This window comes from Procambarus clarkii, chromosome 31 (genome assembly GCF_040958095.1).
Source record: "Procambarus clarkii isolate CNS0578487 chromosome 31, FALCON_Pclarkii_2.0, whole genome shotgun sequence".
Taxonomy (NCBI): domain Eukaryota; kingdom Metazoa; phylum Arthropoda; class Malacostraca; order Decapoda; family Cambaridae; genus Procambarus; species Procambarus clarkii.
In genome coordinates this window covers 20,139,088-20,283,266 of record NC_091180.1, presented here as the reverse complement: position 1 = coordinate 20,283,266, position 144,179 = coordinate 20,139,088, and the positions used below count along the sequence as shown (strand labels likewise).

The following is a 144,179-nucleotide window of genomic DNA, read 5'->3' as shown; positions in this document are numbered from 1 at the left end:
CCACAGCCAAATTTTGCTTGATTCAACAAGTGGTGAATGCTGAACGTTTCACTCCCAGGCACATCTCTTGTGCCTGGTGAGTACGACGGGCTCACCATAGCCCGTGCTGCTTGGAACTTTTTGTTCCCAGTAGCTGAATCTATAACAACAGCAGCATACTGCGTGTCTCCGCCCTGCAGACCCGCCACAAGAGCAACAACCTTCAAGCCGCCAGAGAGCCGACACTGATGTTGGTCAGCGTTTTTGCACCTCAAAAGCTGCTTCGTGTTGTCGTACGTTTCGCTCATAGGGGGATGCTTAATCCAATGGAATTGATGGCAAAACACTCTCAATTAGGCAGCAAAACTGCTTTAACGACTTCTCGGATGATAACTAATCAACAGTTTTAAGCATTTACGTTCTCAGTGCCCCAGATTTAGTCAAGATTGACCTCATTTGTATCTTATGCATTTTGGCTGTAGTCCAGTGTTGTTATTATTACAGTGGGATTCTATACAATTGTATAGATACAATTGTATAGATACAATTGTATTGATACAGTTGTATAGATACAATTGTATTGATACAATTGTATTGATACAATTGTATTTATATTGACAAAATTGGTTTACCTCCTTTTCCCAATCCACGTTGACCTGACAGTTTAGGGAACACTGTCAGTAGCCGCTGTGGTTATCACCCCTTATCGCATTATCACAATGAAACGACAATAATGCGATTTTTCAATGGGAAAATCTGTGGAGCAAGGCGGCAGAATTGAACCTGCGTCTTGGAACACCCTAGGCTACCAGCTCGGTGCCTCCAGATTCCTAATGTGTCTGATCGGACTCCAGGTTATGTAAGTGTACCGTGGTGCATGGGTACGGTCACGGCCTACGGTGACCCCGAGACGCTGGTTCGATCCCACCGTCCTACTCTAAAAATTTACTCAACTCACTATCATTCCTAAGGGGGTAATTGATGACCACTAACAGCAACTTACATATAAACAAATCTTAAGCTTATCGTAATTCAACATGGTGCTTAAATACATTTTTATAGTTCTGTTTTCTTGAACTAAGTTAATTAGGTTGTTCTATTACTGAGGTAAATTATGTTTAATTTTGATTCTCTTTACACATTTATGTACATAGGCGTTTATTACATATACTAGCAGGTGGCTGACAGCGCTGCATCTAAAATTAGGAAGTTCATGGTGCTATTTCTGGGTCGTATCGTGGGGTATTTTCGTGGTTTTACGGTAGTATCTAGGCGCAATTTTGTGGTTTAGAGCCGTATCTAGGTGTTATCTTGGTACTTACATCTGGAACCAGGTAATTTTTATTATGTGCATAATAATAGTGACTACGAGGAAGTGAAGTCTCTCTTGCCTTTGTGTATCCGTTGTGTTATAATTAATTTTTCTCTTCTAAGTCATTGTTGAATCTGGCCTTGAAGTACTCCGGCTTGCTGCGTCCTCGGTTCCTGTCCAGAGGCGGAGGAGCTCCAAGAGATCTATAACTTTAAGCACTTGCTGGTGGGCCAGTGGCCTTATTAACCCTCCCGCTGAGGATAGGCCTTAAGGAATGCTCAGGAACAATGGTGGGGGGGGGGGGAGCTTTGACAAGCTCTCGGATTCCTGTCCCCCGTCGAGTCCACTACAGATGGTGGCCTTCAGGTAAATTCATCTAGAAAAGGCCTAACATGAAGCGTCTCTCTCTCTCTCTCTCTCTCTCTCTCTCTCTCTCTCTCTCTCTCTCTCTCTCTCTCTCTCTCTCTCTCTCTCTCTCTCTCTCCCACAGCCTCGTTGAACACCTGGTGGAGCAGCAGAAGGCAACCGGCAGTTGCTGTGTAGCCTATTTCAGACTCTACACTCGCCAGTCACGTGATCACTGCCGGGGGCTCAGAGGAGAGGGAGGGTATGGGTGTCGGGGGGAGGGGGATCTTGGGGATGGGCGAGAGAGGAAGGGGGAGAGAGGGGGGGTTGGATGCTATTTGAGGCGGGGGGACAAGAGAGCAAATGTAGGTTGGGGAAACGTGGAGCTCTGAGAGGGAGGGAATTATCAGTAAAAGTGCCGGTGCCCAACCACTTGGACGGTCGGGGGATTGAACGCTGACCTGCATGAAGCGAGACCGTCGCTCTACCGTCCAGGTTCTAACTGGTGATGGGAGATAGTACGGTAAAGAGAGGTGAGGATAAGTAGTGTACCACATCAAATTGTTTGGATGCGTAATAATGATATATGATAGAATACTTAAGAGCAACAAGAACTTTGCCCCAAGAATGTAACATTTAAATAAGAACTTAAGAACAAAGGTAACTGCAGAAGGCCTATTGGCCCATACGAACAGCTCCTATTTATAACCACCCAATCCCACTCATATACATGTCCAACCCACGCTTGAAACAATCGAGGGGACCCCTACCTCCACCACGTTACGCGATAATTGGTTCACAACTCAAATGCTGTGTTTAATATATTAATCTACAATGTAAAATGTGATTCTTGCACTGAGATTAATTTGAACTCACTAGATTTGTGCGCCCCCCTTGAGGGACTTGAAGTAGAGGAGAGTAAAAATAGCCTAAGCTACTCTAACCCTATGAGATGCATTTTATGGTCTCAATAAACGTACTTGAACTTGAGGGGTGAGGAGGTACTGGAGTGGGGAGGAAATGGGGTGAAGTGAGAATGGGGTTAGAGGGGTGAAGACAAGTGAAAGGGTAAAGAGGTGAGGAGGGGAGGTAGTGGGGTTACTAGAGATGGGGAGGAAGTGGGGGGTGACACGAGGAGAGGCATCAAAGTGATAAAGAATAGGGAGGAGGAAAATAGTAAAGCATGATAAGGAAGGGAGAAGAGAATGTTAACATACATAAAATATAAGAAGATGTGGCATGCTCGCATTCCCTACACACCTGGGACGTCCACAGTGTCAGGTGTAAACAACTGCCACAGGGTTTTAGTTTAATAATTATGTACCCTATACTCATCCTGTGAATAACATTCAGAGGTTTTAAAGATCATGTTCTGTGATAATGAAACACTTGTTCACTGAGAATTATAATGTAGTATTGCCTTGTAAAACTTATATATATATATGATTTATATTGTATTTTCTTAAATAAAGATAACAAAAAATATAATATGTTTTTCTTTGTGCAGGGATATTCCTGCGCGGGCCCTTTGCTAATGTTAAAAAGACCTGGAGATGCGGGGTATCGATCCCCGTACCTCTCACATGCTAAGCGAGCGCTCTACCATCTGAGCTACATCCCCGTAGGTCTGGAGGTGCCGGGGATCGAACCCGGGGCCTTTCACATGCAAAGCGAACGCTCTACCACTGAGCTACACCCCCTGAATGGTTGCAAACTCCATACCCATCCTGTGAATGGTAGTAAACCCCACAATGTTGAATCCACATTATCGTGTGTAATTTAGTAGTTCTCTCTTAACGTGTTGGCAGCGGAAGTAGTTTTATGAGCTTGTGGAAATGATGTGGTGATTGACGGACATCTGGACGCTGGTTTATGGAAGTGTCGCCGATCAGGGCATTCCAGAAAGGCTTCAGGTGGTGACCGGAAGGGACAGTATGGTACGGTCTGTGACAGGGCTTGTGTGGACAGTTTGGGACGGTCAGTATTCACCTAGTTGTGCTTGTGGAGATTTAGTTCTGTTCTTTCGGCCCGCCTCTCAACTGTCAATCAACTGTTACTAACTACTAAAAAAAAATTCCACACACACACACCCAGGAAGCAGCTCGTAACAGCTGTTTAACTCCCAGGTACCTAGGTAAAAAGGGTATCAAGGTGAAGAAACTCTGGCAATTATTTATCGCCGGCGCCGGGAATCGAACTCCGGATTACGTGCTCAGTGTTCAGCCACTCAGCCACCGACCCCCCACAAAAGACCTGGAGATGCGGGGTATCGATCCCCGTACCTCTCACATGCTAAGCGAGCGCTCTACCATCTGAGCTACATCCCCGTAGGTCTGGAGGTGCCGGGGATCGAACCCGGGGCCTTTCACATGCAAAGCGAACGCTCTACCACTGAGCTATACCCCCTGGATGAACGTGACAGGGCTTGCGTGGACAGTTTGGCACGGTCTATGACAGGGCTTGTGGGTGTGCAGGCGGAAGACATATAACCGGATTGAATAAATACTGACTCAAGCAAGTAGCGGAGTCACTACTATCCAGGACATCAGTCGAGGTGGAGGAAGAAGCCATGGTGGTCTCAGCAGGGTAGCTGAGATTGTTTCGACACGTTCATAAAGCTATTTCCGCTGCCAGTACGTTGAGAAACAACTACTAAACTAAATTCTACGTAATAATCTGGGTACAACACAGGTATGGTCTGAAGGTGACTCGAAAATGTTTTCCTCTTAAGAGGTGGTTATGCTATATTTCTGCGAATTATGTACAATAGTATTTGAGAACTTTGGAATCAAATTGGCCCTCTGAGCATCCACTCACCACCTACTTAATTTTCATTAAAATCTGCAAAGCTGTACAGGCACTTGAGCGATAAGATTCACAGACTAACTGACTCCCGCTAGTCCCACTAACAAACTCAGAAACTCATACAGACTCACAGACCCACAAACTCATTGGCCAACAGAATCCCACTCACATACATATTCACAAGTCCTTACTCACAAATCCACAGACACACCTGATTTGTAGGTTTTAATGGGAAAAACATATTAGCCAAACAAGAAGCCGCTGACATTCTCACAAAACATATTAGGAAGTTCCAAATATACGGCACCGATTGTGAGCTGGAGCAAAGTCCAACACGCCTAGCAACTGCTAAATGTCCTCACTGTTGCTAAGGTCTTCCGGCGCCAACAATGTGTTCGCTGCTTGCCAGGAAGACCTAACCACCAAGTCATCTATTCTTAACAACCACCTTGCAACGTCAAACATGGGTTCATCTCCTCTCAAGTCTGAAGTAGTTTGTAATAATTAAATGGAATGGAATTTTTGCCAATGATAGGAAAACATGACTAGATCGATTGACCAATGAGGCTTGCAGGAAAGAAAACAGATTATGACTTCTGACTAATGCAATTATTAGAAACATACAAATTATATAAATTACTTCAGATTTGGAAGAACTAGGAAATGACCAGAGACCTTGGCTATAACCTAGCAGGTTAGTGAGGCTGAGCCACTACCAGAATATTCAGCTTGTAAACTCTGTGACAAACCTTCAAGGCATTCACTGTAATACTATATTGTTGAATGTAAAAGATTTTAGACCTCCTGGCCTATTGTACCATCAACTGTGTAACATTGAATCTGGTGTGACTAATGTACTGAAATTGAGAATAATATGCATATATATATATATGTATACTGGACGACATCCTAACAATTTATCCTAAATTTACTTGTCCATTTTAAAGAATGAAGAACCCTTTAATTTATATTATTTTTAAGCTGCATTTCTTATGCACCCATCCCTGCCCTTGTGTGGCAGTGCACAATAAAAAGTTGGATTTACATGTTCGTACAATGAAACGTGTATACAGTCTAATGTTGTCGATTGTAACCATGATTATATATATATATATTATATATATATATATATATATATATATATATATATATATGTATATATATATATATATATATATATATATATATATATGCAAACAAGCCTGAATGGTCCCCAGGACTATATACAACTGAAAACTCTGTTTGTGTTCCTCACGTGTGCCCCAAAGAATGAGGTGATTTGATAAAATGCTATGCCCAAGATTACCATCCGAGTGCCGGCGGGGAAGTGGTTCATATAGCCTCGGCTATCACTTCCTTATGTCCGGTCGTGATGGTCAAGCGGATTAAGGCGTCCCTGTACATACCAGTTGTGGGAGTATGGGTTCGAGTCACTTCTGGGGTGTGAGTTTTCAGTTATATATATATATATATATATATATATATATATATATATATATATATATATATATATATATATATATATATATATATATATATATATATATATATATATGTGTGTGCTTCAGCTTACAGCTTAGACCTATTGTCTTGTGTATGACCCTCTGTCCTGTGTGACAGTAATACCAGCATTATCCTCACTCTAATAAGCCCTAATTGAATTACTCAGATTAGGTGAAAAATGCAATTAATTTTTGTCAGTATGTCAGTAAAGATGTAAATAATAATAATAATCTCAAGAGTGTCGGTTATCGGTAAGCCTAAAGTGTGGGTGCATACTAAGACAGTTTTTTTTTATCTTTATTTAATAAAATACAATATAAATCATATCACCCTATAAATCACCCTATAAATCATATATACATAAATTTTACAAGGCAATACTACATTACATATACAGTAGTATAATTCTCAGTAAACAAATGTTTCATTATCACAGAACATGAACTTTAAACCCCTAAATGTTATACTTATTTTTCTTTAAATGATTTACAATATTGGAGATTATATTTACATTAATTTACAGGAGAAATTATTACATGAATTAATGGACGTTATCAGCAAAACTGATTTGAAAATAAAATAAAACTAGTATGATAAATGAATGGAGCTTAGCCTACATTTATTTATCATACCAGTTACAGCACTAGCCAAAATATTATCTGTTATTTTCCATTATTATTTTATTATCGGTTGAGAGTAATTTACAACAATAAAACCAACTAGGCTTGCGTTTTAGAGTATATTATTGCTGGTTATTTCAGGCTAGAATTTTCAATGTCAATAAAAAGCAGGTTTTCTTTTTATGGTTAAATTAACATTAAGTCTTAAATTGAATTGACTTAACTTATTTACAGCAGCTAAATATACACACAGGTTTTAATTAGTACTTAACGTCGTAAACACGAGAGACGAATCTTCAAGCTGAGAGATATTTTATTTCCTTCTTTGCAATGTTGCAATCTCGCGAGCTTTAATTAAGCCTTTGGTAAGCCTTGGTTAAAATCATTAACATTCCACCAAGGTCAAGCAAGCTTCCAAAATGACATGCCAATGAGTGAAGGTCAACTTCAGAATTAAATTGTAATCCCCAGTCCTCTGTGCATCGATCCCATTCACCTCTCAGCATACACTGGTGATCGAGTCTTATAAATTTACGGGCTATTCATGCCCGTGCCACCTCTTGGGTGGCTTAATCTTTATTAACTGAGTCTTGTAACGCTCAGACCACACACTAACTAACGCAACATCCCAACTTTGCATTACAGCGAATTCCATTTCCATCCCCCATGATAGAGGACACAGATACAGGTACCTGGGAATGTTCCTCGAGTAGCCATGCCTTATGTGTAGCGCCCACACTTCTCAAGGAACGTGCCCAGTCAAGCCTCCTCCCTTAATGCCCTGACTGACCCCTCCTGCGGAACATAGACGATGCTCTGCTTTTATATAACCAACATCCTCGACCAATTCAATTACTGCTGCCAAATATCTGCACCCACAACCACACTCCAGAGCCCAGAGGTCATACAGAATACTGAAGTATATATCATTTATGGGAATCATCACCCACCCATTGCCTCCAGGGGTGCCAATTACCTCCTGTTTTCCCATGTATAGTTCCTAACAACCCATTTCGACTCTCTTGCCATCCTACAGCAGTTTCTAACAAGGGTCATACATCATATGTTCGCTTTGTTCAATCAATCATTACACCTGAATGGCCAAACTCACTACTAAAATCAACCACTGCCTCAACCCTCGACAATACATTCGTATTAACTGCATCATACACAAATGGATCTCACGTCATTAACAGTAACGAATCCTGTCACCGGTGTTGTGCGAATCTCACCTTTCCACCTCAAACGAGGATGGAGACAACCTAACTAGTTATCAACATGCATAGTGGAACTGTACGTTTTATCCCCAACTTTAGCATAAATAGCTTTAGCATTGCTAGCAGGAGGATACACAAATACAGTTACTCAAAAAATTGATTATCCAAGCTAGCATGACCAGAGTCACAAAGAACTGTCCTTCCCTTGCCTACGGTTCCTGCAAATTCATTCAAAATTGTCCCATATAAACATATGACGGTTTTCAGCACTGTATTCACCTATTTGTTCTTGCGGGGGTTGAGCTTTGGCTCTTTGGTCCAGTCTCTCAACTGTCAATCATCTATAATGAACCCCTGGTGGGACTCGAACCCACAATCCCTGGCTTAGGAGGCCAGTGCCTTATCCATTGGGCCACAGGGGCTTGGTTTGGGTTCCATTGCGTGGAACCCCTCGAGTAACTACACATAAACAGCCGAGTCAACACCACGATAAAAGGCCCAACACTCTACTATCACCCAAATATTACAACAAAATGGAATGCAACATGTCATGGAACCATCAATGAAAACTCCTGGGACATCTGGAAACACACCAGGCACCTCAACAGCGAAATATAAATACCATTACCTGACTTAAGACTATTTAACCTGACTATTGAACAATTTACCTGACTATTGGACAATTTAACCAATGTATCGTACCAACTTCTGTACCAATAGTCCATGCTAGCAGCTTGGAGTCTTTTGCTGGCCTGACTAGGACAGGGGACCAGCTCGAGACCTAAACAAGCTATTACTCGCCTAGTCAAACTTGATTCACCATAAAAAAAACTAACACACCAAACGGGAAGCACACAGCTATAACTACAGAAGGAACTTCAGAGAAAATGCATCCATTGTCAAGTTCCTGAGGGAACTGAACTCTTCCTTCCTCGCTCCTCATACATCAGGGCAGAGACACAAAGAAATTTAAACAAGAACTAATCACCTTCGAAGTAGCCTTCAACACAGCACATATTAGGAGAGACAACCCATTGCACGTAAAACAACAAATAGTGAAAGCACTCGATAAATATGTCCGCGCCATCAAGAAATTGTGCCAAATTGTAACATTTGGAAACAAGATCACCTTAACGCTAGCAAACCAAAGAAAACGAGGACAGTGCGACACTGCCAGCAGCATCTGACGCTATTCATAGAAATATCTGTCACATTCTAGTGTTTAGATTAAGTTTAACTTCCAGAAATACCACGTCTAAATAAGCCGTCAACTGTGAAGTACCATCCTACAATGCCACAAGTCCATCCTCCTGAGGTTCCACTGGGAGAAGGAACCTCCCCGCAAACTACAGATATCACATAGAAAATGTGGATAGGTTGCATGGGTGTGGGAGCCGGTGCCGACCAGTCTACCATGAGGCAGTATATACATAGTATACAACGTTCGTGGCTGGCGCACTTCTCCTGTGCCAGGTAAGTACGCCGGGCTCACCATAACCCGTGCTGCTTGGAACGTTTTGTTTCGAGTAAGTAAGTACTCTTCTTGCCTTAAAAATTTGTTTCGAGTAGCTGAATCTAAAACAACAACAAACAATCGTGGCTCGTGTCCAGAATCGGGTCAACCGCGACCATGATATTCGGACAGCCATTGGCCCAGTCCCCAAGGTACTGTGTACTTCCTCTTGGAACGTAAGTTGATGGTGTACAGACGCAGATACCTATGTGCTAGAATACTGTGATATGCACTCGAGGTATATCCCCCTGTTGTTTGTGTCCGTCTGGTGCCTGTTCCATTTCTCGTGGCAAGACCGTTCCGGCAGCCATCTTGAGTCCTAACCTGCTGCATCTCCACTGATAGTGTTGAGTGCTGTTTGCACCCTATCACCTGGCGAAGAGCTTGTGGCAACGGGAGTTAAATTGCAAGCGTAGCATAGGAACTCTTCTCCAATACTGAATTGCATACCGATTGGATTTTCCATTAGTATGCTGAATAACGATACTCTGAATCATTACCAACATATCGGAAGTCTGATTTTTGGCTCTGAAATTTAACCAATGTATCGTACCAACTTTTGTACCAATAGTCCATGCTTGCAGCTTGGAGTTTTTTGCTGGCCTGACTAGGACGGAGGCCTTCTTAAGACCTAAGCAAGCTATTACTCGCCTAGTCAAACTTGATTCCTGATTGGATTGAACTCTAAGATATCCTAGTAAGCATTGCCAACGCCCAAACAAACGAGCGTGCACACGCGCATCAGTAGAAGACAAGAGTTAAGGGGTGACACGACTGCCAAGCACAAATTTTTTAGAGGAATTGATAGGACAGACAAATTACCAAAGGTGGTCCTTGCACAAAAGGGACAGGTTAAAACTGAGTACCCAAATGAGCCATATAGACAATGGAAAGAATGATTTTAGTGTCAAAAGTTGAGAGCTTATGGAATGCACAATGAAGTAATGCGGTGGAGGGAGGGTGGAGGGTGGAGGGAGACTCCATATTTAATTTCAAATGCAGAAATGACAGAGCCCAGTATGATCAGGCTACACCAGTTGATTGACAGTTGAGAGAGCGGACCAAAGAGCGGAAGGTGAACCACTGCAAACACAATTACATGAGTACACACACGCACACAAAGGACTTCTTCTGAACACTATATACATCCTATATGAGACCCATTCTTGAGTATGCTGCTCCAGCATGGAACCCCTACCCAAAGAAATTAAACATAACTAGAAAAGACCGGAAGATATACAACAAGGCTTGTGTCCGATTTAATGTGACTGAGCTACGACGAAAGACTGAGGGAATTGGACATTGGGTGAAAGAAGGAATAGTAAAGACATGGCTACAACGTACAAGATTCTGAAGGGAATTGACAAGGGAGATAGAGTAGCAATGGTCAAAGTTATGAATAGTAGAACGATGGAACATTATTTCTAGTATTATTTCCAGAACTTGAACACAATCATTTGATATGATATGCAGAATATCCATTAGATATGAAATCATCCTTCATTTTATGAGAAAAGCGAGTGGAAACTAGCTGACGTACTGATTTCATTTAGAGAGGGACAAATGGGGCTAAATTGTCCTTGTTGAGTTATAACAGGTGTCGTCCATGAGGTCGGGCGGGACGGGCAAGCCTTGAGTACATTGTCGCGGTTCTTGACAGTAAGGTCGCCGATCACTCATGCCTTCATGACTTTGCTCAAGTGACAGTTCTAACTCGGTACAGGCAGCTCGAGGTGACGGAGTGTCTTGAATTCACCTAGTTGTGCTTGCGGGGGTTGAGCTCTGCTCTTTCGGCCCGCCTCTCAACTGTCAATTAACTGTTACTAACTACTAACTTTTTTTCCCACACACGCACCCAGGAAGCAGCCCGTAACAGCTGTCTAACTCCCAGGTACCTATTTACAGCTAGGAAACAGGGGCATCAGGGCGAAAGAAACTCTGCACATTGTTTCCCGCCGGTGGCGGGAATCGAACCCCGGCCCACGGAATTACGTGCGCAGCGTGCTGTCCACTCAGCCACCAGCTCCTGTAAAAAGACCTGGAGATGCGGGGTATCGATCCCCGTACCTCTCACATGCTAAGCGAGCGCTCTACCATCTGAGCTACATCCCCGTAGGTCTGGAGGTGCCGGGGATCGAACCCGGGGCCTTTCACATGCAAAGCGAACGCTCTACCACTGAGCTACACCCCCTGGACTATATACCCGCCTCGATCACATTGAAATCACGCGACACCATTGTTACTGCTTCGTCAGCTGATGGGTGTCATTACCTGCTCCAGGCGGACATGAACTGGGGCCAGCTTCACGAAGCAGTTACGGAAGCACTTAGGAACCTGGGGCCAGCTTCACGAAGCAGTTACGGAAGCACTTAGGAACCTGGGGCCAGCTTCACGAAGCAGTTACGCAAGTACTAACGAACCTGTACATCTTTCCTCAATCTTTGACGGCTTTCGTTACATTTATTAAACAGTTTACAAGCATGAAAACTTCCCAATCAACTGTTGTTATTGTTATAAACAGCCTCCTGGTGCTTCGGAGCTCATTAACTGTTTAATAATTACAAAAAATATAAAATACAAATACAAATATTTATTCAGGTAAAGTACATACACACAAGGTGAGATACAAACGTTGATGGATTTATAGATAGAGCTAGTACATACAATGCCTAAAGCCACTATTACGCAAAGCGTTTCGGGCAGGAAAAACACTAAGACTAAAACTTAATACTAATCGTAAACAATTACAATTAAACTTAATACTAATTGTGAACTTAATACTAATTGTAAACAAAGCCGCCAAAGATTGAGAAAAGATGCATAGGTTCGTAAGTGCTTGCGTAACTGCTTTTTTTTTTTAGATATATACAAGAGTTGTTACATTCTTGGATAGCCACTACAATACAATACAATACACAATACAATTTTATTTAGGTAAGGTACATACATACAATAAATATTTACAAGGATTGTTTGACTTATAGGTAGAGCTAGTACATACAATGCCTAAAGCCACTATTACGCAAAGCGTTTCGGGCATGATAAACTTAAATGACAAGCTTAATACTAATTGAGCATAATGAGTAGAATGAAAACAAGAAATGAAAACATAGATGAAAAAGCAGCACAAATACAATTATGTCGACAAACAGCGCTCTTTAAAGAAAAAAAACAGACATTGGTTGACAATAGAAGGGTAAGGTAGGTTACAGGGAATTTATTAGGTATAGCTTCGCTTTTAACTTAAACTGGTTGAGAGAGGTACAGTCTTTAACATGGTTGGGAAGGTCATTCCACATTCTGGGCCCCTTGATTTGTAGAGCATTTCTAGTTTGATTAAGTCGTACTCTAGGAATATCAAAACTGTATTTATTTCTGGTGTGATGCACATGGGTTCTGATACAACCTTCTATGAAGCTTTTGAGATCAGGATTGGCATTATAGTTTAGCGTTTTATATATGTATAATACACATGAGAGAATGTGCAGTGACTTAATGTCTAACATATTCAGAGATTTAAGTAGGGGTACCGAGTGATGTCTGGGGCCAGAATTGGATATTGTCCTAATAGCAGCTTTGTGTTGAGTAATTAGAGGACGTAAGTGATTTTGGGTAGTAGAGCCCCAAGCACAAATACCATAGTTGAGATATGGATAGATAAGGGAGTAATAGAGAGTCACCAGGGCAGGGCGTGGTACATAATATCTGATCTTAGAAAGAATGCCCACAGTTTTTGAAACTTTTTTTGATATGTTTAGAATGTGTCCCTGGACGCGGACCTGGACTAGTACGCGTAGCGTTTCGGGCAGGTCCCTGGAAGGTCCCTGGAATACGATCCCCACCGCGAAGAATCGTTGTTACAACCAAGTACCCATTTTACTGTTGAGTTAAACAGAGGCTACAGTTAAGGATCCCCGGCCAGGATACGAACCCATGACAAAGCGCTCGCGGAACGCCAGGCGAGTGTCTTACCACTACACCACGGAAACTAATCTTCGTGACTCTGGCCCTCGATGATCTCCGGGACATATTCTTTAGTTAAACGTTCTCTGCGTATAGACGAGTCTCAGTACGGGGATGGAGTGGACGTTTTGTAACCACCAGGACACCACCAGTAGTAAAACCTGGAGGGTCTATGTATCCTTGTCAAGGCCTACCATAGGTTGGCTATGGTGAGTCCGTAGTGGACTTGCCTGGCACAGGAGCGGGGCTGGAACTCTATATCTTATTATTATCAGTCCTTGTGCTTTGAACTAGGACAACACCACTCCGCCTCACCACTAGCCTCCTGCTGCTTAAGAAAAACTCAAGCCACAAGCTTAGACCGAAAAAACATCTCCAATCCGCGGTGGAAAGGCCACCGAACTTTCAAGCCTCCTCTCTCCACATCCAAATCCTCTTCCAAGAATTTCACCGTCCCATCCTTCTTCCTCTCACCACCCTTGTCAAGTTCTTTGGTATAAAAAGTTCAAAAGTCCTGCTGTAGGTTTTCGCGAGTTCATACGCGCTCGCGCGTGTGGAGGTACCCAGGACAGGGGTTTGATCTCCGTCCTACTCCAAAATGTTCTCATTGATACATTACGTTAGTGTGACTTGAGTACTTATATCTCCAGGTCTCTTACTAAACTAACCAGCCATAATCTCTTATCCTCACTGCGGCGGGATAAACATCAGGAAACTACCAGGAAGAACATTCACGAGTGTGACGGAAGGTAATTTCCATTTTCGAAAGCTTTCGATCTGAGTGGGTAGGGTTTGTGCACCTGAGTGATCATTCGTGTTATCGGCGAGACTTTAAACAGGACGGCAGGAGGAGCAAGAAAGGAAATGTGATGGGACACGCATATGAGATGCTTCTGCTGAAGTTTGACAAAATATCACAGAAAATGCCTCTGTGAAAGACCCCAGGAGCTGAAGACCAGCGTGACGATATGTCAGGTTAAGTTGGATAGTGAATGGATGACATAAGCCGGTGGTGAGAACCAGGAGCTGCATGTGAAATAGCATGTAGAAAGTCTCTGTTCATGTTTGAAGAACAGAAGAACATTGGTGAAGAACAATGTCGCCTTGGTACGAGTTGAAGAGCTGGAGGTAAAAGTTGCTTACCGGGTCATTACAGCTGAAGGACATTCCTAAGAGCCAATACAAAGATCCAGGAACCGAGGTACAACCTGAGCCTAGTAGCTGAAGTGTATTCTGAGCTCATGGGCAGAGCCTAGAGCTGAAGTACAACCTGAGCTTAGGGACGGAGTCTAGGAGCTGAAGTACAACCTTCCAATAAACAAAATATATTTTAATGTTGCAACTCCAGTACATAATGCCTCAAGCCATGCAGTGATGGAAGGTTGAAAATCCATAGTACTAACGTCAATAGAAACCACGCTACTGGCTGCTGTATCCTGCTTGGCGTACTGTAGGTGGTGCGGCGGGCGCCAGCCTCATGTGCGTGTGTGTGTGGGGGGGGGGGGAGCATCATAAACTGCATAAACCAAAATATTTATTATACGTATTCCTGACAGTCGGCAGGTGTAGAGTGAAGGTAGTGCAGGTGTAGAAGCACACCTGCGGCCCAAGCTTCACTCCCCAGGGCCGGAATGATTCATGCCTGGCTAGTTACATCACGCCTTCGTCCACCTTGGTGTCCACGTGCTCAGCCACCGACGGAAACTCCTCACAACAGTCCCGGTTATTTTTCTCATAAGGCGGTGTGGGTGGACGGCGCCTGCTCTGCAAGGTGGAACTTCTAGGAACGCGTCTGGGTAGCTACTTGAGAGTAATAGTCGCACTAGAAACCTCTGTCGACTGTCCCCATCTCCTTATAAGTGCAAATATTTCCGCGTGAAGGGGTGCAAAAGAGGAGGATGTAAGGAAGGGAGGGAGGAGAGAGAGAGGGAGGTGAAGTGGCTGACAGGTGAAGGTGAAGAGGGGGTGGGTGACGGGGGAGGGAGGGCGGACGCTCACCTCGGCCAGCATGCGGTGTTCACGTGATGGTGGAGGAAACCGCTCACATCACCACCGCCGCAGGGGATCTGTCCCCCCTCCACCACCACCACAAACACGCTAGCTACTATCTCCTTCAACACGGATTACCCTGCTCTACAAAAATAATGATGTTAATGACATAATAACCGTGTTAACACTGTGGGCATCCATTTCCCACGTTTATATAGCAAGTGTTTCTCCTTGACTCGTCCCACTCAACGCCCCCAGCTGCCCAAATTTAATTTTTTTAAACATTTTGCCCCGAGGGGCGAGTTTATTGGGCAGCGCCACTCGTCCTGTGAGTGGACACACCGCCATACCAGCGTGTACAACACTCCCCCCAATAGGAAGAAAACCCGCTTGGGGTTGTTCATCCTTGCACCCAGACACAGCTGGGACTTGCTTAACTGTCTCCAGCGAACAGGTTATCGAACAAAAAGTCTGGTGAAGAACCAAAGCCTTAACTCCCAAATTCTCTATGGAGAGATGACCTTTACGAAAGGACAAGAAACTTGGTATTGGAACCATGCAAATTGTAGCCTATTACGCAGAATTTGTTGACGCAATCGGTTCATTGGTTATCAAGAATATGTCAATGTTTTATCAAATACATTGAATGTCAGATGATTCTCTTTGTTGATTTATTGCAAATATTTTGTTCTTCTTGACAACATACGAACGTGTGAACGTTCTTCCTGACAAACATACGGACTGTTGTGAACGTAGCACAACCTTCTGATATCAACTATTTTTTGTTTGTTTAGTCAATAACTTTAGTTCATTTATTATGCACCCCATACCCCATCCTTTTAAAGTTCTTTTTTTTTAATTTTGCCCCAGGAGGGTGAGTATATTGGGCAGCGTCACTCGTCCTATGAGTGGGAGTGGAAAAGGTTAGACACACATAGTGTAGCCTTAGGAACTGAACCCTAAAACTCAATCAGTTACAGTCTACATGTATAGTAAATAAACAGCTCTACATATCAATAGTTTTTTTATAACACATAATGGGATCCGGAAATGAACCGCAGCGTTCGTTTAGTTGAAGCCAGTCGCCAAGTTTTGCACCATGGTAGAAAATAATTTTGACTGAAATACTTATATATTTCGTAAACGTTTATTGTAGAATTGCTTAGTGACGTTAAGTAGGTGAATAGTTTTGCTGAAGTTTCCATTTGGTAAGATGTGATGATATGAAACATTGATTTACTAAGAATTATATAAATTACATGTAATATCGTTTTTTCCTTGTAAATTGATGTATATATGACCTTTATATTGTTTATTATTTAATAAAGATAAAAAAAAATCTACTTCAAATTCTCAGAGGTATTTAAAACGAGCCTAAGACTCCAAGCACTTTTAACAATACATTTTTAAATTTTGGAATTTTAGATTTTAGTATGGATCTCATACACATCTTCAGGCAGATGCTGAAGGCGACGAGGAAAGACAGTTTTATCCCCAAGAACGAAGTCTTGATCGTGCTCCTCAAGAACACCTCATTTAATAATCATAACAATAATACTGAAGAGTACTGTAGATATCCTTCTACGACGAGACGCAGCAGCTGAGAGTTTCTTAATTGTTGCTTTGACGTCGCTCTCATTCTGGTGCGCACAACTTGAGGGTGACTGTAGTGAAAGTCTTGGTGATTGTAGTGAAAGTCTTGTCGAGGACCATCAGACTTCACGTGCATTCGTCGTGCATTCCCGGACGACCTGACGTCACCCACTGGCCCTGGAGACGAATCAAGGTCGTGAGGAGGCTCCTTGAGAGACAGAGGGAGTCATCAAGTTTGTTGACCTTGGGGGGGGGGGGGAGGGGGGGGGAGGGGGGGGGGGAGGGGGGGGGAGGGGGGGGGAGGGGGGGGGGGGAGGGGGGGGAGGGGGGGGGGGTAGAAATAGCCTAAGCTACTTTATCCCTCCGAGATGTATTTTTTGTCTCAATATACGTACTTGAACTTGAACTTGTAGATTGAAGTAAGTCGCCAAATTACTCCCCCCCCCTTGTGAGACCATCTTTGTGAGCATCTTCCGGCGATTACTCATTATAGGACGCTCTTGTGAGATACTATTTTAAAGATACCCTTGTGAAGACACCTTTGTGAAGACACCCTTCTTCTTGAGGTTACCTTGAGATGATTTCGGGGCTTAGCGGCCCGGTCCTCGACCAGGCCTCCTTTTTGTTACACACCCCCAGAAAGCAGCCTGTAGCAGCTGTCTAACTCCCAGATACCTATTTACTGCTAGGTGAACAGGAGCATCAGGGTGAAAGAAACTCTGCCCATTTGTTTCCGCGGACCGAACCCGGAACCTCAGGACTACGAATTTCGAGCGCTGTCCACTCAGCTGTCAGGCCCCTTCGATAAAACTACCGTCTGGTCGCCATCCTATGAAATCTGAGACCTCATGATTGTAACAGCAGAATAACTAAGGTAATCCTGTGCATCACAAACTTAATGCCTTTAAGAAAGCAACATATATATTCTAAGGCAGGCATGTCAACCTGAGGGTCCCCAGAGAGTCATATGGCTTTCTCTGAACACACAATTTGAGCCGTTTTTACAAGGCATCGCTTTACGAAATCTCCTTCACTGTAAAATTTCCCACTCATGGCCATCATTGGGCTGACTTCATAGCTTGCAGTAACGGGAGCAACATTCCCTTTCTCAATTTCGTAAAACACGTCTGTTGCTGTCTCAAGTTAGCCTTCAATTTCTTGAGTCTTGAGACACGCATTGGGTCTTTATATTTATCGTAAGATCGATGATTCGTTTCATAATGTCTTATCAAGTTGTACTCTTTTGGCCTGGCAATGTTGTTGTTGCAAATTAAACAATGCATCTTTCCATTCACCGTTGTGCAAAAATACTGTAATTTCCATTTTTCTTGAAAAAACTCGCCCTTTTTCGTTCACTTTCCTTTTTAGATCTCTAAGCTGGAGGCGCACCAGCCATTTTAAAGATGTGGAATTTGAAAAATAAAAGTAAAAACAGAATCACCGGTTTAAAAACTGAAACGAAATTTAGGCCAGCTTAACAGTTAACTTTATGTTTAATTTCAGAAGTCTTAACTCGCTTGCCGCACAGCTGCATTCGTTCCATTCACCTGAGCTGTATGGGTCTCGAACCCTGGACCCCACGCGTGTGAGACCGACGCATTTGTGTTTCTTTTGTGCTTTGGAAATCTATTAAAAGTTTAAATAATAAAAACTGCAATTTTGGCCTTAAAATGACTAAATTACAGTATCCTTTGTACGGGCCGCAGGTGTGCTTGCAAAGGGCCGCGCGTTTGACATATCTGGCCTAGACTATATGAAGTGGAGCACAGTGTGTCAAGAGCTAGCTACGTGATGCTAAAAAATCCCCATCACACAGGATGGTTAGTTATACAGAGGCACGTGATCAGTAGTCCGCACTGACAGACTCCGAGTGCATTATGAGGATATCATCAACACAAGAGTGAATAAGGCAGCAGTGATCCTAAAAGTCCCCATCTCGCAGGATGGTTAGTCATACAGGGCCATATGTTCAGTAGCCTGCACTGGCAAATTTTGGGTACACTGTGAGGATATCTTCAAGAATACGAGAGTGAATCAAGTAATTGCAAAGCGCCAGGTACCTCATGCCAGTTTTTTTTTTATTAATACATGAGGTATATCTGCATTAGTGCAGCTACCCTAGACTATATGAAGAGGAGTACAGTGTGTCAAAAAAAGCTAATTAGGTGATGCTAAAAAATCCTCATCACACAGGATGGTTAGTCATACAGAGGCATGTGATAGGCAGTCTGCACTGACAGACTCCGGATGCATTTTGAGGATGGTTAGTCATACAGGCAAACTCTACGGGATCTTTGCGCCATTTCTGATATAAATTTTATACTGAATTTAAACTCTGATATTAATGAGTTGTCACGCCAACAGTCAACATAGAGAATTGGCATGATTATTTTGCAGGATTCCAGAAGCAGTGGAAAGTATGTTTGGACATATTCTGACGTCACCCATGACCGAAATAGACCTGGGAGGCCGTGGAAATTGACAGACTTAATCTCTTACAGAGTTGATGTGACGTCATCACGCCACGGTCCAAGGGCAGCTCTAAGGCGACTCAGACGTGGAGGAAGTTCAACAGCAACTTAAAATGTTTCTTAGAAATTAATTGAACTGTAGAAATCAATTACTTAGGACTTAAAATATATTTAGAATATTGTGATTCCCTTTTTTTCTTGAAAGACTCAACACATGATATATGGTTGATACTATGGTATGACGTCTTAATAAGAGAGTATACTGACATCAACACTGTTGATACTGACTTGTATGAAGTCTTATTAAGAAAGTATACTGACAACACTGTTGATACTATGGTATGACGTCTTAATAAGAGAGTATACTGACATCAGCACTGTTAATACTGACTGGTATGAAGTCTTAATAAGAGAGTATACTGACATCAGCACTGTTAATACTGACTAGTATGACGTCTTAATAAGAGAGTATTCTGACATCAACACTGTTGATACTATGGTGTGGAGTACTGATAAGACAGGTGTTAATCACTTCCAGCCTGCATTATAAACACTCCCTAAATCAACAACCCAAACACCAAGGCCGAGCTATGGATAAACTAACAATATATAATACCATTTAACATCTGGAAATATCCTGCGGTTCATTACACGGCGCGAAAATTGGCTGGTGTTTCTCGCAGCAGTCAGCGAGAAGCACTTCTCGTGGCGCATGAGTGAACTAACTGGGGCAGTAAACTGTAAACTAACTTGATCCGGTCGCCACGCCACAAGTGTTATCGTCGGCTCGTTCTCCCGGGAGTCCCAATGGCTGTACTAAATTGAACCTAAGGTTACTTGTGTAAAGGAGGAAATGTATATGTTTATCTCTCAGAATGTTCGGTAATACGTTTATTGTTTGTGATGTGTGTCTATGTATGTATTAACACGATGTACTGAACAGGGTGAGAATAGCTTGAGCTACCTCATTCCTTTGTGTGTATTTTACCTTAATAAACTTATTTCAATTTCAATTTCAACCTAAGGTAACCGAGGACCCACGAACAGAAAACGGGACATCACTTCAATTTCTCGAGGCGTTGCTGCCACTTTTAGTACATCCGTACTTGGCCTTAGGAAAATTGTACGTCAAAATGCGATGTACCGTGTGCGCTGCATGCCTGCTGTTGCTCACGTTCTCTGCAGCACTGACAGGCGCACACACGCAAACTCCAGCTCACTTAATGTTTATTTTTACCACGTGGAGATGGGCAAGGCGCGACGATGTTGCCAACAATTAGTCGATCCGCAGCGTTGCAATCACAGAAACGCCCGGGAAAGCATCACACGTTTTCAACCTAAAAAACAAACTGCAGACGCAGCTTGCAACATTTCATACCCTGTGTTCAATTCTAATAATACTCTCCAGATTAATGTAAACACCATCTTAGGAACAATCTGTCAGGCTTGTCTAAGATATGAAACGTCAGTGACACACCTGCTTGCTATACTTACAAGAATCCATTCACAAAAGTGTCTTCCCTACATCGACTTCTTCGCAAGTAAATGCTTGCACAAAACATACTTTTTATTTCAAAACAGGAAATGCATGTTTACATCGGGAGGGAAGCAGCTAGCTGCTAGCGTATGCCAAGTCACTTCGTACACACGACGGTCTGCCAACGAATTCTCAATTCCACTTAACATTACCTATCACTCAAGTATTAGTGTGTGGTTCTAGTACGCGCTTAAGCTCGTATAAGTAAGCAATCCAAGACCCGCCGAGCGTTATAGATCACGTGTTCTCTTGCGATGATCTTTGGATGCTTTAACGTTATTTATGCTAAAGTGGAGTAGCCATAATAGTATGAGCTTCAATGTCTTTGTAGTACACAGTGGTGGATGTCCACTTTGTAATATACAATAGTGGATGTCCACTGTGTAGTCTTAGATGGTTTCATCTTGTGTTTGTATCAATATTCAGAGCCGGACTCGCGGGCCTTGTTCAACTCGTCTTAATCAACTGCGGAGCATTTTGTATGCAAATAGCATGAATACATTATTTTAGGTAATTTGGTTTGGAAAACATCGTTAGATTATTTGTGGAGTTAGCTGGCTTCTTTGTGGAGTTGACTGGCATCTTTGTGGAGATTGATTGATGAAGATTAAGCCACCCAAAAGGTGGCACGGGCATGAATAGCCCGTAAGTGGTGGCCCTTTGGAGCCATTACCAGTATCATTAGCCGATACCGGAGATCTGTGAAGGTGCGACTGCACTCTGCGTGATTGTGGAGATAACAGGCTTCTTTGTGGAGGTGGATGGCTTCTATGTGGAGGTCGATGGCTTCTATGTGAGGCGGTGAGTTATCCCTTTTCCCTTAGTCTTCTGTTGAACCTACGTTTTCTGACAGTGTACATTTCCAATCTTGAGGGACCTTTTCCTGGACCAGAAAGCTTCTGAGTAGAAGGTTCAGTAGTATTCACAGGTCAACGGCCGATTTCGATTTGATTTTAAAAATCAAAAAAAGGGTTTTGCAACTCTTTACGATTTCGGATTTGATTCTATCAAAACCTTTAGCTTTTGATTCCTTTAACGAAATTCTTCCTGACTATTTCGCTTGTTACAGAGGTTGTCCATAAACCAGTCTCTTTTCGAGCTTCAAACGTGTGTACTCACCTATTTGTGCTTGCGGGGGTTGAGCTCTGGCTCTTTGGTCCAGCCTCTCAACTGTCAATCAACAAGTGTACAGGTTCCTGAGTCTATTGGCCTCTATCATATCTACACTTGAAACTGATAAACTTGGAAATGTATCATATCTACACTTGAAAATAATGTGTGTATGTGTGTGTGTGTGTACTAGTAGTGAATAAGGAGACAGATTGAGGTAAAAAAATTTCAGACACGGTTGGGCACTTCCATGCCGACTTGACCCTGTTGGGCCAGATCGTTCATTCCTCTTGTTTGGGTGGTTAGGTTAGGGCACAGTCAGCGCGCTCCTGGCTGGCTGGCGGTGGTCGGGTGGTGGTCCCCCCTGGGGTCCCGGGGGGACCACCACCAATGGTGTACCTGAGGAACTGGTGCCCTATCCTAACCTGTTTTTTTGCACGATTCGTCTCGAGCTTTTAAGATGAGTCTAGGGCCTCAATGAGGGGGTCTCTACTTATGAGAGGTACCGAGGATGAATGTACAATAGTTGGAAACCAAAAAAATGCAATGGTGAAAGGCATATAAACGTTTTTTGGAGTATTTAATGGCGCTAGTATATGTGTGCGTGTGCGTGTTTTTTTTTTTATGTAAATACAATATATCTGGGTTTTTTAATTCCTGCTGAGAAGTGTATCTGAAATAAAGGGTTTTGTCTTTACATTTGGTAAGGTTTCAATAATCAGGTAAAAAATAAAAATGAGAAAGACTCGAGTTATATTTTTTCATTTACTCCAGATTATTGTCCCCATTTTCTCTATATTCCGTTTCACAGAAAACATCTTCACGGGCGGTCGAGTCCCGTTTTCGTCTATGGGGAAACTCAGATAATTGACAGAAAAAAATATATGCAAGTTCCATTTTTATTTCCAAACACTGGATAGTTTAATTATTAAGATCGGGAGTTTGCTTATTATTCAGATCTGGGAAACAAACAACGTATTATTATTTCATTTTTTTTTTCATCCAAACATATAGAAACAAGTATTTATGTTTTAATTTTAGAGGAAAGAACATTATCAAATATTTGTTTTGTTTTTGTTTTTTCATAGGAAAGAGCAAACATCAGAAAAGACATAATTCATTCATTCATTCAGTATTATAGATATTCCCCCCACCGGTAAATTAAAAACATTATTTATTTTCATCGTTAGTTCTTTTTTATTGAACAAATAAAAAACCTACAATACACATAACTACAATATATATATATATATATATATATATATATATATATATATATATATATACGCACACACACACACACACACACACACACACACACACACACACACACACACACACACACACACACACACACACACACACACAACTGCATTAATGTGAAGCTAATTTTTTTTCGGGCAACACCCAAGGTTGGTTTTAATGGTCAATGGAGGCAGTCGCAGGTGGCAAATTGCTTTTTAATGCGCACGTGCCCCAAACTGGCGATCTCCCAGGGACCTTTCAAAGATAATTACCAGTACAGGTAGTTGCCAGTGACGAGCTGCCCTCTGGGGTCAATTTTAAGTAGTTATCCTCGGGGGAGGGGGAGTGGTTGTGCTCCACATCAGAACCCCAGGTATCCACAGTCTCACACTGCCTCGCCACCAACACACGACCAGATGGTTCGCAACCTAATCAAATGCGTCCAATGCGGACAAATTTGCCACAACATTGGTAAGCCACAACATTGGTAATTTGCCACAATATTATATATATATATATATATATATATATATATATATATATATATATATATATATATATATATATATATTTATTTATATATATTTATTTATATTTATTTATTTATTTATTTATTTATTTATTTATTTATTTATTTATTATTTACTTATTTATTATTTTTTTTCACACATAGCCATTCACCATGCCACAAGCCCAGGCTGTGCATTACCCACCAACGAACTCTGGAGCAGTGATTCGGACCCATCGCCAAACCCGCGAGTTTGGTCTCCCGACTTATTCAGCGATTGTGATGACCCAGAATCGTCGCCCTCGCCACATACTCCACAATGCTCAGGCATGCCCCCCGATTTCGACCCTCGACCGTCAAGAACACGCCGCTATAAACGTGAGTTATTACTATTATTTATTTATTTATTTATTTATTCACATTATCAACGCCGTTATTGAAAAAGAGATAGAGAGAGAGAGAGAGAGAGAGAGAGAGAGAGAGAGAGAGAGAGAGAGAGAGAGAGAGAGAGAGAGAGAGAGAGAGAGAGAGAGAATATATATATATATATATATATATATATATATATATATATATATATATATATATATATATAATATATTCACGCCTCTTAAAAGAAAAGAAAAAAAAAATTTTTTTTGTCTCCCACCAGGGCAACCATATCGACTGCTAATACAACGACAGCGGCAACAGCAGCAGCAGCAGCAGGATGCCCAGCCAACATCACCCAGCTCACCAATCAACACACGAGTCAGGTCTCCCGACATGTTCAGCCCCACGCCAGATTTTGAACAGGATTTCTCACCTAAAACACCCCCATACTTGGCGGACGATGACGATTCCGACCCCGAACCGCCACCACCAAGAACCCGCCGCTACAAACGTAAGTTATTTTTTTTTTTTTTTTTTAATTATTATTATTATTATTATTATTATTATTATTATTATTGCGAGTGCTAGAGAGAGAGAGAGAGAGAGAGAGAGAGAGAGAATCATATAGACACCTCTTAAAAGGCTATTCCTTCCAGGGCTGCCATATCGCACTCTAATTCAACAACAACAACAATGCGAGGAACAACAACAACACGCACACGCCTCGCCCAGCTCCTCGGCCCATATGCGCGTCGGATCCCCCGATTTGTTCGAAAGTTATAGCAGCGACCAGTCAACATCATCGCTTCGGCGTGGGGGGCAGCATAGGGAACGTGAGTATTTCACATTTTTTTTGTTTTTGTTTTTTGGTGTTGTTATGTGATCTCGATCGCACCACTCGCTCAAAAAAAAACAAAAAAAAAAAAACAAACAGACGAGGGCATGCCAATATTAATGCTAATTTTTTTTTTTTTTTTAAGACATCTCAATCAACAATCAACACACTCACACACAGTTATTAATACCTCTTTTTTTTTTTTGCAGACGCTGACAGTGACTCATCATCATCATCAAACCCAGCAGCCTCATCACCAGAGTCGGTCGACTCACCACCACCACCACCACCTTCCCCGTCCCCTCCCCCTCCTCGGGATATTGAAATTGTGAACATCATTCGCAATTTCAATGGGGCTTACACACGATATTCATTTAGCGTGCCAGAGCACGTGCGGGGTGATCCAGGGGCTTATTTACGAACATATCGCGCATTTTTCATTAATTTCGTCAGTGGATTGTTTACTTTAGAACATCCACATATTCGCGTCTTCCCTGATTTCACGTTTGGGGTGCGGAGGCTCAACGTAGAGCCCGACGATGATTTTGATCCAGTAATGCACATGCGCGGGGAAATGCGTGCCATAACTCAAGAGGAAGTAGAACAGCTTGTTAATTTGTGGGTCGAAGAGATCGACAATAAACTAGAGGAGTTGCTAGGGGAACAGGAAGGGTCGAGTGTCGGGATAGAGTCGATTTTGGGGTTTTACATAAATGTGGCCCTTATCGAACACCCAATTCGACTGGGTTCATTCGTAGATTACCCGGCCAAGTTACGGGGCAAAGGCCACGTATTCAACCCCCGAGGGGAAGCCAATATTTGCCTTATGCAGTGCATCGCCGTGCACAAATGTTTGGCCCGCGGGCTCCTTTATAACGACATCAAAACTCGGGCCAAATCTGGGCGATGGTGTCGCCGACAAGTAAGATGGAGTAATAATATAGGCACCCCAGTATCTTTTGACGACATCGCCAAAGTCGAAGATTTAAACAGGTCTTCTATATTTATTTATGTTCTGGTAAAAGGAGATAATGGTCGTCATTACATTAGTTTGGCTAGAAAAGGCCGTGGGAATTTTAAGGATGTCATATCTTTACTTATGCTGGAAGGCCAACATTTGGTCCTCATCAAGAACTTTACCAAATATGTGCGTAATATGAGGTCTCATTCGGAAAACATCCCAGCTGATTATGAATTTTGTCACAGCTGCCTCATCGCCCTCCCACCCCATCAAATGCTCGAGCATGAATCAACTTGCGAGGTCAAACAAACGTTGCATTTTCCTCCCCCTGAAAAGAAAATAGAGTTTAAACATTTCGGGCGAGCGTACGGGCCAAGCCACACTTGTTACTATGATTTCGAGTGTGCCCTGCAAAAGGATAGGCCACAGGGCATAATCGAAGCACGTCACAGGGCCATTGCATATGCGTACATAATCATAGACCGTCGCTATAATATCGTAGAAAAAGATTTCTACCTCGGGCCTAATTCTGCAACCCATTTTGTTAATAAACTATCCTCCTCGTGGGCCAGAATAACGCGAGAACAGCCATATTACCATCTGCACATGTCCAATGAGCAAATGGAAAGTTACAAGAGTCAGACCATGTGCGAGATATGCGACGAACCTTTCGGGCCCAAAATCGTCAAAAATAGACACCACGACCATTCACTGAGCGAACATAATTACTTAGCCGCCCTATGCTCTCGATGCAATCTCCAGTGCAAAGATGGCTACAAATACTTGCACGCATTTTCACATAATGCGGCGTATGATTTAGGGGTTTTGTTAAACGAGTTAGGAAACGTGCCCAAACGCAACGTAGACATTATGTCCAAAGACGGGTGTAAATTTATGAAAGTTGACATTGACTTTCTTAGATTTATGGACAGCTTAGCCTTGCTCAATGGGTCGTTGGCCAAATTAGCCAAGGAACACATCGACAGTGGCAAACCTACGACGTTCACTCTCGCCATGTTAGATAAGGTCCCTGCTGAGGCCCATAATTTATTGTTAACTGGCAAACAGTCCTTTTGTTATGATTACGTGTCAAATTGGGATGTATTAAATGAACCGCGGCTCCCCCCCAGAGATGCATTTTTCAATACCTTGACGCAGGAAGAGCTCCCTGAAAAAGAATACAAACAAGCGTTGGAGGTATTTAAATTAGCCAAGTGCCGAAATATTGGCGAATATCTCGTCTTGTATTTAAAAGTTGATACTGGCATTTTAGCAGACATTTTCACGGTGTGGCGACGCACTATGTTAGATCTTTATAGATTAGATATTGCATATTACCTCTCTTTATCTAGTTTCGCGTGGGACGCCTTCCTGTTCAAAAGTAAGGTGGTGCTAGATCCAATATCAGACCCTAGAATGTATGACCTCATTCGAAGGAATTTAAGAGGAGGCTTCACCTCAGTTGTAAAGCAATTGTCTACCGCCGAGAACCATTACACCGGGGCGGGGTCTAGCGAGGATGGAACCCACATCCTCTATCTAGACTTCAATTCACTCTATGCTACGTGCATGAGTGAAAAGCTCCCCACTGGCGGTTTCCGTTGCCTAACTGACGCCGAACGCGATGAAATGCTATTGCAGGGTTTGAGAAATATTGACTGCGATCAAGAGCGCGGTTATTGGATTTTGTGCGACACTAAACAAGTTTCCCCCGACGTAGCTAGATACACTGACGACCTGCCATTAATTTTAGCACACGCCGACATCGTGACGGAACAACTGTCAGAATACAGTAAGTCGATCCTAGTTGCAGAAAATCGCAAGCTGCCGCGCAATAATCGAAAACTCATTGCCACCCACGAAGCACAACGCGACTATTTAATTAGTCTAGATTTCCTTCAGCTTTTAATGCGACTAGGGGTGGAAGTTTCGCGCGTGCACACTATCTTTGAATTTGAGCAGAGGGCACACCTCAAGTCCTTCGTAGATAGTAATATTCGCGAGCGCACAAACTCGACCTGTGCAATTAAGTCTAAGGCATTTAAACTTGTAAATAACGCTATATATGGCAAATCTTTAACGAATTTGGAGCGTTATGCCAATAAATACTATTTAACCACAACTCGCAAACAGTTCCTCAAACACGCTCGCAGCCCGTTTTTCAAACGAGCGACTTTGCTGAGTGAGGACCGTGTCCTTTGCACAACCCGCAAAGATTCGCTCACTATTGATACGCCCACATATCTAGGCTTTCAAATTCTTCAAATAGCTAAAAGGCGGCTATATTCCTTTTGGTACGACACGGTCAAAGCAAAATATGGTGACAAGGCAAAACTGCTCTACACCGACACTGACTCGTACATTATTCAGCTTACTTGCAGAGATGCTTTTGAAGAGCTTAATAAGGCCCCGCTCATACGCCACATTGATTTTAGCAATTTCCCCGAAGATCATTCTCTATATTCAATCGCGCGAAAAGGCAAACTGGGTCTTTTAAAGTCCGAAGTAGGGTCTAAAATTATAACCCAGCTCGTTGCCCTTAAGCCCAAAATGTACTCGCTAGTGACGCTGGATAAACAGCACATTTGCAGATGCAAGGGGATCACACGACGTCAGCAAGCTGGGCTAGAACACTCATCTTTCATAGACGCCCTTGAAACAAACACAAGTCGGAGGTTTGTGACTAGGACTATTAGAAATGTTGGCGGGCAAATGTGCACATGCGTTACTGTCAAGAGAGGCTTATCCGCGTTTGATGATAAGCGATACGTAATAAGCCCCACTGTTTCACTCGCTTATGGTCACCCCGATATTCCACACGATCCAGAGGATGAGGAGGCAGTCATTAGTGACTTAGAGATGGATGTGGACGCGCAGGAAAATGTGGAACAAAATATACGCCCTGCAGGACGGCGTCATTACCCAATTTTCAATATGTGGGCCAAGAGAGATTCATTGGCCCAAAACCTATTCCCAAACTTGCTGTGAAATATGCTCGCTCCTCTGCATTTAAAAAAAAAAAAAAAAAAAAAAAAAACTGTTTGCATTCTCACATTAGTGCGTGTTATTGTTTTTATTGTTGTTATTATTTTATAATGTTATAAGGGATGTTATTATTATTAATATTAATATTATTATTATTATGCCTATAGATTTAAGCTTGTAAATATGTATATATTATGTTTTTGTTTCAATAAACAAACAAAAAAAAGTACGTATTTTTAATGTTTTCTTTGTCACGCCCTAAGCTTGTATATCTATCTATCTATCTATATAAATATATATATATATATATATATATATATATATATATATATTATGTTTATGTTTCTATAAAAGAAAGAAATGCATGTTTTTTTTTTTTTATATCCCCAATATATATATATATATATATATATATATATATATATATATATATATATATATATATATATATATATATATATATATATATAACATTCCACAGTGTGCATATTAAACAGTAGAGACTCAGCCCCCAACATGGAAAGACCTGATGAGATAATATCTCAAGCCCATCTTAACATCTTCAGGGAACCATGTCGGATGATAATAGCGGGTTATTCAAATGCAGGGAAATCATTTTTATGCAACAAACTCGTGCACAAGTACCATGAAACATTCGCTCGAATAATTATATGTGGTGGGGGATATCCCGAGTTGATGAACAATCCACGAATTAATAGAAAAATTGTTGCTCATTCGAGCATTATTGATCCTTTGGATGAGCAAATGGATAATTCCCCAATGCTGATAATAATCGACGATCTCTTTACCGAAAGCGCAAATTCAAAAATTGTTTCTGATATTTTCACCAGGGGACGTCATCATAACATCTCTGCCATATTGATCACGCAAAATATATTTTTCCCTGGAAAATATTCTAGGAACATAAGCCTAAACGCCTCGCATTTCTTATTAGTCAAATCAAGAGATCTTTCTCAAATTGAGACTTTGGGACGTCAAATATTTGGGAAACAGGATTCAAAGAAATTTCTAGAAATATATAAAAAGGTCATAGCCAAACCCTATGGTTATTTATTTGTAGATCTCGGGTCAAGCACACCCGCCAGCATAACTTTGCGCGGGAATATTGTCGAAGAGGAACCATTTGAAATAGTTTATCAATGGTGAGCAAGAAACAGCAAATACTCGATCGAGTTTATAATGATCCTACTTCCACTGGGGGATTTGGAGGCGTGCAGAGATTATATAAAGCAGCTAAATTACTTAATTCTGACATAACACTGGCCGATGTGAAAGATTACTTAAAATCCTCAGACGCATATACGCTGCATTATTTACAACCTAAAAAATTCGCGCGTCGACGAGTTTTGAGTCCTAAACCACGGGTTTATGTGTCTGTTGATCTAGCAGAAATGGGGAAGTTGGCAGGGATGAATAATGGCATCAAATATCTGCTCGTTTGTGTGGACATATACTCCAGGTTTGCTCAAGTAGTGCCGCTAACTAGTAAAGACGCGAACATTGTGTGTAGGGCACTAAAATCTATACTAGAGACACCTCACTCGCGCGGGGTGCGGAAAATTAATTCAGATCGAGGGGGCGAATTTTACAACGCGCGTGTGAAAAAGATGTTGGCCTCTAAGAAAATTGTGCTGTATAGTGTATTTTCTCAGGAAACAAAAGCATCCATAGCCGAAAGATTCATACGCACTTTGAAAACTAAGCTTTACAAGTATATGACTTCGCGCAACACATTGAAATATATAGGGGTGCTGCCTGACGTTGTAAAAACATATAATGTCTCGCCACACCGAGGGTTGGGGGGCAGAACCCCCAGAGAGGCGCATGCTTTAACAAAACCAAGAGAGATTGTTAATCTATTTAACTTAATGTATAAAAACCCAGGCAAAACATCGCGGGGCATCATTCCACAGCTGAAGGTTGGCGAAACAGTACGCATTACTTTATCTGATCGCGTTTCGAAATTTAAAAAAGGTTTCAAACAGCAGAATACGCGAGAAATCTTCACAATCGCGCGAGTGGACAATAGCCAGAGGGTCCCTTTATACTATTTGAAAGATTTGAACGGTGGCAATATTGACGGAGGGTTTTATAGACAGGAACTAACCCTCACCCATTTGCCCGCCGCCTTCAATATTGAAAAGGTTTTGAGCAAGAGAGAAGTCGACGGTCAGTTGCAATATAAAGTCAGATACGAGGGTTATGATCAATCATTCGACCAATGGGTCGACGCCGATGACGTACTGAAACTATGAAGGAGCCTTTAGTTCAGAAATACTGGGATCTGATAAGACTATTAGCCGGTCTTAAGTACTCCAGCAGAAAGAAATTAATTGAAAAATTCAAAAAGCCACACATAAATTGCCTATCGGAAATATTTAAAAATCTTTTAAGAAATAAATTGCCCGTGCCTAGCGAGGTTTTAAAAAAACTGAAAAAATATAGTTCATTAATTCGTGTTGTAGCTTGCAAGAAACCTTCCACGGCAATTAAAAAAAAAATATTAACTAGCAAACGGGGTGGTAATATCCTATCTATTCTCCTTCCCATTGCCGTTAATCTGTTGTCGCGATTATTTACCAAATGAGAGAGTATTATTTAGTCCCGCGGAAAATAATGGACGAGCGAGTGCCGGCCACTTTGCCGACAGTGCCAGAGATATCGATGCCAACGCCCCCGCAACAGACAACTGAGAACGCCCAGCCCGAAAGATCTAATCCTACTGTAGCACATCTGATAAATCTGAGATTAAAAGCGATACATCACGAATATGCAAGGGCACTTTTAAAATATTTCGACGAGAGCGGGCTTGTTAAATGGGACGTTAATGGCAATATAATGAGTCCTGTGACTGGCTTGCATATAATTAATGATATTATATATGGGATGACGGTCCACAATGCTTTATTTGCCCCTACTAAACTACCTCTTGCAAAATTATTTTTTAATGTGGCTTCAATTCCTATGGATCTATTTAGAAACACTGCGGCCCGCAGACAGGTTAACGATGAGGGAATTAACAGGAGACGGGGCGTGGCTGTTTCGACCTCTGACCTCCCTCCTAAGCGGATCAAGGTCGGTGGTCGCGGGGATCGGGTCGCCCCCTCGTGGTTGGCTTATTAAAAACAAATTACGGCGATTTGAGCATTTATTCATTGCCCACCTGTGACCCGGTACTGATGCCAGAATGGACACTCACATTATATACGCGACCAACGTTGCCAATGCAGATTTGTATCCTGATAACATTCCCAGCTCTTTTTCAAATCGCTTGTATAAGGAATTAAATTTGAATCCCAAGCGCGCCTATGAAATGTGTTTACAGAAATTATTGCTCCCCACATCTCATTACGTGATTATGAAAGACGATCTAGAGAGTTATGTGAGGGTTGGTTTAATATGCACCAATGTACAAATGACGGGCTTTAAACACACCTATTCGAAGTTTTTACTGAAAAACAACATTTTGGCAGGAAGCATAAAGGAAATTAATAATGCAATTAACAATGAAATAGCCAATATATTGTCAAGCAAGGAATTGAGTTTTATAGATAAAGCTTATAAAAAGCTGTATCCAAAATATGGAACAACGTATATAAAATACGATTCAAGCCATAATCGCAATAAATTTAGTGCCGTATACAGCGACGCCATAATGTCGCAGTTCCAAAGACCAGGTGAAGAGATATATAATATGGTTTGCCGAATTTCGCTATCGTTCGGGCGTGCGATCGGGAAGGTAATAGGCACCGAGACAGGTGAGGATTATGTCATATATTTAATCAGGGGTATAAAATATGAGACAGGCAAGGAAACTGATTTATGTGTCTACCCACCACAGCCGAGAGGAATGATGGATAATTTGTGTATTTATTGCGACAAAATTATGCCTACGAGTTATGGTGATCAGTTAGTCAATATACTGGACGTTGTCTCTCTAAATGGGAGTGACGGTGGTAATAAGAAGTTATATAAACCTCTGAACACTTCAATTGTCGACAGTGTGAGCATTACAATGACCGATCAAGAAGGCAATCCTGTTTATTTCGATGCGCGAGGCTGCACGATTGCAGTTTTGCATATAAGGCCGACTTTGGGGGTTATATAATTGAGCGTTGAAGCCTATAATCTTCATTACCTCGCATCTAGTTGCAAAATGCGCGTCGATTTTACCCCGCCGTCGGTGGAGGAGTTATTAATACTCCTAACGCCCCCCGTTTCCGGGAGAGGGGGCGGTTTAGGGGACGTCCGCATTTTTAACAGTACTAGGCGTCATGTGCGAGGGGGTGGGATTTTTAGTTTCATAACTGGACTGGCGAAGCGAGCGGCACCATTCTTGATGAGAACCTTGGCCCCTGCTGCATTGAGTATGGGCCAGGATGTCGTGCAAGACATAAACAGTGGCGAACGCACATTGAAACAGTCGCTCAAACACAGAGGCCTAGAAACATTAAAACATGTTGGGAAGCAAATTGCGGGTGGGCGGGTCGTTAAGAAAAAAAAAAAAAGGAACAGAAGGATTAAGACAAAAAAAAACAAAAAACAAAGCAAAACAAGAAATTTGTTCAGGAAAATCGACGGAGGGAAATATAATGACGTGTTTGCTTAAAAATTGAATCACTCTCGAAACAACTATTGACAAGATAGCATGGCGGGGCTACAAGTACCACTGGGGAATTATGCCGCTGCGATAACTGACGCCTTTCCCAAGCCGTTCTCCGCTAGGATGGTAGAGGCCACTATAGCCTCGCGTCAAACTATTGATGTTTTGCCAGTAAATACTGGGGGCAATAAATTTAGAGATGCGTATCTTGAATTTAACATTAAAGGCGTGAATGGCCACTTTCTAGATATGTCGTCATTGGCTTTGGAACTATCGCTAGCAGTAACGGGCGAAGATGGAGCTAGTGCGATAGGGGATACAGAAAATGTAACAATTAGTAATGGTCTATCACAGACTTTATTCAAATCTATAGTAGTGTATTTCAATGAGACTGTGGTCGAAACTAACTCTCTATTCTCATACTGGAGTTATATAAAGCTGCTGACTACTATTTCGGGGTGCGAAGCTGAGAGATATCGGAAACTAGCGCATTTCTTTAAAGGTAATGACCCCAGCAGATTTTCCAACGACTATTTTGCTGCAATGACTGAGGAAAGGGAGCAGCAAATGACTGAGATGAAAACTATGGGTGTGCACACATGCTTTAAATTATTGGCGGATGTTACTACAATTAGCGAATACGTTCTGGATAATGTGGATGTGCGCATTCGCCTAGAACTAAACCCGGATAAATGGATTATTCATAGCGAAAGGGATAATGCAAACTTTAAATACCATATTAAGATGGCGAGGTTGTGGATAGATCGCATAATGCCATACCCGGCCGGCTTAACGGCCATTAATAAGGCATTGATACAAAATAACACCCCGATAACATATACGTTTAACAAAACCCTATTAAAGACTCATATACTGGGCACAGGACAGCGGACAATTACAATGGATCAGCCCTGGGGAACTGTAGTTCCCGAGCGTTTATACATGATTATCGTAGATATGGAGGCAATGTCAGGAGGCTATACCCAGAACCCATTATATTTTGAGAATTGTCAGCTCACGAGTGTATTTATAACTCTGAATAGCACTACTTTATTTAATATTGCTTGCGCTTTTCCACACAACTGCGCAAAATTATATTATACGACGCTACAAGCTTTAGGTTTCGATAATGCCCATACGCTATCCTATGATGCATTTGTTAACGGTGGCACTATACTGGCTTTCAATTTACAGCCCGAAACTATAAAGGACGCAATGCCCCTGGAAGTGTCTGGTAACCTGAGAATTAGTCTAGAATTTAAAATGCCTGTGGTGGGAAATAAAGTCATTTTGCTTTATGGCGGCACCACTGGCATCCTGAAAATTAATGCGGAACGTAGAATAGTTTGTGATACGAGAGCGTAAAAAGCTATGAATTGTCTTGAAATTAACGAAGCGCTGAATGGGGTGTTGGGTCGGGAGGTGCAATATCTGGGATGTTATCTCGCCAATGATGCAAGAAAAATTTTGAAAAAGATCTATAACCATCCTGTGGTATTTATAATTAATACACTAGATGCAGAATCTGCAGATACAATGGGTCATTGGGTTACATTTTGTATAGCCAAAGCAATGACTAAGACAGAAATTGTCATTCTTGATAGTTTTGGAAACCCGAGAATTGAAACGTATTCGAAATATTTTAAGGTTATATTGAATAGCTTTGAAAAATATGATTTGCACATATTCAATGACAGAATACAGCAGTTGGAAACTTATTTCTGCGGGAACTATGCCTTATACTTCACCTACTATTTATCCCATCTAGGGGTGGGAAAAGCGCTTCGGAAATTTGCGCAGGATTTTAAATATGAACAACACAGCAAAAATGATGCTTTGGTTGTGAAATTTACGTATGATAACCTGAATATGCCACTCTGTCAAACAACATTTTGCCTGGGAGATGATTCCCAGGATGCGTGCTATAACCTGTGTGAGCAGGTGACCTAGCTCGCCTGAGGGGATGGGGTGTGGCGGGGGGTGAGGGAGGGGGTAGAGGTTTTAGGGGTATATATAAGCCCATTGAGGCCCATTGACTTAACTTGTCCACCGACGAACGCCCTTGGTTCTGGTCATCATTAGAAGCCAACAAGCGAAGTTTTTTGAAAATGGAATTTGCCCGTGGTGAGTTTTTTTTTTTTTTTTTTATTATTATTATTATTATTTTATTTTTTTTTTTTATTATTTTTATTTTTATTTTTTTTTTTTTAACATAACTCTGATATAGGTGAGAACGTGTGTGTGTGTGTGTGTGTGTGTGTGTGTGTGTGTGTGTGTGTGTGTGTGTGTGTGTGTGTGTGTGTGTGTGTGTTTTATGTTTCTTGTTTGTGAATATAAAATTTTATTAATGTTTTTTTTTTTTTTTTTTTTGCAGAATTGTTGAACGGTTGCTCAAAAATTGAGGTAACTGGTGGGATCAATTTCAACTTTGGGACTGCTCTCATCCTGCCAGCTGGGGTGACGCCCCATGATGTAGCGGATATATTGAAGAGTAGTGGTGGTGCCAATGTTCTGCCGATGTGTCAAGCCCCCAAAACTTCATCAACTTCGCCTACGACCTCGCCTACGACCTCGCCTACGACCTCGCCTGAGACTACGGAGATGCCAGGGCCAGTGCCAGATGTCGTTGTGGCCACTATGCACCCCAAGCCGACGGTGCCCATGCCCCCGCCTGAGACGCGGCCGGTGCCAGAGCCCCGCCCCGCGGCCCGCCTTGTTGTTGACTCTATGGATTCACGGGTGCCGACCCAGGCGGGGCCAGGACCATTCCCAATAACGGCAACAACAACAACAACAAAAGAGCCCATAGCTAAGAAGGCGAAGAGTGGAGAGATGGCTCTGAAAACGAAGGCAACAACAACAACAACAACAACAACAACAGAGCCCATAGCTAAGAAGGCGAAGAGTGGAGAGATGGCTCTGAAAACGAAGGCAACAACAACAACAACAACAACAGAGCCCATAGCTAAGAAGGCGAAGAGTGGAGAGATGGCTCTGAAAACGAAGGCAACAACAACAACAACAGAGTCCAAAGCTAAGAAGGCGGCGAAGAGTGGAGAGATGGCTCTAAAAACGAAAGCTTCGACAGCGCCTTTGATGAAGGACATTGCAAAGCCAACAAGTCGCCCTGTACAAGATTGTCAAATAACCTGGGAACAGCCTGCACAGGGGCCCGCACCGGGGCCTTGTCGGGCTAGGCTATCTACGCGAGGCCAACGCAAGAGGACGACGACGACGACACCATATGATAAGAAGTCGAGCAACCGCGAGGCTTCCCCCAACCATCCACCTCGGGATATGTGCCTCCAACAAGACGCCCTAACCCGCCTCCCCCAGCGGCCCGCCAGCGGGAGGCAGTTACCCACATTAGCGAGAGTGAAGACGAGGAAGCCCGACAGACCCCCCAGAAATTAGCGACGGTGTGCCGCGTAACCCCTATGGCACCTAAGACACAAGAGCTGAACACGGGGGACATATTGTCTTCGCAGACCTTAAACGCCGCGGTCGAACTGTTTAGTGAAAATCAATCGTTAGCCATGGAAGAGTTGGGCCTGGCTACGATTGACATGTTTACTTCACAGTTCGAGCCGGTGGAGGGATTCGATGAAGAGGTCTCGGACCTCTTCGAGTGTGGCCAGAGAAAATTCTATGAGCCAGACTATGTAGAGCCCACTCCGACCATGGACTTGTTCACGCCGACCATGCACGAAGCAGCTTTATTGTCCTCGGGCGTCATGCGAAAACTTAATTAAATGAATGTATTGCAGTGTCATGTATATATATATATATATATATATATATATATATATATATATATTGTAGTTATGTGTATTGTAGGTTTTTTATTTGTTCAATAAAAAAGAACTAACGATGAAAATAAATAATGTTTTTAATTTACCGGTGGGGGGAATATCTATAATACTGAATGAATGAATGAATTATGTCTTTTCTGATGTTTGCTCTTTCCTATGAAAAAACAAAAACAAAACAAATATTTGATAATGTTCTTTCCTCTAAAATTAAAACATAAATACTTGTTTCTATATGTTTGGATGAAAAAAAAAAAAAAATGAAATAATAATACGTTGTTGTTTCCCAGATCTGAATAATAAGCAAACTCCCGATCTTAATAATTAAACTATCCAGTGTTTGGAAATAAAAATGGAACTTGCATATATTTTTTTCTGTCAATTATCTGAGTTTCCCCATAGACGAAAACGGGACTCGACCGCCCGTGAAGATGTTTTCTGTGAAACGGAATATAGAGAAAATGGGGACAATAATCTGGAGTAAATGAAAAAATATAACTCGAGTCTTTCTCATTTTTATTTTTTACCTGATTATTGAAACCTTACCAAATGTAAAGACAAAACCCTTTATTTCAGATACACTTCTCAGCAGGAATTAAAAAACCCAGATATATTGTATTTACATAAAAAAAAAAAAAACACACACACGCACACATATACTAGCGCCATTAAATACTCCAAAAAACGTTTATATGCCTTTCACCAGTGCATTTTTTTGGTTTCCAACTATTGTACATTCATCCTCGGTACCTCTCATAAGTAGAGACCCCCTCATTGAGGCCCTAGACTCATCTTAAAAGCTCGAGACAAATCGTGCAAAAAAACAGGTTAGGATAGGGCACCAGTTCCTCAGGTACACCATTGGTGGTGGTCCCCCCGGGACCCCAGGGGGGACCACCACCCGACCACCGCCAGCCAGCCAGGAGCGCGCTGACTGTGCCCTAACCTAACCACCCAAACAAGAGGAATGAACGATCTGGCCCAACAGGGTCAAGTCGGCATGGAAGTGCCCAACCGTGTCTGAAATTTTTTTACCTCAATCTGTCTCCTTATTCACTACTTGTACTCACCTAATTGTGCTTGCGGGGGTTGAGCTCTGGCTCTTTGGTCCCGCCTCTCAACCGTCAATCAACAGGTGTACAGGTTCCTGAGCCTATTGGGCTCTATCATATCTACACATGAAACTGTGTATGGAGCCAGCCTCCACCACATCACTTTCTAATGCATTCCATTTATCAACCACTCTGTCAGTGTGTGTGTGTGTGTGTGTGTGTGTGTGTGTGTGTGTGTGTGTGTGTGTGTGTGTGTGTGTGTGTGTGTGTGTGTGTGTGTGTTTTGGGATACATTGCAGGCTTGTCTCAACCATTGTGTCTGGTGAGTTTTTTTTTGTATCTGCTTTCGGTGTTATATAGAAGAAGATCTCAAGATAGATAGATAGATAGAGGTATTGATGTTAACAAATAGTAGAAAGAACGAGAGTCTAGTAATCCCCAAATCCTTACACCTTTTATGAGTGAACCTAAACATTAGTAAGAGTAATTTATGCAGTGTAGAACAGCTGAGAATTGTGAGATAACTCTAAATGAGGCAGGTACTGTCAAGTCAGGTATCATATCACCTGTTTACAATCTGTGCCTGCAGGATCGAGTTACTTGCTCTTGGATCCCGCATTTCTAACCACTCTGTTTTGGTTTTCATTTATCCTCCGTTGACGTGTTTCATGTCTAGTGTTGTGTCATGTCTAAAGACGTGTTATAAGAGTTGTGTTTGCAGGTTTGTGCTCGTTTTCGCTTATTTCTTTAGTACTAGTAATTGCGTAGTGATTAGTGACTGACGTTTCATAGGAAGCCATTGAAGGGAAGTGGCCAGACTCTTGATCCGGTTGATCAACACCCGATCACCATCTTCCCTCGTGCATGGTCGTCCTTGCAAGTGTTGCAACCGTAAGACGTTGCACATGACAGCCACGTGCAGCCATCAAGACAGCCATGTGTAGTCATCATGACAGCCACGTGCAGCCATCAAGACAGCCATGTGTAGTCATCATGACAGCCACGTGCAGCCATCATGACAGCCACGTGTAGTCATCATGACAGCCACGTGCAGCCATCATGACAGCCACGTGTAGTCATCATGACAGCCACGTGCAGTCATCATGACAGCCACGTGCAGCCATCATGACAGCCACGTGCAGCCATCATGACAGCCACGTGTAGTCATCATGACAGCCACGTGCAGTCATCATGACAGCCACGTGCAGCCATCATGACAGCCACGTGTAGTCATCATGACAGCCACGTGCAGCCATCATGAGGAAATAGTAAAATACAGAGGACAGAGCACACACAAGAGAACTATAAGAACAGAGTTAGGAACGAACACATAATGAGCGGAAGGTAGAGCTATGAAAGTGACATTGCATTCGAAGCAAAGACACACCTAAAGTCACTACACATCCACACACATACGAAAGAAAATGAGAGTGAATGGCCAAGTGACTAGCATACACAAGAAGGGAACACGTGTACTGATAGTATAGGAGATGCGGTGAGCCAACACGAGAGACCAACACGTGAACAAATATGTAGTGTAGTGTAGTGTAGTGTAATGTAATGTAGTGTAGTGTAAAGAAGCTAACACGTATTGTAGCACCAGCGGAGGCAGCAACGACACAACTAGCCTCATTATATGAACATAAAGTTGCTGAACTAGATAAGATATCACCGTAGATGTTGAAAGAAGCATCACAGGCCCTCATCTAGCTTTGATCTTTAACGATTCACTGACGAAGGTAGATTTGCCCACCTGGAAGAGTGTTATACTCAAATTGTATGACGGTTGAGACAGCCAATCACAGGCGAGTAGGCCTCTGACGTCATGCCAGACAGAGGAGCACCAGCCCCACTGGTGCTATATATACCACTATAAAAGAAAGGGGATAGGGAGGAGGCACTTAGCTATAGACGCACTTAACCATAGACCAGTGTCACTGACAAGCATCCCCTTGCAAAGTACTGGAAAGAATAATAAGAATAAGATTAGTAAAACATCTAGAGATGATTAGATATGTAAATAAATATCAATATGGATTAATGATACGGAAATTCTACCTTAAGAACCTGCCGGAGTCCTACGATAAATCACTGAAAATAAAAGGAGAGGATATTTATATTGCGTATTTCTGGGTTCCAAGAAAGCTTTTGACACAGTTCCACATAAGACTACTACACAAACTTTAGCAGCAGATTGGAATAAATGGAAAAACTCTCAAATGAGCGAGAGTCTAACAGACAGGAATCAGAGAGTCATAGTGAGGGGCGAGAAGTGTAGGGAAATAAGCAGTCTCAATAATTAACTGGTGCCGAGACCTATACTATTTCTCACTTATGTTAATGATCTAACTACAAGGGCAGAGTCCTGCATGTCAATATTTGCTGACAGACGCAAAATTAATGCGAATAATCATAACAGCTGAAGATTCTGAACCACTCCAAGAAGACCTGGATCAACTGCAAAGGAGGTTCAAGAAATGGCTACTAGATCTTAACATCCACAAGTGTAAGGATATGAAAATGGGAACAGGTGACAAGAGGCAAGCTACACAATGAAGGGGAACTACCTGCCTGAAACGACTGGCGAAAAAGACTTTAAAGTAGATATAACACCAACCTAACTCCGGAGGCACATATGATCCACATCATGTTTACCAGGATGTGTGTGTGGGGGAAATTTGAATTTGTCACTAATATGAGCAATGTTTGACCATTCGTTAGGAAACAAACCGCAACAGTCCGCTAACAGCCATGTAAATATTTCCTGCTAGATGACTAAAAACAACTGGTGTAAGTAGACTTGTCCATCTGTCTCGCCCTGACCAGGAATCGAACCCAGGACGAGCCCATTGTGAGCAGACAGCAGTGGCCGCTGCACACTCTACACTGGCGAACATCGAACATCTCAAACACGTTCAGGAACATAAAAAAAAACATTCAGGTCACTGTACACAACAGCACACATGAGACGACTCCTAGAGTATGCAGCCCCCACCTCAAAAAGCACATAAGGAATTTGACCAGACCACACACTAGAAGGTGAAGGGACGACGACGTTTCGGTCCGTCCTGGACCATTCTCAAGTCGATTGAGAATGGTCCAGGACATAAGGAAACTTGAAGAGGTAGACAGGTTTGCGACGAGGCTCGTTCCAAAAGCACTTGGGAGGGGGGTATGAAGAAAGACGAAGAGAGCTGGACCTTACGTTGCTAGAAAAGTGACACAATAGAGATGTACAAGATACTTATGCGGACTGACAAGGTGGACAAATATCCACAATGACTACCATTAGAACAAGAAGGCCTGGATGACAGCTTGAGACACAGCTGGACCCCTAGAGACGTTACACACTTTTTAGTGTAAGAACAGAAGGACAAATTAAATTAACTAAACGACAAAGTTTAAAGTACTGGACAGGCCATTCATAATTTCAAGAGTGTATTTGAGAGAATGATAGGATGGGAGAATTCCATTAGACAACCAGTCGCTGGAAAGGCAGCGCTCAAGAGCTGAAGCACGATCCTTTGTATCTGGCTGGATTAAATTGTACCTTGCGGTTACATTGCGATGATTTCAGGGCTCAATTTCCGCGGCCCGGTTCTCGATCAGACCCACCATTAATACATAATGACATACTGTAAATATATAGCTCTTGAAATAGAACATTCTCTGTAACTAGCTGACAGTGTAATTATAAGGTGTGATGAAATTGTTAATGTAATAATCTCCGTTGAGGTCTGATAAAGACCTTTTGTGCTCTCTGTAATCCTTTTTGCATCTAGCAAAATCAGTATGAGGTACACAATAAACAATAATCAAATTGCTCAGGCCTCCTAAACAGTGTCAGGAGTGGGATTCGAACCCACGCCCTCAGAGAGGACCAGAATGCCCATGGCCCTTCTATTGGAAGGGAAGTTACCTTGAGTCTGGCGCCTTAGACCACTCGGCCACCCTGACCATTGTGTATGTAATCTATGTAGCAGCCATTTTTGAAACCACTTCTGGTCTGAAAAATATATCCAAATCCGTTTGGATATAGTGCATCACAACCTGTCTGTTCTAACTCTTCTTATCAGTTTTGCATCATCTGAAAACATTGATATGAAGAAGCCAGTAGTATTGCCTTGTAAAACTTATGTATATATGATTTATATTGTATTTTCTTAAATAAGGATAAAAAAAATGTCTACTGATAATAATAATAATAATAATAAATTTATTTAGGAAAAGTACATACTTAGTTGCAGAGTTACAGTACAAACATTCTGTTTGATTTAAAGATAGAGGTAGTACATACAATACCTAAAGCCACTAGTACGCATAGCGTTTCGGGCAAATGATGCAAAACTAATGAGAAGAGTCACGACATAAACTGTGATGTAATGCAAACGAATTTGCATATTTTTTTATATACGAAAGTTCTTGCATTCTTGCACAGCCACTAGTACGCATAGCATTTCAAGCAGGTCCTTATATCCCAATTTTCCCCGGAATACGTGTATGGAGTCTGCTTCCACCACATCACTTCCTAACGAATTACATTCGTTAACTAGTTTGACACTAAAAAAAAGTTAATCTTAATATGTTTATGGCTCATTTGGGTACCCAATTTTCACCTGTGTCCATTAGTGCGTGTACCCTCTGCATTAAATAATCTGTCTTTATCTACCCTATCAATTCCTCTGAGTCTTGTATGTGGTGATTATGTCTCCCCCTAACTCTTTTATCTTCCAGCGACGTGAGGTTTAGTTCCCATAGTTTCTCCTCGTAGCTCATACCCCTCAGCTCGGGTACTAGTCTGGTGGCATATCTTCGAACCATCTCCAATTTAGTCTCTAATTGTACTCACCTAGTTGTGCTTGTGGGGGTTGCATGAGCTTTGGCTCTTTGGTCCCGCCTCTCAACTGTCAATCAACTGGTGTACAGATTCCATATCTACATTTGAAACTGTGTATGGAGTCAGCCTCCACCACATCACTGCCTAGTGGGGTGTGTGTGTGTGTGTGTGTGTGTGTGTGTGTGTGTGTGTGTGTGTGTGTGTGTGTGTGTGTGTGTGTGTACCTCCTCTACGGACACTGCGACACACACAGGGCAGCGTTACACCCACCAAGCCAGCTTGTAAATCAAGCAGGTAGACGCCCTTGAGTTAGCGTGTTTTGAACAAGCTGTTCACTAACATTCGATGGGTAGATCCCCCCCCCCCTCCCCAAGGTTGTCCCGAACCCGTCCTTCCAGACGGGCTCTGACGAGTCATTCATTAGCGCGTCTCTTCAGAGCGAAAGATTCTCAGATACTAACATACTAGCTTCACGTGTTATGGTGTTCAAACCAACTGTTTAAATGTTATTGAACAATTATGAAATTAAAAATCATCTTGGATAATGCATGTATGTATTAATTTTGTCGAGGGACAGGAAGCCTGTGAATATATACTCTTAAGCTTGTATCGAGGTCCCTCCTCCCCCCTTAGGAAGCAACCCCACAACAGTTGCAAGATGCCTATTAACTTCTAGGTGAACAGAGGCATTAGCTGAAAGAAAACGTGCCTAACCATTTTTGTCCCATCCGGAAATCGAACCATGGATCTCCGATTATGAGTCGAGAAAGAAGCCAACAGTACTCCGAGACCTTGAGGGGCAAAGATCCCCTCCCCCCCCCCCCCCCGAAACTTAACATATCATTACACACAGAAATCCCAATAGCGTGATGCATCAAATGAACAAATCCACAAGGGCCGTGACGAGGGTTCGAACCCTCATTACGGCCCTTGTGGATTTGTTCATTTAACATATCACATTAACAGTGTGAACGCGTATGATCATTCGATTAGATTAGATCATTCGTATGATTAGACGCAGATGATCATTCACTCTATAGATTTACTAGCAGCCACCATTAGAGGGAACTGCTAATACAAGTTGGTGATCGGTTTTCAAAGTTATTTCATCTTGGTTTTTCACTATTCGTCTAAATAATTACCAGAAATCTTTACATCGTCCTGAACAAGGATTATATCAGCGTTACCACGTCTTCCAAGTGTGTGTGTGTGTGTGTGTGTGTGTGTGTGTGTGTGTGTGTGTGTGTGTGTGTGTGTGTGTGTGTGTGTGTGTGTGTGTACTTGCCTAGTTGTGCTTGCGGGGGTTGAGCTTTGACTCTTTGGTCCCGACTCTCAACAGTCAATCAACTGGTGTACAGATTCCTGAACCTACTGGGCTCTATCAAATCTACATTTGAAACTGAGTATGGAGTCAGCCTCCACCACATCACTGCCTAATGCATCCCAATGCATTGAATTATGTGTGTGTGTGTGTGTGTGTGTGTGTGTGTGTGTGTGTGTGTGTGTGTGTGTTTATGTGACCACGCAGTAACAAGTGACCACGCAGTAACAAGTGACCACGCAGTAACAACACTCTGCTCTGCCGGGATAAACAAACCAAAAACTTAAAAAGTCATCTGCTGGCATTTACCAGTAGCCTTGTAGAGTGCAACTGAAGGGTCATGGCATTGTTGTCCATCAGTGTGTGTGTGTGTGTGTGTGTGTGTGTGTGTGTGTGTGTGTGTGTGTGTGTGTGTGTGTGTGTGTGTGTGTGTGTGTGTGTGTGTGTGTGCGCGCGCGCGCCTTTTGTAGCTTCCTCATCAAATCCATTTCACTTATTTACGGCTTAAACAAATTCCTGCTGACATCTCTTGTTTCTAGATCCCAATTATGTTCGCTCATTCTACTATTATTCACACTGAACACTGCTTCTACATCTACTTTGTCAATTCCCTTACCAATTACAAGGAAAATATTTGAACTTCCTCAGGATTTCGATACTGTTTATCCTCAATTCAACATGACCCTTGAATATTGTTCACGTTACAAAAGCCCTTCACTAAGTATTTATTGTACATATATATAATTTGTTAACTCAAATTTCACACTGATAAAATTTTGGCAAAAAAAATTGTTACAAGTTGAACATTTCTTACATTTTAATAAAAATGTCCTCTTTCAATATGAAGTTTCGCTCGATCCCAGAAAATTTTATACTGTATTTATAGCAATAAAAATTAAAAATCGAGGCCATATATGTATATATGACACGCTCCTGAGCCACCCAGTTTCAGTTTTTAAAATAAATGTCCTTCCGCATAAAACAGTGTCCACTCCGACTTTTCATCTGTTATCAGATGAAAAGTAACAACATAAGCTTTACTGTTTCGTTTGATTAACTCTGTTCTTTAAGGCAAGAACAGTTGTGAATGCAAGCAAGCGTTACAAGCACAATGAGCACCCATAAAAATACTTCAACATTTAACATTTAAGACATGTGGGGATAGGCGTGTAGCTTTAATCCTTATTTTGTTAATTATTATTACACATTCGATGTTTATTTCTTAGTAATATACAAGCATAACTATCATGTAATAACTATAATAGGAGTTTACCCAAACAATCGACCACGGTCCAATAGGCTCGAATGAGCCCATTAGGCTCAGGAATCTGTACACCTGTTGATTGACGGTTGAGAGGCGGGACCAAAGAGCCAGAGCTCAACCCCCGCAAACACAACTAGGTGAGTACGGGCAAGCTGCTATGTGCGCATGGTCATGTTTGTGGACATTAAAGCGAACGGGAACTATAAGGAGGAAGCGCCAAGCCATTACGACTATATAGTGCTTGGAAGGAGTCAGGATAAGGATTTGGGATGGGACGGGGGAAAGGAATGGTGCCCAACCACTTGGACGGTCGGGGATTGAACGCCGACCTGCATGAAGCGAGACCGTCGCTCTACCGTCCAGTCCAAGTGGTTAAAGATGTGTTGTGTTAACATTGTCCTGAGTTGTTTCTATGAAGATTATGTATACCATTGCCCTCTACTGCAGTCAATATATGTATGCATGCTAAGCAGAGGATTTTAGATGTTAATAGCTAAATATTGTGGGGTCTAATATTGACCCCCATCAATGCAATGTACAAATTTTGAGTGCGAACTGGTAGAAATATCTGGGAACACTCCGTCTTGTGTACGATGTGTCTTGCATCTGGATGGCAGCGATCTGCTACGCTAAACTTTCTTTCAGACTTCATTCACTATCTTCTACTATTCTTATCCTCATTATTCTTTCACGAACTTTGTTTAGCGTCTACCTTATGTCCTTTTTCTTGTAAATTGATACCCTATTCGCTGTCTTCCAACTGCTGGCCAAATCTTACGTGAGCCATGATAAGTGAAACCAATCGGTCTGCTAACAGGAGACAGTTGTCTGTTTCTCCCCAATTAATCATTAAAGATCAATGCTAGAGGAATAATGAGGGCCTGTACAACTTCTCTCAACATACATGGTGATATGTTGCCTGTTAGAAACTCCTATTTTGCCTCTGGGTGTTCCAGCCTAATGGTAAATTAACAATGGAATCTGGCAATTAGATTCCGACAGATTTTCTTGTTTCTTGTATGTTTGCCATGTAAACATCCCGTATCAATCATGTCAAAATCCCACAAATGCACATACATCAAAAGAACATAATCCAATGTTAACATTCTGAGATAAAACAGCCATGCAAACATCTCATCAACACAGGCACATAACATCCCCCGGAACACACAAATGCACATAAACACCCCCAAAACAAAACACCCAGGTAAACATTCCGTAAACAAAGGCACATCAGCATCCCACTACACACAGACTTGTAAACACTCAATTAAGAGGTTGCAAGCATCAGGCTTGTCCGGGAGGAGAGGGTGGTAGCCAGTGCCGGGGCCCCACCTTCCCCACCCGCCAAGGTCTGGCAACAGCGTGTGTGTTGTCAGGGGGAGACCCTGACTCAATCTGTTCCTTGTTCCCCTTCCTCGGGGATATATACACCCAAAGGTGTACCCCCGCTTCTCGCAGAGTATATACACTGTGAGAGTTTACTTTAGCCCCCTTGTTAAAGGAAACTTTCAGTATTCTTGCTGGCTGGTCAGTTTGTAAGTTCGTGAGTAGCCTTACTAACTCTAGATTGTCAAGACCAGAAGGTTCATAGGCCGATTTCTATTATTATTATTATTATTATTATTTCTTCCTTCCTTAAATTCCTTTGTATTAGTAGTAGAATTATTATAATTGTAAGTACTTTTACAACTACTGTACTATAAAACAGATAATACAGACTCTTCACATTGCTACATATTGCGAGTACAGAAGCTCTTTAAACTCAAGTGAAATATAATATATATATATATATATATATAAAATTGTTTTGTATTTGCAATAAAAAATAATAATAAAAAGGATAATAAGAATATAAATGCCCAATAAAATCACATTAACGTGATTTATCAATGAGAAAATCACTTACACAAATGTGCGGGTTCCAATCCACATAGCTACACTGATTTTCTCAATAATAATAATAACAATAACAACAATAATAATAATAATAATAACAATATTATGATAATAGATAAAAATGTTAATATCAGCATTCCCACTGACCGACCCCCTTGTCCTAGGCTGCGTGCGTCAGGGCTAGGCTGGCCCGGGTGACGTCAGGAAATGAGCTTATGTGTGGTCTGAGAGTTAGTACTGTACTGTAGTCTCAGTGAGTGCTTCTTATTTCCCCTTCACACCCAACAGTTTGATATTTATCTGATGAGCTGTTTTAATATCGTCTTATATTTGATTGTTGTTAGCTTGTAAAGTGCAGATATTTTGAGGAAATTGTGTGTTTGAGAAGATTGTTGATTAGCTTTGCTGTAGATTTTGCGTTATAATTGAATTTTCCTGGCGTTCGAATTTTGTCTTCTCTGACCTTGAAGCTGTAGATGAAAGTAGCTTCCTTGATTTCTTCTTTCGGTGCATTCCACTCGATGACAACCTATACAGGGTACAAGTATTTCGTTTGGAACAATGGAGGGGGGAGTGGGGGGGCCTCGACAAGTTACTGTCTTCCTGTCCCTGTCGCGGCCATTAGAGATGGTGGCCTTAGGGTAAATTACATTTCTTCTATTCATTTGCGTTTCCAGCTTCCACTTATGTCCTCTCGTCCTACTTTGTTTCAAGTCAGAGAGGTCATCGTTTTCCACTTTGTATCTTGTACGTTGTAATCACATCACTTTTCTTTCCTCTCTAGGGTTGTGAGATTCGGTTCACTTACCCTATCCTTGTAGCTTAAACCTTTTAGTTGTTGCAAAACTCTGCACCTTTACAGTTTTTGTTTTGTGCTGTACGGAGTACGGAGGTCAGGACGTGCTGCAATTTCTAATATTGGTTTAACATAGGTTGTACATATTGTCTTGAAGAGAACTTATTTAAGTTCTTAAATGTCATTCTTATGTTTGCTAGAGTCCCATATGCTGTCAATGTTACTTTGTTTATACGTGTCTGGTGTTACTATTGAAATTATATTCATTCACAAATATTTTTTTCTTTCCGAGTCCTGTTTTTTTCAGCTTGGGGTATAGCTTCCTTATGGTTTCTTTATCTCCTTTCCAACTTCATTACTTCACACTTGTTGGGATAGAACTCTAACAGCCATTTGTCTGCCCACTCCTTGAGTTTGCCGAGGTCTTTCGGTAATTTTTTGCAGTCCTGTTCACAGTTTTCTGTATTATTATTATTTTCTACCACAGACGTGGCCACGGCTTTACAATGCATCGAAGACTGTTTATGTAAGGCAAACGTAAATCTGTGTATGTATGTAGGGTAGATTAGCATTTTATAAGCACTGGTCACAGTGTTAGCAATGGTGATGGTAGTGGTGGATGGGTATGTTAATATGGTACAAGCAACAGTACTAGTGTTAACAGGTTGTGTAGAGGTGGCAGCTTTTACAGCTACGAAATATTTTATGTCTTGTTAAGTATGTTGGGTCTGCTTCCTCCTCCTCCTACCCTGTCTCCCCTTTTCCCCTCCACTCTGTTTTACTGTTTCATGCCGTCTCTCTCCGTACTGCAAATGGTACGGGATACCAGTCGAGATCTGGTATCTCAACTACAAACCTTACAATTTACCGTTTTAAGCACCACTTTCCGGTAGCCTGTCACTGCAAACACCCGATTACACCTGTGGGCAGCTGGCTCTTCCTAACACCTCTAGTGTTCACGATGGTCGACGAATTCAACACTTCAAATATGCTTTTGTTAGATTTATACAGATGTTTTTGATAAAACTAGGTCCTTCTCTTCCTTATGTTATCGCTTAGGAGGTTGTAAATAGTTATGAAGACGATAAATCACAATAACGTGGCTGAAAATATAATGCCCAAACCACACGTCAGGAAATGAAAAAACGACAACGTTTCGGTTCGTCCTGGACCATTATCAAGTAGAGTAATTAATTACACGACTTGTAATTACAGGTAGCTATTTTGATGGAATTATTGATTCGCATCCCTGGGCGAACTTAAACATTTGTTTTAAACCGTTACGGTATATTTTAGTTTATACCCTTTCACTTGTTTTTACCTTCACTAGACCAGTGCGTAGAGGTTATTTTCACAGAGCCTCCACGCACTATCTTTGGCGCCACTAGCCTTCAACGCTGGCCATGTTTACCTCCTAGCTGATGGTCGCATTTTTCACTTGGCTTTTTTGAACACTGAAAAATGCCACGTTACCTTCATTCTTGACATACAAGTGGATATTTATCCACTTGCATCTCAAGCTACGCATGTTCAAGCTATGCGTAGCTTGAATTTCAGTTACTGTTACATTCGCCAGGCTTCACTAGGCACTAGTGTAAACAGATCATTCGACAGTGAGACCTCGGCTGTTGTGCTCCACTGACCTTCATCGCTGGCTGTGTTGACCCCCCACTCTTCCTTGAGTTCGCTGGCCCGTTACTTATCCAAGACGATCTGCTTCTTTTGGAATGGAGAGATAATTAACGAATGCATTGAATCATTCTATCACACGCTATTCCTTGTTTGTAGTTGGTGAACTTTTCAAGAGCTTCGCTGGCATTGGTTTAACATGAAGGGGATATGACTAAGTACTGTGAAAAATTGTACACATGATTGCGTCTAGCATGTATTATTACCGATGTTGTGATGACCTACTCGCGTGTTTTGTCAACCACGTGTTTGTTACGTGTGAATGAAACTACATACTCTGCCTAATTATATCATCACTGCATATTTCTTAGTGGCATACGTCGTCAAATGACACCAAACCTCATTCCCTAATTTGCTTTCTCCATTTACTTGCCTTTTTGCTGCCTTTAGTTCAATTCTCATACATTACTTTATCCACTTGCATCTCACCTTTCTTCCCACTGTTTTGACGTCATGAAAGTCTAAGACGGACCGAAGGGTCGTCGCTTTCACTTGAATGTGTGACTTGGGTTATCTCTTCGTATTACCGTTGATATTCTTGGATGCTTTTGTTCATAATGGCTGTCGAGGCGGATCGAGAACCACTGTTGAACCTGGCTCATGGGCCCCAGCTATTTGGAAACAGTTCTATGGTATGATTGGATACTGCTCCATGGAGTGCTTGACTGTTTGGAAACTGTTACATGGGGTGTTTGGCTGTTTGGAAACAGCCCATGGGGTGCTGGGCTGTTTCAATACTGTTCCATGGAATACTGGATTATTACCCCATGGAACATGGGGTAATAGCAAAATAACTATTGAACTTGGGGGGGTAATATTAAACACAAATAGATTTGGGGTAATCCCTAAGAGCCCTCCCGACCTAGATGAATGCCTCGGTTTTCAGAATGATCGGAAAATTTGCTTCCCAAAATTCGTTTAAGCATGTAAAATACCACCTGATAAAATCTTCAGTGAATCCGACTCCCTCATTTTCGATAAAACAAATATCGTATTTATTATTTGAGAATTATGTATGCCACACAGTATTATTTCCTAAGCTCTGCTGCCCTGTGATAATTACAAAATTTACAAACAAAAAATAAATACATCACCATGTACAGAGTGTATGTACCATGGTGTATGGTACATACACCATACTCCGGGTGTATGTACCATGTACATACACCCGGAGAATTGTATGTGATTTGTGTGAACACAGTTGAATTACCAACTTTTATATTCTTACCATTCCTGTTTGTACAGACTCAAATGTGTTCCGTGTTTACATAAACACTCATATAAGATGCATTATTGTCGCATTTTAATAATAAAATAAATTCATGCTTGTCTACACAACCTCAGCCTCTCTCTCTATCTCTCTCAGTTCTTATCTCAGTTCTTAGTGTTATGTCGGAGACGCTTCCTGGTGAAGGGAGCCAAAAAGTCTGATGGTTGAGACTTGCCTTGAGCAGAGTCCCACGACAGAGGAAGATAAAGAGCGAGGATCAGTATAAATCAAATAACTGTGAAGGTCAGGCGCCGTTGTTGAGCTCAGGAAGCTGCAGCGTGTATACACAGCCTCGTAAATTATCTCCATAATGTTAATACATTTCCATGCTGATATATGCACATACATATACACTTTAGACCATAAAATTACGTCTACATAATTTGGTGGATAGTTTTGCTCTCTCGTCAGTAGTTGTCAGTTTGTTAACTTTTATAATGAATATTATTGAATAAAGAAAAAAAGTTTGTTAACTTTGGGTTGTGACTATCTTGTGAAGAATTAACACTTGTCAAAATGCAGATTATGTTTTATTTTGAGGTTAATCTGTCACTGTTAATTTTTATTTTGAGGTTAATCTGTCACTGTTAAAGTCACATATATCAATGAGTTTTTAAATTTGAATATGCACTTTACTTCTGCTTATGTGTATCGCTGGAATTTCCATAAATATTTCAATATTTATATAATAATTTATTTTCCAAATAATATATCTATTTTCTTATAATTGTACACATATTAATTGTACATTATTTATTTTCTTAATGTTATTTAATAATTTAAAAATACATTTGTTTATATTTATTCATATTAAATCATAAATTCAATTATTTTTGTGTAGGCCTAAACAGCATAGTAAAATTGTGTGAATTCCCGTCCTGAAAACGAGAGTTTAGCAATTACAGCTAATTATCACTTTTCCCCTAATGAAGCCTACTTACCCGTTTGCTGCCGCCATCCTCCAAAAATTACAACAACTATTGATCGAACCGACGAAAATGAGCTACTGTTCGCCACCAAAATTCACCTTTTGTGCAACTGGAATACTGCATATAGCAGTCCAAAATGTGGAACAGTTGCAATGCAAGCTAACCTAACCTGGTCTAACTAAATAACACTGGGCCTAATATACGCCATGTTAGCCCGAATCGAGAACGTGTGTGCTAATTGGTTTAGGAAATTCTAGTTACAGATGTAGCCGTTCTTACTCGCGCTTTCTATAAACTTATTACAAAACGTCAACGCTTGTTGTGTGTAACAGTCCATTCTTGTACCTTTGACCTTGCTATAGGTACTATCATTTCTGGATTGCAGGTTGCGAAACACTGTAGGTCTACTACTGTTCCTGGGCCAAATAAATAATTTTACTTCTTCAGTACTAGGCGACAATTGCAAAATGGAATGGAGTGTTACTAAGGTCGAGAGTGTTGCTAGGCTCAAAGGACAACATGATCATCATGAAATAAAGTATAAATTCCTATTGGGTGTCATGATGGCAGAAGGGAATTAAACAAAAATATTTAGGAAAATTAAAAACTAAATTATATGAAGTTACAGAAAAACATTAGTAGATTTCGGTAAAATTCTTAAAACACATTTAGATGTCTTAACTGGGGTCTGGGAGGATATAGAAGGATGTGCTGTGGTACCGTCATCACCCTGTACTGTACTTCGCCCCAACCTTCTAATTTTTTTTATTTATATATACAAGAGTTGTTACATTCTTGTACATCCACTAGTACGCGTAGCGTTTCGGGCAAGTCCTTAATCCTATGTTCCCTGGAATACGACCCAGGGAAGAATCGTTTTTACAACCAAGTACTCATTTTACTGTTGAGTTAAACAGAGGCTACAGTTAAGGATTTGCGCCCAGTAAATCCTCCCCGGCCAGGATATGAATCCAGGACACACAACCTTCCTATATATACAATAGGCATTTTGTAGTCAATCAGTATCACTATATCGTCCACTATTTCCATAGGTTCATTGTGCGAGACACTATTGTCATAACAAATAATGAAACAGTCACTAATATGTTCAAATAATCCATGAATATCCTGTTTAAACCGGCAATGGTCCTGAGGCAACAGCAAGTGACAGATTCTCTTCAAATTGGTTCTGACGGTACTGAGGGCTTGTATGATTGTTATAACATGATACTCTATCCCCAGAGATCTTTGATGGTCGCAGGTTTCGTTCTCGACTAACAATCGGGGACCCCGAGTTCGATTCCTGGGAAGGAATGGGCAAGTTCCTTTCACCTTTGCCTCTGTTAACCTAGCAGTAAATAGGTACCCTTAGTTAGGCAACTGTTGTTAGATTGCTTCCTGGAGAGATACAAACCTAAAGTATATATATTTATATATTAAAGGCTTCCTGTCCCCGACAAAACAAATTATTAATTTTATTTTATTTCCAATTAACCACTGTCATTCTCAATGCCAGAACCAACGATACAACGATTCACATCCGAAGCTGATAGATTAACAATATATAGACAGCTTCACATGATTCTCCATTGGCTCAAAACTGAATACATGTATAACAACATGACGTCACAAGGAAGGAGGTTTGGAACAAGGTACTTTAATGATCACGAAGTCACTATAAGCTGTTTTCATGACGGAACTTTATCATCAATTTTTTTCCCTCACTAAATCCTGGACTGAAGGCTTAAGCTTGCACACACAATGATAGCTTCATCCAGAGGAAGGACACAAGTAGATATTCGCACAAAAAAGGTTCTTTACGGGGTCACTATAGTTCTTTACGGGGTCACTATAGTTCTTTACGGGGTAAGTAGCTAAATCTAAAACGTTCTGAGTAGTTAAATTTAAAACAACAACAACAAAAGGGTTCACTTAGATATCATTCGCTTCAGAAATATATTGTTCTTTCTATTTTGCAAGTCGAATAGTACTTAATCGATGCAATCTTCGATGAAAGTTTCTGGTTACATTAGGCCAATTCCCACATTACTTAATGGCAACCATCTTTACGTACTGTAAATAGCTTACCTTTAATGAGTGTGTTGCGGCCGGAGAACTTACCTCCGGTTGGTTCATCCCTGATGCTCGCTTCCGCCTCTAAAGCATGCAGTCCATTGGTTCAAATTTAAGATTGCTGCCAGGTAATGTCTTGGCTTTCAATTCACTGTACAGAAACTGTGTTGGAGGGAACCTAAACATTCCCTCCAATACGTTATGTGTGGTTTCCTCCGAGGCTATGGGTCCCCCTTCTTCCAGCCAGAGGTGGTACTCCCTTCCCTTTTTTTTTATATAAAATATATTATAAAGCTGGGTACAGGAACAGACGACTGCTTACCCCTGTTAGCAGGCTGAGAGCTTTACCTTCCCATAACTCATGGTAAGCCTTATACCCACTACTTTTCTCTGGAATACGACCCGCCAATCGTGTAACAACCAGGTAACCAAATCACTGATCTTGGTGTAAAGGCTTTTTTTAAACGCTAAATAAACTACTCACTGCTCTAAAATAGCACAGCTTCACTTCAAAGCAACCAGTGATTCTCCACACGACACATAATATGCTAAAATAGCACGGTATGGTTCCTTAGACCGAATAATTAAAGAAAAATGTCTCCTCACAAAATAAGCTGAACTACCGCCCCGAGGCGGGTGTTTTCTTATGTTTACGTCAGTGCTACCACCTCCCCACGTCGAATTGTCAGCGCAATAAATACCAATAATATCTGGTAAGTATATTGAAAACAACAGTTGCTGTCCTACGACGGCCCCTTGTGATGACTGATACGATACTATCCTTTCACTGCGGTATAACTTAAAACCAACGCCCTTCCATACAGAGCAATTGCCAAGGAGAGGTACAGCCCAATGGTTGGTATGACTGACTGGGCGTCACGCCAATTTTATTTACATTAGGATCAAAACGCGTATAAAATATCAGTTTTAATATATTTAATTTATAATTTCTTATAACTCGATTTACGACACAATTGTTTTTTTAAAACATTCTAAATTAATATCAATAACAGTCAAAACTCCCTTAAACGGGACCTACTTCAATGATGCAGTTTGTCTCATAAATAAGACTAACAGCCAGACTCCAGCGGTTGGAAAAGCGGGGCCCAGGAGCTAAAGGCTAGATCCTGCCGACACAAAGAATTAAATACACACTCAAAAAATACGCGGACAATAATGAGAATGGCAAAACACCAAGTGAACGAAGAGAGCGCCGAAGAACAAAGAGAGTGCCAGAAAACGAAGACAGAACCAGAGAACAACGAAAACGCCAGCTGAGAACGAAGAGAACGCAAGAGAAAAAAAAAGATAAACAGAGCACTAAAAGAACGTTACAGAAACCATCCAACTGGTTCTTTCAGCCTTGGAATTATATTTCCAGGCGTAGAGTGGCAGCGGTAAATTAGCTTATTATGTTATTTCCAGCACAGCGGTTGCGTCACCCGCCGTGAAATTACGACGGGAACCTACTGTAAACAGCTGTAAATTAATTATATTCATTACTGGATTACCAGGTTGGCGGTCAGTGCTGCCTGACACGCAGCTGCTTGATACGACCCCTGTTTGACATGACAGCTGCTTGATACGACCCCTGTTTGACACGACAGCTGCTTGATACTGTTACCTATCGTACGTTACGGCTCGTGATCCTACAGCAGCCAAACTTTAATAAGTCTAGGGATACGACACAACTGCTGTTCTCAATAGCGAATCACCAGTATAACCCCTTACTAGGTAATGAGCACAACAATAGAATCTTCATAGGACTGAAGAATAAAGACTAAGCATATGTATATAATTTATATTAAATAAATCTCAAAGGCAAACAGATGATTATATGGTCACAATATATCACATTAAAAATATCACTGTAACTTCCAGACATTAAATCAATATTAATATATGTATATGGCTAGAATAAAAGAATGACTTAACTCCAACAAGTGTTATCTCCCCGGTTTCTGCTCAGCTACTAAACAAAATCACGCGAGAATCAAAAGAGATTGCCTCGCCCCGCGAATAAATTGCCAAAGTAACAATATTTATTATTTCAACAATGGAGCACTACATTGTGACAAGAGTAATCTTAAACTAACTTAATGAATAATTAGTACATATTGATATAGACAACAAAAGTACGCGTTTCTTTACATAGTAATTAAAATATGCATACAGAATAGCATAATGGCATGCACACCCAGCAACGGACGATCCCACGACAATTTGCCAGATACAGTTCACTCAATTATTATTTCACTCTGTTACCCACTTATGATCACATATAAATCATTAGTTCCCGTGGGAAAACTGATCACACAAAGAAATAAACAATCATTCCCACGATACGTTGGGCCTAACGCCAACACTGTAACATGAATGTGCATTTGCATAGAACATATAAGTATAACAATATACATGCTTGTAATTTACATACAATTATAAATGTACATATTAATATATTCACTTACGTATCTTATAAGGGTACGTAACAGATACGACCCCTGTTTGACACGACAGCTGCTTGATACGACCCCTGTTTGACACGACAGCTGCTTGATACGACCCCTGTTTGACACGACAGCTGCTTGATACGACCCCTGTTTGACACGACAGCTGCTTGGCACGACTGCTGCCTGACACAACTGCTGTTTGACAGAACCACTGCTTGACGCGGCTGCTTCCTGATACGACCACTGCTTGACAAAACCGCTGTATAACACGAAATCCGCCTGGACGAGCATAGACTGAAGATAGGTAGGAAAAAATCAGGTCATTCTCCTGTTTAGATAATACTTATAGTAACGATGTGAACCATGGATGGTCACTATAAGTACGATGTGAACATATATTGACGTAATGGACAATTAGAAAGTAGAAATTGGTAATACTGAATTTGAACAGGAGAAATGGTATTTATATGTTGCTAATAAAACCTAACCTAATTTAACCATTATAGGCCTAATACACGATATCTGAGGCCTATTATAGTACTGTACTGTACATATATGTGCTATACTAGGCCTAGGGATATTTAGGTTTGGTTGTTAGCTTTGTTTTTTCTGGACTTTATAAAGTGAAGAGTACCAGATTCTACTAATTGTCCATTATGTCAACACATGAACATTGACTACTACTACTACTACTACTACTAGGTCCACATAGTTACAAAAATGACTTTCTAAATGGGAAGATGGGTTGAACCAAAATACATACGTCATTAGTTGTGAGTCGTGTGTAGTCTTTTTCGTTCAGAAATACGGTGTTTGGTGGTTGGATTAACAAGCAAAAGTTTAAAGTTTAGTTTAAAATTTATAGACCCCCTCTTAATAGGATCAATAGGCTAGTCAGGGGCGGTCCTATGTCCATAACTATCACAGACCATTCATCCTGCAAAGTTGGGTGAGGCTAGACCCAAGCGTCTGGCCTCCAACCTTGGACTGTCATGCAGACAAGACCAGACATTTTATGTCATTGATATAGATAGTGCTGCTTTGATACCAATAGGAATTCAATTTCTTTCTTTATTATGCACCCCATAATAAAGAAAGTGTCCCGTGGGCACTGCCTTGAAATGGCAAATAGTTATATTATGGTTTCATATGTTTTATAGGTTCTTTTCATTTTCTATTTACCTGTATATTGTTTGTTTAATTTTCTCCGTAAGTTTCCCATATTCTTTAACGAAACACTTTTCGTTCTTCCATTTACGTTACCTCCTCACCCACCTTCTCGTTTTCCTACTTACTATTCCTCCTCTCCTCCTTATCCTTTTCGCCTAGTGCATCCCCGGGGAGCTTATCTCAGAAGAAGGTTCGCAGCATCCCTGATGTGGAAGATTGGAATTTGGGTCAATACTGCGAGCTGGAAAACTCCTAGACTTTATCGTCAAGCCCATTTTAAAAGCCTGTTATTTTATTTTATTTTTTAATGTAATCATTATTGTCTGCTTTATGAACAAGACATTACAATTGTAAGGAACGTGGATTTTTTCCAATGGCTTGAGACAAACTATTTTTCGGCAACAATCTTTTAAGATTTATCCTTGTAGTGATAGATAGCCTTATTTATATATCTGGTTCAAGTGTGTACTATGAAAGTTTCTAATCATAACATACATTATAGGATTTGCATTTCTAACCTAAATATTTTAATATGAAGGTTTGAATGTTTTAAATTAGATTTTACGCATGTTTGAGCGCGCCCTTACAAGAACAGTGAAAGCAATAACCCCCCCCCCCTTCTCTCTCTCCCCTCCCTCGGCGACTGCAGGTAATAAGCACACCTTTGTAAAAGTGCCGAGCTTGGCAGTTCAGAAAGATTTCGGGCAACCTCAGTCACCATAATGAAGTGTGTGTGTGTGTGTGTGTGTGTGTGTGTGTGTGTGTGTGTGTGTGTGTGTGTGTGTGTGTGTGTGTGTGTGTGTGTGTGTGTGTGTGTGTGTACTCACTTAGTTGTTCTTGCGAAGAATGAGTTTCGGCTCTTTCGTCCCGCCTCTGAACTGTCACTCAACTGGTGTACAGGTTCCTAAGCCTATTAGGCTCTATCATATCTATATTTGAAACTGTGTATGGACTCTGCTTCCACCATATCACTTTATAATACATTCCATTTGTTAACTGCCCTGACACTGAACAAATTCATTTTTCTTTCTTCTATGGCTCATCTGGGTACTCAGTTTCCACCTGTGTCCCCTTGTGCATGTGCCCCGTGTTAAATAAATTGTCATTATCTACCTTATCAATTCCTCTAAAAATCTTGTATGTGGCGATCATGTCTACCCTAACTCTTCTTTCTTCCCGTCCGTGACGTGAGGTTTAGTTCCCGTAGTCTCTCCTCGAAGTTTATACCCCTCAGCTCGGGTACTAGTCTGGCGGCATACCTCTGAACCTTCTCCAATTTAGTCTTGTGCTTGACGAGATACGAACTTCATGCTGGAACTGCATACCCCAGGATTGGTCTGACATATGTGGTATACAAGGTTCTGAATGATTCCTTATACAAGTTTCTAAAGGCCGTTCTTATGTTGGCCAACCTGGCATATGCCGCTGATGATATCCTCATGATGTGGGCTTCAGGGGGGACAAGTTTGGCGTGATATCAACCCTCAGGTCTTTCTCACACTCCGATTCTTGAAGAATTTCATTTCCCAAATGGTACCTTGTATCTCGCCTCAACTATTTTCATTACTTTACATTTGCTCTGGGTTAAACTCTAACAGCTATTTGTTGCACCATTCCTTCAGTTTGTCGAGGTCATCTTGAAGCCCTATGCTTTATTATGTCTTAATGTGTGTTTTGAGTTTCGGCTCTTTAGTCCCGCCTTTCAACTGTCAATCAACAGGTGTACAGGTTTCTGAGCCTATTGAGTTGTATCATATCTACTTTTGAGAATGTGTATGGAGTCCGCCTCAACCACATCACTGACACTGAAAAAATTTCTTTCTAACGTCTCTATGGCTCATTTGAGTACTCAGTTTCCACCTGTAGCCACCCGTGCTAATTGTCTGTAAAAAACACTCCAAAGAATGTGCAGCAAATTCTGCACTTTTGAATTTAAAATAATCACAAGATAGACGGGAGGTGGATGGAGGAGAAGCGAGGAGTTTCCCCAGGACGACACTACCTCACTTCTCACAGCCATCCCATATTGGAAACTCATCTTGGGAGTAACAGCCTCACTTTATACACGAGTTATGGACTTGTTTTTATCATTCGGATGTATTGCGTTTGTTCACACGTGGTTCTCGAGCTTCATTTTGACCAGTATGAGATGACGTTAGTCTCGTGTTGTATTCTCGAAAAAAAAGTGATATTTGTAAATCGCCATTGATTTTTATGTGACGTAATAGACTCGCTCTCTAGCGGAAAATCTGAAAAAGAACGAAATGATATGAAATTCTCTGATGTTTCTCAGAGGGTAAAATTACTTTTCTTGGCAAAATTTTGCCGTCGTGAGTAAAAAAAATATATTTGGGCTTAACTTTTACTTGATGTAAGACTTGTTTTGTATTACGTAATGAAAAAGTCGTGAATATAGCCTTTGAATAATGTTTTGAAAAGTTAGGCTATTTCGTTTTTACCATGAGTTATCATTGATCGCCGTATTTGAATGCAGTATTAATGTAAAACAAATTTGCACGGCAAGGTATAATTAGGAAAGTGAGCTTGTTACACATAACGTTTGAATATGTGAGAGCGTAGATATTTTTTTAATAATAATTCTTTGGGAGTCTAATGCAAATATTAACTTACCATTTTTGGATGAAAAGTGATTATAACAACTATGGGTGATACGTACAAATATTGGACTGTTGCATAAAAAGCAAACTGCGTTTTGAATTATTAATTTTGTATAGGGCCAGAGAAGGAAGGCATCAACCAAATTAATGCCTTCTTGATTACTACATCATAAATGTATTAATATGGCTTATATTAGATCTCTGATTGGCTATTTAGAAAACCTGTCATTCCCCTGAATTTTATTTTTTTTATATAATTTTTAAATATATTCTAACGCCACAGCGGCCGGGTGTTCTGATTAGATGAATATACAATTAAACGAATGAAACAAGTTTGCCATTTGTATTGAACATTTTGAGTAAAATGAGTTTGTATCTCCCGCTGGTGAAGACCTGACGAAATATAGACTGTCAGCTTAATCACAAGCTTTACATCGTTACACGCATTGATCGAATCTCTGCAAATAAAAATCACTTATGTTCAAGATAATATAAAATCCGTAATCCACTGTGAAGTTACCTAAAACCCTTGTCTAGAATGAAGGTTTTCGCATTGCATACTTAGTTAACTTTGTAACATGCTTAACTATAGAACATGTATATGGGTCCAGTTCTCGGATCGATTGTGCGACTTCGCTACCCTTTCACTATACATTTCTCTAAGTTACAACCTAACTTAGAACTGTTTTAGTTCACGATTGTTATGAAGTACACTTGTGAACCCACCCAGTTGCTTGAAGTCCATAATACTCGCGACGTTTTAGTTGAATTCAGGCGTACATCTTCCCTAGAATTTTCGTTGCAATTTAATTAAATACCATCCTGTGTGATGGGGATTTTTTAGCATCACCTAGTTAGCTTTTTTGACACACTGTACTCCACTTCATATAGTCTAGGGTAGCTGCACTAATGCAGATGTACCTAATATGTTAATAAAAAAAAAAATACCGTACCAGAAATTGTCACTATTGACAATCGTGCTATTGATATGAGCACGAATGTCACTTAACAATCAGGCTCATATCAATTTCAAACGTTGAATGGTAATCTAATTTCCTCTTTCCTTTTCTAGACATTCTTGTTCACAGTTCTGTCTGGTTTCTCTTTTCTCTGCTTACCGCAAGCCTATGTCCAGCGGTATGTACGTACATTCACTTTTTTTTCCTACCATTCCCCTTCTGTTCAGTGTTCTTGTTTCTCTCTTCCTTCCTCTCTACGTATCCGACCCTCGGTTTCTTGATTCTGAAATTTCTTTTATTTATAAGACTTTCTCATGCCTTGAATGCCCCTTACATTTTATCAGCTGTGCCAGTTCTCAAGCCAAAGTAAAATTCTTTCATCCCCTTTTCCAACACTAGTAACACTGTGCTCTGCCTTCCCTTCATATCTAAACTAAAAAATCTCATTAATACCCTTCGTCTACTTGATGTAAAACTCAACTTTCAACAAACTAACACACTTATAGTAATCTGGTTCACACTGCTCCTCCCGCTTCCAATAATGCTGGTATCTACTCCATTTCCTGGTCGTCGTGTCCTCTCCAATACTTCCGTAAAACTGGTTGCACACTAAATGACAGATTTAAGGAATACAAAAGAAATGTTAAGTCTGCAGACTCAAACACTGCTCTCTTCTGTCATGTTAGGGACTCTTAATCATCCTATAGATTGGTCTTCTAAAATAATCTTCCCTGCCTCTACTCTTCAGATGCTGTCTTGTCGACTTGGCTCTGATACACATCATGAGCAACATAAACCTTAGTCCTGGCTTTGCTGCTGTTAACTCTTCCATTTCATACTTAAATGCAGGACCATGCAGCATGTGGGGCATAACAACCCTTGCCACAACTACCAAATTAATAACATTACATTACAGCAGATTGTTGACGAAAAGACAAAACCCACCATTCGCTAAATGTTGCACAATAGGTAGGAGCAGCAGTCAGAAAAGCTAACCAAACCCATGGAATAATCAAGCGTACTTTTGACTAAGAAAAAGAAGGTAATGATTCAACTCTGGTGCACCCCCATTTAAGATTACTATATCCAAGCATAGAAACCTCATTTTCAGAAGGACATAGCTGCTCTGGAAAAAGTGCAACACCAGGCATCAAAAGTCTTTCCAGAGCTAAGTTATCTCTCATATCAGGAATGGGTGATGGCCACAGGACTAACAACACTGCAAACTAGACATGACAGAGTGGATCTCACTGAAACTTTTAAAATACTGAACAAGTTAGAGGATGTTGATCCAGACAATTTCTTCAAACGGTCAGATGTAACAAACAAGGAGAAACGGTTTTAAGCTCAACAAGCCTCAAAGTAGGACTGAGAACAGGAGATGCTTTTTCATCCACATGGTTATAAACCCCATGGAACTGGCTACCCGCCGAAGCCGTAAATGCCAAAACTGTGTTAAGTTTTAAAATTTACCTGGAAAAGATCATCAAGGCAAATGGGGGGTCCTTCGACAAGCTGCCGGCTTCCTGTCTTCGTTGAGTCCACTAGGGTTAGTGGTCCTCGGGTAAATTAGGTAAAAAAATCTGGTTAAATGCTCCAACCTTCTTAACAAATGTGATCTGATCTAAGCCTACCTCTTTTCTTTTCTTTTTTTTTACCTTTCCTCTTATTCTTACATTATCCCATTCTTATCTTTATCCCATTCTTTCCTTTCACCTTACTCTTGTCTTTTTCTCTTACCTGCTCCTCACCTCTCACCTCACTCTCTCTCCTTATTTATTTGCCCATACCTTCTTCTCTTCTATCACATGACTTAATAATGGTTCAGGACGGACTGAAACATCGTCGTTTCTCAGTTTCCTGATGTGTGGTTTGGTCATCATTAAAACCTGAGAGCATTAGTTCCAACCGAATCTGATAACCTTTCTCTTTTGTATAATACAGTACTGTACAAGTATGGCTTAATTTGTGATAAATCAAACAACAATACATGTCTCTTAATAATTCTGAAATAAGTGACATACGCTTAGGGTTCCAAAACCTCTTTAGTGAGAATGATGGTTCATGCAGTCTTCCAAGATTAAAATTGTAAATGCTTTTTACAATGTTTAGAAATGCTAAATGCATTCTCTGTATGACAATTTCTCAAAATGTAAAGGTAAAAGTTAATCACAGGACATAAGGAGAAGGAGGTGGTATATAAAGATGGGGTAAAGGAATGCAGTCCAATCACTTGAACCATTTGGGATTCATCAGTGTCACTGCATGGACCAGTCCAAGTGGATGGACTCATAGTATAAATTAAAAACTATATACTGATAATGATAAAATTATTTTAATGGTAACTGTATAAAACCAGGACATCAGTTACTGTTCATAAAATAAAATTTACATCAATTACATATAAAACATCTAACCTATAACAACCTATATCTTATCTTGTACCACTGACAAAGCATTAAATAATATATAAGACTGCCATAATACATGCTTTCATTAAATATTTACAATTTCACTTATAAAGCAAAATCACAAAATATTCAAATAATCTAAATATATAAATTTTATGTGTAATTACACAAGCTGCTCAATGTGTACATATTAACTGCTCAACTAAATACTCAGGATTAGAATTTATAAATTTGAAATAAATACAATTATTTTCTAAAAAAGTTCTCTTCTGATAGCCTTACTAGATGTCTTCTACAGTAGTGTTGAAGACTTACAATAACGGAATTCTGAATGTGGAATTCAAGTTAGGAATGATACAAATATAAATAGGGAGAAGGGGGGGCTGGGTAATATGCTTTCTGTATTAGAAAGTAGCCTATGTGCAGCTGGGTATATAAAGTGACCTTTTACTGGGACTAATTTGCCAGTGACCTGAACTAAGAATAATGGTGGAATATTACAATTTTCAAGCTCCTTAAGGTTTGGTCATTTACCTGCCAGAGAGAAACTGCAGTAAATCTTAAAAAAAATAGAATCAAAATTGGACGTGATAACATCCAAGATGAGGTATTGCTGGTGTTAAGTGTTTACAAAATGGATGAGGCCCAGTATGGTCCAGAGCAGAACGGATGGGGTGGCCCACCATGCCCCACATGTCATACCCTCATGACGTATCTCATACTGAATCTGGTTTGGGTACTGGCATTCTTCATCTGAGGGAAAATTCATTTATTAGAGCAGGATTTTATTGCGATTAGGATTTTTACATATTAAACACTTAATTACTGTCAGTTACATGAAAAATATTTATATACCAGAACTTATAGCAACAGCAAGTTTCCCTACACTGGTTGAAACAAATTACTTGAAAAGTGTTTCTTATTAATTTATGTAAAATGCATGCACACACATCTTATGGATAACTTAACTATTTAGTTAAATAATAACTGACACTAAACAATATCATGTCATGAAACTAAGGGTGGGCACTAGTCTTCCCAGTTAATCACTTGGATCCAACTAGTCATAAACCAAGGCATTACAAAATCACCACCACTTAAGCTCTTTCACCTTATGGGGGACTGCCTTATTATGGAGAAGAGAAATTTGCACTTTGTCGAAGAAATCCAGTTTGGGTCATCAGACCACCTGCCAGAGAGGTCATCCATGAAGGGAGACACTATGTGGATGGATTAAGTGTCTGGATTGGGTGTGGGGAGGGGGGGAGGTTGAGGATCTTTGTATCAAAGTGGGCAAACTCAAGCTTCAGTGCCCTTCACAGTGGAGCTCTGCTAGGGGAAAAGAGGTGTCCCCAGTCATGAGTTTGCTTCAACTTGGCCTCCCTAGATGCTTCCAACATCCTTCTCTGTATATAGTATGGACAACACTTATTTCTACTCCCTCTCAGATTCGTGCTGTGGGTGATCAGGCTTTCCCTATCGAGTATTTTGCTTTTGGTTGGGAGTGCATATGTGGCATGTCTGTGGTGACTAACTTTCTGCCTTTTGGATTAGTTTCTGTGGGATTTTTGTGTCTTATCTGTTACCTGTTATCTGTTATCTTACCTGTTATCTGTTATCTTATCGTGGGGTCCTATCTGTTACCACTTTGCTCGTGACTGGCCTATTTCTGATTTGACCAGCCTGCTGTTTGGGTGGCAGTGTTTACCGACTGCTGTTGGTTGTTTTTCGCTAGCACCCTGTTTACCTTTTCAACCTTTTTACCTTTTCGTGTTCTTCCCCTCCAATACGCTTTTATGGATTTTTTTATGCTACAAGTCAGCCCTTTTTTATGTTTATTCTTTTAACAAAGCTGCCCTCCTCTCCAAGGAGCCATTGTGATCAAGCTCTGGGGAGCTACTGAAGTAACCAACCCTAAAATCAGACTTTGAATTTAATAAGATGTCCCTTTCTGGTTGATCTCTCAATATAGCTACCCAGTCCCACTTTGTCATCCTGTCATTCCCTTCTTCTCTGTTGATTTGAGCTACCACCTGGTGGTAGATGAGTGATTTGGAGCTAGGGTTGTTCACCAGTGCCAACCTCTATTTGCACCGTTTTCCTATATTTATATTCATTTCTTTTATGCAGTTCTTTCTTTTACTTCAAATGGTCAGCTTTCTTAGAATTTTGAGTCTATCTCCGATTCCCATTCCTCCTCACTTCGTTAAGAGAACCAGATTCAAATTCTGGTTCCCAGTAAGTGTGTAAGTCACTTGGGGTTGAATACAATCTGAAGGTCTAGTACCAGTGCTTTAGTCCCGGGAAGCTACTGAGGGCTCTACCAGATAGGGACTCATCATTAAACTGAACATTTAATTTGTATTAGTCAAAATGTAATCATTGATAGCACAACAAAATTAACCTTAATTGCCTCTAATAATGTCCACTGTGCAACCTTGAGAGTGATATATTATTTAAACACTTTAATGTTTACCTGCATGTTCATTAAGCATCTTACCTTGACAGTAACTTCCAATACCAGCATCAGATTTGCCTGTCACAGACAAGTAGATTGGGTTACACTGCTCCAACCAGCGACCACAGAGCTCCTCCCAATTAAACTCCGACCCTCCTTCTATGCAAAGGTAATCCGTAGCTGAATTTTCTACATACATGCTCTCTCTGCTGCTACACACCTGTATGTCTGCATTACTCACCTGTATCCAAAAGATTAAAATAAAGTACTGTTTTGGAAAAATTCAGCTATAAATTATGTGATGGCATGAATAATATATTGTGTAATAAATTACCTGTATTACAAGTATTTGTTAAAACTAATACTGTTATTCTCTTGAAGAAATACTGACCGTCAGTTTGAGTTCGCCAGAATAATGAAAGTATTGCGGGGCAATCTTGATGTAAGTGGTGAAATTGGGAGACACGTAGCCATTGTATATGTGACTCTGCTCCCGGTAGTTGGTGAAGTTAACATTATTGCTGTCACATGCCGGATACGTAAACACAGAAGGAACTGCAGATAAAGAAAATAATATGACAGTGGTCAAGAATATTATCAAGTCCATACATGCACTGTACAATATATCAAAATATAAATATAAATACAGTAATGTGTTGTACATACCTTAAAGCAAAAATTATTATCAATTACTGTACTTAAAGCCTATTTGACAAACAGGATGTACAATATTCACCAAGCAAATTGCAGGAAAACAAATGTATTCACAGTAGTACCTGCACAAGTATTAGTATACAGTACTGTAATGTAACATGGTTTTTCACAATGGGAACTTACATTATAAGCTATTGTTAAAAAGATTTTGGTGCTATACACATTCAAGAAATGCAAGAGAAGATCAACTGGAAGTTATTTTAAGCTTATTTTTTGGTAATATAAAATAAAAGCCAGACTGTAAAATGAACTCAGTTTAAAAACAAATTTAAAGGTAAAGCCATTAACCACTACACAGGTCACAGAACAGGGTTTGTGTCTGTCAAGGTTGATTTTCCTTAATATGTTGAGAATGCAGTAAAAGAATGTCTCACCTCTGCAGATCCGTTTTGCTAATGTAGCAGCAAATTCTTCCATATTTATCACATTATTGGTGTAGAAATCCTTAGGTGGGTCCAGCAACATGTCACTGAAGACGTCTTTACTCTTTCCCACCAGCAGGAAATAAACATCTGTCGAATAAAACAGTATTTATTGAGAATGCTTAGTAATTTAATAGTAAAACCAACCGCATTTAAATAAGATAAAAAAATACCCATATAAACGTCAGAAAATAATGAATAACATGTTACATTTAATGTGTGATGTATGTTGTATATATATTTAGAAGAATGTCATAGATACACAGGACACTATGAATATGATATATGCACTAGGCACTGTGAATATGATAGATGCACTAAGTACTGTCAATATGACAGATGCACTAAGCACTGTCAATATGATATAAGCACTATGCACTGTCAATATGATATAAGCACTATGCACCATGAATATGATAGATGCACTAAGCACTGAGAATATGATAGATGCACTAAGCACTGAGAATATGATAGATGCACTAAGCACTGAGAATATGATAGATGCACTAAGCACTGAGAATATGATAGATACACTAAGCACTGAGAATATGATAGATGCACTAGGCACTGTGAATATAATATATGCACTAGGCACTGAATATGATACACTAGGCACGCTGAAAAAGATTTTAAAATGCTATACCATTGGTTGGGTTTTGTTCCATTTCCTCTCTCCCCCATTGAAGGCATAAGTATGTTGTACTATAATCCAGATCATATGGGGACTCTATTGAACCCTATTTAATTTAGCCAAACATTCAAGTTGGCCAAGCATTCAAGCCAGCCAACTATTTTTACCACGAGCATCCAAAAATTAACAGATTCAAATTTATTCTGGTTTCTTGTTCAAAAGAAATCACAGTAATCCAATTTTGCTTTCAAGTTGAGAAGTCAAGCACTTGACCTCAAATTTATTTGAGTTTCCTCATTCAGTACAGGTATAACCTTTTAACCTGAATTCCTAATTGGGTTTAAAAGGGTAAAAACTCAAATGTTAAATCATTCAGATTACTCGGAGATTCAGATAACCAGAATCAGAATTACCGAGGGCTTGCAGTACTGCACTGAATGTGTGGCGCTGCTGCATCTCTGCCAGTTATTTTGATAGTTGTGGGCTCTTGTCTAGTTGCTTGTTGAGCTTCCTCTCATTTTAGTTCTGGGATTGCCCTGGCAACCTTGTGCCATGTAGAAATGTCTGTTCTTACCCTCTCTTTTTTCTGTGAGGGCACATACTCTACTTTTGGGGTGCTCAGACTCTTTCCTCTGCACTCGTAGTGGTTTTCCCTGCTGCTGTGGCCCTATTTCTCATTCTCCTTTTTTCCCTGTGTCTTCCCACCTTTTTTGCTCCACAATCTCTTCATGTGGCTCTTTACTGCCAGTTCGGGTTGCCCAGCCTTTCTGTGAATTGGTTTTTGAATTCTGGGGGTGAGTGTGGCAGTGCTAGCCCCCACTGATCTCTGTGGTTCCTAGTGATGGGAGGTTTTGTGTTCTTTAATCCTGTAGGGCTCCAGTCTTCTGTAACTGCTCTGGATTATTCTCTGTGCTCAAGCAAGTGTTTCATTTCACTACACTCCCATTATTTAAGTGCTTTCACCTGAATTTTACCAATATGGCTTATGAGAGCCCTTATGATGGAAACAGTAAAGAAGTTATTTTGGGTTACTGTATATTCTCCCTATTTTGCTGTCTTCATATGGTATATACATAGATTCAGATCATATTCATTACTAAAGAATTCTAATACTTATATTATTAAATTAATTCTCTAACAAAAATTTATATTCTACTACAGCTTAGTATATACATAAACCCGTCATAATACCTTACCTGGGAAACTCAGCCTAAAATTTCGTATTTGCTCCAAGAATGTTTCTTTGTCAGTTGGAATACTACCAGGAACATTCCACAGTACAACCTGCAAAATATATACAGAATACATCAAATACATGTGTTGTATATTTTTGTGTAAATGTATAATAATTAAATGTACATTTTGCTTTACCAAAGAAGTGGAGAAAGGATATTTGGTTTCCCACTGTGTGGGACAGGAAGCCTGCTAGGCATATCCAGGTTTCCCTAGCCCAGGGCTAATCAATTATTTTAGTACTTGAGCCAGATTATGAAACTGAAATTGACAGAAGGTAATACCTATACCCTGTACTCACCTAGTTGCGATTGTGAGGGTTGAGCTTTGGCTCTTTGGTCCCACCTCTTAACCGTCAATCTACTGGTGTATAGACTGCTGAGCGTCTCTAGCTCTATCACATCTACATTTGAAAACTGTGTATGGAGTCAGCCTCCAACTCATCACTTCCTAGTGCATTCCATTTACTAACAACTCTGACACTGAAAGTTCTTTTTAATGTCTCTGACTCATTTGGGTACTCAGCTTCCACCTGTGTCCCCTTGTGCACGTACCACCCGTGTTAAATAATCCATCCTTGTCAACCCTGTCAATTCCCCTAATAATTTTGTATGTGGTGATCATGTCTCCCCAAGCTCTTCTGTATTCCAGCAATGTGAGGTGCAGTTCATGAAGTCTTTCCTCATAACTCATGCCTCTCAGTTCTGGGACTAGCCTAGTGGCATACCTCTTAACTTTTTCCAGCTTCGTCCTGTGCTTGACAAGGTACTGGCTTCATGCTGGGGCTGCATACTCCAGGATTGGCTTTACATATGTGGTATACAAGGTTCTGAAGGATTCCTTACACAGGTTTTTGAAGGCAGTTCTGATGTTAGCTAGCCTCACATACGCCGCCAATGTTATTCTTTTGATGTGAGCTTCAGAAGACAGGTTTGGTGTGACAAATCCTACATCTTTCTCTGTCTGTTTCGTGAAGGACTTCATATCCCATTCTGTATCCAGTGTCTGGCCTCCTATTTCCTCTGCCTAATTTCATTACCTTACATTTACTTGGGTTGAACTTTAGTAGCCATTTGTTGGACCATTCCTTCAGTTTGTCTAGGGTCATCTTGTAGCCTCATATTATCTTCCTCTGTCTTGCTCCTCCTCATATTTTTTGCATCATCAGCAAACATTGAGAGGAATGAGTCTATGCCCTCTGGGAGATCATTTACATATATCAGAAACAGTATAGGACCAAGGAATGATCCCTGTGGGACTCCACTGATGATGCCTCGCCACTCTGAGACCTCCCCCCTCACAGTGACTCGCTGTCTTCTGTTGCTTAGGTACTCCCTTATCCAGTGGAGTACCTTCCCTTTCACTCCTGCCTGCATCTCCAGCTTGTGCAGTAGTCTCTTATGTGGTGTGTGTGTGTGTGTATGTACCTAAGTGTAGTTACAGGATGAGAGATATGCTTGTGGTGTCTTGTCTCCCCAGTACTCATTGTCATATAATGCACTGAAACTACTGACAGTCTTGGCATCTATCACTTTCTCACTTAACTTGTTCCAACCATCTACCACTCTGTTTGCAAAAGTAAACTTTCTAACTTTTTTGGGGCATCTTTGCTGTAACTTAAATCTGTGACCTCTTATTCTTGAAGTTCCACATTTCAAGAATTCTTCTTTATCAATTTTATCAATTCCCATTACTATTTTATACTGTACACAATGATCATATTGGCAAAACCATTACTATTTTGTACAGTATGTGGTGATGATATCGGTGGCAAAAACCATCACGTAGACGAGGTAAAAATATTAGAGCCCAAACAACAGAGAGGAGACCAGGTACTGTACACACTATAAACATCAGCATGAACTGAGGGTGAGGAAGCCAGCTGACCAGGAGCTTCCTCCCCCAAAACAAGTGGGCGGGGGTTGAATGAGCTGGCACTAATTTAAAGAGCTTTTGATCATTTGTGTACATTGTTGTCACCACTCTCTGTGCCTCTGGGAAGGAAGGAGGCTGGGTTCTGGCTCTGGTCTTTGGTAAGCCAATAGAACTCCATAGCTGATGTGACCTAGCACTTGGTACACTATCAGTGACAGTAGCTTCAGGGAGTAGAAAAGGGCTCTTCCCCCCCAGAAAACTAGTGTTGAATATTATGAAATGCCTCTTTTAGTTGAATCCTTTGTAGCTCCCTCCACAGGAAGTGGCCTCTTGTGGAGAGTGCCTTGCCCTGAGTAGTGCATCAAACCTCTGAGAAGATAGTTCTGAGGATAGGGGAAATGCAAGCCAATGCCAGAAAAAGTAACACTAAAACAAAATTGTGGTAAACTAATCAGCAAAAAACATGCAAGACAGGACACAAATACATGTACCCTGGTGTACGGTACATGTACAGGTACAGTATTTGTGTCCTTTCATTGAAGCATAATGAAGGCAAAATATATTAAACATGACTCCCTTATGGGACAACAAAGTCACAATTTAGCTCAAGAGGTGTAGGAATGTGCTTGGTATGAAGCATGCGAGTATGGAGGTAGGCAGGACTGGAGTTACTACAGTACCTGGTAGTGCATTTGGGTACTAGCACATGGTTTGTTGACTTTGGCAAACTATCCTTCCTTTGTTTCCAATTATCCTGTCTACTCATGATACAGTAACTAGTTATTTTGCATTGCTTATACTTTCTGAGGATTTTACTTAGATTTGGGGTAATCTTAGATTCCTATGCTTCCCTCAGTTCTTTGCACACTAGAGTCTGATCTAAAATGCTATGAGTGTTAGTGGCTTTGCAAGAATGTAAAAATATCAATCATATGTAACCTCATAATCCTATTCTACCTTGTTGTGAATAAAAATTATTATTATTATTATTATCCTCATGCTCAGTAAGTCTGCAGAAGTTCAGAGGCCTGGTGGTTTTGTACAAGTCTGTGTGTGGAACCAGATCCAATGCACTAGGGAGCTACTAAGAACCTGCCTAGAAAGAACATGACCACGCCCACTGAAATGGAAGGCAAATGATGGATGGAAAGAAAAAGGTGAAAAGACAGACACAGATATGATACCACAACATGAGTCCCAAACAAGCAGTAGGAGAAAACATCCCTAAATTCCAGAAACTGACAAAGTACTGAACCATCCTGATAAGGCTAGCTAATTCTCAAGGAGAGTAAAAAATTCAGAAAGGAATAGGGGATGGGGACGATGAGAAAGGAATTGAAACCAAGGCTGAACTGGCAACACAAGAGCAAGGACAATGATGCAGCCTACAACTTGAGTCTCCAAGCTGGACAACAAAGGGAGGAGCATATAGATAAATAAATTCCATTGATTTAAGTCCAAGTGAAATGTGTGTGTAACAAGGCATCATGGTCATGAACAGGTGCTATGTGCTGGTGGCAAGAGTCAGGATAAATGTAAGGTAGCCAGGGCCCAAAAACGTGCTGATGCGTAGATGCAACAGCACCAGGAATAAATGTCAAGCTGCGTTGATGATGGACATGTCTTAGAGAAGAGCAAGACATTACCTAAGAGAGCAACCATGTAGTTTAAGTGAAAGAAATCTTTGTAAAAACAAACCTGAATTGCCTTTAATGACAATGATGACCTCAGTACAGTACTCATTTAATACAAAAATTATATTAAAATTAGCCTCTATAGGTTACATTGCCCATTTCAAGTAGAAATCTCAGTCGTGTAATAATGTTTACGTGCTATAGGTTTCAAGTCAATACACTGAAGCATTCTGAAAATATAAAAAATTAAACAGGATTAAACCATATTTAAGGTATCCCTACTAAGGATACCTAATATATGATAGTTGGGGTGGGGTGGGGGGGGGGACTTGCCCAATACAAAAGCTAGGTGACTGACCTGTGAGTGAGCCTTGGCATTATTGCCATCACTAAGTAGAGCCTTGTATGACCTGTTGTAGTACGCAGACAGCTCGTTCAGTACAGCAATCATGTCTGAACCTGACCCGTAACTACCTGAAATACATGCATAAATATTCTCATTTTTTGTTTACCAATACTGCTATGAATTTATAACTATTCCAAATATGATAAATGAATATTCAAAGTGCAGACAAAGTATTGAGTTTTGTAAACTATTTTCTGGAGGATTTAAATTTTTCAACACTCAGTTATGTTAAAATTAATTAATTTGTATACGGTACCTGTACATCTTACAGAAGTACTGTATATACAGTAATTAATTGAAAAAACAAACATGGTAAATAAGTATGTAGTAAAATTTTGTATAAACTATTATAAATGTACACCCATTTATAAAGAAAGGTTTTATTTACAGGTATTTTGAATCTACTTTTCATGGAAGAACAAATGTATCTTAAAAAAAATGGAATGTCCCATAAAACCTACTTGCTAAAGTTGTGAAATTGCTCCCTGCATCTGCTACATTACTGAAATTAGTCATTGGCACAATCCAGGATGCACTTTTACCATCCAATATGCCCAAACGTGAGCCTTCCACACTGACCCCTATCATTTGTGCCAGAAGTCTAGATAAACCAAGAACAAAAGAGAATCAAGGTTAGTTTATACAAAATTAATATATATTGGTCAAAATCCAATTCATTTTGCTGCAACACATAATAAGGCATGAAATTATAGTTGTTAAATTTCACTCCATTCCCTTCTTTTATAATCTGAAATTCATTGCTTGTTTGGAGGTCTCCGGTCACACCCAAACACTTACGAGATGTATTGTCGCTGCTTATCCATATCCGTAATACCGCTGTCATGACCATATACCATTAGGAGATCTACTTGGTTCTCGCACAAGACCTCATTCTTGCTGTAGGAGGGACATCTGTTATAGTCTGTATAATCATAGTTGCCTGTGGAATAGAGATATTATTTTTATTAATGGGAGTGAGTGAGGCAACAGGTCAATTATTCAAAGGTGACTAAATAAGTAATAAATCACAGAATTTGACTAATTGTCCAGTAAACAGCATATGAAAACTTGAATACACAATGTTGAAAAATGTGTTGAATAGTTTGGTCAGCTATACTGCACTAGGTACTTTTATGAAAACATTTCACGTTTCACGAGATCCTACAAGTTCATTGTACCTCCTTTGACCTGTAGCACAGCAATTAATGCAATTGACTTCTTGAGGTTATCAACTGGTTATCACTTGCAACTAATTGGGCCCCAAAGTTCAATTTCTGAGTTGGGTGAGATGTTTCTGCATGTTTTCTAATACAGTGGCGCCTCGATTAATGAGTTTAATCTGTTCCAGCACTGAGCTCGTCATGTGGGAAAACTCGTCTTGCGAAACAACAACGAAACTGTCGTCGGAGGTGTCCTAGAACCAGCGGGAATGCTCGTTAATTGAGCGAAAGCTCGATTAACGAGCGTTCTTTTTAAATTCTGCCTTAAGCACCTTATTTAAAAAAAAAAGTGTTGTTGATATCTTACCTACAAAGGTGTTGAATGCCTTCCATACATCATTAAGAGCAGTTTTAAAGCTCCGTTCTATTGCAGTGAAATCGTCCTTATTTTCAGTGATCATTCTCTTGAGTTCAGGAAATTTCTCACTATAGATATACATGAAGTTCAGAGCCTGAAGGGAGATAAGAGTGACTCAGATAGTTAATATTATTAGGAAGAAGTACTGTCAAGTCATTTTTATTTTAAGACTAGATCCACATCCAGCAAGGGCGGGTTTTCCCACTCAATGTATTGGATTTTTACAACAAACTGATGAAGACATAATTATACTCTGAAAACTAGCAGAAGCTGATTACTGGAATACTGTATAAAATTATACAGATCTAGACTTATAGGGAATTATGAAACAAATCAAATCAAATTTTATCAAATTTTAAATGTACTGTACAACATTTAAGAGTGAAAAACTAGTAAAAGTCGGGCTAATGTAAATTATTCATGAATAAATAATAGTATACCAAAGAAGAGGATTCTTGTGTATTGTACAATATATACATGTATTAGAGATGCAATACTTTAAAGACACTGTAGATGAGAATATTTGAATTAAGTAGTGGACTGTGAAAAGTCCACACACAGAATACACCACTGAAAATCTGGATCTCCATATTTTTTATATATTTTTTTATTTTATTTTATATATACACAAGAGTTCCTACATTCTTGTAAAGCCACTAGCACCCATAATGTTTCAGGCAAGTCGTTAATTCTAATTTTCCCCAAAATACGAAATTCACTGAATAATTTTCCGGGAAATCATTTAAACCAGGTACCCATTCACTGCTGGGTAAACAGAGGCTGCAGTTAAGGGTTGGCGCCTAGTCAGTCCTCCCCGGCCAGGATATGAACCCAGGTCAAATCACTCACAAAGCGTGGGGCGAGTATGTATATCATTATCAATCATGCATTTATATTTCACAAATGTTTTATTAAGCTTGTATTGTACTATACCCAAGTAAATTTTACAAGGGTTTGTTAATGCAATGATTTTTTCTATAGCATCCAGACCTACTATGGGTATACCACAGTATATATACTACTATACCAAAAATGTACTTTTGTGTGAGCTCGGTCTGACCTCTTGTTACTCAAGCATTTTCATTGGCTTTGATTATACAGTATCACTATTGTATTTGCAAGTTAAAGCCATGTTGACCGACACGAACAGAATGGGTACATAAGGCATAGTACAGGATCCACTCTATACATAGGATTTTTTTGTTTGTAGTGCTTACCTGCCTGGTCCATGACATAAAAAAAACTTGGGTAAAGCTTTCAAATATGTATAGAGCTTTAATTTGGTAGCGGCCATTTTTCAAAATGGCCAAATTATGATGGACATACAGTACTTCATATATTCAAATGTTTTCTCTTGGACACATTATTCTTATGTCGAGGTGCATATGCTTACAAGTACAGTACTGTACATCCAGAAGTACCCCTCCCCTTCCACCCTAAAAAAATAAAAAAACATGCCAGGACAACAGTTGTGAACAAAGATGTTGCCAATGGTTACCATGCTGCTGTCTGTTTTGGGGTGTTCTATACCTTTCTAAAATTGTTCTCTTGGGTACTATTGTTTATTTTTTATCTCCAGACTCCTCTGTCTCTATTGAGGGGAGAGCCGGATTCCAGTTCTGGTCCCCAGTAGGTGCCCGTGAATCGATAGCACCTGGTACAGTTCTTAAGCACAGTATGCCAGGCTAGCCGGGTGAGTAGCTCGGGAAGATACCGAGGGGGAGGGGGTCCCTCTCAGAAAGGCACTTATACTAGAGAAAGTAACCAAGGAACACTGCTAGAATTAAATAGTACACAGAAAGCACAATTGTGAAATAAAAATAGAACAAAACCAAAGCAATAGCCTCTTGCAGTACTACAGTTTCAGGGATAGCCAGCACCACTTAGCTGGAAGGAGGAAGTAGCTCTTGGGACCCCAGCAGAGGGGTGCAACCTCAACTACACCAAGTGAGTGAGTGAGGGGTGAGTGGCTGGCCAGGACCCCTGGGAGAACATGGGCTAGGGTTGTTCACATGCAATGACCATTTGCATTGTTAGCCTCACATGTGTTTTATTATTTAAGCAATAGCTTATTACATTTAACTAATCCTTCTGGTGGATTTTTTTTTTAGTTTTGGGTAGATCTCTGATCCCCAAACTTCTCTCATCTTGTGGAAGAGCAAGATTCTGGTCCTAGCTCCTGGTAAGTCAGTGTGGGTCTCAAAAGCCTCGTGGGTCTTTAGGCTTGGCTACATTAGCGAATAATCTGGGAAACTACTTGGAGCCCCCCAGAAAAATTATGTTTGGGAAATATGAAATTTTAGACAATTCTAGAAGGGATTCAGAATAATACAATTTGTATTTTCAATCTCACAATATGCATGACCTGACTGATACCTTTTGCCAAAAAGATTTAAAGGCTATGACTACAAAGCCAATCACTGAATACTCTTACTTGTTCTTGAATCACAGTCGAGTCAAGTTTTTTGTAAGCTGCCATCCTATTGCAGGCACGGACATCCTGGTTATTTGGTAGACCATGTTCACTATAATACATTCTCAGAATTTGTGATAGGCGGACTTTTGATGATGTTGATGTTCTCAAGAATGTTGAGATAAGCATGGCTGTGGAAAAATTCACAAACATGGTTATTAAAGTTAATAATAAATTTTTCATTTGAATACATTATTTATCATACTAGAATCTGGTTCATGCACCATGCAGTGAAAGTTAAGAAAGATAACAATCTGTAACAAAAGCTGTGCATGTTTTATTCCTTTAGTTTTTGCCTCCTATTAATTTAGAAATAAGCCTTATATTAAATACAATAGATGTGCTATTTCACTAAGTCCAATATTCATGATGCATCTTGTTAAATCTTTATATATTGTTAAAAATTATTAAATTTTCAATTTTTAAGTTTCCAAAACTTTGCAACCTTTTAAAAACAATTAAATGCATATGCAATATAAGTAATTATAACTGAGGTACATTCTTTAAACATGAAAACAAGTGATTTTTCTTACCATCAATGCCAGCAAAGATTTCTGCTCGAGAAAGATATGATGTAATGCCATCATAACTATTTGCAAGAGTGTACAATTTGGGTGCTGCAGTCAAATTGTTAAATTTTCCATTTGGGCCAAGATATATTTGATTTACTGTAGTCCCGGCCAATCCTGCTACCACAGCTGACTGTCCAATGTCACCTGGTGAAGGAAACAAATGGATACAGTAAAGCTATTCAAAATATTTTGACATCCACTGTATTTGCTATGAAGTTTAAATGATATTGTGTAACTATAATTTACATGCATCTTGTAATTCACAAAAGCGTTGGTAACTCCAAAGTTTCTTTACCAATTCTAACTATCACTGCAACATTATTGGACAATACCCATATACAAATTCCAGAAACCTGCTAATGAATATGCTGTATATCCATTACAAGATAAGAGAAAAATCCAATGTTTCTGATATTGATGGAATGACTAGGCTGCATGAGTGAAAAAACAAGCGTTGAATGTAATGAAATGTCATTTTCCGGGTGAGCCCCAGAGGCTCCTTAAAGCTATCAGACTGATATATTCTATATCAGTCTGGGTCATCAGTCACATGGAGTTCTGCCTACCAGGAAACACGAGCCAGAACCTGTCATCAAGCAGCTGCACTGTGTCCCTCAGGACTAAGACGAGATGGCTGGCTGTGACTGGCGCCCCAAAGCCACATAGTGTCGTTGAGGACCTGAAACATTAACCAAATAACCAGGCCAGGACCCTGTTCGAACGCCAAAACCCTCTGGCCCGAATGTCAACCCAAGATAGCAGATAGAGCTGCAAACTTCTGAACATTGTGGGCATGAGGGTAGATTGCTGGCTGACTAGACTTGATAACCCTGTGGACAACCTGAGAGAGCTGAGCCCTGGAACAGGGAATGAGGGAAATCGGATCCACCCAAAGCGCATCCACAGACACAGAATCAGTGGCGACGAGCTGCCACTGGACACAACTCATGATACACCCCTGGCCTGACCAACCAAGCATAGACAACCCACGGATTCCTCTGGAAGCCAGCCATCTCATTCTTCACCAGAAAAGATGGAGATGGCCTGCCAATGAACAAAATGTCCACCAGGACCAAAAAAGCAGAAACCCCCTGCGTCAGAGGAGGGCATGAAGCTCACCGACCTAACCCTCAGAGGCCAAAGCCAACAGAAACAAAACTTTCTGAAAACAATCTTGGACTGAATGGGCCACATTAAACCAGAGAGAGAAAAGAGAGCATCTGGTCCAGAGACCAGGACTGCTCATGCAGCACATGAGCAGGCCAGAGGTGGAAAAATGCATATGCAAAAATGTCTACGGAATGGAGCAGAAGTGACATCCAGCCCAAAGCAACAGCTGGACCAGGGAAAAGAGGTACAGGTAACCCCACCTCAACCAGTCCTGCCAAAAAGCGTCTACCTCAGCGGCTTCACAGTCGGGGAAGTGCACCACAAACACTGGATGATGACAGAGCCCACTGCCCCTGACTGGATTGGTGAGTACTGGTCACAACGCCCTAGCCGAGAGTTGAGGCGTCTGTGAACACATCGAGTGAGGGTTCTGGAAGGCGCCATGGCACCAAACCCCTAAAAAATCTTAGATTTTTAGAACCCCTAAAGAATTTTAGATTCTTACTCGCTCCCTGTCCGGTAGAAATGGGCAAGCTAGCATAAAATACTGTTTGCTCCAGGTAGGAGAGATTGTCACAGAAGCCTAGCATTTGTTGTGGTCCTGTGGTGACAGTGCCTAAAGCTATTAGAACTATTAAGGTATTTATGCAGAAAGAGGCAATTCATTACACTCGGTGTTTTTTTTTTTTTTAAATACAAATTAAATCTTCAGGACAAAAATCTTGGGACCGATTCTGAGTGCATTAGTTTCATGAAACATTTGTTTCACAAATATGATGAATAAAAATCATAATTTTGATGATATGAATTGCAGCAGCATATTGGACTACACTTACCTGATAAAGTAGAGACGTATAGAGGATTCAGATCCTTATTTTGCATTTCCACAGGTATGTGGTCTATGTTTGTGTCACCAAGGATTTGTCTGATAGTCACGATACTTGTTTTGTCAGACGCCATAATACCTGTTGAAAGAGCATATCATTAATAATTCTAAGCATGAACCATAGGTATCAGACCAATTAGAGTCAGCTGCTCATGAAACAGCACTATATGGTTAGTGAAATGGAACCCCCCTTTTCCTACCTGGTGGTCCTCTTACCCCAAATGGTACTAGGACACCCCTTTACCCCCACATGGAGATCCCACACGTTCTCATTTTCCAGTGTTCATTCAGTGTCATTGGAATAAATTAGTATGTACTTTAGTGCCTGTATATAAAATAATTGGGGAAGTTTGTACATGTAGCCAACTTGTTAAAATTAAAATTTCAGAAAGAAGGGGTTATCAAAGATATATGGAACTTATACAGTGGAACTTAAAAAATCAAGAATAATTGGGACCAGATCTCTTCTAAATTTTTAAATTCCCAGACTTCAGTTTTAATTTATTTTTCCTGGAGGGCCTCCTCAGTAGTTCCTCGAGCTAGACACTGGTATACCTGTCAAACCCTAAGCACCATACCAAGCTCTAACAATTAACATGTGCCTACTGGAGATTTGAACCAGAATCTGGCCACCCTAAATATAGGTAAGGGGAGTCTGGTGGTCTAGGACTACTGTCCGACTACTACCTCTACGTGCAATGCCACCAATTTGCATATAGCTGACAGCCCACAGAGCATCTAGAGCAACAATGCACAACTCAAATGTATCACTCTTGATTAGGTGTAAAGAATTTATAATAATAATAATATAAAATACCTTACGCCCAAATTAAAACCACTTTCTAGAAAGTGCAAGAAAGTTTGCCTACAAAAGAAGGCACAGCATTCTCATTATAAAAATAAAGTAATAAACTGTTATTGGTGGTCACAGAAACAAGAGGAATATAAGCAAAATCTGAAAATCTAAACATATTTAAAAGGATAAAAGTTTCATCAGTACTGTAACAAATCTGGATTTTAACATCAAGGGAAAATCTACTGTAAATGAATAGTTCATACCTGACAAGAGTGTTCCCACTGCCACTGGCCCAGAAGGAGTCCATATGACCCCATTTTCAATGGGGTGTTCAGCGGGATTTACGCCAGATGGCAGCGAATAACGTTGTTGCGAATTCCTGGAAGGATATGTAAATTAGTTTCATTACCTACAACTGATGTTCACCTGTTAAAACGGATAATGTTCAGAACTTCATCCTTCAAAACTAAAAGGCAGTGGGAAAATAATAGTTTTTATCTTTATTATATAGAATTACCTTGACAATTCGGTGATAATTTGCATAAAACTGTACAGCAATTAAAGTCATCTTAATATTAAAAAGGTATTCAACAGTTTTACAATAATACTGTATTAAACAAAGTATTACAAATTTGTATTTAATTAAGGTAATACCTGTAACATGCAGAATGCATGAAATAAGTTTTTAATATCATAAATAAGCTCTATTCAATAAAACATAATTCTTTGTAGGTAATACAGCTGAAGTTAAAGATCTATCCCACATTTGCTCATTAAAGTAAGGTTCACAATCAAAGTGTGTTTGATGGATTGACATCAGGTAAAGTAGCATTCAAGGAGCTATATGAAGCTCTACAAATATTTCTTCAGGGTCTGTCTGGTACAAGGAAACATGGAGGATATAATCCAAACTAAAGTGAGCTGTTGACAGCTCAAATCTCCACACTCCATAACTCATTACAAGCCCTCCTTGGCAACCTTGAGGTCACCAGAGTGCCTTGGCAAACTACTGGTTAACACATTCATTCCTGTTCTGGTGTAGGTAGGTCAGCAAAACCAGATAAAGTGGCTTGTTCATGTATTGAAACCTAGTTTCTCAGTGCAGTGGGTCAATGCTTATCAATTTAATGCTTTCACATGCATGCATTTCAAATCTGTGTAGGGTTTTTTCAATGGCTTGTTTACAACCATCGGTATACAGGAGTGTGTTGCCCAATGGGTATTAGTATTTCAGTCTTCACTATCTTAGTCAGATCATAGATGATTTACACTTGGTTCTGGGTGCTTTCAGCCATATTCCTCATTGTCATGGATGGTTGCAGGCTGCTTTGTTCTGACCATGTAACAACTTGGATCATGTTCAAGGCTTCTCTTTCCTTCTGTTCCTTTCATAGCAGCATTAGGTTAGAGGGAATAGTAAATAATAGTCTTTGTTACCAGCACAAAGAGGTGGTAACAACATATAGAAACCCAAGATGACAAAAGACTAATACAGTGAAACCTTGATTCAACGAACTTCAATTCAGCGAATCTGTGGTTGGAACACGCACTTTCCATGGTAGATTTACTCACCCAATTTGACAAACAAGAGTCCGCTGAAGCAAGGAATGAGTGTGTGGATACGCTTAGGATGTTCGGACCGAGTTCACAGGTGGAAGCAACATGACAAGAAATAGTTGGGATTTTGGGATAGCCACTGGGCATATTTCAAACCAAATTCTATGGTTCTTTTTTATTTCCAGTTGCATAGATTGCAGTTCAGTAAAATATGGACTTTTTCCTTTGAAATTGAGATTTTGAGGCTTCAGCACGGGAAATATGCTAGAAGTGGTTAAATCTCTTTAAAGACAGGTTCTCTTGGTTGTTGCCATTCATATGACAGATTGAAATTATAATTCTGTTCAGTGAAATCAGCTCATAGAATGTGCAAGATATTAGGTATGAATATTAGATATGGTAATTTTTTTAATATGGCTCCAATCATGTTTTTAATGATTTTTGTTAGGAATATTTTATTGAGCATTTGGAATTTTTGAGGGGGAATTTTCTAATATTTTTGTTAGGCATTTTGTTGGGTGAACCAGGCCTCTGAGACACTAAGCCATACTGGAAGCCAGGACTGGAATCTGGCCATCTTAGGCTAACTACCATTTCCTTTTGTTTTCATTTTTTATCATGTAATCAAGACACTGTAGTTTTGCTTTGCCTGTCCTTTATTGGTAGTCTTGCTCAGATCCCCCATGCTTCTGGTCTCAGTGTTCAATAGGCCTGTGCAAGTCCAGAAGCTTGGTTGATTTGTGAACCTCACTGTGGTACCAGAGCCAATACACTAGGAAGGAACTGAGGTCCAACACAAAAACTGGATATTAAGTAAAATTAAAAGCATTTTTTCAGAGCAAGTCATATGGTTGCTCCAGGGCCTGCCATTCTGTTCATTCTTCTCTCTTAGGTTATGGTGGCTTATTGAGGCTCTCGGTTCGATCATAAGGTTGCTCAAGCCAGAGACTGTGTGTCAGATGCTGCCATCTGGTGGCAGCAGGCTATTGGTAGTTTGCATGAAAGCTAATTGGTGATCATTGGATTGCCAGTTGGTATTTGATATGAGCTTTCTGGAAGTTATTCTGGGATGGAATGAGGATTCACCAGTGTACATAGCGTCAATATGACCTGGCAGGGAGAACAAGCTCCCTTCTACACATATACAGTGTGTCAACCTGCCCTGGGAAAGCATAATATCTAATTATCTTGGGGCCAGGAGTGTGTTTATTTTTAGGAAGCAACTGAGTGACTAGTTCAAAGTGCTTTTAATTTCACTCAAAGCCTGATTTTTTCTGTAGTAAAAAATATAAAACTTAAAACTTATTGCCTTCCAAAAGCAATAAAAATAAAACATGAAAAAATTCCTTTACATTCCATATTAATTACACATTCACACTCACTGAGGAAAGATAATGTCAGACCTTCGCCTTCGAGTGTTTTCCCATACATAGTTAAGTCCAGCATGAGGGTAGGTGTCTGTGCTGTGGGATATCATGTAGTGCAGGGCACACTGCAAAGAAAAAAATTAGATATTAATTATTTTCGGTTTACATTCTTAATTAATGACTGATAAATACTATACAAAATTATTTGGTACTGCACATGAAAAATTAATTTCAAGAAATACTATAGTGACCTTATAAGAGCACAACTCCAATTCCAAGCTTGCATTATATTCCCAAACTTGAGAGCTATCAGTGGTGACTGGAAGGAAAAGGTGTACTGGCTGTCAGTGATGCCAGGAAGGAAAAGGTGAACATTACATGTGTACTTGTAACAAACCTCATTAATACATTTTATAGAATAAAGTACTGTACTATACTTCAAAGAAATTCTGTTAATTAAACATTATCTTTAGTGACAGTGTCAGATCATTCCTTCTGAAGATGTACTCACCTAGTTGTGCTTGCGGGGGTTGAGCTCTGGCTCTTTGGTCCCGCCTCTCAACAGGTGAACAGGTTCCTGAGCCTATTGGGCTCTATCATATCTACACTTGAAACTGGGTATGGAGTCAGCCTCCATACTATGTATTAATATACGAAAGTACTTAAGGAAATTCCTGTTTCAATTCTTCCTCTGTGGCCTGACACTGTCACATTTTTCATCACATGTTAATTTTTGTGATTTACACACATTATCTTTAGTATTCATAATGTGATTATTATTATATATATAGAATATATTCTCTTTCCCACACTCTATAGCTGTATACATTGAGGAAAATTTAGACATTTCATATGATAGATATTGGTGAAGGAAACCTAATACTGTACAGGTAACACAATAATTTTCACTCTCATCCTCAAACTTTCCCATGGCCTAGACCCTAAACCCTATACAGTACTGTATTTCCAAAGCTGCTCCATGAATGGTTAAAAAAAATACATAAACTGAAACAAAAACCAACCAAAGAATTTCATTGTAACTATGCTCAATGACTTTCACATGGTCCCAACTTCTTTCGTTACATCCTTATACTAAAAAACTTTAATAAGCACATTCTGAGCAATATAAATGGAGATACCATTCATACCCTCTTACTTCCCAAAATCTATATGGAAATTTTACAGCGTGAAATCTTAATTCCAAGCTGTCATAAGACTCCAGACTTCATATGAATTCAGTGGAATCCAAGGTTGTATAGCTGACACCATATCGTGGTACAGGGGTAAGTGTGAGGCCTGGGGTACCTTGATCGTTGGCTCGCATCACCTCGTTATTCAAATTGATAGTGTTATATTATTATTTTTATTATTATTATTATTATTATTATTACACAATTATAATTAGTAGTACTGTACAGAATTATTATAATTATTATTATATAATTATTATTATTAGTCAGGAAAAGGTAAAATGTCTTGTACATAGCACTCTGAATTAGAAATGGACCTGAACTTGTGAGTACTAATGATTACTATAAAATATATACTGTAGTGTTTCAAGTACAGGCCAACAAATTTGTTTATACATAGCACTTTGATATATTTTCCTCACCTCTTCACGTGGGTCATATAAGTTTTGTGGCACTGTTTCACTTGGGGTGAGAACTGCGTTTAGAATGCTCTGCTTATCAACTTCTTGTAACTCATTTGGTGACCATGGGAAAACATTGCTAGAAGTTTGATAGGTGATGCCGTCCACTCTGTACCTGTGTGAGAATAACACGTCAACTCATCTCAAATTATTGTCATCATTGAAATACAGTGGCACCTCAATTAACGAGTTTAATCTGTTCCAGCACCGAGCTCGTCATGTGGAAAACTCGTCTTGCAAAACAACAACAAAACTGTTGTAAAAGGTGTCCGAGAACCAGCAGAAACAATCGAGAAAAAGCTCGTTAGTAGAGACAAATGTTCTGCGAGTGGCTCGCTCGTTACTCGAAATGCTCGTAGATAGAGCCACTCATTAATTGAGGTGCCACTGTACATAGACCTTGTTTTGTTTTTATCAAATTTCCTCTGACTTCAATTTTTTACTGCCAATTTTCTGTTAAAATTCTGTTAATCTTAAGGAAGTATCAATTTTATTTCACATTCACTTGGACTGGTCAGTACAGTGACAGCCTTGCTTCTTGAAGGTCGGCATTCAGTCCCTGATGGTCCAAGTAGGTGGCACCAATCCTTCCCTTTGTCCTATCTCAGCTTATTGCTCTCATATTCCTGCCAAGTGCTATGAAGTCACATGTGCTCACATGTTCTCTCGCTTGTTCTCACTCTCTCTATCTCACTATCACTCACTCATGCTCCTTCTCTCTTGCACACTCTCTCTCTCGCTCCCTCTCTCTCGATACCCTCTCTCTTGCTTGCACTCGCTCGTTCCCACCCTCTCGCTCGCTCCCTCCCTCTCACTTGCTCCCTCTCGCCCGCTCCCTCTCGCCCGCTCCCTCTCTCTCTCTCACTCCCTCTCTCTCACTCCCTCTCTCTCTCTCCCTCTCTCTCGCTCCCTCACTCCCTCTACAGTATTTCTCTCTCGCTCGCTCCCTCACTCCCTCTATTTCTCTCTCTCTCTCTCTCTCTCGCTCCCTCTCTCTCTCTCTCTCTCGCTCCCTCTCTCTCTCTCTCTCTCGCTCCCTCTCTCTCTCTCTCGCTCCCTCTCTCTCTCTCTCGCTCCCTCTCTCTCTCTCTCTCTCTCTCTCTCTATCTCGCTCCCTCTCTCTCTCTCTCGCTCCCTCTCTCTCTCTCTCGCTCCCTCTCTCTATCTTGCTCCCTCTCTCTCTCTTGCTCCCTCTCTCTCTCTCTCTCTCCCTCTCACTCGCTCACTCTCTCTTTCCTGCTCTATCTCGCTGTTAGTCCTCACCTTTTTAGCAGAGCATCTGCAATGGCATCAGGATTTTGATAGGTGTGCTCTCTCTCCCATTTTTCAATAAGAGCAATCAAGTTTCCAAGATTAATTGGCATGCGATCATTAATGTTCTCGAGACCATCTTGGTAACACCTTGTTGATTTGAAATTCTCATCCCACGCCCCTGCAATACATAAGTTAAGACACTATGCTCTGTGTAGTTTTCATTCAGTCATTTCTTTAAGCATACTGTATTTGGTTAAATATGACTGCACTGCTGGCATTATTGATCTTATAGTATAATCTTTCTATGCTTCTAACTATATTCTTACTCTCTGGGTTAAGATGAGCAATCAAGTTACCAAAATTCATGGTAAATACAATACAATAATCAGGGGCTAAGTGCCAAGCCATTGTGCCTATATAGCAAATTCATGGTAACGAAACTATTGATTATTGAAGGGTATATTTTCTACAACGTTTCATTCCACTCTGGAACCTCTTCAGGTAAGGAATTAATATACAAGGTGCAAATTTATATTACATAACCAAGTGGAAGAGGTTAACTTGTGTGGGGGTAAGGTGAAGTAGGTTTCATTCCGCTTCAAATTATAGTCTTAATTATTTTCTTCAGTTTTATATTATGAGCTCATAGTGGATTTGTAATAGAGTTTTATGGGAGGGGTTATTTGCTGTTGTGGTTTTTGTTCTCTGTTATACAATTTTCCTAAATACGTACAGTATCTTCTGATATGGGTCTTAACATCTTTATTCGTGTATCCGTTGTTGTGGGTTGCATCCTGGAGGTCAGTAAGTTCAGTCATAACCCAAGGAGAACCCAAGGAAATACTGAGGCATATCTGGTACAACTGCTATCATGACCCCTAAATCAAACAACATAACTACTTGATATTTGTTTACTCTTAAGTGAACAGATGCATCAGATGTAAGGAAACAAACTCTGATTTTTCTGTTCTACACTGGCATTTAACTCGAGATAATAATTAATTTTGTTGAAGACACGTAGCCTATGTGTATATCTATTAGGCTTATATCGAGGTCACCTCAAGGTCGAACAACTGACCTTTCCCAGGTGGTAACCTCGCAATAATTGCCTAACTCCTGGGTACGTATTTGGGTACTCCTGCTAGGTAAACAGAGGCATTAGGTGTAAAGAAATGGGCCTTACCATTTCTCCTGTCCGGGATTCAAACCCAGGAGTCCCAATTGTGAATCGAGAACAAATTTATCTGTACTTGCTCGTGAATCGATTGTGCTAACCACTGGGATATATATAAAGAGCTAGCTGGATTCACCACAACAGAAGCATTTCACAGCATTTCCTTTAACCTGCATATTCTGTTTACCTAGCAGTAAATAGGTACAAACTCGAGGGTAACTGTTGTGGCTTGCATCCATGGGGAAGTTATTAATTGGCTTGACCCCTAGGGGCAAGGGGGCTACCTCGATAAATTTATTGAGGTAGCTAAGTTCATTGTTTATTATTTTATTCCTATCTTGCCGATAGGAAATTAGTGTTGTTTAGTTAAGGGCAACAGCGAGCACTGAATCGTATGTTGGAAACTAATAGTTATCGTTGTTGGGTTAGAGGCAACTACAGCACGAATCTTGTGGTAATGGCTGTTGTGTTGACAGCGTCAGACCCTCGCTAGTAGGCCAAGTCAGTTTTTACGTTTTCTCTGGTTGGCTAGTTGGGTAAACTCAAGTGTATTTTATTTATAGTAAACACTAAATGGTTTGGTAGGGTTATAAGCTAATTTAGTTTTACATTCGTAGTAGTGGAAGAGTCTGAATAATCATCAGGGTTGAGGAAATTGTTAGAGGGGTTCTTTAACATAAATCTACGAGGTTGGAGAAGAAGCAAGAGCACAACGCGCCGTTCTCCTTAATGGTGCCAGTCCACACGGGCGAGTTTATGGATTTGTAGGCACACTACACATTTATAAAGAAGTTGAAAGACTGACAAAATTGTGTTCTGCCCTCATATGTAAAGGGGATGGCTACGTCGACGGATAAACCTGTTAAAGCCAGTATAGTTCCAGCAAAAATACCTGTTAGAGTGAGAAGTCCCAGTGTGATCCCGGCAGCCAGTAGACTCATCTCCTGCAACACAAATGTACGTTAGTTAACGTCCGTTCGAGATGACGGTGGAAGCTGAGGTGCAAAAAAGGTTATTGTAAGGCGTGAAGGAGAAAAGGAGGATATATATGAGAGGAAATGAAAGCAAGTGATGGTGGTAGAAGATGGGGGACGCCGTTGGAACACGCATTCATTTATCACACAGCCACGTACGTACGTTATCACTAGCAGGAAGTAGCCCAAGATGGAGACGAGAGGCACGAAGAGTGTCCTCGCTGGCTTGGAAGGTAAAGAGTGACTGGCTCAAACGTGTTACAGAAACGGCGACCGGATGGCACTATATACACACACACTATGTGCGCTAATGAGAGATAGAAGGAAATTAGGAAAGAATAATTATTACGTAAAATTAAATAGTAGTATTTAACAAATGTTAAGTTTAATCAATGTAAATGTTTAATAAATAGTACTAAATAATAAGATATGGTTCTCCTCCACCAATCAGCAAGCAGTGATCAGTATAACTGGCGAGTATACCCGCCAGTCACTGATCACTAAATTCACTTTTATTTATTTATTTATTTATTTATTTATATATACAAGAAGGTACATTGGGATTGTGAGGATACATAGCATAGTAATTACATTCTTGTAAAGCCACCAGTACGCGCAGCGTTTCGGGCAGGTCCTTAATCTAAGAAAATTTGAAGTAGGTAAATACTTGCAAAATTTATAAAAATGATAAAAGTTACATAGCAAGAAAAAAAATAAAAGATGAGAGAAAATTGTAGGTATATTAAAGCACATAGGTAGCTCAGATTGATTGCAATGACAGCTTGAATGGTAGTTTAACAAAAATTAATAGGCACAACACTTACCCTATATTATGCAGACGATGATACTCAATTCATTATTTGTAATTCAATTTCTAACTAATCACGCAAAGCAGACTGAAATTACCAGTGATTAACATTCCGGGAATATAACTGGCTTGTTCATACCAACCCAACACAATCCTTCTTTTACAATAAACATGCGAACACAATACCAGTTAAATTAATTCTATCTCCTACCTGACGCCCAACCACTTGGGGTGGACGGTAGAGCGACGGTCTCGCTTCATGCAGGTCGGCGTTCAATCCCCGACCGTCCAAGTGGCTGGTCACCATTCCTTCCCACCCCAAATCCTTATTCTGACCCTTTCCAAGTGCTAAACAGTCGTAATTGCTTGGCGCTTTGCCCTGATAATCCCCTCGCCCCTCTCCTACCTGATTTACCTGAGGGGCCACTAACCCTAGTGGCCTGGACGAGGACAGGAAGCTGGCGGCTTGTCCAAGGTTCCCCAATTTACCTTGATCTTTTTCAGGTAGATTTAAAACTTAACACAGTATTAGGATTTACGTCTTCAGCGGGTAGGTGGTTCCATGAGTTTATAACACTGTGGGTCAAAAAGCATCTCTTGTTCTCTGTTCAGGCTTGTTAAGCCTGAAACCTTTGCTCCTTGTTTGTGTTACATCTGACATTCTGAAGAAATTGTCCGGATCAACATCCTCTAACTTGTTCCGTATTTTAAAAGTTTCACCAAGATCCGCCCTGTCATGCCTAGTTTGCCGTGTTGTTAGCCTTGTGGCCATCACCCGTTCCTGATAGGAGAGATGACTTTAGCTCTGGAATGACTTTTGTTGCCCGGTGTTGCACTTTCTCCAGAACAGCTATGTCCTGAAAATGAGGTCTCCGTGCTTGGATATAGTAATCCAAATTTGGGCGCACAAGTTTTATACAGTTGAAGCGCTATCTTCTTTTCCTTATAGTCAAAGGCACGCTGGATTATTCCATGGGTTTGGTTACCTTTTTCTGACTGCTGCGCCCACCTGTTGTGCAACTTTTAGTGAGTGGTGGATATAAACTCCAAGGTCCTTTTCTTCATCAAACATCTCATACCCACATACATACCTACCTCACTATCAGTCACTTCACGAAAACCTAAGATAATTAAATTTGTAGGGGACAGGTAGTCTGTATATTTATATATATACTGGACAGACAGTCTGCCCCTATACACATCATAGGGCGCCGGTGGTTGTGTGGATAGCACGCTGGACAAATTGACACGTAATCCTGTGGCCCAGGTTCGATTCCTGGCGCCGGCGAGAAACAAAAATGGGCAGAGTTTCTGCCACCCTGATGCCCCTGTTACCTAGCAGTAAATGGGTACCTGGGAGTTAGACAGCGGTTAGACAGCGGGTGTGTGTGTGAAAAAAATAATAGTAACAGTTGATTGACAGTTGACAGACGGGAGCAGAGCTCATCCCCCGTAATCACAACTAGGTGAATACAACTAGGTAAATACATCACCAGAAAAGATTATCAGAGCAAATGGGAGGACCTGGTACACAATAAACTACCACTCAGAGGATGAGTATGAGAGTGCACAATAAACTACCACTTACAGGATGAGTATGATGGGTGCACAATGAACTACCACTCAGAGGATGAGTATGAGGGTGCACAATAAACTACCACTTACGGGTAGTCACAATCGACTTGAGAATGGTCCAGGACGGACCGAAACGTCGTCGTCCCTTCACCTTCTAGTGTGTGGTCTGGTCAACATACCACTTACAGGAAGAGTATAAGAGGTGCACAATAAACTACCACTTACAGCATAAGTATGGAGGGTGCACAATAAACTACCACTCGCGGAATGAGTATGATGTGCACAATATACCGCTGGCGGCAACAATATAAACTATACGAATACTGTAAAACGTTATCAGTCACCTGTTTCACATATATGCCACAAATGTGTAGATTTATATTAATTTAGTTTTGTACAGCGTCCACCCTTCCCGAAATACAGTCAAAGTTACGGAGCAAACCTAACTTGAAATAGATTTTTTCACACGACCACCAGACCAGAGCTATGCCAACATTCCAACAGTCACAATAAGAATATTGTTACGTACAATCCAAACCAAGGAACAAGAGGCAGCAACGATCTCACTCAGGAGGTAAAGGTACACTGAAGCATTTTCGGTGAATTGCCGGGTCGGCTCCTCTAAATTTGTGTTGTAGAGACGGCCGGGCGTGCCATCCGCCGCCTGGCTCTGTGTGGGGGTCGGGGACGGCTCTCTTCCCCCCCTCCTCCTTTCTTTCGAACTAAGTAGCAGAGAGATCAAGAATCTGGCGGAACAGATATTTATTCCAACTCCTCACATAAGATAAAAGCCGTAACGACAAATGTATTTCCACTAGCACTAGTGATGTTAAGAGCCATCAGTATGTGTGGTTTAGAGGAGGGAGGTGTGAGTAGTGACATCTCAAGCTGGCGTTAGGCTGTGGGCTTTGTTTCGTGCGCGCAGCTTTGGTCGATCTTTAATCTTTTTGGGTGGAAAAGGAGGGAGAGTAATTTGGAAGAGGATGATCTCACGGTGCAGGGAAGTGTCGCGATTGTCTCTCTTGGCTTGAATTCTATATTTAACACATTCTGAGTTCCATTGCAGATTCAACAATACATTTTAAAGGATATATGTAATATGTTTACTCTCGATAAAGAGCTGAGGTAGCTTTGTCTAAGCGTTTTTAGGCCGACTTAAGCATCAGTTTCGGTGACACTATCACAGACGTTTATGATATTGAGTTTCTTACTAATACTGAGTAACCTGGTTGAGAGGAAGTCCAAGAATGCTCTTCATACCTTCGGTTTGAATTTGTTTCCAGTCCTTCAAGCATTTTGTCAGGCATAGAGCAATCAGGGATGTGGCACAATAAATTGATGATTGATAGTTTGATATATAAATTTTGAAATTGTAACATTTCCCACTTATTTGGGAGTTCTTGAACCGATTATGTGCCTCTGTAACCCTTTCCACCACCACCGCCCACGGAATGGGTATGGGGTGCATAATAATGAAAGAAATTGAAATGCTGGGGAAACATAGTCTGATGTACACAACTGAGCCATACAGCAGGAGCTCAAGGCCAAGGTATTTGACCTTTCACGATTGACAAACATTATTCATTTTGACAATGACGGTTATCTAGCGTTGATTTCGGGGATCAACGTTCCCTCGGCCCGGTCTCTGACCAGGCCTCCTGGTCAGAGACAGAATAATAATTTAGTTCTATTTGTTCCTCCTCGCGCAACCCTATATATAATCTGATGAGGCCAGATACTGGTGACTTTGGTTATGAATCCGACTCTTGGTAACTTGCTATTGTCGTAAAGCGGTGAACGAATTCCCTTGAATTTGGCGGTGATGGTATGGACAATTCACTAATAGCTACGAAGACCCGTATGTTCCTCACAGGCTTCCTGTTCTTGACCATGGTATACCAATGTTATTATGCATACCGTCCAAACTATACTATCACTGTAAGAGGCTAGATTTATTACATGTAATACACGGCAGGCTAGGCTGTGACGACCTCTGATAGGCTATGAAAATTTCGTATCTTCCAATTTCGACAGGAAGTTGTCAAATAGAGTTGGGGGGGGGGGCGGCCAAGGGTTGCGTAAGGCCTAAATCCGGGTTCGCTGATAAAGCTATTGTAACCTTTTTTATCATCTTGTGTTATCACTTGCTAGTAAACAGTTAACTAGCCGTTGTTGGTGGGTAGAAGTGACGAGTAAAGCATTACTATGTGGGGTAGTGGTGGTTTAACACTTTCACTCGACTCGCAAGCAAGAGCAACCTGGGTTCGATCCCAAGGTAGAACCATTGGGCATCTTTACTTTACTGTTAGCCCCTGCTCTCTCAGCATTAAGAACATAAAAATAACATGAACTGCAGAATGGCTATTGGTCCATGCAAGACAACTCTTATTTATACCAAACCAAACTCATTCGTAAATGTCTTCTCTTGAAACAATGCAGTCATAACACGTCTATAATACTTAGTAATTTTTCCGGAAATCAACAACACAAATTAGTAGTACACAGCGATAAATAGAGGCATAATTGAACTTTGCATCCATTACCATGTTCCAGAGACAATTGAATATTACATCATTCACTGTTTCAGATATCATAATTTCAAAATTATTTTAAAACAAGAACTTTTTCCCCCCTGAAAGTGCCTTTTAAGTTTTAACATCGAAGACCTCTTACTAAATATACCAAGTAGCCAAAGCGTTGGCTAAATATCTCCGATCCACCAAAAAATTAGGCTACATCTACCCTATTCATATAACTCAAACCATCGGGACAATCATACATAGAAAATGTAGCCGCTAGCACCCAAGAAGAAGCACCGACCAGCTGCCGCCATCACTACCCAGCCCACGCCGTCAAGTGCGTCAAGTCTAACGCTAAGAAACAACATTTAAGCCTTGCCCCCAATCATCAGCACCGAAGCGTCTCCCAACGTTACCACTCGTGTAGTCATCGGGAGGAGGATACGTTCACGCAAACTGAACGTTCTATGAAGAAAAGGTACTGAACAAGAGGACCATGAAGTTGGAAGTTGATATAAACCTACTGACTGAGGTCCCTCTACCTAAGGACGAGGTTGTCCGCCATCATGTATACTACACGTACTGTCAGGAAGAAGAAAAAGTTGTTCATCTTCTATCCTTCACCCATTTTTCCTTCCGCCCTCTCACCCTTCCAGTATGTATTTACGTATGTAGCTTAGCCTAACATTTTAAAAGCACTACGATCACCTTCTGTGGTTGTTCAATAAATCTCTGAACTGTATGTTTGACAAATCTTTCACCCTGTCCATGGAGGACAGAAGAAAATGTATATATGCTAATTAGCATTGTAAATGTGTGGCCACGTCTGTGGTAGAAAATAATAATAATAATAATAAAAACCTTCCAGTTATTAGCCAGGCAAGAAGAACGTTGCCCATTTAATCTTAATTAACATCATCCAGAGCGCTTCGTCATTGAAATTGAAATTGAAATAAGTTTATTGAGGTAAAATACACACAAAGGGATGAGGTAGCTCAAGCTATTCTCACCCCGTTCAGTACAACGTGTTAATACATACATATACACACATCACAAACAATAAACATATTACCAAACATTCTGAGAATCTTCGTCATTGATAATCGAAAACGGGCGGGTGCGAGCAAAGTTGGTAAGTAATGCTCTCTTTAAAATAATGAGAAAATGGTACTTTTGATTCTTTCCTGTCGGAACTGACCTTCCCGAAGATTGTTATATTTATAGTATAAAATATAAATCATGCTTCAGTATTGACTGTTGAAGCTACATATACTTCACCAGTAGAGAAGAGCATGATGCTCCAGCCTGAGTCAGCTTATTAGAGAACCAAAGTACAAAAGTCTTCATGAGTTATCAATGGTAAACCTAGTTTGATGGAATAAAACTGCATGATATAAAATAATGCAACCATTAATATATATATATATATATATATATATATATATATATATATATATATATATATATATATATATATATATATATATATATATATAATATGCGCTCAGCGGAAGAAATTCACATAATAGCTTTTCAGTGTACATACACTGACAGTGTACTTAGCCCTGGGCCATATTGACTACTGTAGTATATTACTGGTTCGTCAGCTAGTTGTGGCTTAGTAAACCTGTTGAATATGTGTTGTTGGTGTGCGTGGTAGGTACTGTGGACATGTAAGTGTGCTTTATCACTGCCGATAACACGATGGAGACCTGCCAACTATTAATGAAGATAATATGATAACAGCCACATAATATCTGGTTGGAGACTGAGTCACTGTTCGTCCTTCCAACCAAACTACCTCGTGCTCCACTTAGTACTCTACTACCAATTTTATATCATTGTAACTTTACTGATCTATACCCCCATGAACAGTATATTGATTTCAATATTGCAACGGTTCTATAAATTAGTCCACGCATTGCAACACATCAACTTGGCAGTTATGATAGCCTAACCTACGTTGGGGTGTCACTGTTAAAAACTACTTGGTCATATCTATCTGCACATATATACCCCTTTAGGAATAGAATGTTTGTAAGAGTGTTATAAGAATCATGTTACCCTGTCAAATAACGAGTCTTGTTTTTATTAATATGTAGATATTGAAATTATATTCTGTAACATATATATGTAAGGATCCTGGCTACAGTAAGTAATTATCAAAAGAAGGCACCAAACCTTTTATATAGCACCACCTGGTTACAGTAGAGGAGGTACCAGGTGCCCGTGTCGACTGGGTTGCTACGTTAACATATATAATCATCAGGGCAAATGGAGGGACCTTTGATAAGGTCTTCCACCCCGCTTCCTGTTCTCGTCGAGGCCACTAAAGTGGCCCTCGGGTTAATTTGGAGAAATTGCAATACAGAATCTATATCAAACGACCCATATATATATATATATATATATATATATATATATATATATATATATATATATATATATATATATATATATATATATAGCGTGATCGAAACTAATGTTTCCTAAATTCAAATTAGTTTATTTTATAATTTAATAGTCTATGGCAGGAACGAATTACACATTAATTTATATTAATTTAATTTAACATGTCAAACAATTTTTCTAAATTCGGGAAACAAGAGACCAAACACTAAGATGGCCGTAAACACTAAGATTAATAATGACCCGCCGCTCGTGGGACTCCACTTGATAAGGATTATCTGGTACAAAGACAGGAAGCAACACAGATGCGCGCTGGTAAAACATTATATTATATTATCTGCCAGCAACGGAAATCACTATATTAAAGGGTAAGATACGTGTATATAATTGTTATTAAGCGCAAGCCAGTGGTCTCTGGTGAGAGGGAGGGGACATTTCGGTGTTTAAATTTTCATAACTTATGACAGAAAGGGGTTGTCTTTTGGTAGAATGGCCCTGTGGTCGTGTTGTGGGACAGAGGTCCTGTGGTCGTGTTGTGGGACAAAGGTCCAGTGGTCCTGTTCACCTGTTGTGGCACAGAGGTTGTCTGGTGGTCTTGTGGCAGAGATTCTGTGGTCGTCTTGTGGCACAGAGGACTTGTCGTAGCCTAGGAGGTAATAGCAGCCACGATAAATAAATATTCCTGTTGTATTTCGCTATCTATTAAAGAAGTTTTCTTCATTTTTTGGAAGAGCGCGGAAAATTACCCTGAGAATTGTTAGGCAACAGGATTTCCTTTATCATAATACGACTATCTAAAAAAATTTGGTTGTAGGAATTTGTTTACCTAACAATTTCCGATCCCTCTCAAGTTCCAAACCATTTCATTTTACCCAGAAGAAAGTTTCCTTCTTTATTAAATAAACAAAATACCTTACATATTCTAGTTAAATATTTTAGAAAGAAAAATTACCCTCTGGTCATATAAAAAAAACTTGAATTTATCAATCGAGTTAATTTATTGTGGACTTCTTATCGTTACAACAGCTCATATGTATTTTTTTTACTATCCAATCATAGTTTGAGGTACCCATCCTTTTGAAATTAGTGCGTATTTATATTTATGAATTCAGATGAAATTTACGACACTGTGAAACATACAATTGCGTTCCCTCAAAACTAACAAATTCAAATTTATTAACGGATATCAGCGTGTTGACGGAGTTCCTCATAAAACATGCAGGAATGTCTCTACTGAAGTCTTTTACGAGATAAGATAAAGGCATAGTGGACGCTTTGTTTTACCAACCGTTCACCACGAGGAACAGTCTTCAAATTAAAATGGTTACAACCAATCACAAGCCTGATACCTCGTGACGTCATGCTAGCATTATTGCTTCTAGTTTCTTTGAAAATAAAGCGGTTTTCAACATTCTTTTGAATGCCAGTGCATATTTGTAGTGTTTATAGCGTTCATTACATGTAATTATGAGGAGAGCACAAGTCCAGAACGCATAGTTGTGGTTATGGATAACAAATACATTCCTTATGACGCTCAAACATGTTTTAAAACATCATCAGTCCAACAGTGTTCGATTTTTGCTCAGTTTAGTATATTATGGAAACATGAATTAAAATAACATCAAGATATCCTTATTAAGAACGGTACAATAATGTGTAATATCCTGATGAGGTAATCCGTTATATTGACCGGATGTTGACGTGGCAGACTAATTTGTACTTAATGTGTATTACATAAATAATAATATTCTAGTAAAATGTTGTAGCTAATGTGCCTAGCTATTGTATTTATTATATCTATTATTTACATTCTCATTTGACTGATCTGTCGTTTACATTCTCAATTGACTGTTCTCCTCCGGCAGATCAGCTGTGACTCATGACAGCAGGTTGGTGTAATGCTTCCCTTATTTTGCTGTTTAATTTGGCTTTAGTTAATATGCAATGTGTTTATTATTATCAGGAATAGAAAATGCATAAACTGTATACTATATGCCAGAGGTATTATTGCGTTAGAATAGAATATATAGCATTAGAATATCTAATGGTCGGCCTTCCAGCCGACCATTAGATACATTGTAGATATGAAGTAAGCCAAGATTCACGATCCTGGCATTTATTCAGCCAGTTACGAAACTTGAACATCTTTCCTCGTAGTGTTTTTAGGCCCATACACTGTTTAATATATGTAAATACAGCCGCCCTGATTGAGGACAGATGTACAGATTCCGTAAGGGGTTGCCTAAATGTTCAATTAATCCTAAACTAGGAGTGAGGGAGATCAAGTAATTGCCATACAGAAACATGGATAAGAGATAATAAGAATGTGCTTTTTGAGTACACAGTGGGCCACAGAACCCGACCAGAAGACACTTCGTGATGTGATAAGACCACGACACCCACAAATGCTTAAAAACAACCGTAACAAAATAAACTATACATGGAAAAAAAATACCCAGAAAATTGCAAAAACCAACAAAAAAAAAAATCTAGGAATAAAATTGCCCCCCCCCCCCTCCCAAAGAGAGAGAGAGAGAGAGAGAGAGAGAGAGAGAGAGAGAGAGAGAGAGAGAGAGAAAGAGACATATTAGGTGAATATGCCAGAGTCGGGAGAGAGCCAGAGTGGTCATTGTGAAGGAAGGAAATTACATGAATGGGAAGCTCTAAGCTCTAAGTCTGGCGGCAGGAAGAGCTGGAAGTCCTGTACGTATCTAGGAAAAACAACAAGTAAAACAATGATGAATTCGACAGCAGGAAATGTAGAACGAGAAAATATTATAATACTGAACCTATAATAATACACAACACAACATCGGCGGTATATGCAAATATGAGAACATCCCTTAAGAATTTAAATAGTGAATCATAAGACTATACACCACGTACGTGAGAGCAGAATAAGAGTAATGCAGCGCCAGCACAAAACCCTCTCTTGACAGCTCGCGCTTACAATATGACCAGCGCTAAATTTAAAGTGGTGTTTCCCTTACCAAACCTTAAACCCATCTAACCTATTGAGGCCGATTCTCATTATGAGGGATCGTCAATTTTGCAGTGCACTAAATTTTAGTAAAGCACCGGAATCTTGACGCTGTGGTCAATAGCGTCAAGTTTGCGGTGGTTTAAGTGTGAGGCCAGGCTGGAGATGACTGAAGTTTGCCAATAGGTAAGTTTGAAAACTTACCAACAGCTAAGTTGGTAAAACTACGAGAGCTTGAATTTACTTTCTGGTCTTCATTCCCAAGTTTACTTCAATCTCTAAGAGTCAATTATTAAAGCAACTCTCATTTTATATATGTACTGTTTTATACGCAAAGAAATACACCTCTCAGTGTATATACGGTGTGGAATGTGAAGGAACCAGGACGAGGGCGTAATATATACTGACCTAAAGGCATACAGTATTAATATTTCAAAGAACTTTTTCAGAGTAATACGTGTGAAGAAGACTGAGCTAGGAGGGAAAGGTCGAGTTCGGCTCAACACATGAGTTTCTAAGTATGGTAGAACTCAACTACACCAATCACTCCCGTATCCAGAGGCGGGCCCAGGAGCTGAAGCTAAAGATACATAAATACAACAGGGTAATTTGTCTTGAGTCAAGTTGGTGACCAAATACTATCACGGAAAATTGTATATGTGATATATAACTATTATTTCTAGATTCAAACCTCATTGAAAAAGTTTCTAGCATAGTTTGGTCACATATAAGAGTGGAAGTGGTTGGGTGTGTAGGCCTATGTGAGCTGCTTTGCACGGCCCAATAGACCTCTTGCAATTTCCTAATTCATATCTTGTCTGGCCAGGACAGGACATGGGAGCCAGGACCCACACAAGGAGGCCCACATCATGACCTCATAACACAGGTGAGTCTCCATACTACTCTGTTCCTGTGGTCGTGTCCTTGTATAGATAGCTGTGGGTAATACCTCCTAAGCTCGTAAGCGACGCAGGTACTAGCAGCGAGGAGAAATATGGTAGTAACTGTTATAGATCAGGCTAGTCATAACTGAGGTTTGAAATAGCCTATGTTAATTTGCATACATAATTTACGTACTAGAGTGAGTGATTAATTAAGGGCGTGACTGAGGTGACATGCCATCAGCACGTTTAGTATCTTGCATATGTGAAGCAGAGTAAATAACGAGATGAAACTGTGACCAACACAGTGAACATAGTGTATAAACATATATATCATGTCTATGCATAGGCTATATCACACCAGCATTTATCTAACTCAAGGAGTGTGAGTGTAACGAGTTACCTTGTGTGTGTGTGTGTGTGTGTGATTTTTTTCTACGCCTACCTGCCTTAGGAGGTGGACTACAAGTTTAAAGGCTGCTCACGGCAGTTAAGCATGAGTCCAATAGAAAAAGGAAAAGCGGGAGCAAACCGCCAGGCCTCCACCACTAGGGGTGAAAACCTGTCCACAATAGGCCGCTGGCTCCTCCTAGTTAAACAGGACGTTAAAACTAATAAAGGGTAACCGACGGGTTCTCACAATCAAATATTTATATTTGATGTGGCGCTATGAATTGGAATTCGAATTCCCAAGAACAGCCGCCTTATCAAGATCACATCAACATTTAATCGTAATATGCAGAAACATGTGTGGAAAAATATGGTTGAAGGGTTGACATCAAAGACCGTTTTCTATAACATAACAATTTATTAATAACAAGAGACTAACTACTTCATTACCGAGTTTACGTTACGTTAATGTCCATCCAGTGACACGATAACAAACAGCTAAATAGCAACCCTTGCTGTGCGGCTGCATACTGAACTAACCTGAACACAGGTGTGCCCACTGATGACGCAATATTGCAAATCAAAAAAATATCACAGACTAAGTTACACTACAGCGAATGGTTACGTTATTGTCCATCCAGTGGCAATTGCAACACAGCCATTCAACAGCCCCTCGAGAAATGACAGTAGGCTCCATCCTGCTGACACTTCGGGCTGACAAGTGAACTAACTGAACAATGATGCCCACTGAAGACACAAGCATGCAATCAATAGTGTCACGGCTTCCCTGAAAGCTTACTCTAATCACAAGCTTAAGAGTCCTCCCGCCCAACAGGAGAGACCCACGTAACTAGGCAGGTAGTCCAACAGTGACTCCCCCTATCACAACCCAGTGTGAACACTCTTTGCAACTCCCTACAAGAAGTTGCACTGTAAACAGTAAACAAAGTCAGGCAAGGCGGGATTCAGGGACACAGCTCCACAAATCCCTAAATTACTCTACTCTCGTCACCAGACGACAACCAAAAGAAATTGCCTTAATCAATTACTACATTGATTATGTGATTAATTACGTTAATTGACTGATCGCAGCAGTCAGCAACAAAGTACTACGTTAATCACAACAATTGTCTCACACTAGACAACAACATGATGGTACTCTACGTTAATCCTCAACACTTGTTTCTCTCAATACAAGTCATCTCTGTTAACAATAACTCAAACTCTTATATTACATCACACTTGACTCCTTGCAAGTATTCAGTGAGTAATTCTTAATTAAGGTCAAACGGACCACTAATTACATCCCCATTGAGTTACGTTAACTAAACCTACCCTAACTTGGTAGCTTCTCAACAGTCTGTGTCAAAAAATTACTAGTGAGTGTTAATTACCCTAATCAACTCCGAGCAATTAATTAACTGTCACCAGGACCGATAATTAATCATCCATAAATACGTCTCACTCCGCACTGCCTAAGCAGGTATCAAACACTGAATTCACGGGAAAGGAGTTAATTACCCCTAATTAACATGAGTGCAATTAATCCACTGTCCTCAGACAGGATATGATTAATATAACGATTTATGCTAGCTCCATGACCTCGCTTTACCGAGTCATCTGAGCCCTCCAGACTCCAGACGTTAATTACTCCCCTAATTATCATGAGCCACTAATTGCTATACCCCCGAAAGGTAATTAGTCCCGAGCAAATTACGTTAACACAAATACTCACAGACTCTGACAGATCCTCTCCCACTACGTGAATTCATGATGAGAAGGCTAATTACATAATTAGCTAGAGTGGTCAATTAGTTGTCACACAGACAATTAATTGCTCCCGAGACGTATCTCACTCAAGCTCAACACTGTTCTCCCATAACAGCTCTCTAACTCACTCAACAATAAGTGTGCACCCCTTATCCAGTTAATTACCCCTTATCTAATTAACTCACTGAATCCTTAAGTCCTCAACACAACTTGAAGAAACAAAGTAACCCCAGTGTTACATAGGTCACACTACAATGGCATGCAACAACACAAATGCACTGCCCACATACGGTTACAGCTACTGCAACTCGTTAATTACTGTGCCCACACAATAATGCCACACGGTTGTGCAACAACAAGAGTATACCAATATTACTGCCCCCCTTATCTTGCAACCGTTGCAAAGGACTACTGTGAGCACACACTTACCTCAGCAAGGCAATTAACCAATCAACTGCCTGCTCTCATTAAGTACTGTGAATTCCCCTGAATAATCCTAGAGGTCCCTTAAACCCTCAACACAGCTCCCAGGGCAGCAATATCGTATAAACTGATAACAACACTGCACAAACCTGCAACATAATGATGCCGTCAGCATACCCCACATGCTAATGACATCATTAGGCAATCAGTCAGCAATCCCATCTGCTGACTCACCACACAACACAGTACATAAAACATGCAAATGAACATATAGAAATGGCATTCACATAATCAATGAAAATTATATCATCAGGTAAATGTAACTCTAACTACACAGACCTCAGGGTATCCACTGACATCCCTGCAACATAATGATTATAATTTTACATGCTGGTACTTCCATCGCACTAATCCAGTCTGACCGATTATATAGAATCGACAACTGGATCATTTATATGGTAAATCTCTACACTGACCGGTTACATACTCGAGTCAGTCTACACACTTATATACATTATAATACTACAGTGTGGTCCCGTGTACAACATCCATCTCCAGGTACCGCCCTACCAGTCACCTGGACGTGCCACTGACAGCTGTCACTCAGCTGCTTCCCTAGCCTGGCGGGGCTATGGGACAACTCTTACCGGGAATTTCCACCGGTCCTCATCACACTGTACACAATGATAATTGTACTCACGGCTACACCTCCTCATCAATCCTTTCCCTGGTCACTACCTCTCTGGCTGTAAACACCTAGTGTTTAAACTCCTCGTGCGAGGTGTGGCCCTAGAATGTCCAGGGAAGGTGGCCTAACCACGTGGCCCTAAGGGGGTGGCCACGGGTAGCGCATGACGTCATAGCACCCCACCTGGCTGAGCTGGTGTGCGGGGGTGGGGTGGGGATTTTGGCCGCGCGGGGTACCTGGGTGGGTGGCCCCCCCTCCGGGCTGCTGGCCAAGGTGGGCGGTGCGGGCGGCCTGGGGTGGCCCCCGACTGGCTGGTTGGCGCCCACTAGCATAAAGTACACAATGAAGGGGAACAGCCTACCTGTAACGACGCGTGAAAGAGACCTGGGGGTGGACATAACACCTAATCTATCTCCTGAGGCACATATAAATAGGATAACGACAGCAGCGTACTCTACACTGGCAAAAGTAAGAACATCATTCAGAAACCTAAGTAAGGAGGCATTTAGGGCGCTTTACACTGCCTACGTAAGGCCAGTCTTAGAGTATGCCGCCTCATCATGGAGTCCCCATCTGAAGAAGCATATAATGAAACTGGAAAAGGTTCAGAGGTTTGCAACGAGACTCGTCCCAGAGCTACGAGGGATGGGGTATGAGGAGCGCCTGAGGGAACTGTGCCTTACGACACTGGAAAGAAGAAGGGAGAGGGGGGACATGATAGGAACGTATAAGATACTCAGAGGGATTGACAGAGTGGACATAGACGAAATGTTCACACGGAATAGTAACAGAACGAGGGGACATGGATGGAAGCTTGAATCTCAGATGAGTCACAGAGATGTTAGGAAGTTTTCTTTTAGCGTGAGAGTAGTGGGAAAATGGAATGCACTTCAGGAACAGGTTGTGGAAGCAAATACTATTCATAATTTTAAAGCCAGGTATGATAGGGAAATGGGACAGGAGTCATTGCTGTAAACAACCGATGCTCGAAAGGCGGGATCCAAGAGTCAATGCTCGATCCTGCAGACACAACTAGGTGAGTACACGTGTTTGGGGAGATCACTATACACCCCATCCTCAGCATGCTCGCTCGTACACTTGGGTGACAATGGCCGGCGGCGTCACCACACTGACGCCGTCTTACGGAATTCAAAGTCCAACAGGGGCCTGTAATCTCACCACAATTACACTGCCCTGATTCCACCAATTGTCCATCAACACTAGACAGGTTATTCCAACCACCTGTTACACCATGAGGCTCTGCCAGCTGCCTCATGGGTGCCCATGCACTGTCTCTGAGGCTATTTTACTTGTCCTTCCGTACCTCATCGGCCCCAAATTTCACGAAAATTGGGCCTAGACACAACCTGGGATGGCAGGAGTGCCATCCCCTCTGGACACCACGATAACGACCACGATTAACGGGGGTGGAGATGGGAGACTCCCATCTCCACCTAGCTACGTCCTCCTCCACCTGCTAACCAGCTCAAACTAACGATTTCGCGGGCTTGGGAAACCCAAAATGCCCATGTCTCCCCCCCCCCCCTACTTTGTCTTGACCAATCAGCAGGAAGCTGGCACACCACCATGATGCCGCCTCCAATAACAGCCGTTCGCGCCAAAACACAGCTTGGAGCAGTGGTGCCTAACCCAATCACAGGCCTCACTCGCCCTCAGGTGTCCCGTGACGTCACAAGGAGGGGAAGGCCTAAAGACAGAGTCGCAATGTCTCACATGGTGGGGGGGGGGGCAACGGTCACCCCACTTTCCCCCCACCTCTAACGGTTTGAGAGTCAAGTACCTCAGATACCACTTCACTCTCACCTCTCATCCTATTTCACAGAAACATGAAAATTTCTGTAATTCTCTCTACAGAGTAATCACAGATCTCTAACCAGTCCCAAACGACAGTCCTTAACATAAGCTTTCATTCAACACCCCACAAGTATATGTTAGTTTGAAAGCTCCAGTTTCTAGAGTCCCTAGAGCGACTAGCCTAATCTAGAAACTAGGAAAACTAGCTGAGGGAATCTAGATTCCCTCACAGTGTGTGTGTGTGTGTGTGTGTGTGTGTGTGTGTGTGTGTGTGTGTGTGTGTGTGTGTGTGTGTGTGTGTGTGTGTGTGTGTGTGTGCGCGTGCGCCAGCCTTGTCTCTGGCCACTGGAGGGGACGTCCCCGTTTCTACACAGCTGCAATGGACATCCGCTCGACCCTCCTCCTGTCTGATACTGTGTAAACACCCACAACAACAGCTACACACGCACTCCCCCCCCCTCCCCCCACCACACACACAGGGACAACTTTCGGGATTTGCCGAGGCAGAAACAAATGATCAGTTTCTTTCTCCTGGTGGCCCTGTTCAACTAGTAGTATATAGGTACCTGGGAGTTAATCAGCTAATGTGGGCTGCATCCTGGGATGGTGTGTGTGTGTGTGTGTCTACTCACCTAGTTGTGCTTGCGGGGGTTGAGCTTTGGATCTGTGGTCCCGCCTCTTAAACTGTCAATCAGCTGGTATATAGATTCTGGAGCCTTTTGGGCTCTATCATATCTACATTTGAAACTGTGTATAGAGTCTTCCTCCATCGCATCACTGCCTAATGCATTCCATTTGTTAACTACTCTGACACTGAAAAAATATTTTTAATGTCACAGTATGTGTGTGTGTGTGTGTGTGTGTGTGTGTGTGTGTGTGTGTGTGTGTGTGTGTGTGTGTGTGTGTGTGTGTGTGTGTGTGTGTGTGCAGGCACAAACAGAAGATACACACACACAAACATCTTGAAATTGTATTTCCGTGGTGTATTCTCTTCTAGATGTGATCTTTCTGAGTGTGGATGAACCCGTGTGGGGTGTGGATGGAGCCGTATGGGGTGTAGATGAAGCCGTATGGGGTGTGGATGAAGCCGTATGGGGTGTGGATGAAGCCATATGGGGTGTGGATGAAGCCGTATGGGGTATGGATGAAGCCATATGGGGTGTGGATGAAGCCGTATGGGGTATGGATGAAGCCATATGGGGTGTGGATGAAGCCGTATGGGGTATGGATGAAGCCATATGGGGTGTGGATGAACCCGTGTGGGGACACCGCTTATTAAATGTTTGCCCGAGCATCTAGCAAGAGTTGTGAAGGATGTAAACAAACAGTTGACGTAACTCTTCAGGTCGTGTCCCACGTGACGGGCCAATTTGCACATGGCTCAGTTTTCCCTGAGGTTTGCAACGGCGTCATATTTTCCCAATTAAAAGCTTGACTTTTTTTTAATTAATTAATTACTAGGTATTTTTCGTCGTATCTTTTAGTATGGTCTATACTGTTTACGGTCATTTAATATGTACTCATCTATTTTTTTTTTAAGTAGTGTGTTGTATTTCGTGGTCTTGTCAGTGGTTGGCCGATTGACTGAGTCAGTGGTTGGGCGATTACTTGAGTCAGTGGTCTTGCCCGTGATCATAGTGCCTACCCCAATGGGCACAGTATCCAAGACTCACGTTGGATCAACTCTTCTCTTGGATAATATGCCCAATGGGTAAACAAATCCACAAGGGGGGCGTGATGAGGGTTCGAACCAACGTCTGAGAGGATCCCAGACGCTGCCTTAATCAACTAGGCCAAGCCATGGCTACCCACTGGGTAGCTTATATCAGGGGGTTCACCACAGTGTTGGATTACACGTTAATTACAATCTGCTTGAGCGGGACTATGGGACGCTTGTGTGTACATATCTCCCTCCAGGAGGATCTGGTCACCGCTGCCACACCATGTGACCAGTACACACTATGTTATTGTTATTATTGGCACGTTGATACAGCGACCTGTCCTCCTACAAAGCAACCTGTTCTCCTACAAAGCAACCTGTTCTCCTACAAAGCAACCTGTCCTCCTACAAAGCAACCTGTCCTTCTTCAAAGCAATCTGTCCTCCTACAAAGCAACCTGTCCTCCTTCAAAGAACTTCGCTTTTCGCTCGTATGCGTTACATAAAGTCAAAACTTGTCGTACTAGAAAATGGAAGCGGCTCGCGAAAGTGACGTACTGTCCCGTTTTCTGTTTTGGGTCCTCTGGTAGGTTAGGAGGACGGGCTGGATACAGCGCTGTAACAACGCATTAGCGTTCAAAAAGTTGTAGTTACGTTGTGTGTTTTCTGGGATGATTGATGAGGTCGGTTCTCAGCCTGTAACGGTGTATCTGAATTAATCAAATCTCCTCCTACTTTGGGCCACCAACTTGAATGAAACACGTGTGGAAAGGTCGCGCCAAAAATAAGTATATTGAACGTTTGGAGAAGTCATGTGATTAGCATAGCTTCTCACACCTGACAACACGCCAGCCAGTGCATAGTACTGGGATGGTACACCACGTCAGGTGGATGGGTCGAGACTCGTATGCTGTAGACATGTTCTCGACATATATAGTCGTGTGTGTTGGGAACGACAACACGTTAAGGGGTTACGTTAACTACGGCTGTAATGACCCTGTCAGTCGACGACCTTTGGAATCTTAGACCCCAAAGTAAGCCAAACATGTCCTGGTCCGATAACTAAACACACACACACGCATACACACACTCACAGGTCCGAGGGGACAGCGGTCGGGGGTCGTATTCCTAAGAGCCCGGGTTCGATTCCCGTTCCAGGCGGAAGCAAATGGGCAGAATTACTGTCACCTGTCCAACTAGTAGTAAATAGGTACCTAGGAGTTAGACAGCTGCCACAGGCTGCATCCTAGGGATTTGTGTGTGTGTGAGAATGGAATACATGTAGGAGACATAATACATGAAAACAGATCGGGAGCCAATACATCAAACAACCGACGGTTAGAAAGGCGGAGTCCAAGAGCTAGTAGCTTAATCCTACAGACACAAATAGTAAATACACAGATAATATTAAAAGATATATATATACAGACCTGGACCAAGGCGGTCGGGAAGTATCCGGTGATATCTTGCCGTCCCGCTAGAGTCCATGACCAAAACCTCGATAAGCACAAGAGGATAATATAGCGTTCTCAAATTCCCAGCGTCTCATTGTATTGTTATATTGAATCTGGTCAGTAACACAGTGTGGCCCCCCGTCCTCCATGCCTGGCTAGCGTCAGGTTATCTCCGTCCAGCGCCCGGCGACCACACCGCTACACTCTGCATCACTCGCGCTGTCTCACGACACTGGCATACACACATACCACTCACTCCACCTCTAGGCACTCTCCTCCACTCGCGTTTCCGACTGGTATATCCCAGCGTCTTAGATTACAGTGTCTTAGACCCCCCCTGGACTCGTTGAGCATCTACGGGTCCGCTTCGAAATGTTTAACGTCTTTCCTCCATCGTGGAGTCTCATAGTCTTTAGTTATTAAGAAGTATTAAACTACATTGCTGATATAGACATGATCGTAAAGCGCTTCGGAACTCTTAAACTGTATAATTAATGGGAGACTGAGCCGCCATAATTGAATAAAGATCTACAGGTTTCGCAAATGGAGAATTAAATGCGCTAGTGAATAATGAAGTGCTTAGAGCCCCCACCTGTCCTGTTTCACGTTGTGGTATGAGTAAGCTTACCCATCTTGAGTAGGCAAGCATGGGTATATAGCTTATACATATGAATATAAGTTCAAGTACGTTTATTGAGACGATAAAATACATCTCAAAGGGATAGAGTTTAGGTTATTTCTACCCTCCTTGAATACAAGATATACATATACACGCAGACAAGTATAGACGCACACGCATGCACCATACAGAGATTCACTTCCTGCCTCGTACTGGCTTCCCTTCCTGTAGCGCAGAGGGTCTCCTAACTCACATATACACGAGTATACACACACTTACGTCTTACACACACACACACACACACACACACACACACACACACACACACACACACACACACACACACACACACACACACACACACACACACACACACACACACACACAAGGGGCACACGCACTAGGGGACACAGGTGGAAACTGAGTGCCTAAATGAGCCACAGAGATATTAGAAAGAACTTTTTTAGTGTCAGAGTGGTTGACAAATGGAATGCATTAGGAAGTGATGTGGTGGAGGCTGACTCCATACACAGTTTCAAGTGTAGATATGATAGAGCCCGATAGGCTCAGGAACCTGTACACCTGTTGATTGACGGTTGAGAGGCGGGACCAAAGAGCCAGAGCTCAACCCCCGCAAACACAAGTAGGTGAGTACTAGGTGAGTACACACACACACACACACCAATCCTGGAACATGCGGCTCTAGCATGGAGCACATACCTTTTCAAGCATAAAACGAATTTGGAGAAGGCTGAAACGTATGCCACTAGACTGGTTGCAGAACTACGAGGTATGAGGAAAGACTGTGTGAATTGCCCGTCACGTCGCTGGAAGACAGTGTGATACGGCAACTGTCTCTCATTTCCGTCCAAGCGCCAAACAGCAAGAACCCCGTCCTCCTGACAGAACGTCGCATTTTTGACGTATACTCTTAAGACCAAAAATTGTCTTACTGCAAAATGGCAGCGGCTCGCGAAATTGACATACTTTCCCGTTTTCTGTTTTGGGTCCTCTGGTAAGTTACGATAAGAGGACATTAGTACGACTGTTTCTTGACGTTGGGGCACCTTAGGAGGACGGGTACTGGCATATCACCATTCCTACCTACTTGACCTTTATCACCAGTAACATCAGTTATATAAGGTTAGCGTCGTGTACTTGAATTGCTGGCAGCTGTATTGTCATGGTTGTCTCGGACTTGCCTTCATTGTTATAGCCTTATTTAACTGATATCCTGATGCTTCTGTTCACCTAGCGGTAAACGCGTGTCCGGGACTTAGTCGACTGGTGTGGGTTGCATACTGGAGATGATGGTCAGTCGCTGGACAAGGTCCTAGGAGAGATGTTGACCAGACCACACACTAGAAGTTGAAGGGACGACGACGTTTCGATCCGTCCTGGACTATTCTCAAGTCGATTGTGTCCTAGGAGAGATCTCGTTCAGCATACTATACCTTCCCTATGGTATGCTTAACGACCATTACCTTCTGGTATTATGCTGGTAATCGACCATTATGCTGGTAATCGACCATTATGCTGGTAATCGACCATTACCTTCACCGTAACCTCTACCGATGTCTGGAGAACTACCACCATTCCTTCGTCATTATAACCACCATCAACCTCTTATCAACCACCATTAGGGGACACAGTCACCATCATCTATGGTCATTATAACCACCTACACATCTACCACTATCGGGAGAACAAGCACCATAACCACCAAGCCATCTACCACTATCGAGAGACAACGACCATCACCTGCGGTCATTATTAGATTAGATTAGATTTTTTATTCAGGTAAAGGTACATACATTAAAGATGAGTTACAAACACACTGTTGGATTTAAAGATAGAGCTAGTACATACAATACCTAAAGCCACTAGTACCCATAGCGTTTGGGGCAAATTATATACCAAGGTAATCAATACCAATCAAATTATATACCGTGATTATAACCAATCATGCGCTGAACGGCGAAGCTAGCAGCCCTGCCCCTTAGGGTCTGACGATCGCTCTGTACACCCACACGAGTCTCTCTTGGCCTGCTGCCTCTGGAGCCCCTTTTGTACTGCTGCCTCGCCCTCTGGAGCCCCTCTTGCCCGCCCTCTGGAGCCCCTCTTGCCCGCCCTCTGGAGCCCCTCTTGCCCGCCCTCTGGAGCTCCTCTTGCCCGCTATCTGGAGCCCCTCTTGCCCGCCCTCTGGAGCCCCTCTTGCCCGCCCTCTGGAGCCCCTCTTGCCCGCCCTCTGGAGCCCCTCTTGCCCGCCCTCTGGAGCCCCTCTTGCCCGTCCTCTGGAGCCCCTCTTGCTCGCCCTCTGGAGCCCCTCTTGCCCGCCCTCTGGAGCCCATCTTGCCCGCCCTCTGAAGCCCCTCTTGCCCGCCCTCTGGAGCCCCTCTTGCCCGCCCTCTGGAGCCCCTCTTACCCGCCCTCTGGAGCCCCTCTTGCCCGCCCTCTGGAGCCCCTCTTGCCCGCCCTCTGAAGCCCCTCTTGCCCGCCCTCTGGAGCCCCTCTTGCCCGCCTTCTGAAGCCCCTCTTGCCCGCTCTCTGGAGCCCCTCTTGCCCGCCCTCTGAAGCCCCTCTTGCCCGCCCTCTGGAGCCCCTCTTGCCCGCCCTCTGGAGCCTCTCTTGCCCGCCCTCTGAAGCCCCTCTTGCCCGCCCTCTGGAGCCCCTCTTGCCCGCCCTCTGAAGCCCCTCTTGCCCGCCCTCTGGAGCCCCTCTTGCCCGCCTTCTGAAGCCCCTCTTGCCCGCCCTCTGGAGCCCCTCTTGCCCGCCCTCTGGAGCCCCTCTTGCCCGCCCTCTGGAGGCCCTCTTGCCCGCCCTCTGGAGCCCCTCTTGCCCGCCCTCTGGAGCCCCTCTTGCCCGCCCTCTGGAGCCCCTCTTGCCCGCCCTCTGAAGCCCCTCTTGCCCGCCCTCTGGAGCCCCTCTTGCCCGCCCTCTGAAGCCCCTCTTGCCCGCCCTCTGGAGCCCCTCTTGCCCGCCCTCTGGAGCCCCTCTTGCCCGCCCTCTGGAGCCCCTCTTGCCCGCCCTCTGGAGCCCCTCTTGCCCGCCCTCTGGAGCCCCTCTTGCCCGCCCTCTGGAGCCCCTCTTGCCCGCCCTCTGAAGCCCCTCTTGCCCGCCCTCTGGAGTCCCTCTTGCCCGCCCTCTGAAGCCCCTCTTGCCCGCCCTCTGGAGCCCCTCTTGCCCGCCCTCTGGAGCCCCTCTTGCCCGCCCTCTGGAGCCCCTCTTGCCCGCCCTCTGGAGCCCCTCTTGCCCGCCCTCTGGAGCCCCTCTTGCCCGCCCTCTGGAGCCCAGGCAGGCACTTTACCTCGTCACACAAGGGCGTGTTATCGCGTAAACTATGATATAATGAACTGCTCTACAATAAAAGTGGTGTTATGATATCACTTACCTCGTCAGCAAGGTATCATTCGGCTGTGTTATTGAGTGAACTATGATATAATGAGCTACTCTACAATAAAGGTAATCTTATGATATGACGCTATGTAAAATAACGATAAAGTTTGTAATTACCATGAGCGAGCTGGGCAGAGTCGAGGCACTAACACAGTTGGAGATCAACTGCCAGAGATAGCGGTGGTGTGGGGCTGGGGTGGGTGATTGGTGCGCGCGGGGCTAGTTGGGCTCCTCGGAGCTGCTATCCCATTGGCTATACCTGCCTGGCCTCAGAATGTTATCTTATCCTTATCGTCTGTGCGTCGTGGGTTCGGACGAGGATGTAACTTACCACCACTTGCGTTATGCAGGTGGTGGAACTCGTACTCGGATAAGAACATAAGAACAAAGGTAACTGCAGAAGGCCTATTGGCCCATACGAGGCAGCTCCTATCTATAACCACCCAATCCCACTCATATACTTGTCCAACCCGCGCTTGAAACAATCGAGGGACCCCACCTCCACCACGTTACGCGGCAATTGGTTCCACAAATCAAGAACCCTGTTACTGAAGCAGTATTTACCCAAGTCTTTCCTAAATGTCACATTGAGCACCGTATAAGGCTATATTTCACCCCTAGAGCGAGGAGCGAGGCTTAGCAAGGCAGGTGGTGGTGTACCTGGTGGCTACGCACCTCCAGGCAGGCAGGCGGCCGATACGTGCCGCTACACGAAATAGCAACAAGATGACGGTTGCATTGCGTCACATGGGGGCCATGGCGGCCAGGGAATTGCTCACTATAGTATCCGGGTACTGCTAACACCTACACACACACACCTCGGTTAAACTTAATATATCCGATCTCGCTAACTTGAATTATGTGGGGTAATATTATTAAGCTTTCGTCGATTCTGGTTATTATAAACGTAATTACTGGCTATAGGTCTTTGTGAAGATTAATGTTGAGTATTTATTCTCTTTACGCCAAAGACTAATTTATTGTATTATAAAGTCTGGTCTTGGAGTTCGTGGTGGTATGAAGTGTTATGCAAGTATGTGCGTAACTGTAGTTTAGTCACACACACACACACACACCACACACACACACATACACACACACACACACATTGACAGGATAGACAAGGATGGATTATTTAACGCGGGTGGTACACGCACAAGGGGACACAGGTAGAAGCTGAGTACCCAAATGAGCCACAGAGACATTAGAAAGAACTTTTCCACTGTCAGAGTAGTTAGTAAATGGAATGCATTAGGCAGTGATGTGCCTCCATCAGACTCCATACACAATTTCAAATGTAGATATGATAGAGCCCAGTAGGCTCAGGAATCTGTACACCAGTTGATTGACGGTTGAGAGGCGGGACCAAAGAGCCAAAGCTCAACCCCCGCAAGCACAACTAGGTGAGTACACACACAGAGTTTTGTTTTGCAAGCAAGGTAAGTGGAGAGGTAGGTAATTTCTCTCTCTCTCTCTCTCTCTCTCTCTCTCTCTCTCTCTCTCTCTCTCTCTCTCTCTCTCTCTCTCTCTCTCTCTCTCTCTCTCTCTCTCTCTCTCTCTCTCTCTTAGAAAGACCAGAGGAGTAAGTGTTGTGGGCAGATTCCATGCACAGGTATACAAGTAGATATGATAGCAAGTGAGTGTGTGTGCCACACTAGTGATAGCGGAGTGTTGAGACACTCAGATGCACTCTAAAGTGATTATTGAGTGTTGCATGAGGTACGTGGTCACAGTGTTGCATGAGGTACGTGGTCACAGTGTTGCATGAGGTACGTGGTCACAGTGTTGCATGAGGGACGTGGTCACAGTGTTGCATGAGGGACGTGGTCACAGTGTTGCATGAGGTACGTGGTCACAGTGTTGCATGAGGTACGTGGTCACAGTGTTGAAGGATACCGTATATTTCAGAATAAGACGCAGGGGCTTGGAGGGTTCTCTGGGTGTTCCTGGAGGCCCGCTTACACTGTACCGATATTCGCGGCACTTACACTGAATCTCCATTATGCTTCGAGATCTCCAAGTGCAATACATGTTTTTTGTTTTGTAATATTCGTGTGACTTACAGAGGGATGTAATGGTTTCGTCTCCGATGCTCCTTGAAGCTCGGCCCATGCACGCAGCGCAGGCAATAACCCCTCCTCCATCCATTACACACACACACACACACACACACACACACACACACACACACACACACACACACACACACACACACACACACACACAATTTGTGGCGTACTCAAGTTTGGTGGCACCGTAGTCATCTACATCAGCCCGCTCTCATATATGACAAGAGTCTATTGTGAAGTGGAATTCCCTTATGTTGTAATCCACAAGTTAGGAGTGAATATTAGCTAGTGAATCAAGCCACTTCAACACTTAAACAAGTGACGGCTGAAAGTACATGTTAGTATTCAGACTGCGGTTACACATCGAGGTTAGGTCAAAGGGATTAAGACAGCCGTAGCCCAGCCAAGAGGTCTCTAAGGGTGACCTCTAGTTGTTGGGAACAAACAGATAATTGATAATTATCAATTATCAGATAATTGGATTATACCTTTGGTATAATATTGGGAGTGAATATTAACTTGTGAATCAAGCACTGCATGACTTACCACGTGCATATGAACCTAGACGCACCATCTAATCTATCGTGGGCTATGCTCATTTGTCACAGAATGCAGACAAATTGAAGGTGCTTTACATTTCATCCACTTGGTTCATTGGAGAGTCGAACTCGGGTCGCAAAAGAACGAGACCGTTGCCCTACCAACGAGGCCATGGATGCTAAACCGTTTCATCATGGTTTCTGGTGTTTATAGCCTTACAAATTAAAGTGCATTGAGTGCAAGTACGATTTGCAATGTCTCAGCTGCAGCGGCGATGATTCAAGACGTCACTGTATAAACGTGCTGGAGTAACGTTTGCTCATCAGACGATCAGCGTCATCAACATTGACGTAATGCTGTATCATCGTTGTTTGCCAACGGGAAAGGAGGGGAGATTACCTCATACTCCCGGCCAGACGACACCCTATCTTAAAACAGTTCCCGGTAATTAATAACACAATTCTCGAGATATCGTTTTCTTTATTCCTGAGACCATCCACAACGGTCACGATGCCAACAGTGGAGGAGGGAGCAGTGTGCTGTGGCCGTGGGAACCCTAACCTAACCATTACTGTGCAACGACGTCAGAAAACGTCACCAGTAAAGCGGTCACTTATCCGATGGCCTATTTAAAGAAATTGACATTGAGTTACATGAGAGAGAGGAGCTGGCAGACTTAGTATGTGTCTGACGATTGGGTAGAAGAAATTGAGATGCGTTTATCCCAAGTGCTAAACAGACCATCTAGCGAGGAAGCCGCGCCCTGGAAACACAAACCGGAAGTCTCTATTTTCCGCTTGTTACAACTTGTAATAAAGTTGTTACATCTTGGCTTAACGTGTTTATGACGTATTAGAACGTTGTTACAACTTGCTATATTGGTTGTTATAACTGGTTAGGTGTTAAAACTCGTTCGAACGTTGTACCAACGTCGTAGTTTCGGTGTGTGTTTGGCGGGCGGGAACTGCAGAGTTAAACAGTGTATGACAGTGGTTCTTCATGTTTGGTATGAAATCATCTATCGCCTTGATTTTCTAAGTGGTCCTAATGGGGCACATGTGCAAGTTTACTAAATTATGGTTTACCGGTGTATTCAGTGAACTGTGGTAGTCTACGTAACAATTAGTATACATATATATATAGATACCCCCCTTATCTACATCTCCAATTACCTCTTTTGCGTAAAATGTCCTGTGCTATTTTGTATTTGTTTTGGTCAAGAGCACCACGATGCAGTACTTTTAAAAAGCTGCTCAGTCCAAGGGTTAATTAAAACAAGAGTGTCATGCGTTGTGTTATTACCGAAAACTGTTTTAAGATAGCTCGTATAATGATTTTATTAAGGCTTATATTAGGGGTGACTGACACCTTGTATAATGGTTGCAACACACAGTAATAATTGGGAAACATGGTGATGAAATTGGAGGGGACGTACCAAAGGACAAAAAACAGAAAAACGTTTCTGCGGTTCGTTTCGTTAAAACGTTTCTGCGCGTACTAGGGGCTTTACAAGATTGTAATTAGTATATTATGTATCCTCACAATCCCAATGTACCTTCTTGTATATATATAAATAAATAAAATAAAAATAAATAACATAGGACGCAAAGGTACTAAGACTTACCATTTATTTAGCTTGGGCGTTCCAGTAACGAGGTGTCCACCGGAGCAAATTAGTGCCCGTCTGCACTACACGCGTTCCTCAGCTTGACTGAATGCCGGCTCGCCAATGCACACCATATATAACACTGAATCAAATGGTAAAACTTTTCACTTCTATTGAAATAACGTTACTGGAAGCATTTTCGACCAGCGGAGACAGTTATGTACTTCACATGCGCTTGTCTGAAGATAACAAGTATAAAAGGGCGCGCAGCTTCGCACTATCCGTGTCAGTAATGCTCTGGGAGGTGAGGCGGCCTTGCTCCTGGCGGGGGAGGGGTTAAGGGGCGGGGGGATGGAGGCTAGTCTGGGGGGGGTGGAGGCTAGTCTGGGATGATTGGTGGGGGGTGGAGGGAGGGAGGGGCGGTGAGGAGTGGTGCTTCACCGACTAATCAAACATCTTTTTGTAAATCTCTAACTTTATTACCCAAACTTTCCCCTTGTTTCCTCTTCATGTTCTCTTTTTTGTAAACAATGTGATGTGTAGCTGTGTAACCTTGTATAATAAAGTGTACAACATAAAAAAAAGGGGGTGGTAGAAGTCAACACTCATTCGAATGTGTTGGTATCTTCACGTTGCAGTCTTGTTCTTATTATTCTTAGTAAGAACAAGACCGGAACGCGAAGATGCCAACAGAAGATAGTACTCAACATGTCACGCTTACTACACTTGATTAATCTTTGTATGTGTTTCGTACCCTATTTTCGCATTATTCTTCACACTTTACGTCTTACTCTTCTCTCCTTTATGCCTTATTCTTGATCCATTTGTATAGACCTATAAACTCCATTGTTCGATCCATTTGTCTACACCTGATCCCATAATGGTATAAATCCAATATGCCTTGTACTGTCCCATCACTTGAGAATGAACCATGTAGGTTCGAAACGTTGTGTAATTTTATAATAAGTGTAATACATTCTACAGTTATTTTTTTTTTCTTCACCTCGAACGAAGATGAATTTTGGAGAACTAATCTTCCAATTAAACCCAGATGCAAGAGCACTAGTCAGAGGGACAGAAGCCCTAAACAAGAAAATAATCAATACAGAATATGCAATCATATTCAATGAATCATGTATAAATGAAACCTGCTGCACACACACACACACACACACATATATATATATATATATATATATATATATATATATATATATATATATATATATATATATATATATATATATATATATATATATATATATATATATATATATATATATATATATATATATATATATATATATATGCAAACAAGCCTGAACGGTCTCCAGGCATATATGCAACTGAAAACTCACACCCCAGAAGTGACTCGAACCCATACTGCCAGAAGCACTGCAACTGATGTACAGGATCCCTTAACCACTCGACCAACACGACCGGACAAAAGAGGATGGTAGCCGAGGCTAATTCCCCATCCCCCTGCCGGCACTCTGTTGGTAATCTTGGGCATGGTATTTTATCAAATCACCTCATTCTTTGGGGCACACGTGAGGAACTATCAACACGTGAGGAGTATGGGTTCGAGTCACTTCTGGGGTGTGAGTTTTCAGTTATATATATATATATATATATATATATATATATATATATATATATATATATATATATATATATATATATATATATATATATATATATATATATATATATACACACAACCATTGATGGTTCATAGAACCAATATTATAATATAGCCGTCCTTTACGAGTGACTATATGTAGCTATGCTATGTGTGTGGAAATGGTGGTGGTGTGTTATTGTGAGGCCAGTCTTACAGTATGCTACGACATCTTTTAAATAACACTCGCGGTGTGACAGTGCACTTCAACGGCGTGAACTGTAACTCGTGTGTGTGGTGTGTGTGTGTGTGTGTGTGTGTGTGTGTGTGTGTGTGTGTGTGTGTGTGTGTGTGTGTGTGTGTGTGTGTGTGTGTGTGTGTGTGTGTGTGTGTGTGTGTGTAACTAGACATAGGATACTGCAGGGTGCGTGTTTGGTCCTCTTTCTATCCGGACATTACCAAGGTGGTATTAATTTAAATGTGGCCATCAACATTGTTGCTACCTCGGCCGCGTTATAATAAATCCTTCCTTGTTATAACTGTTGTGGGGGCCTTAATTGACGCGCTCTCTCTCTCTCTCTCTCTCTCTCTCTCTCTCTCTCTCTCTCTCTCTCTCTCTCTCTCTCTCTCTCTCTCTCTCTCTCTCTCTCTCTCTCTCTCTTTTTTTTTTACGTGTCAGCTTATATTTCAGTCCCAGCGCCCACGAATAGAAAACGGGATTGCCGGTCAATTATGCGAGCCGCTGTGATTTATAGTTCATCCTATTTTGGCCTTTGGAGGATTTATACGTCAGAAATGCGGTGTACTATTCGAGAGGACGGGCTAATGCCCAAACGTATTCATGTTTATGTCTAACCTACGCTTGAAACAGTCAAGTTATCCCTTATGTATTGTACCAAGTAAGTTATTCCATAATTAACAACCCTGTTTTCAAGCCAATTACCTCAGGTCTTTCCTAAATCTAAACTTCTCTAGTTTATATCCATTGTTTCGTGTTGGGTTGTGGTATATTTAACACTTTACTAATATCATCTTTGATATATATCATTTTATCTATTTATATACTTCAGTTTCTCATAATACTGAATATAGAAACGCTTTGCGTAATAGTGGCTTTAGGCATTGTATGTGCTAGCTCTATCTATAAATCGATCAATTTTTGTAAAATCTCTTGTATGTATGTACCTTACCTGAATAAACATTTATTTATTATTTATTTATTTATAGAAAACATTTGTAAACAGAGAACGTGACGATTACCAGTGTAGTGGTAGAGGCTGCAGGTGTTATATCCATAATAATTGTGTGTTAAAGATAGATGAGAAGCGAGAATGACTGCCAGAACTTCTGGTATTAAGTGTAATAATACCAGTGACGTGAGACACTGGTATTACACTTAAGACATGTGAGCTAAATGTAGAATTAACTGTTAACTTCTCAGTTTTGTAGTTTTCGAGAAAGCAAGAAAACGTGGTCATAGTGAGGGTTATACGCCCGTGCCTGTTGTAAGTTACCTGGGAATAAGTTAAACTTACTTACCTTGTAAGCAGGCGATGAGTCACAATAACGTGGCTAAAGTATGTTGACCAGACCACACACACACTAGGTGAAGGGACGACGACGTTTCGGTCCGTCCTGGACCATTCTCAAGTCGATTGTGAAAATGGTCCAGGATGGACCGAAACGTCGTCGTCTCTTCACCTTCTAGTGTGTGGTCTGGTCAACTTACCTTGTAAGTTTAGTTGACAAGGCTGAGGAAGGGCTGGCGTTGCCAAGTCGCGGGTCTCAAGGAAGGACCGGCTCCCAGAGTGCTCTATCCTCAACAACCTTATCAACTTCCACTCTAAACTAGATCAATGTTTTTGTTTACATCTTTCGCGGTGAAGATATCAGTATATTCACATATAATTCACATACACCTTCGGGATATGTGAAGGAGAAAAAGTTATATTTAAGTGTATCGGGGTATCCCCCTCTCTCTATCGTGCCCCGGAGAGTGAGAGCAACAGGTAGAGATAAACACACACACGTACCAGAGTGAGTTGAGGTGAGTGCTGCGAGGAGATAAGAATGGCAGAGGAAAGTGAAGAACGGTCGTGTGAGGCACCTCCTCCGCGGTACTCCAGCCACATCCTGTCATATTATAATTGTCTACCCTACGCTAAAATGCCGGGGGTGACGATAGCAATGGTACTAGAGGTGACGATAGCAACGGTGCCAGATGTGACGATAGCAACTGTGCCAGATGTGACGATAGCAACTGTGCCAGAGGTGACGTTAGCAACGGTGCCAGAGGTGACGATAGCAACGGTGCCAGAGGTGACGTTAGCAACGGTGCCAGATGTGACGATAGCAACGGTGCCAGAGGTGACGTTAGCAACGGTACCGGAGGTGACGTTAGCAACGGTACCAGAGGTGACGTTAGCAACGGTGCCAGAGGTGACGTTAGCAACGGTACCAGATGTGACGTTAGCAACGGTACCAGATGTGACGTTAGCAGCGGTACCAGAGGTGACGTTAGCAACGGTACCAGATGTGACGATAGCAACGGTACCAGAGGTGACGATAGCAAAGGTAAGAGGTGAGCATTAGCAGGCCTGGTAATGCTCACCTCTGGTACCCTAGGGAGGGGGGGGGGGCATCCTCAAGTGGAACTAGAGATGTAAATAAGCACTTGAATGCCAAGACTTTCTGCAAAGTTTTAATAGAAGTATAAATTTTTACGATTGAAAGTTCTCAATCAGTGGACATATTTCGTGAATAGAGTATAATATGCCAGCAAATATTTTTAGCCTTGGATACTATTGTTAATTTTGAAGTATAAACAATCCCGACCTCTTTTGTACCCATATGAAGAGCATGTACTTGAAAAGCTTGAGAGGGGCTAAGAAATATTACGACCCTCTATACAGACGCGTTAAAGGAACATATCTTGCAAGGGGAGGGGGTTGGGGGAATTATCAAGAGAAAGTGCCAAGCCATTACGACTATATAGCACTTGGAACAGGGGTCAGGATAAGGCTTTGGGATGGGACGAGGGAGAGGAATGGTACCCATCCACTTGGACGGCTGGAGATTGAACGCCGATTGCAATGAAGCTAGTCCATGGCTCTACCGTCCAGCCCAAGTGGTTGAGCACCATTCCTTGAAGACCAGGGTGGGGCGTTACTTATGTATGATAATAATAATGTTATACACAATGATAAGAGATCTGCAGTCACGTGCAGCTCGAGCCAGGACAAGATAAAAATATCAGATACGACACATTACACACCAGAGAAGATCGACATATTTGAAGAATAATATAATTTGTATACATTTCGTACGAGGCTTCAGACACAATAAATTTAAATTGACGATCAAAAAAGTTCGATAAACGCTAAAAGGAAGAACAGATAAGGCTTACGAGCCTCGTAAGTCTAAGAAATAATTGCAGGTGGAAGTGATCACTTGAGAGTGGCAGGACACCACTAGCCTCGCCCCCACCAGGCGTGCCATTCTGAGCCTTTCCTCCTGTACACCGCCACACTATCCCCCGGATATGTGTGTGTGTACTTGTCTAGTTGTACTTCCTTAGAGTACAGGGTTGGGCAATAGCTTTACAAGCGTCGTCGCCCTTTAGTCTCCTGGTCAGTTATTTGAATGAGATTCAATCCTACTGTTTCTCGTTTTATTTCATTTTTAAGTTTTCTTATGAAACTTGCTACTTTTTATGTTGAATAAGTTTCAGTGTGTGTGTGTGTGTGTGTGTGTGTGTGTGTGTGTGTGTGTGTGTGTGTGTGTGTGTGTGTGTGTGTGTGTGTGTGTGTGTGTGTGTGTGCGCGCGCACCTATTACTAGCGTTATCAATGGTAATGGGTAATGACGTTAATGTGACGTTGAAATGCGTTGTTCTTGAATATTGTGCTCACTGGGCTGTTATTTGTAGTGATACAATGAAAGCTGAAATAATATCAGGTGCAGCCATGGTGATTTTGTTGATGGTTATCTTGATAATATAAGAGAACGATAACAGCAACACAATCACAATGACGGCAAGACTATCCTCTTGAATTCTAATGCAAATGCAATATATATAAATATATAAATATATATATATATATATATATATATATATATATATATATATAATATATATATATATATATATATATATATATATATATATATATATAATATATATATATATATATATGTATATATATATATATATATATATATATATATATATATATATATAATATATATATATATATATATATATATATATATATATATATATATATATATATAATATATATATATATATACATTGCGTCTAAATTATTGACAAGAGTGTCTACACATAAGACATTTGCTGTCTATCTTAAACCAGCCTTTAATCGGTTCTAACAGACAGAAATGTTTAATAGAACATTTCATAAAGTTTCTTACGGTGAAGCTACAGAGACTTGGGTTGACGGTAAGGAAGGGTGAGAGTGTGGAGGTGGTAAAAGTGTGTCAGGAATGGCCATACTGTCTTTAATTACCTACACTGAAAAGTGTAACCGATATGCTGTAGCGTCAAGTTATAAGGGTCCATGATGTGGGTGTGTATTTACTATTTGTGCCTGCAGAATCAAGCTCTTGGAACCCGCCTTTCTAACCAATCTACTTTTCCTCTATGTCTACTACATGTATTTATCTCTAACACGCACACACACACACACACACATCCCCAGAACAGCCCGTAGCATCTGTCTAACTCCCAGGTACCAATTTTACTGCTAGGTGAACAAGGGCATCTGGGTGAAAGAAACTGTCGATCTGTTTCTGCCTTGGCTCTGAAATGAACCCAGGTTCGTAGGACTACGACCCTGAGCGCTGTCCACTCACCCGCGAGGCCCAAGTTGTGCTTGCGGGGGTTGAGCTTCGGCTCTTTGGTCCCACCTCTCAACTGTGTGCATGCGTGCATTTCCTGCTTGCATGCATGCATTTCCGGCCTACTTGAACGAACCCGCGAGCAAGGTTCATATTGATGCGTGAACATTTTGACAACATCCTGAGTGTAGTGATTTAGTGAATCTCTGCAGATCCATGTTCTCCGACCTCGCGAGAAATTCTAACGTCATAATTCCTTACATATTTTCGTCTCATGACGAGGCTAACCAAGAGAACACGCCTCTGCCCTTCACCTTTACCAGTAATGTTTCGGATCTTGCGAGAATTATCGCTGACGAGGAAGCAGATTGCGTGATAGTTGCCATTATATTTTTATCTTCGTATGTGCACCGGTTGAGTCTTATTATGCTGACCATGGCTCAGGCTGGTGGGAGAGTGAGGGAATAGATGAAGGTGGTGTTGGCTTGAGTGTACGTGGGTGGGAGAGGGTGGAGCGTGGTTGGGACGTGGGTGGGGCGTGGTTGGGAGAGGGTGGGGCGTGGTTGGGAGAGGGTGGGGCGTGGGTGGGCGTGGGTGGGGCGTGGGTGGGCGTGGGTGGGGCGTGAGTGGGATAAGTTGGACGACAGAGGATAAGAAATAGGATAGATAAAATAACAGTTAAACAAATGTGCAAGTACAGTGCACCGCCTCCTCTCCCTCTCCGTTGAGCAGGTAATTGGACCCGCCCAGCCTCCCACTCATACCCTGGAGATGACTTACATTCACATCTCAGAGATGCCCCGTGTTGGTTTTTACCTGTGATTTACTTGTGGCTGGTTTCAAGGGTTCTCAGTCCCGCAGCCCGGATGGGGTTAATGTGTGTCATGGTACATTCAGCTTGAGACACTAATTAAAACAAAAGACGATCTAACGATGAATTTTTGTGGCTGGGTTTATATGGGAAGACTAGTATGGAGGTGGGTGTTTGGCGCGGGTGTTAGACGTGGGTGTTGGTGTACTTATACTGTTGGTGTTTACTATGGGTGTTCATGTGTGTTTACTGTGGGGGGCTTTGTGTGGGTGCTCACGAAAGTGACGTAATGTCGCGTTTTCTGTTTTGGGTCCTCTGGCCTAGGTTGGTAGGTTAGGAGAGGAAACTCTCAATTGACGGTTTTCATGACGTTTTGAAAACCTTAGAAGACCTTCCTGACACCTCGTAACCTACCAGAGGATCCTTAACTTGCTGTTTTGGAAAAAAACAAAATTCCAAAATTTAATTGGAGAATAAATTTACGTTTTGAATTACGTCGATATTTGGCCGTAGCGCATACGAGGGAAAAGCGACGTAATTTGTAAGAGGACGAGTTTTCCTTCGTAGTAGTCAACAGAGAGAATAATATTTCAATTCTCGTATATTAATTCACAAACATTATGGCAGCAATAATAATAATGGTAAAATAAACAACAATAAAAAATGTCAATAATTAATACAATAAGAGTAAGATTATATAGTATTCACTCTCCTCTAGGCTTTTTTTTCCAATTTATTTCTTTATTATGCACCCCTATACACATCCCGTGGTCGGTGGTGTAAAGGATTACAGAGACACATAATCGGTTCAGGAACTGAACCCTCTAGTTTGTTGTTATAGATTCAGCTACTGGAAACAAGTTTCAAGTAGCACGGGCTATGGTGAGCCCGTAACTTACCTGGCACAAGAGCTGGGGCAAGTAGCACGGGCTACGGTGAGCCAGTAGTAGACTTACCTGACACAGGAGCGGTGCTCTGCCCCCTCCCCCTCTAGTTCGTTGACCTTCAGCTACATATGTAACTCAGCTCGCCGCCGTAGCGTTTCGGGAAGATGACTGAGAAACAGGTCAAGTGACAAGGAGAGGGGTGACAATTCTCAGTCGTAATGCTATAGTTCTTCTACCCATAACTAGAATACTCAGGGCCACGGCAGATGGAATGAATTAATGTGATTCACATTGCCTCACTCCTTAACTTTAATTACTTGTGTAAAGGAGGAAATGTAGATGTTTATCTCTCAGAATGTTTGGTAATATGTTTATTGTTTGTGATGTGTGTCTATGTATGTATTAACACGATGTACTGAACGGGGTGAGAATAGCTTGAGCTACCTCATCCCTTTGTGTGTATTTTACCTCAATAAACTTATTTCAATTTCAATTTCACCCTTAATTACACCAGCTGCCCAGATTACGGTCACCTGTAATATTGTCCTCAGTACAGTAGAGCTCGCAATGTATTTCCTCAACTGTGTTAGTGGCCGTTCAATACCACTGGCGTCCGTCGTGTTGGCACGAAATGTCTTTACACAACAGGTGGTGAGCACTGGCAGTCTGTCTTCCTCATCCGTACGACGAAGAGTCCGATCACACATGTCAGTGTACTCACAACGGCTGGTAGTCTGACATGGAAAAAAATGTAGCAAGATCATGTATATTCTTCAAGCTTCTCCTAAATCACTTCCGTTGACTCGAATTATCAGGATGAGGAAATTGGGTCGTCTACACAACAATAGGAACAGTCAATACCCCTATCACTTCCGGCTCTCCCCAGCTGTGTCCACAGATTTTTCTTGCCCTTGACCAATAATAATACTGCTTGTGAATGAGCCTCCAGTACTGCTAATCGAGTCATGAGACCACCGCTGCTCAAAACTAACGGTTTGGTCCTTTGCACGGATTGTTGAAGACAACGACACAGCTAAAAACAGAAGGCAAGAGCCAAGCGTGCTGACTGGCGGCAACAATTACACAGTCGCGTGACATCACATGTCGCCTCTCATTGACTGAAATAGGTCACGTGACATGGAGAGGGGGTGACTAGAAATGACGTCAGAGCTCTGTTGAACACAGCATATTGTAAGACAAGAAAAATGTACTATAACATAAGTCAAGCATAATATCAACTTATTTACAAAAAAATAGACACCCTAGGCTACATAACATATAACTTAGAGTTTCTCATGTCAGTCGCAGGTGAGTATAACATTCAAAGAGGTGTGTATTACGCTGTGTTGCGCTGATCTGTGCAATCAAAATAGAGCAACAATGAGAACTTGAGAAATGTAAGTTAATATTGAGGTAATATGTGAGATCAGACCGGTGAAAGAGCTTGCCAAGCCTCGTCTGAATCAATTAAGCTTGACATTCTCTCCCAACAAGGAGCAAAAAAAAAAGTTGCTGGTTGAGCGAAGAATACTGGAATTACATGCGCATCGTTATTTACTCGTGCATCTCATCAACCTACAACAGGTATAGAAAGTTATATGCAAAGTGAGTGTCATCCAGGCTAACCTCTAAACCTACTAGTGATTAATAACTCTTTAAAACCGTACAATTATATACGCTGTTCAGATATTTCTTTAATAATTTGTATTTTAAGCATTATGTTTGTTATTATGTCTCATAATTGTAATATTATGTTCTTAGGTTACCTGTGACTAAACCAATACAATGGTAAATATTAAAATGCTTGTACGTATATGAATACAAATGAATCAGTCAAGGAACGAAGTGTCAAGGTCTTGGTAGGGGTGAATGGAGTTACTGGAGCGGCCATTACACCATCATTCACACAACAGACAGGTGTATCGTTGCTCAACTATATGGTCCTCCTCTTGTAACTTGGAACTTAATGTCGAGTGTATTTGCTTTTGGGATATGTATATTAACGAGCGAGGAAACAAGCAGGATTCCAACCCAATGATGCTGTCTTCAAGAACTGAAAATGGTTCCATGATTTTATCGTTTTTTTCCTTGTTTATTTCCCTGTAACACAAATCTACTTTTTTTTTTTTGAGATATATACAAGAGTTGTTATATTCTTGTACAGCCACTAGTACGCGTAGCGTTTCGGGCAGGTTCCTGGGATACGATCCCCCCCGCGAAGAATCGTTTTTACATCCAAGTACACATTTTACTGTTGCGTTAAACAGAGGCTACAGTTAAGGAATTGCGCCCAGTAAATCCTCCCCGGCCAGGATACGAACCCATTTTTAATTTTCATCAGTGTTTTAGCATCATATCCCGTCATCACATAACACACCCTTGCTGACATTATATCTAGCGATCTTCATTAAATATACTTCTATGTAGTGTTTAATAAAAATGTACCACGCTCTCTCATTTTAAGTTTAACATTATCCGCAAAAAAAATGGCTGGTACTTTTTTTTTAATGACTAGTAAATGGTCACTGACCAAAGAAGACGAAAGGTAAACAAAATGTTTTCAGAGTTAGGTAGAGAATCACTCGCAAACTCACTGAATTTGGTGCAAATCTATGCAACTACAGAAGGCTCTGAAAGGAGTTTGACAGTAATTTAACTAAACCCCCGCTTAAAATACTGACATTGGTCGGAACTCTTCAGAACCGGTGCGCGGCGGACTGCAAAATATTAACAGTAAGATAGAGAAGGAAAGGGACGGAAACGGGCGAGGGTTAACGGTAAAAATGGGGACAAGGAGACATGGCTTGTGTACGCTGAGTGCCCCCCTAGGGCGAGGTCTTGGCCCACTTCCATAGCTCAGCGGGGCTCAGCGGCACAGGAAGCGGATGCAGAGACTGCGTCACCTCATCAAATACGGTATATAGCGATGGTCTCCGACTCGTGGAAATGACTCAGTATTGAACACTGATACGCTGACAATACTATACCACGAGGCTATTTACCGATGTATTAGTCACCCAGTGCGACCTTGAACCGTCATTTGGCATTATAGGATAATGCTTCCAACACAAACACCACGAATTATGTCTATCGACACGAAGCCATAAAGCTCTCATTAATTAATAACAAGATATCCGACAAGGTTTAAAATTACTGTACACAGACACACTGAGAAAGACTTCACAGCTGGATAACGGTAAGTTCCAGACGAAGCCACAAGACAGTCTTTACACTCTGGTAGTGATAGTGATATATATATATATATATATATATATATATATATATATATATATATATATATATATATATATATATATATATATATATATATATATATATATATAATGTCGTACCTAGTAGCCAGAACGCACTTCTCGGCCTACTATGCAAGGCCCGATTTGCCTAATAGGCCGAGTGATTTTCTTTATTTTACAAATATTTTTCCAATTGGTTTATTTGAAATATTATTATTATATTATGCTAAGAACATAAATTATTGACTTAGTTATGTTAGTTTAGGTTAGGGTAAGATAGGTTAGGTAGGGTTAGTTCGGTTCGGTCATATATCTACGCTAGTTTTAACTTAAATATAAAACAATTTACTCATACATAGTGAAATTAATTGCTTTATTATTTCATAAGAAAAAACATGAAAAATATATAAATTCATGAAAACTTGGCTTATTAGGCAAATCACGCCTTGCATAGTTGGCCGAGCACTGCGTTCTGGCTACTAGGTACAACATACATATATATATATATATATATATATATATATATATATATATATATATATATATATATATATATATATATAAAGGTCTCCTTCAAAGAGGTATTTAATATAATTTGTTGTACAGTAGTTTCTATGTGTTATAATTGTACGTACGCACTTTTAGGCGATCTAGGAAAATTCAGTGAACACATCCTTCCTCTTTCCTGACTTATTTTAGTAACTTTGTCATATGATTCGGTCCAAATTTGTCAAGCACGACTGTCCTCTTCTAAACCCATGCTGCCCTTTTGTTAAAAGGTTTATCCTATCCAGGTGTTCAAATTACTCTCGACCTGATTACTTATCCAAGAATACACGGAATACTTGTTAATGCCACTCCTCGGTGATTAAGTGCCTCCTGTGTGTCACCTTCTTTAAATTAAGGTCTGTGTTTGCCCTTTTCCCCCACATTTACACATTAAATCCTCGCCTGCGTAGTGACTTCACAACGGTGTTGAGGGTAGAAATGGCCTAAGCTACTCTATCCCTTTGAGATGTATTTTATTGAGTCATTAAACGTACTAGAACACATCGGTGACTTCACTACACTGTTTGTTCACTGTGTCATCGCCAGGCTATTATGAATTTTCAGTAATATATATATATTAAATTTCATTGGCCGGAGATCAGCAACAACATGTGCCGATCACTGTCGATGATTGGACCTTCAGACTACCCACTCGACGCCACCTGACGGGGTGATATGGTATCTCCGAGGGAGACCGGAGGGTAACGGCTTCCCTTAACGTTATTCCTCTATATTCCGTCATGCAGTGCCGTTCAGGGCATCACCAATCAAATGATCCACTGAAGAAAAACAATATGGTTGTTGCGGATCAAAAGTGTGGGGGCTCCAGTGCACATATGGAAGATCTTTTTTTCACATATTTCTCAGGTCTTACGTAAAGATAGTGAAGCAGTAGTCATAATGGCTGGTGCTTCACTTATCTTGACAGCTCAAGGTGCTAGTACCCACTGGCAGGTACAGACCGGATTTCTCACTGCTGATATTTTCATATATGTAGCCTCGTAGGGAGGTGTTAAGGGGGGAAGGTAGAGAGTTGAACATCAAACTAGCCAGAGAGTGTCGTGTGATACTCAGAATACTCACCATAGTTTTATCTTAGCCCACAGCAAAATATCGATAATCTTGTTAACATCATTATATCCAGGAAACGTTTTTTTCCTGCATATAAATCTTCTTAAGTTTCGGGATCAACTTGAAACACAGACATAGGTTTCTTGGGACGGAATGTAATGCAAGTTAAGTTGTAACATTAATATATAGTTTAAAAACTATATATATATATATATATATATATATATATATATATATATATATATATATATATATATATATATATATATATATAAATGTACATATATATTTAAATGACTTAAAATTACGAAACATTTAAACCTAAAATAGAGAACAAAGATGTATACCATCCTCCTGTTCAAATAGTTCTTAGCGATGTGGACCATCGCACATAAACTGAAGTAATGGACAATTAGAAAGCAAAATTTGGTACTACTGAGTTTGGACAAACCAGAATTTTTTTTTGTATTTGTTTCTAATAAAAACAAATCTAACGTAAACATCCTAATACACGCCGAGGCCTAATATAGAAGACATTTGTGCTATACTAGGCCTAGGAATATTTAAGTTTGGTTTTTAGCTTTATTTTTTTTCCGGTACAGTCAATAGTACTAAATTCTACCATTTAATTGTCTATTACGTAAGTGGTGGTACTGGTGGCGACGGAGGTGATGGCAGGTGGTGGTGGTGCTGCTAGTGGTGCTGGTGGTGGTGGTGATGGCGGCCGGTGGTATTCGTGGTGGTGGTGGAGGCGGCGGCGGAGCGTGACTTCATACAACACAAACACCTAGAGATAAGATACGCCACAAGCGAGGTATGAGACTGTGCAACCTTCCTCGGAGTAAGCCAGGGCGAGACCTCACATTGATTGTTGTCGCCGGAGGCCGCTAGTTTATTGTGTACCCCATACTCATCCTGTGAGCGGTAGCGCAAAAAGCATTACAAGGGGCACAAAAGGTCTTTATCAGACCTCAAGTTAGATTAGTACATAAACAATTTCATCTATACACACTCATGGGACATGTCCGGGCTTATGACAGCCTCCAAGCTGTGTCTAATTTCTGTAATGTTTTGTGTGAAATATTCGTGAATGCGTATAGGGTCCGCCTCCCTGGTTCTGTATATCTCTAATTGGAAATAGCATATCCATATTTTTATTATTATTATTATTATTATTATTATTATTATTATTATACAAATTAGGGGAGCACCTCAAAAAGCCTGTTGATCCATACTAAATGGGCCTCGTCTAATTTCAGCACCTCACTCCTAAGAAGAACCTATGCAATCTATTCTTGAAACCTGTTCAACTGTTAGCCTCCGTAATGTTAACTAGCAGTCCATTTCACTCATCCACAAACATATTTTCAAACCAGTATTTCTTTATTTATATCCAAAATCAAAATTTCTCCGGCTTATACCCACTGTTGTGGGTATAAGTCGGAGAAATTTCGTAACAATCTTTTCTGATAGTTACGAAATCATACCACATCTTATTTCACTTCACTAAGCTTAGTTATATATATTAGGTTTCTCAAAATTAATATTACAAAACGTTTGGACATTTGTGTACGTTCGACTAAATAGTTATTGCAAGTACCAACATTTTTGGATGATAGATTGCAGCCAGGGTGGATACGCATCGATAGTCTATCACCACCTGTCTGCCCTACTTCCGGGGTATATTGTAATTCCATCTGGACGAAGTGCAAGGCCGTCAGGGTTTGGGTCATTAGAAATCGAGGATCTCTCTCTGCTGGACACTGGACTATGGCAAGCCTCCACTGAATCAACATCAATGAGGCATAATCTACTCATAACTCACCGTTAGTGAAGCGTAATCAACACATATAATTCACCGTTAGTGAGGCATAATCTACCTCTAACTCATCATCAGTAAGGAATGCTATAACCCTAACTCATTATCAACGAGGCACACAATCCCCTAACTCACCATTAGTGAGCTAAACTCTCAAAAAATTACGTTCTTATATTATGAGTCGCCTGGAAAATGGTCTATAATTACTCAGCAGGAAATGAAATGCATCCTTGTCTCACTATCAGAATGTGAGGGTCATGAGACATTGACTCATAGATTCGCGTTGAAGAGTAAATGAGGAACCTCACATTCCCTGTTCCGTACTCACATCGGCAACGACTCATCACCCACGCTACTCAGTCACTTTACTCACACTTCTCTTACACTCCTCACTCACACTGCTCATTCACTCCCAGAAATGAGTGCTCACAACGTACTGAGACTGGGCTGTGACTCACCAGGACGCAGCCTACTCACACACCGGGAATGTGTTTGTGTTGCTATAGAATGTTCGAGGCATTGCATAGACAGAATTCCCCCTCCTAGCATTTTTTTTTTCACTTAATTCCTTTTCTTCGTAAATTGGGATGAAGGTAGTGAAATTTTAATGCAATTTGGACGCCATATTGGTTACTTTCAGTCTACTTCCCCCCCCCCCTAACCCGGATTTATAAAAGTTCACAGTGATTTATGAAAGACGAGTTCCTATGTGCCTATGAGCAGAGTCTCGGCTCTGTTGGCTGCTGTTGTCGTCCCTTTGATAAATGTTCATTTTTGTTGTGAGATTGAACTTGATCCGTAAGATATATATATATATTTTTAATGCGTAGTAGCGAGGCAGTTCCAGGCAGCAACGATAAGATAACCATTATCACTGTGATCTGTGATTATGATAAGATGGCGAGTGTTCTATTCTATAGTGACGGGGGGGGGGGACGTTGTGGACCTCCCTAACCTCCGTTTTCCCACATATTTTTTTAATTAGTGGGCGAGGAAAGAGGAAAATAATATAGAAATGCGGAATTTCGTTAGTTGTGATAGCAGGCATGTATTTGCCGGCGTATAGGACGCACCCCTATTTTACAAGGATATTTTGTGGAAAAAACTATTTTAGTATGTTTCAGCATACATTTATTGAAAGATATTTTAAAATGGATTTTGTAACGCAATTCTTACCTCTTCTAAGATCAGCTGTGGTGTAGTTGTTCATATTTTGGGCAAGAGAATTGCTATACAGGATGTGAAACTTGTATGACTGGATGTGATATTTTGTTGCCGCATCAGGCCACCAGGGCGGCGCACCCTCTCAGCCCTCTGGGTCTAGATTCACGAAGCAGTATTGCAAACACTTACGAACCTGTACATCTTTTCTCAATCTTTGGCGGCTTTGTTTACAATTATTAAACAGTTAATGAGCTCCGAAGCACCAGGAGGCTATTTATAACAATAACAACAATTGAATGGGAAGTTTTCATGCTTGTAAACTGTTTAATAAATGTAACCAAAGCCGTCAAAGATTGAGGAAAGATGTACACGTTCCTAAGTGCTTGCGTAACTGCTTTCGTGAATCTGGCCGCAGGGTGTTGCTGTCATTCATGTATTGCAAATGGCTGACAGGCGGATGAAAATTTAACACATTCCTTTCAGATTTCTAGGGTCATTATTCATTTAGAGAGTGAATAAATGTGACTTAAAGGTAACAGAGTCGTTAAATAATGTATGACGTATGAGATGCGGGTTATGTATACTGGATAAGATGATGTGAGCTTCCCTCATAACTGCCGACGTATAATAAGTTTGTGATAACAGACTGTGATAACTCGGCTTGATTTCTATATTTTATTATTAGCAACGATTTTGGTGCCTAGCGAACATACCCAGTATTCTTGTCCTTGCTGACACGGGTGTATTCACCTAGTTGTATTCACCTAGGTGTGCTCTTGGGGGGTTGAGCTCTGCTCTTTCGGCCTGCCTCTCAACTGTCAATCAATCAACTGTTACTAACTACTAACTTTTTTTTCTCCACACACACACACACACACACACACACACACACACACACACACACACACACACACACACACACACACAGAGGACGCAGTCCGTAACAGCTGTCTAACTCTCAGGTACCTATTTACAGCTAGGTAACGGGCATCAGGGTGAAAGAAACTCTGCCCATTTTGTTTCTCGCCGGCGCCGGGAATTGAACCCCGGTCCAAAGGATTACGTGTCCAGCGTAATGTGTGTGTGTGTGTGTGTGTGTGTGTGTGTGTGTGTGTGTGTGTGGTATCTAAGTTTACTCTCTTTCGCAGGAAGCTTTGAGTGTTTGTAAGGCTCTTCACATATATTTCAACATATGAATGGAGCGTTCATAGATACACTCTCAAATGCATATTTTAATGCACCAATTTACAGGATACTTTTTTGTTCTTCGTAGGGGGTTTCTGGCCCCTCAATTTATCATGATTTATGTATAGTGCAGCATAATTGACCTCGAGTAGATAGACCCAAGCCCTTGGGCCACCAGCTGTAGGGGTCTTACCTCTGTAGTAATCTTTCAAGCATTGAGTCTTCGAACATTTCAATCGTAATTCCACACCCTGGTGGCTTGCTGGTGCTGTCTGGTGTTTTGTGGTTATGTTCAGGGCTTCGTGGAGCTCCTGGATTATCTGATTGTGGTGGACGGTGTTTTGCTAATACAGTAATTAAGGAAACTACAGAAGTTTTAAAGTACATTTGCTGTGTGTGTAATCCAGCTTAGAACATTAGTGACTGCATGACTATTTAGAAACATTCAAAGTCTGTTCTACCTTGCGGAGTGTATCAAGACGTATAAGGTGTTGAGACTCATTTTGAAATGTCTTGACCTCATGTAGTGGTAAATAACCCGGCCCCCCCCCCCCCCTTCATTGGGGTCGTGGGATGATTGTGAGTAAATTTTGTTGTTAGATTGTATACCCAGTTTAAGGGTAATTCGGTTTACCGCATGGGTCTTCCTTGTCGAATAGAATGCGATCTTGACGGGGACTTGCAATGAGGCTAGTATTTCTGTGTCCTTGTCTGAGTGAATGACTTTGTCGACGTTAGTCTTGGTTTCTATGGGATAATTCTCCTATTTATAATTAATTCTGAGGTGTTTGTACATTTGGCGCCTCTATGTGTAGATTATTATCGTTTATAACTTTATTTCTACTTTTGTTGGTTCGTTAAAACGTTCTGCGTTGCTTCTTGCTCTCGGTGGGAGTTGGTGTCAGCTGGCCAGTCATTTTGGTCATCTTATTTTTTGTCCACGAATGGTTTCAGAGTAGCATTTAGTCATATAGCCATATAACACCTGAGAAATCACATGAGACAAACCCATGACATTACTCTAACAAGAGAAATGTTAAATAAAAATTACTTGTATAATAGACAAAACCCAAGATGCAAGAATATTACAAATTCTTGAAGCAATCCACATAAAAATAGAACAACCTGCCATGATTAAAGTGTGTGTGTATGTATATATATATAATGTAAATCAAATATTTTAAAAAGACCTGGAGATGCGGGGTATCGATCCCCGTACCTCTCACATGCTAAGCGAGCGCTCTACCATCTGAGCTACATCCCCGTAGGTCTGGAGGTGCCGGGGATCGAACCCGGGGCCTTTCACATGCAAAGCGAACGCTCTACCACTGAGCTACACCCCCTCTCTCGTCTCGCGTTTTGTGTCGTTATTTACTCTCCTTGTGTACATAACTTTTTATTTGTTTTTTCTAGTTTTCATTTTATTGTTTAGTATGTTTCCACGTAACTCAGCTATCCTGTGGGCGGTAGAAGGAAGAACTTTAAGAGGAACATAATGTTCTCAGTTCTTTAGTGACCCCTAAAATCCATTTGAAGTTCAGTTTTCTCTCTCTCTCTTATCTAGCTCTCCTTCTTTTTCTCTCTTTCTCTTGATCTTTATTTCCGCCATTTACATCAGTGTAAAACCCTCAAGTGTCTGGACTCCCATAAATCCAATATACCTTCTTGTATAAAAATAAATAAATTGACGAAAAGTTAGGTGCGCCTGCCTAACGAGGCTACTAGACGTGTTAAAGAATTGAAACGTCAGCAACTCTTTAAAATGACAACACAGCGGATACAACAAGGCTAGTAGCTACCTAATAGCCTCATGTATAGGGGGGCGGGGGCAACGCCTATGAAAAGCCTCATTCGAGACTCACTACAATTATTTCCTCCTCCCCCCCACCCCCCACCCCCCTCCACTCCACAAGACAATCACCGCCTCCTAGATCGACCTTCATATATACAACTCTGCTAACACCGTACGTCAATTTTGCTTTAAATAATTAATGTCGCTTAATATTTCAGTGTTGATTAAAATGTTACTTCAGTTTTTTAGTGATGAGTGTTTTAGGTATGCTCCTCTGTAGCGCTGGTAAGGGATACTTGGACGGGAAGCGTGGATTTGAGGACAGTAAGCTGGGATATTAGGACAGGACGCTGGGATATTTGGACAGTAAGCTGGGATATTAGGACAGCACGCTGGGATATTTGGACAGTAAGCTGGGATATTAGGACAGTAAGCTAGGATATTAGGACAGTAAGCTGGGATATTAGGACAGTAAGCTGGGATATTAGGACAGTAAGCTAGGATATTAGGACAGTAAGCTGGGATATTAGGACAGGACGCTGGGATATTTGGACAGTAAGCTGGGATATTAGGACAGGACGCTGGGATATTTGGACAGTAAGCTGGGATATTAGGACAGTAAGCTAGGATATTAGGACAGTAAGCTGGGATATTAGGACAGTAAGCTGGGATATTTGGACAGTAAGCTGGGATATTAGGACAGTAAGCTAGGATATTAGGACAGTAAGCTGGGATATTAGGACAGTAAGCTGGGATATTAGGACAGTAAGCTAGGATATTAGGACAGTAAGCTGGGATATTAGGACAGGACGCTGGGATATTTGGACAGTAAGCTGGGATATTAGGACAGGACGCTGGGATATTTGGACAGTAAGCTGGGATATTAGGACAGGACGCTGGGATATTTGGACAGTAAGCTGGGATATTAGGACAGTAAGCTAGGATATTAGGACAGTAAGCTGGGATATTAGGACAGTAAGCTGGGATATTAGGACAGGACGCTGGGATATTTGGACAGTAAGCTGGGATATTAGGACAGTAAGCTAGGATATTAGGACAGTAAGCTGGGATATTAGGACAGTAAGCTAGGATATTAGGACAGTAAGCTGGGATATTAGGACAGTAAGCTAGGATATTAGGACAGTAAGCTGGGATATTAGGACAGGACGCTGGGATATTTGGACAGTAAGCTGGGATATTAGGACAGTAAGCTAGGATATTAGGACAGTAAGCTGGGATATTAGGACAGGACGCTGGGATATTTGGACAGTAAGCTGGGATATTAGGACAGTAAGCTAGGATATTAGGACAGTAAACTGGGATATTAGGACAGTAAGCTAGGATATTAGGACAGTAAGCTGGGATATTAGGACAGGACGCTGGGATATTTGGACAGTAAGCTGGGATATTAGGACAGTAAGCTAGGATATTAGGACAGTAAGCTGGGATATTAGGACAGGACGCTGGGATATTTGGACAGTAAGCTGGGATATTAGGACAGTAAGCTAGGCTATTAGGACAGTAAGCTGGGATATTAGGACAGGACGCTGGGATATTAGAACAGTAAGCTGGGATATTAAGACAGGAAGCCTGGATATGAGAACAGAAAGCTGGTATATGAACGGAGTGAAGGAATGGTGCCCAAACACTTGGACCATCGGGGGATCGAACTCTGACCCAGTAAGAAGCGAGGTCGTTGGTGGTCGATGATAAACTAATCCATAAAACAACAGCTCACTGCATGCATAGCGAGTACATAGCAAACTAACTATACTATAATTCGATCCGCCACACGTTGGAGTACATAGCCATGGCCGTGTACCGTAGTGTAGAAGCGGACGTTCTCACGCTTACTAATGTTTTGATAACGATAAGGGAGATAAGAGCAGGACCAGGCCAGCGAGATAAGACGTTGGGGCGGGGAGGAGGGGTGAAGGAGGAAGGGGGGGGTAGTGAGGGAGGGGGGGTTTAGTGAGGGAGGGGGGGGGGTTGATTGAGTGGGGGGGGGGTGATTGAGTGGGGGGGGGGGTTAGGCATGCAGCAACGCAAATGCTACCAGGAAATATGTGTAATTCCCACGTGAGAATTACGCTCGTGGGGTGCCGTCTTTCCGGTGCTCTTTGTCGTATGTCGCTTTGAAGCTACTGACTGACGGCTGTGGCCTCCACCACCTTCTTCCATAAATTGTTCCGGCTATCTGGAACCATGTACTTAACGTTTCCGATACTTAAAGCACATCCTGGACTTGAGTTTGCGATGCTTATATAGCACATGCTTATCCAGTGGGTAAATGCATGTGTCTGCCGTGACCCAGGGCAGAGGAACTATGCTCCTCTACAAAGAAATGTAGCAGCTATACAAAGGACTGTAGCCCCTCAGCAGAGGCCTGTACACAAAACTACAAAGGACTGTAACACCACTTCAAAACGATCCAAATTTAAATTTCTAGCTCCATATCGCGGAAAGCTATGATCCTCCCTGCCATCGGTAATATTATTTTCACCGTGAAAGCAACACTGATAACTAATATGTATTAAACTGGCAAGCTGTAATAAAAGAAAACTACAGAATGTGGTCAGTTCCGGGCCTGTGTAGCCTAGCTGACTCGTGACAGACTTCTTTTGAGGAGAATGGAGGCGGTGTGTGTTAGGAGGGCGGCCCTGGCGGGTGTGGAAGCCTTACTTGTGCCTCACAGACAACGCTAGTGGTTGGCACTGGGTTTACTGCCCCTCCTCGTGGGCAGTGACTACTGGGGCACCTGGTACTGGGGTGGGCAGTGACTACTGGGGCACCTGGTACTGAGGTGGGCAGTGACTACTGGGGCACCTGGTACTGGGGTGGGCAGTGACTACTTTGGCACCTGGTACTGGGTCTTCTGTCACTCTTGGTGATAGAAGACATGAAGTGTCTCCTCATTAATGTTGATAGATTCTTGATAGATTAGTGATACGAATTTTGATATTATGTATTTATATTTGGTGTCATTAATACAATAAATATTTAGAGATAAATAATGTCAAACGTAAATAACTTTAATGGTATCACATAAACATTCTGATTCTGAACGGATGATGGATCCAGTATGCCAGAGGGTTCCAGGAATCGGTTGTCTGGCTCTGTGCTGTGTGACGATGGACAACGATGGCACCTTAGAGGCACTGGTGAGGGTACCAGTGCCACCTGCCGCCTCAACCACTTAAACAATCGGACTTGGAAAAGTCAGAGTTTCGGAAACTATTTTGATTCTTCTGCTGTTGTTGTTGCTGCTCCTGCCACTGCTGCTAGTTCTGCTGCTGCTGCTTTTGCTGCTGTTGCTGCTTTTGCTGCTGCTGCTACTTTTGCTGCTGCTTCTGCTTCTGCTTCTACTGTGTCCTTAATTGTGGAGATACCTGAGGTTAACGTCTTAAGGCAATGCATGTTGTTGACTCAAAGGCTTACTTAGCTCTGCTACTTCGACGTAGCTAATGGTAAGATGGTTCTCAGTGGGTGTTAAGGGCGTGCTCTTAATTAAACTGCACCTTATGTGTTGCTCTCCCCACGCTCTTCTGGTGAGTTAATGCAGGCATGTTAAAACCTGATTATCGACTTTGCTTTCGTTCGTTCGATTGGGGGGGATTAGTACGATGGTGAACGGGGTGGTTAAGAGTCCAGTGGAACTGGCCGGATTAGAGGTCTCTTGAGTGGACAAGGGAAGTGAAGAAGGCTCGGCTCTCTGACGTCGGATTACAGGAGTTTTACAGCTGGTTCTCAACACTCTTTCCTCGACGCAGGCGGGTGAATTCCTCAAATTCAATCTCCTCAGCTTTGGTCTGCACTTTCTCTGTTGATGAAAGTAAACAACGTGTAAGATGGGGACACTGAGGAGTCAGTGTTGTCAGGCGAGGACCAGCTCAGGGTTACCCTTGAGCTCAGTGTTGCCAGGCGAGGACCAGCTCAGGGTTACCCTTGAGCTCAGTGTTACCAGGCGAGGACCAGCTCAGGGTTACCCTTGAGCTCAGTGTTACCTGGCGAGGACCAGCTCAGGGTTACCCTTGAGCAGCTCCTCCACCTCTACAGTCACTTGTGTAAAAGGTTTCCTATTTACTTCCCGTTAAATGAAACTGAACTTTAATGAAATGTTAAGAAGATAAATTCGAAAACGCACGTACTGCCATTGACGCGATTATGACAATGATTGGCAGTATACATAATGCAAAATATTATAGCTTGGGTTTATATGTATTTAGTAAGAGGATGGAGGGTGGCGCAACTCCATAGTCTCTGAGACTGATGGATGCCTACTAGGTCAGCTAGGTGTATTTGAGGTCAAGGTGTTGTCCTCACCAGTCCCGGGGTGTAGGAGCTTGAAGGGCAGGTCAGCCACCAGGTCACCCGCCAGGGCACCACAGTTGAGGCGGACACGGACGCTGTAGGACACCACGATGCCCAGGGCGTCGTTGGGGCAGGTGCCCTCTCGCATGATGGTGGACGAGGCCAGATTGGCGTCGGCGTCCTGCAAATGATATAATCCTCAAAATGCTTCTCTGGTAATTAACTAATATAATTTTTACCTTTTTAATTACAAACGTATTTCTCGAATATTTATTTAAACTGCGCACTATTATTATGGGATGTTACAAGTTTGGTATAAGTTGTACCTTAGTCCTGCCGTCAAGAGCTACACCAAACTTGGCGGTGTTGGCAGCGAGGGGCGTGATGTAGAAGGTCTTGAGGTAGCGGTCACCGGGCTGCAGCGGGCACCCCTCCTTCGTCTCCAGCGACGCCACCTGCAACAGTCAGAAATGTTGAACCGTGAGGGAAAGTGGGTTTTATCTCAAATAATTATTAGTGTACAAACATACTAGACATGTGTGGTTGTTATTTATTTATTTATTTTATTTATTTATTTATTTATATACAAGAAAGTACGTTGGGTTTGTGAGAATACATAGCCTAGTATTTACAATCTTGTAAAGCCACTAGTAAGCGCAGCGTTTCGGGCAGAATATTATGTTATGTTCCGTGCGGAACCAAATTTAATTATCGGCGAATCATTACTGAAATAGATGAGTACTGGGTCAGAAAATATCGCAGTAATACTATATACGCCATGGTCTTTAGCGCCCGTCACCTGGGTATATACACTACATTTAAACAAGAGAATTGTAATAACGTTGTGAGTCGTACCTCGCGGGTAGTCTGGCTGTTGATCATGGTGGCCTCAATGTGCTGCACTATGGAACACTTCATGGACTTGACGGTCTTCTTGCTGTTGTTGGTGATGGTAAGTTTGGGGGTGACCTGCTCTCCGTGGTAGAAACACTCCTTATTCATGGTCAGCTCCACGTCCAGTTTCCCGCTGGAGAAGGTGAAGCCCTTGGAGGCCAGGGTGCTGGGGTGACGCTTGTAACGGTCCGCGGGACAGAACTGGACCTTCCTGACGGCGAGGGTGACGGAGTTCCTCTTGTGGGGCTTCTCTTCCTTGTGGTCGGCGACGAAGACCTTCAGCTCGTAGATGACTCCCAGGGGCTTGGCCTGTGTGGTCAGGGGGGTACAGTGACTATATCTGCATCGTGTGTCACCACGAAGTAGGCTAACTAGACAATAGTAGAGTTATTACACACAGAAATCACAATAGCGTTATGCATCAAATGAACAAATCCACAAGGGCCGATTAAGGCAGCGTCTGAGATCCTCTCGGACATAGGTTCGAACCCTCGTCACGGCCCTTGTGGATTTGTTCAGTCGAATTATGCTTCCTTCTCTACACTTGATCTAGTGTCAATTGATAAATTAATGACAAAATCATCTTTATTTTTTAGCCAGCAGCCCCTGATTTGAGAACTTATTCGAGAGCACAAAATGTATTAGTGAATGGGGAGTTAGTGTTGCGTGTGTTAGGTAAAGTAAAGTTGTTATCAGGAGAAAACGCTAAGCCAGTGTGTTAAATAGTACTAGGAAGCCCAGTCACTTGGACTATCAGGGATTGAGCACAGATCGTGCATAACAAGGGAAACATGTGGATAGTATTGCATGTAACAGTATATGGTGTATAATGTGTTAGTGAATATATGTGCGTTGTGTTACATGCGATACGGTATTAATAATACCTTAACTAAAGAATAATTGGGGGTGTTAGAAACAAATATTTATATGAAGTCAATATAAGGGGCCAAAGAAGTCTTAAATATCTGCACTAAATAATGCTGGAGCTGCATGCATTGTAATGATCAATTATCGCCAATACAAGTTGATGGGCCATATACAATTTCCATCATTCCTCAGGTCCTCTAAGGTCATCCGTGTATGGAGACACTCAAAGCAGCTTTTATAGGTGACTACACTATCTTATCTCAACACAAAGGTAAAAAACACAAGCAATTTTATGATACAATACATATAATACAGTAGAGTCTTCAACTAGAAAAATGTATCGTGATGAAGTGAAGGGAAATTTTATCTAACAGTATCCTAGCTAATTTCGTGCAATAAGGAGAATTAGTTTTATGCACAGGAGAGTCAACTTACCGTTCCCTCTGACCCTGGGTGGAGCTGGACGGAGCAGGGGGCGTTCTCTGGGAGGGAGACGGAGAAGGGGTAGGCGTTGTTACCTAGCTTCTTGAGGAGTCTGTCCTGCACCTCTGTCACCTTGGTGTCAGCAGGCTTCGGGTAGATCTCCTGGGCCGTCAGCTGCATCTCCTTGCTGAAGTGCAGCCCCATCACCTCGTCCTCCTCGCGTCCGAAGCGGTACGTGACCGTAACCTGAAAGAACACTTCAGTACGTTCGTGTACGTGTTTGTAGTAACCTACCTGAAGGCATATACATGGCACTTCAGTACGTTCGTGTGTGTGCACGCGCGTCCTAACCTACCCGAAGGCACATCGGAGGGCTTAGTGTGCGTTCGCGTGCTTCCAAATGTCTGTGTGGCTTTAGAATCATTGACAGAGATAGCTTCCTCGTGTTCATCGTCCATGTACACCTAACAAATTATCAAATTTGCTTATCTACGTTAGACATAGTCTTTCCAGTCTCATAGCTCAGGAAAATGAGCTTTACCCTACTAGTTTTTAATTGCATTTTATACGAATCAAGCCCTGTCCTGTGTGGCGGTGAAACATAGAGATTTGAATGTGCTATTTTGTAAATTAAAACATGTGATTATTGATGTAGTAGGCTGTACCGTCCTGAAAGTGATGTAACGCTTCAAAAATATAATTTAGATCTATTATCTCTATGATCCTCTGTCCTGCGTGGTAGTGAACATGAGCAGCATCCTCACAGCAATAACGGTTAAATGAATTACTCCAATTAGGCCAATATACATATACGTTTTACTAATAAAGATATAACATGTTCCACCGGTATCCTCTCCTTCAATTTTCTAACACATTAAATAGCCTATGATGTCTTTACGTCTTTTGTTTTGTGATCAAGAAGTCTGTGTGTGCCAGGTAGTTGCAATGGGAGAACTCTTGGTAACCTGGGACAAACCATCCTGGGAGATGGGTTATCTTGAGGTTATCTTGAGATGATTTCGGGGCTTTTTTTAGTGTCCCCGCGGCCCGGTCCTCGACCAGGCCTCCACCCCCAGGAAGCAGCCCGTGACAGCTGACTAACACCCAGATACCTATTTTACTGCAAGGTAACAGGGGCATAGAGTGAAAGAAACTCTGCCCATTGTTTCTCGCCGGCGCCTGGGATCGAACCCAGGACCACAAGTCCAGCGTGCTGTCCGCTCGGCCGACCGGCTCCCTTGTATATTAGGGATTAAAGTATCACACAACTATCTCTTGACACACACTATGTAACCCTTCACATAGTCTAGTGTACCTGTACCCTCACAGCAGGTACTGAAATGTGGCACTACAAAAAAAAGCACTTAAAGCGTCATTATGACATTTTTAAAACATAATTGTGTGGTCAAAACATGAATTAGAGAAGAAGATACTTACGGAGGCGAAGACCTTGCGTCCCTGGAGGTAGTCATCGCCGACCACCACGATGCCGTCGATGGGCTCGGTGTTGAGGGTGGTGTCCACGAAGTCCCGCCGGCCAAGGTAGACGGTGATCTTGCCTGGGGACGGGCGCGGTGTGGGGGGGGGGGGAGAGACATGTTAGTGGATGTCTTCTACAATTGGCTGCGGTACACACGCCTGCTCCTGTGCCAGGTAAGTCCACTACGGGCTCACCATAGCCCGTGCTACTTGGAACCTTTGTTCCGAGTAGCTGAATCAAAAACAACAGTACATTTGGCTCTCGCGTAACTGCCGAACTGATAGATTGAACAGGAGTTTTGCTCAGCGCTTGTTTCCTGTTTCTTAAAACGGAATGTCCCATTTTTTTATTAGATGTGTACAGTAAACAACTTCTGGCACCTGTTAGCAGGCTTAGAACTTTCCAGTCTCATACCTCATGGAAATGAGCTTTACCCCTACTAGTTTTTCCCTGGAACACGACCTGCCAATCTGTTTACAACCAATTCCCCCAATTGTTGCTGGGCGAACAAGGGAGAGGAGTTAAGGATTACTTCCCAGTCAATCCTCCCTGGGTTGACGCGGGGCGAGTAAGTGACCATCTCCAGTGATACAACCCACAACAGTTGTCTAAACCCATTGGGTACCTATTTACTGCTAGGTCAACAGAGGCATCAGGTGAAAGGAAACGTACCGGCCCGTCACTGTCGTACCCCGGGAATTATACCCGTGTCCTCCAGTTGTGAAGCGACGACGTAGCCTGTTAGGCTAGACTAGGTTATGCTAGGATATGTCGGGTTAGTTAAACTAGGGT

General features: G+C 41.6%; 4 protein-coding genes and 10 non-coding genes across 18 annotated transcripts in view; 2 read left to right on the top strand and 12 right to left on the bottom strand.

Moving 5' to 3' along the window:
* Window positions 1-3,184: 3,184 nt before the first annotated feature.
* On the bottom strand, window positions 3,185-3,257 carry TRNAA-AGC (transfer RNA alanine (anticodon AGC)). The gene has a single exon. It is a non-coding gene; the product is annotated as a tRNA-Ala (tRNA).
* A 7-nt stretch (window positions 3,258-3,264) lies between these two features.
* Window positions 3,265-3,336, bottom strand: TRNAA-UGC (transfer RNA alanine (anticodon UGC)). The gene has a single exon. It is a non-coding gene; the product is annotated as a tRNA-Ala (tRNA).
* A 554-nt stretch (window positions 3,337-3,890) lies between these two features.
* On the bottom strand, window positions 3,891-3,963 carry TRNAA-AGC (transfer RNA alanine (anticodon AGC)). The gene has a single exon. It is a non-coding gene; the product is annotated as a tRNA-Ala (tRNA).
* A 7-nt stretch (window positions 3,964-3,970) lies between these two features.
* On the bottom strand, window positions 3,971-4,042 carry TRNAA-UGC (transfer RNA alanine (anticodon UGC)). The gene has a single exon. It is a non-coding gene; the product is annotated as a tRNA-Ala (tRNA).
* Window positions 4,043-8,130: 4,088 nt separating this feature from the next.
* On the bottom strand, window positions 8,131-8,203 carry TRNAR-CCU (transfer RNA arginine (anticodon CCU)). The gene has a single exon. It is a non-coding gene; the product is annotated as a tRNA-Arg (tRNA).
* Window positions 8,204-11,333: 3,130 nt separating this feature from the next.
* Window positions 11,334-11,406, bottom strand: TRNAA-AGC (transfer RNA alanine (anticodon AGC)). The gene has a single exon. It is a non-coding gene; the product is annotated as a tRNA-Ala (tRNA).
* A 7-nt stretch (window positions 11,407-11,413) lies between these two features.
* Window positions 11,414-11,485, bottom strand: TRNAA-UGC (transfer RNA alanine (anticodon UGC)). The gene has a single exon. It is a non-coding gene; the product is annotated as a tRNA-Ala (tRNA).
* Window positions 11,486-33,610: 22,125 nt separating this feature from the next.
* Window positions 33,611-36,901, top strand: LOC138370212 (salivary glue protein Sgs-3-like). Its single transcript, XM_069334207.1, has 2 exons — window positions 33,611-33,824; window positions 35,862-36,901. The coding sequence occupies exons 1-2, from the start codon at window positions 33,611-33,613 to the stop codon at window positions 36,899-36,901; spliced, it is 1,254 nt and encodes a 417-aa protein (XP_069190308.1).
* A 5,288-nt stretch (window positions 36,902-42,189) lies between these two features.
* On the bottom strand, window positions 42,190-42,305 carry TRNAL-CAA (transfer RNA leucine (anticodon CAA)). Its single transcript has 2 exons — window positions 42,268-42,305; window positions 42,190-42,234 (listed from the first exon to the last, which is right to left on the bottom strand). It is a non-coding gene; the product is annotated as a tRNA-Leu (tRNA).
* A 21,631-nt stretch (window positions 42,306-63,936) lies between these two features.
* LOC123758762 (uncharacterized) lies at window positions 63,937-116,506 on the bottom strand. 5 transcript variants are annotated; one of them, XM_045743417.2, is made up of 18 exons: window positions 116,419-116,506; window positions 88,718-88,769; window positions 86,661-86,829; window positions 85,359-85,512; window positions 83,762-83,871; window positions 81,086-81,201; window positions 79,977-80,105; window positions 77,992-78,174; window positions 77,420-77,589; window positions 74,935-75,079; window positions 74,206-74,347; window positions 73,869-74,008; window positions 73,360-73,475; window positions 69,456-69,543; window positions 67,581-67,718; window positions 66,884-67,047; window positions 66,535-66,733; window positions 63,937-64,787 (listed from the first exon to the last, which is right to left on the bottom strand). In XM_045743417.2, exons 1-18 carry the CDS (start codon window positions 116,419-116,421, stop codon window positions 64,654-64,656), a joined length of 2,352 nt encoding a protein of 783 aa, XP_045599373.2. In that variant the 5' UTR covers window positions 116,422-116,506; the 3' UTR covers window positions 63,937-64,653. The 5 variants fall into 5 exon arrangements, with proteins under 5 accessions (XP_045599373.2, XP_045599372.2, XP_045599376.2 ...); XM_045743416.2 differs by lacking the exon at window positions 116,419-116,506 and adding an exon at window positions 112,303-112,409; XM_045743420.2 differs by lacking the exon at window positions 116,419-116,506 and adding an exon at window positions 112,303-112,409 and having other exon boundaries at window positions 83,783-83,871.
* Window positions 116,507-120,091: 3,585 nt separating this feature from the next.
* LOC138370211 (integumentary mucin A.1-like) lies at window positions 120,092-120,613 on the top strand. Its single transcript, XM_069334206.1, has one exon. The coding sequence runs from the start codon at window positions 120,092-120,094 to the stop codon at window positions 120,611-120,613; it is 522 nt and encodes a 173-aa protein (XP_069190307.1).
* A 14,198-nt stretch (window positions 120,614-134,811) lies between these two features.
* Window positions 134,812-134,884, bottom strand: TRNAA-AGC (transfer RNA alanine (anticodon AGC)). The gene has a single exon. It is a non-coding gene; the product is annotated as a tRNA-Ala (tRNA).
* A 7-nt stretch (window positions 134,885-134,891) lies between these two features.
* TRNAA-UGC (transfer RNA alanine (anticodon UGC)) lies at window positions 134,892-134,963 on the bottom strand. Its single transcript has one exon. It is a non-coding gene; the product is annotated as a tRNA-Ala (tRNA).
* A 3,402-nt stretch (window positions 134,964-138,365) lies between these two features.
* The window catches only part of LOC123758761 (arrestin homolog), a 6,906-nt gene continuing 1,092 nt past the window's right edge, over window positions 138,366-144,179 (bottom strand). Inside the window, exons 2-7 of the mRNA XM_045743415.2 lie at window positions 143,345-143,466; window positions 141,920-142,153; window positions 140,579-140,926; window positions 140,050-140,178; window positions 139,736-139,904; window positions 138,366-139,232 (exon numbers count right to left, since the gene is read on the bottom strand). Coding sequence (XP_045599371.2) covers window positions 139,147-139,232; window positions 139,736-139,904; window positions 140,050-140,178; window positions 140,579-140,926; window positions 141,920-142,153; window positions 143,345-143,466 — 1,088 coding nt within the window. The 3' untranslated portion in view covers window positions 138,366-139,146. The remainder of the gene's footprint in view (window positions 139,233-139,735; window positions 139,905-140,049; window positions 140,179-140,578; window positions 140,927-141,919; window positions 142,154-143,344; window positions 143,467-144,179) is intronic.

Coding starts and splice junctions, on each gene's coding strand:
- LOC138370211 (XM_069334206.1), top strand. CDS start 120,092: ATGGCAGAGGAAAGTGAAGAACGGTCGTGTGAGGCACCTCCTCCGCGG.
- LOC123758762 (XM_045743417.2), bottom strand. Junction 74,009..74,205: donor AAGCAGCGACAATACATCTC/GTAAGTGTTTGG, acceptor TGGTTTATCTAG/ACTTCTGGCACAAATGATAG. Junction 66,734..66,883: donor CTGGCGAACTCAAACTGACG/GTCAGTATTTCT, acceptor TTTTGGATACAG/GTGAGTAATGCAGACATACA.
- LOC138370212 (XM_069334207.1), top strand. CDS start 33,611: ATGGTAGAGGCCACTATAGCCTCGCGTCAAACTATTGATGTTTTGCCA. Junction 33,825..35,861: donor TACAGAAAATGTAACAATTA/GTAATGGTCTAT, acceptor TTTTTTTTGCAG/AATTGTTGAACGGTTGCTCA.